General features: G+C 41.7%; 1 protein-coding gene and 1 non-coding gene across 4 annotated transcripts; both read left to right on the plus strand.

Annotated features, from left to right (window-relative positions):
* The first annotated feature begins 28,163 nt into the window (after positions 1-28,163).
* KLF7 (KLF transcription factor 7) lies at positions 28,164-112,938 on the plus strand. Of its 3 annotated transcripts, XM_033112189.1 has the most exons (5): positions 28,164-28,280; positions 28,489-28,728; positions 67,300-67,933; positions 100,090-100,213; positions 106,910-112,938. In XM_033112189.1, the coding sequence occupies exons 2-5, from the start codon at positions 28,627-28,629 to the stop codon at positions 106,959-106,961; spliced, it is 912 nt and encodes a 303-aa protein (XP_032968080.1). In that variant the 5' UTR covers positions 28,164-28,280; positions 28,489-28,626; the 3' UTR covers positions 106,962-112,938. The 3 variants fall into 3 exon arrangements, with proteins under 3 accessions (XP_032968080.1, XP_032968081.1, XP_032968082.1); XM_033112190.1 differs by having other exon boundaries at positions 28,174-28,728; positions 67,300-67,930; XM_033112191.1 differs by having other exon boundaries at positions 28,174-28,728; positions 67,300-67,728.
* A 15,346-nt stretch (positions 112,939-128,284) lies between these two features.
* On the plus strand, positions 128,285-128,418 carry LOC117026414 (small nucleolar RNA SNORA36 family). Its single transcript, XR_004423765.1, has one exon. It is a non-coding gene; the product is annotated as a small nucleolar RNA SNORA36 family (small nucleolar RNA).
* The last annotated feature ends 15,761 nt before the right edge of the window (positions 128,419-144,179 follow it).

A 144,179-nucleotide genomic window follows, 5' to 3' on the forward strand; every position in this document is an offset into this window, starting at 1 on the left:
TTTATATGTTTTGGGCTTCTGGGCAAGGAAAAACACCAAGTTTAGGAGTAACCTTAGAAATTGTCCTAGAAGAATTGAATTTTGGATTAGATGCTGAAAGTGAAGGACCTGGGGGTAGTGATTTTAGTGAGGACCAACTTTCCCACATGCTCAAAGCAGAAAATGATAGCATCAGGTCTCCATTTCCTTCCTGAGTGGATGTTGCTCAATGCAGGGAGAGCTAAGGCTAGAATAATCGTATTATTTGCAGTGGACTTTTGTCACTGGTGCGTGAGCCCTTTCTTTAACATGACTTCCTGAACTGCATTTCAACATAGTCTGCGTTCAGCACCTCAACAGCCTGAGACCATGTGTGTACACAGAGGTACTTGGTGGTCCTCCGACCCCACATCTGGACTCCTGATGGAGAAGCAGGTGCTCTTAGGGCATCACCATTTCTGTGGTCAGTGGCCCACTGAGTGGGCCAAAGGTCTCATTCATTACGGAAATTCCTTTGTTCCATGACTTTTCTATCTGAAGGTCTTCAAAATGGCAATAACACTGGGAGGTTCCTTAGATCGAGGTCTCCATTCTGAAGATGGCGTGATGATCTGGATGGACAAAGTTCCTCCTAATTCCTTCCTAAAAACTCTTACAATGTCCATTGAGTTTGAACCTTCCCTTAATTTTCAAACTCCCCCGGTTGTTTGGGTTCTCCTAGATAGATAGATAGATAGATAGATAGATAGATAGATAGAGAGATAGATAGAGAGATAGATAGAAAGAGAGAGATAGAGCCTCTTAGATGTTTATTCTATTTCATCTCTCTTTGGTCCAATCCTGCTAAAACCAGGTGGTAATGCAATAATCCTCAAGTACAGAGACCATCATGTTACTCCTCTGATCAATAATTCCCTACGCTTACATTAGTAGGTCCCAGTTTGCACTCTAACGCTAAGGTTCCTCATAAATTCCCTCTCACTGCAACTAAACCCTTACATCAATCCCTCTCTTTAATCACCAGCATTTCTCCTTCCTTTGTCCTCTCTGCTATCTCCTAAGTAAAGTCTGTTCCTTTCTCTTCTGTGACTTTCCATGAGATATCCCACTGTTCAAAAGCCCCATTCTCTTCTCCCTTCCAAGCCACACCCTTCAAAGCATAGATTTTTTTTTCGATTATAAATTGAATGAGGTTTAAAGAACTAGCTAGGCATGTAGACACCTTGTTTGCATGGGACAATGGTTCCACAGCATGGCAGGAGTCCCAGATTGGGCAAGAATGGCACACAAAGTCCACCGCCCCACCCTTTACAGGGAGCCAGCATTGGCCAAATGCAGACATTAGTTCTCCAGGGCTGAGAAGGAATAGGGGATACTTGCCTCGGGAAGACTGAAAGCTGAGAACTATGAGCACAGAGCAATTTAAGTTAGAAAATACAGGGAAAGCTGAGGTTCCAACCCCAGAAAGACCACATCCCAACAAGCAGTTCTGAGATCAGAGATCACACAGCTGAGAGTTCAGAGCGAGGCAAGAGTGAGTTGGTAACAAAGAGCCCCTGGGAGTTTGTAGCTTCTTTTAGTGGAGGTGAGGGGGCTGTGGGTTGGCTGGTATGTGGTATGGGAGGAAGCCCTGCCCCCTCCCAGGTGCAGTGACAGGCTCCCTTTCCCTCTCTTACCCTTTGGGGATGAGAGTGCCCCCTTGCCATAGACAAGTCTTTAGTCCAGGGCAGGTAAGCATTTATAATAGGGTTTATTACACCAAGCCAATAAGGGAGCTTAGCTCTACGACAGTAAGGGCTGGATTTGTCTTGTTCACCATCATGTCCTCAGATCCAGCAGGGTGCCTGGTATCATTCCCAATGGGTCTATAGTTACTGGCAAATTTCTTGAAAAAATTAAACAATATATGGAAAGGTGCTATGGGCTGAGTGTTTGTGTCCCCCCAAAAGTCATATGTTGAAGCCCGAATTCCCAATACGATGCTATTTGGAGATGGGGCCTTTGGGAGGTAATTAGGTTTGGATGAGCTCGTGGGGGTGGAGCTCCGTGATGGGATTGATACCCTAAGATAGGGAAGAAGAGGCCAGATCCCTCTCTCTCTCTCTCCCTCCCCATTTCTCTTCCATGTGAGGATATAGTAAGAAGACAGCTGTCGACAAACCAGGAAGCAGGCTTTTAATAGACACCAGATCTGTCAGTGCCCTGATCTTGAACTTCCCACCTTCCAGAATTGTGAGAAAAATGCTTGTGGTTTAAGGCAACTAGTCTATGGTATTTTTGCTATAGCTCCATGAACTGACTGAGACCACAAGGTGTAGCCCAAAGTGAAACACATGTGGTAGTCCCCCCTTATCCATGGGGGACATGTTCCAAGACCCCCAAGTGGATGCCTGAAACCACAGATAGTACTGAACCCTATATATACTATGGTTTTTCCTATATGCACATACCTATAATAACATTTAATTTATAAAAAAGGCACAGTAAGAGATTAACAAAAATAACCAATAATAAAATAAACAATTATAACGATATACTATAATAAAAATTATATGAATGTGGCGTCTTTCTCCCTCTCTCAAAATATACTATACTCACCCTTCTTGTGATAATCTGAGATGATACGAACTTTGTTAAGTTGAGAACTTTTCACTTTTTCACTTAAAGGAGGCACTTGACAACTTCTCTTTGGTATATCTTCATTGCCAACATCGCTACTCTTTGACTTTGGGGCCATTGTTAAGTGAAATAAGGGTTATTTGAACACAAGCACTGTGATACCTTGACAGCTGATCTGATAACAGAGACAGCAGGGAGCATACACAGTGTGGATACCCTGGACCAGGGATGATTCATGGTCCAGGTGGGAGGGAGTGGGACCGCCCAAGATTTCATCACACTACTCAGAACATCACACAATTTAAAACGTCTGCATTGTTTTACTTCTGGAATTTCCCATTTAATATTTTTGGATCGCAGTTGATCCTGCGTAACAGAAATCGTGGGAAGCGAAACCATGGATAAGGGGAACTACTACATATTGAGTCTGGTTTAATGATACTACTTAATTAGTGAACAGATCTAACTTGAAATCTTACCTCCACATTTCAATGAGGGGTAACATTTTTGCAATAATGTGATAAATATATTCCTGGAAAATAAAATGTGCTCTGCAAAAGCCCACACCAAAAATAGCAGCACTTTTGGGAACAATAAGAGTGAGGTAGACCAATTAACACTGAGGCAATATTGTAAACAGAGTACCGATAAAACAATAATTTCAATTCCAGATTTTTATAAATCAAAGTCACGCTAATTTTTCTGAGTAACTATATACTATCGTACACATAAGACTTTAAAAAATGAAGGTGGCTTAATAAAAGGAATGTTAAAGGAAGTATCAAGTCTGCAGGTGATGGAGACAAGACCAAAACACAAAAGATTGGAGAAAACTATGAGAATGTCACAGTTAAGACAGAACAGGGTGACCAGAACAATACAATATTCCTCTGTGACTTGCAGCATTGAGCTAGGCCAATGTACTCTGCATTCAGCTGCCTTTACTACTGGAGTGCCAAAAAATTGTATACACATTTTAAGGGATGTTATCTATGGAATCCTTTTCAAAGTTGAATTATGTAGCAATGTGTAGTGTGACGTTCGCTCAAAAGATGGTGTTAATCAAATGAATGCTTGTGTCACTCACTCATTGTATTACAATTTTAATGTAGTTTTTTCTTTTCTTAAAATGGGTATACAGGTTTTTGTCACCCTCTGTATACGACACAAAGCATTAATGTGCGAGCAGAATACTCTGTGTGAACCAATGTGTTATTTATGTTCTATTAACATATTTTTCTTATGAACCAATCATAGATTAGCTCTTTTGTATTCTGGAAATATGTTTAGAAACAGAACAGACTAGCTTTATACATTTTAAATAAGAGTGTCTAGAGAATTATTCCTCTTACATATCATGAGTTTTATATTAAAGAAGGTTCATGGTGGCTCACAGAAGTCTTTTGCGTGGCCTATGCAGTATTTTAAAAAGTTTTGAATTGATGTATCCAACATTTAAACATTCAGAGATTTTATATAAAAATGTGAATCTGCTGCTCCTTCTTCCCACATGGTAATAATTCAGTGGCCTGGTTAGTGCCTTCCTCCATTTAGAGAGTGGCTCTGTTCACTTGTTACCTGCGTGGTCCTTGGGACGAGAAGACTGGTCATATTTTCTGTTCTCCAAGGCTCCGCTCGTGTGTAGGTATATTCATAAGTTGGATATTTGTAACTTAGGGAATGCCTATATTTTATTTATATCCATAATCCTTTTGTAGACTTCTCATTACCTCAAAATGCTCACTTTTTAATTTAAAAGTAACCCAGATCCATACTAAACGGGTCAGAGGTAAATGAAGTAAATGAATGCCTGAAATAGAAAAAGAAATAATGAGTTTTATGGGCAAATCAAACATTACCCTCCTAATTATCACAGTTAGGTACTTAAGGAAGATCTGTTGATCACCTTTGAGTAGTGAGTATTTTAGTGCATTCTTTTAAATTTAATTTGATTTGATTGCTGTGGTTCTTGTAGAAAGACAAGTGTATATAATGTCAATGTAATTTTATTAGTTCCCTCCCACATAATTGCTTTAAAATAAGCTAATTCTTTGTTGCTACACCTTGAGGTTCTATCATTATGATTATAAACATAAACAGAACATAAACCTTTAATTACTGTGTGACAACTATTGTTTTTCTGTTGATCTTGTTATTGAGATGAAATCAATACACTTTTTTTTTTTAAATTTATTGGGGTGACAATTGTTAGTAAAATTACATAGACTTCAGGTGTACAATTCTGTATCACATCATCTATAAATTACATTGTATGTTCACCACCCAGAGTCAGTCAATACACTTTTATATGTTAGCTTTTTAGTTTTCAAACAAGATGAAGAACACTTCTCTATATTAATCTAGAAAATAAAATAGGTAATAGTCTATTCCTCAATATAATTTTTATGTATAAAAAGGTTTGGTTTTGAATTTGGCATTTCTTTACATCTGTTTCTCATGGTATGCAACCACCACCCACCCACCAACGCCCAGCAGAATGAATAATTAAGAGTCCCATTTCTGTGTTGGACCATGGAAGGGTTTGTATTATCTTTAAGCCTTACCTAAAACAGAGAGTTCATATTCCTTGACGTGCATATGATGGATGTGTTCACTGCATCAAATTCACCTTATCCTATTCCAACAATGATGGACAGCCTTAATTTAAGATCAGTAAGTTAAAGGCAGATTGTTCTAAGAATGGCCACCGTTTCCTATCAGGACATAGATGGTCTATAGAATTTATACAATTCACAACCTTAGTTATAGTGTTTTAAACAAAGAGTGGGAAGAGATCATAAAAGTACAAATATATAAAATATTGATGTAAGAGGTTCTTTTCTCCTTATGATTTTACTTGGTTAAAAAGATTATCAACACCAATTGTGAGCAGTCATCAGGCAGGAGATAATTAAGTGGATTATAACTGAATTTTTACAAGTCGTTGTTAATGTAACATCCTACCTGACCTATGAGCTCAGTTTACTATTCCTTTTGGTGTTATTGCTAATTAGTTGCGTTTTCAGGGTCAGAAATAGTCAATGTATTTTTTGTCCCTGTCCTTCCACCACGCAAGTGTTACATAGATACATGTTTTTACAAATTTTAATTGTTGATTCTCTCGTCAAAGACCTTGTGATTTTCCACCTCCCAGCCTTTCTGATATCACAGTATATTTCCATGGAAAGTAAAGTGATGTCAGAAATAGAAGATCAAGTGTATTTCCCAGAAATAATATCGCCCACCTTCTAAGCATCATCTGCTTCTACATCAACTGATGTTGTCTCAGACCATCTTTACAAATGTTTCTTTTTTAGCTTTTATCTCTGAGTTCTTAAGTCAATACAAAACTACTTTGTACAAATTTCCCTTCCCCCAAATAGATGCTTATTTTATATTTTTCAAAGCTCCAAATTGTCATGGCTTCTAACAAGGATTTCTACTCTCACTTTTGGTAATTTTATTCTTGATTACAGAGTAAGTTGTTGAATCGATATTTGAATTGCCTCTATTTTTACCTGCAAAAACACTTGAAAAAAATTATTATCAAGGAATTTCCAGTCAGGAAGGAAGCCTATAAGTGTGCACAGAACGCTGCTCACGACTGCAAGTCTTCATGGCAGTTATTGTCAGTGACCATGAAATAACAGTGAGCCCCAGGCTGCTGCCATGTCATCCACTTTGGAATGAGCACTGGATGGGGGATTAGGAGAACTATCCAGAACTTTACAATATAAATATTTAGTCCCCACCTCTTGCCACAAATCGTTTGAGACTCCTTACAACAATAATAAAGCCATAAATGGAACTAATAAGCCAGGACAAACGACTCGAGAATCTGAAATGTGCTAAGCCTGGAGTCAACATAGTTGCTATTAATGAGCTTGAAGCCAGAAAGACAGGGTTACAGTCCAGGCTCTGTCCCTAACATACAGGTCACCTTGAGCGAGGTGACACATCTCTCTGGGCTGTGACTTCCTCAGCTAGAAAATTATTATTAGATTATTTCTGAAATATCATCCAGCTTTACAGTTCCAGGTTTCTCGGATGGGGGGCTTTCATCATTCAGCTGAATACAAAGAAAACTGTGGTTTTAGGCCTGAGAGAATATCTTGCAGGACTAGCAAGTTATCTTACGGATAGGGGTACTGTTGATCAGATGCAGACCGGGCAAGAGAATGCAGAAATATCTCTGCTGCGGGTGGGGAAGGGCCTCAAGCTGAGCATGCTTTCATTTCCATGGGGACAGCATGTGAACACCAGCATCTAGCCTCTGCTTTGCTCTGATCTGCAAAGGCTCCTGTCAACTTGGGAAACAACCCATTTTTCAGATTTATTTATTCATTCACTTACCTGCAAATATTTGACTTATTTCATTTACAGGAACATTATAGTTTCTACGTGATATATAATTTTATATTACAGAGGTATTTTAGGCAATACAGGAGACAGAAAGTAAAAACAAACCAAGCAGAGAAAAACCACACTAAACGCCACGACCCAGAAACCCTAATCATTGATTGCTCAGGGAAAGCTACTTTAAAAGACAATAGGTAAATGGAAATGTTTTTATAACACTGGGCCATGCTCTACCTACTGTTTTAAATGTAAAAATTGATTTTAATTTAACTCAAATAAAAATAAACTGAAGCAAAACAGAAGGAGTTACTGAGCTTAAAATAAATGCTTGCTCCCAAATATCGGTCATGGGAGACCTTTGCCTGAATGTATTCCACACATTTATGTTCACTTACAGAAGGTACAGAGACCAAATATTTAATGCTGAACTCATTCTCATCCCTTTGTTATTTTCTTCTACCGTTATGTTTAAGTGCAACATATGGCCATACCTTAGAGTGTAATTCCAGTTCAAGTTGAATATTTGGGTCAATGATAGCATGGCAATAGGTACTGCCTAGCCAAAAGAAAAGAAGAAAAGTCCGTATGTTTATGTTTAATGTGTGATCCTCAGGGAGTTTCTAGAGAGACGCTATGGTGGGCCTGAGTATAAGCAGTGCATGGTATGTGCTCCTTTGCATGCATAAAATTACTTACGTTTTAGAACTGGAGAGAGGCAGGATGATCAAATAAATGTATGAAGGGAGCCCAAGGAGCTGCCCCCACCTCCCACACCCCACTCATGAATTCAGTGGTTTCCAAAGCAGAGAAAATGCAGGATAATCCATGAGAAGAAAACGAATTTTCAATTCATCCTTACAAACATCTCTATTTTGGGTGTATGCTTTATAATGTATATAGTACTGCAGTAGTACAAGTATATCATTTACAAAGAAATGAATAAAAAGATATATTTTCAAGGTGACTGCTTAAATTTTTCCTAGAGGTGGGCATGCCCAGGAAAGACTTAGAGACTCCAGCACTAAATGGTGGAAGCAGAGCTGGCAACTGAAGCTGTTCTTCCCTCTCTTTCTGCCCTCTCCCTTCCAGAGAAGTTGGACGTCTGGAGAGAACATGTTGCCCTAAAGAGCAAAAATTTCATAAACATTCTGCATTAACTGGGGTAATTTAATTCAGATTAAAAAATTGTTTTATTGCACTTAGTTCATATGTTAATGGTCTCCATTTCCTATGTTTAATTCATGTTTGTGGGCATTCTCCCAAATATATATTCTGAATTAAATTAAGAAGCCAAAAAAGGAGAAAAAGTCTAGGAGAAGCTTTTCACTATACCTGACAGATTCACATTAAATTCCTCTGTCTTAATATATGACTAAAGGCGAATACCATAAATGGACTCTGAATTTCTCCCATGTAGCTCATTTATGAGAGTACCTCAGCTTGCTAAGAATTTGCCTCTTGTTGGCTATTAGAACACTTACTAGAATATTTATTAGTTATTAACACAGAAAGTGTGTTTGCATGTGTGTATGCATGTGCTGAAAGAAATGTACCTCTCTATCTACTTATTATCGGGGCTAAGTTAGATTGTAATGTGTTATATGTGATTAAAAACCATTTAAATCCAAGAGTGAATTGAGGTGAGACACAGAAGAGGGCTAATTGACTGATGGGGCAAAAAAGGAGAGAACCACATTGCCTTGTGTATCTTGCATTTCTGGGATTCTGAGACTCAATCGCCTAGTAAATCCAAGCTGCAGAGCTTTTTATGCCCAACACTGTGCTGTATTAGTTTGCTAAGGCTGCCATACAAAGTACCACAGACTGGGTGGCTAAAACAACAGAAATTAATTTTCTCACAGTTCTGGAGGCTGGATTTCTGCGATCAACGCCTCGGCAGGGTTGCTTTCTTCTAAGGCCTCTCTCCTTGGATTGTGGATGATCACTTTCTCCCTGTGTCTTTCATGTAGGCTTTCATCTGTGTGTGTCTGTGTCCTAATCTCCTCTTTTTACAATGTGTAAGGACAGACCAGTCATATGGGGATTAGATTCCACCTTAGTGACTTCATTTTAACTCTCATCTTATCTCTTTAAAGACCCTATCTTCAGATACAGTCATTCTGAGATACTGGGACTTAGGACTTCAACCAGATGAACTTGGGGGTGGGGGCGGGAGGATAGGGGTTGGGGAGAAGCACAATTCAACCCAGAAGTAGTAACATTCACCAGGGTGATGGCTACACATTCATCCCAACAGCATTCCAGCTAAGCTACAGCTGAATTCATACTGGACAGTAGCTTTCTTTGGTCAGGACTATCTTTATACACCCTTGTGAAATGCTTTATTGTGTAGCTGTTAAATAAAGTTTGTTGCTTTCCGTGCCAGAGGTGGCTAAAGAAATGAATGAAATGTTTCCTGTGCCTTTTCTGTAATGACAGAAGGAGAGGGAAAAAAAAAAGGGGGACCATTAGTACTGTCAATTACTATTATAAGGTATTTAGGAGTGCAAGTTCTAATCCTATTTGTAGATTTCATTTTCATGGAAAGAATTCAATTTAGATAGTAACATAAATTTGGTTTGTTTTCCTCCTGATTCAATTCCAAAGGGATTTGAACTTGAACTCCTCAGAATATACAGAAGAGGGTCAACATAGAATTCATTTGCTAAGCTGTCACATAAGATTCTCTTGCTAACATTTGCAGTATTTTCCTTGGCTGACCAAGCACTTTTCTCCCTGGGAAGTAAACAGCAAACAGCTATCTATGAAATGGGTAAGAGCAAATATATTTGGTCAAGTGCTGGATAAATAGATCATAGATTGACTAAAATAGTCCTAAACAAAACAAAAGAAAACAAAACAAATCTCAAAGCCATGGAGATCCAACCTGAAGGCTTTCAAAGGCAAAACAAACAATACAAAGTAATGTATTCGTTACTAGTTCATATTTCCATTAAAGGTACTTTTCCTTAAGCTTTATTCTCATGAGTATAGATGGCCAAAGCACCGACCAACCAACCAAAAACTGGGAGCCTGGCAGAATTTTTACAAACTGTGACACTGCATGATGTCATAGATCTCAGAAGTGGTCTAGAGATTCTACAACCCTCAGAATCGTGGAAAACATAGTGTAATGATGGCTGCCTCCAGAGATAAGAAGAGAATACCAGAAGCTGATAACCAAGTTGGATATTCCAGATACTAATGAGTATTCTTTTAATGATCAGGAGATAATTTGAGGAAATCTATGGACGGGATGTATAGAGAAAGAAAATATTCAACTTGTAAAGCAAAACAAACAAAATCCTTCATCCCCACCAAAAGTGAAACAAAATAATTCTTCATTTTGTATTTGTAAAGACAATGCGAAATTTAACTAATCTGTTAGGCATTGACTTCCAAAGATCTTTGGAGTTTTCCTGTTCTATATCAATTATATCAGTCTCTTCAAAACCTGATACTGCAGCTGCGACGGGGATCATAGACTTCTAGTGTTCAGTAGGATTTCAGAGTTTAGAGTTCAGTAGAATTCTAGAGTTCAGTAGGAAGTTAGAGATTCTTCTTCCTTGAAACTATCTTGGTTTTGATGATATTGCTCTACCTTGGCTTTCCTTCCAGCTCTTTAGATGATTTTTCTCAGTCTTCTTCTTCTTCTGCAGCCTCTCCTTTCTCTATCCATCCTCAGATATTGGCGGTTCAGTCCTTCATGTTCTTCTTACTCTTTCTGGGTGATCTTATTCACTGTCATGTCTTCAACGGCCATCTTTGTGCTAATGACTTCCAGCACATGCCTATTCTGAAACACAACCCATAAGTCCGGCTCTCTCCTGTCCATCCCATCTTGATACGACTAGGTAAGTACTTTATGTTCAAAACCGAACATCCCAGACTGAATTTTCCTTGTCTCTAACAGTGGTGGCCAGCCCCCAAGATAACCCTCATGATCCCTGCCTCTTGGTTTTTGTGCCCTCGTGGATCCCTTCTCCCATTACAGAGGGCTGACCTGGGGAACCACAAGAGCATCGTAGAAATGATGAGGTTTGCTTTCCAAGGCTTAGTTATAAAAGACGCGGTGGCTTCTTTCACGCTCCCTCTTGGATCACTAGCCCTACGAGAAGCCTGCTGCTTATCATGAGGACACTGTGGAGAGGACTGTGTGGCCTGGAAGACACCTGCTACCAACAAGCAGCACGAACTTGCCAGGCATACAAGGAAGCCAGACTGGAAGCAGGACTGGGGGCACATGACTGCAGCCCCCACCAATATCTTGACTATAACCTTATGGGAGACCCTGACTCGGAATCATCTGGCTAAGCCACTCTTTAAAATTGCACCACAGAAATTGTGTGAAATAACTGTTTATTGTTGTATTGGGCCGCTAAGTGTGGGGGTCATGCAGCAATACTCCAACAAAACCTAAAGCGCCTGTGTTTTCTTCCTCAGACGTGTACACACCACAATCTAATTTCAGCCATTCGCACAAGACATCGTGAGAACCTTGTTTAAGATAGTGGCAATAGATGTGTCAAGAAATGAATGGACGAAACAGACATTAAGGAAGTATTTGATAGAACTTGGTGACGGCGGGTTGGGGGTTAGGGAATGGCAGAATTTTTAAGGTGAGAGGCTTGTTCACTTGGTGTTATGTTTTATATAGCTCAATTTCGAAAGGAATGAAATAAAAATCCAGCCAAGTAAACTTTAATGATCTAGGTCTTTCATAAATCACAGTTTGAAGAATTTCTTCACAGGAATCAGATTTTAAATATCACGATTGCAGAGAGGAAATAGCCAGAGGGGGTTACCTTTAAGACAGAACAATAATAGTCTTTCTTACCTCTGTATATACTCTTGAAATTTCCCTCATATGCATTATCTTCTTTGCTGTTCACAACATTACAGTGTATTAGCTCAGCCAGTCTTTAATGCAAATTTAAGCAGTGAGAAAAAAATGAGAGAATGTACCAGGTAGTGGACTTTTTATCGAAAGTGTGACGGAGGGCCCAACACAAACTGGCATAAGCTAAAAAGGGATTTTATTAGCAAAAGTGTGGGAATAGGTATAGCTTCAGGTCAGTGTGATTCAGTCCTCAACAGGGCTGCCGGGACCCGTCTCCTGGCTCTGCTTCATTGCTTCTTCTGGTCTGGCTCATTCTCAGGCTCTTTGTGGTATGTCTCAGTGGCTGTAGGCTCCTAGCATGACAACCCAGATACTCAGATAAATAGAGGCAGAACAAGTCTCTTCAGGTAGCTTCTAGGAGAGTTCTGAGATTCACTCCGATTGGCTGCCCACCTGAGTCATCCACATAACGCAGGGACATATGAAATGCTGATGGGCCCGGCTGTTTGCATACTTCACCTCTGGAGCTGAAAAGGGGTCAACTCCACCCTGAAACTCATGGGCTGTGACTGGAGAAGAGGTGGTTCTCAGAGGAAGAGCAGAATAGGGTTACCTAGGCAGTCAATTCAGGGTGTGACATAACCCAAAATTAATAACTGATAGAAATCTTATCTATAAAGCAGGGAGCATATGCCTAATGTATTCCCTAGTCATTACCAAGAAAAAAGTTGTTAGGTCTAAATGTGAAAACTGAGGCAAAAAAAGTGTCTAAGCTAGAACTAGAACCCGAGAGCCCGAGTGTTAGACTGATTCGTGGCCCTGCTAATGGCGGGGTCAGCCATCTCCCTGGTTGCAGATAGTGGATGGCTGTGGCCCTTCCATCTCCAAACCCATGCACCTTCTCATTTCATGCTTGGGTTGAACCATCCTGTATTCCAAATGCTGCCCATGGAGGTCATGGCTAAGCCCATATACTGTTATCTCTGAACCTCCTGTGACTGCCAAGATGCTTAAGACTTGCAGAACAGAACCAGGGTTGGAGGTGGGAAGGGAGTTGGCTCCAACGAATCAGGCACCAACCTGGAGAGAAGGGGCACCTCTACCCGAGGCAGTGGATCAGAACGCATGGCTGAGCAACAGACAGACCGTGCATCCACTTCTCGCTTGGGGTCCTGATGAAGGGAAACTTCCCTCTTACCCCACAGCAGGGAGCGCAGAGTCAAGCGGGTACATCGCAGCAGAGGCTCTGAGGTACTGTGGGAAAGTATGTTTCCAGGGAGGGGTCAGAGTGATTCTTCACAAGCCAAGTGCTGGGAAAATGTGAGTAAGAGTTGGGTAAAGCAGTAAAGGCATGACCCCTTAGTCATAGCCTCAGAATTCCACTTGGAGTCCTTAAAAGGCTGTCCAGTAAATGTCATGGCTCAGGTGGGTCAGCTTTGAAACCATCAAAAATAACCAGTCTTCTGCACAATGTCTCCAGGCATTTGGGAAGGAAGATGGCTAATTAGGAAACATGTTCAAATGAGGAAGCACTCTTTCAATGGAAAACCGAATTGACTGCTTAGACAACCCTATTCTGATTTTCCTTTCTCATATATGACCGCACTCCATTTTGGGTCTTTAAAGAGAACTAAATAATTTGAATGTAAGAAGTGAGTCGAAAGACCAATCTTTCATGACTCTTTGACCTCACATTTTGTCATCTTCCTTTTCTGTGACCTGATTTTTCCATCTATAAATCAGAAACAAGTAACTTCCTTTATACGAACATGATGAAGATGAGAAGATACAATGTAAAAAACTGTATTGAGCCAGAAAGAAGAAAAGTGATATTTAAACTAGTGTCTTATTGTAATCCACATTATTACTAATAATGACAGTTGTAGTTATGGTAATACATACATGCATAGAAAGAAGATAATAATTTCTAGTTTAGGTTAAGATGTACACACGAATTAAGAAAAGAGTAGTAACACTTAGCTATCAATTGATTTTGCCTTTGTTATAAGGAAAAGATTCAGAATTTCTATCTTTTGGAGTGTGTGTGTGTGTGTGTGTGTGGTATACTGTACAAAAAATAAGCAATAGTTTGCATTTGAGGCCCAAACTGGAAATCAGGGTGACTTCAAGTTCTGTTCAATAATATTCATACCTTTCTAACAATAACCCCCAGATATGTTAAAACCAATCTTTTACTGTCTAATTTGGGGTATTTTCTGGTGTGGATGGTTGTAAATCTCGAAAGAAATATTGCTCACTTTTTAAGTAGAAGAAATGGTGATTCCTAGGTGGAAGGGTATAGTCATGTATCACACTCACGAGTGTTAGCTTTTTCCCAGCAGAGAAGCTCAATAGAAGTCTGGCAGTTTTGTGGTTGCCAGCAATTTCATGGCTACTGTCCGAAGCAGAAAGGGCATATCATCAAATTCTTCCTTCTAATGCAATCTCGTCTTCCTGGAATTTGTAATATTCTAATATGGATAAGGAATCTTTTTTCTTTTTCCTTTTTGAGAGTGCACAGTCATGTTAAAGTAAATACCCTGGAGGAATACTTTCAATTAAAATTCAGAAGATTTAAAATCCAGGCTAGAAAGGATTTCCCTGACCTACAAATCCTAATAAGATTTTTCCTTTCCATTTTCTCCCTCCTCATCTTCTCTGAGTGTGTAGAGCTGCCCTGCTTTCTTACCTGGTGGCCCCATTTAGCTCTGCCCTCTAGGCATTTAAGTCAGAAATGGCTTTAAAGAATGTTTTGAGAAAACTTGACATACTGATCTACTCTCAAACTCAATGAATTTTTTTTTTTTAAAAGCTGGAAAAGAGAAAGACACTGCAAAAGCAAAGCAATAATGCAATCTTTTAGATGAGTAACAAAAATCTGACCAGGAGATAAAGAGGTAGAATTTGTGGTGATTGAGAGAATCAAAATCAGAAAAGCTCACAAAGCAGAGATTTTGAGACCTGAAGAGAAAGCAGGATGCAGGAAGGCAGTGTAGACATGGAGGGAGCTGGACTCCTGTAGACTGGCCCTGTCTTCTGTGAGGGTGGGGGCCAGTCATTTAATCTCTCTTGGTCTCGTCTACAAAGTGAGATTTGGATGCCTAGGCTGCTGAGTTTCTTAGTGAGTATTATACATAGTATGTGAAAAATTCCTGTACAGTTTGAGTACATAGGTACTCACTTATTTAGAATTATCTTGTAAAAAATTAAATGCCTGGGTACGAGGGAAAGAAAATTCTCTTTTTCTGTGAATGTGTTCTTATTATGATTATGGTTGAAAGGATATCTATTTGACTGAAATTTATAAAACATACGGGTTAGAACCAAGAAGCAGACACGTAGAAAATGAAATCAATTCAAGGGGATAAGAGTGTCCATTAGAGGCGATTCTCACTGGGAGACAGAAGAAGCCCCCCGGGTGAATATTAAGAGGCACACACCCTCAGGCTTCTGCAAGTGCTGAACTATATAACAGGGAGCTGAGACCAAGCACGCCTCCTTAGGATTTGCTTTTGAGACGTCTCTCCTGCCTTATAAGGCCCTGTCTTGTTTGGAGGACATCCTGCCTGGCTCACTGGCAACTATACCTTGCCTTCTGCTCAGCGCTTTCTTTCACACTCACTGTATCTGGAGACAAAATAGCCACCTGTTAGATTTTGGCTTCTCAAAGAATTCCACAAGAGATCATTACAGGACATGTGGCATGTGAAAAGGAACAGAGGTGCACTTAAGACTATAAATTTTAACTGCAGAGATGATCTCATGTTTAGTCGTCAAAAAGTACAAGGAGGGACTTGCTAAAATTTCCACTGTTGAGGGGAACAAGTTGTGACTTCATTCTCTCACTCCACAGCCTCAATATAACTGCTAAGAATAGCAAGCAGGACCCTTTTTATTGGCTTGTCAAGAGCAGCACTGGGAGCTGGAAGATACCAGTCACCTTCAAGAACTAGAAACAAAGGGGAGTTTGATGGCAGTTGGTGGACAGCCTCCAAAATACATATTTTTCTTAGATGTTGTTTTCAGAATGTTATTATTTGATTCATTCAATGCCATTCTCAATCTAAATCATGTGTACACGTAGCCTGATGATAATTAGCACTTTCAGTCTGGATTAATTGGTATACTTTGATAAAATCATGTAAAGCCAGATTGTTTTTGAGAATGGTAATATATTAGGAATGTGTTTAGCTAAAAATAACAGGAAACTCAACTATAGGACTTTTAGCAGAAGGGTAAATTTTTCTCATGCAACAAGATATGAAGAGTCAGGCAGTTCCTAATGTTGGTTCAACTCCTTAGTTCTTTGGGATTTCCCCTCATAATTCCCATAAGGCCCAATGACTCCAGCTACTGAGGCAGTATAGAAGGTACCCAGAAGGGGGACAGTGGGAGGACGGCACATTGTGTCTGTCTCCCTTTATGAGGAAAGCAAAAGCTTTCCCAGAAATCCACATGCCCCCCCATGTTATGGCTAGCTATCCTGGTACCACTCATTGTGTCCCCTCCCCCCTCCCCAAAAAAATAGGCTGGAGTCCAAACTCTCAGGACCTCAGAGTATGACCTTAGTCAGAGAGAGGGTCTTTATAAAGGTAACTAAGTTAAATGGAATCATTGTGGTGGGCCCTAACCCAATATGACTGGTGTCCTTATGAAAGGGAGAAACTGGGTCAAGAGACACACATCCAGGGTGAACTTTATGTGAACTGGAAGACAGCCATCGATAAGCCAAAGAGAGAGACCTGGAACAGATGTGAGACAATACATTTCTGTTGTTTAAGCCGCCCAGTACTTGTGGTGCTTTGTTACAGCAGCCCTAGCAAACTAATACATCCCACAAGACTTCCATTTACATTTTATTGGCCAGAACTGTGCCGCTGGCCACCCCTAACTACAAGGGAGGCTGGGTAAGTGTATATGTAGCTGAACATATTCTAACCAAAGCATTAGGATTCTGGTAGCAAATTTACAAAGGAGCTCGGACATTGAATGGATAGCGAAGAGCATTTTCCGCAGAGGAGAAAGTGTTTATGTTTGAAAAGTGGTGCCAGGATGGGAAGCTCTCCCTCCAACGCTGCTCAGAGATTTGAAATAATACTTTGGATATGAAGTTGTACGATGGAAAGATTACAAGGGGTCTGGATACTAGCACTGATGTTTCCACTACTTGCTATATGGTTTTGCCCAAGTGCTTTAACTTCTAAGCTTCAACTTTTTTTATCTGACAAATGGAAATATTAATCTATGCTCTTGGCATTTTAACACTAGCTACATCATAGAACTGTGGTCAGGACCAACCAACTAAAATAGCAGATGTGAAACCACCTTTGAAAATATGATAGCCTATTCAGATGTAAAGGATAAGTAAAGAGGAGATATTTCAGAGTTTATGTTTGGGGAATGAAAGAAAGGGGGAACAAAATAGCTTTCTCTTTGGAGTTAGAGGAAACGAAAGAAGAGCAGCAGTTCCTTCAAATCTAATTCTTACCAACAAGAAGGTACTAATTGATGAAGTAGAAGTGACATCACAGGAAACAACCCCATTATTTCAGAGTAAGTAGCAGTCAGGTAGGTGGGTGTGGCCAGATGGAACTGGCTCTAGGCTTTATAACAAGTTCAGAAAAAGAGAGGTCCTTGGCCCGAAAGAATGCTTCTCAAACATTATGTGCACAAATTACTTGGGGATTTTATTAAAATGTATATTGCAGTTCAGTAGGTCTGAGGTGTGGCTTGCCATTCTGCATTTCTAACAAGCTCTCAGGGGTTGTCAGTGCTATATGATCTAATAGCACTGTATATATATAAGCTATATATATGATCTAATTTGGTATTTTGGTAACTGTTCCACATCCAGTTGAAAAATATGTTTTCTACAGGCATTGAGTGCCATATTTTATATTTGACAATTAGGTAGACATCTTGTTCCTCAGTTCTTTCATATCTTACTGATTTTTGTCTGTTTGTTCTATCAGTTACCAAGAAAAATTACAGTCTATGAGTGTGATTGTAGATTTTTTTACTTCTTTAATTCTTCCAGTTTATCATTTTGAGGCTATAAGTGCATACAGATTCAGAAGTGTTGTATCTTTTCGGTGCATATTATAAAATATTCTTTTTTACGTCATTTGTTTATTAACTTAAAGTCTAATATTCTTCGAACTAAGTCAATTTTGTTTTGGTTATATTTGCATAGTTTAGTTTTTTTCTTCCTGTTACTCTCAACCTTTCTTTTTCTTATGTTAAATAAGTATCTCTTATCAGCAGTATACATTTCAGGTTGAAGAATTTAATTGTCAATATTAGACTATTTTTTATCTACAAAAACGGAAATTTCATTATACTTGAGTTTTATTTTTTAATTAGTTTGACTCTGTCTTTTAATCGGACATTTTAGTCTGTTTGCAATTATTGAAGTAACTTATGTATTTAGGTAAAAATTTACCGTCTTACTGTTTTCTATTTGTACTACTCTCTTTTTCTCCTTTCCTAGATTAATAATTTTGTTCTTCCCCCTTTATTACATTGTTATTTAATATTTTTAAACTATTTCTTTTAGTGGTTATCTTAGAAATGATAACATTGCTCTTTGATTTTTTGAAGTCTAATACACAATAGTAAATTTTCCATGTCCTGACACAATGCAAGGGCATTAGAATATTCAAGTCCATTTACTTCCCTACTTTTGGACTATTTTAACTCCATATAATTTATAACCAAATAGACCTTATTACTGTTATTTTAGAGAATCAATATTTATATTTACTTTCCCCCAGCCCATCTCTACACCTTCATCTGGTACCATCATCCTTCTGGCTGACACACTCACCTTAGTATTGAAGTGGGTCTGCCGCCACTTCCATCACATTTTTAATTATTGTGATTTTCAGTTTCAAAATTTTATTTTATTCTTTTGCTGTAGTCCAGTAATGCTAAAAGTCTCCATCTTGTCATTTAATTTCCCAATTATATTAGTGATAGTTATTTTAATAGTGACAATATCTGAATTTCTTATGGGTCTGTTTCTGTTTTTTAAATTTTGGTTTTGAGGAAGTTTTACCTTTTTATGCCTATTTGTTTTTAAGTGAGTATTGGACTTTGTAGAGTTAGTTCAAGGTTCTGGATTATCTTTTTAGAGAGAGGATTTACTCTTTTCTTCTGAAGGCAGCTTGACTAGGAACAGGTCACCTTACTCCAATCAGGTATTGCAAAATTTCAAAGTCAGCATCAGTCCTGACTCTGTTCTGCGTTCCACACTTCTCTTCGCCCAACTGCTTGGCGGACTCTAAACTCTAATATTTATACGCCGAGCCTTTTGAATTACTGAAAACTTTGCTCATCTTCCTTTTTCAGCTGTGTTTGCTGATCATCTTCATAGCCTCTCAGCTTTTTCTTCGGTAATTACTTCAGTGGGATAAAATCATGCTGATTTTTGGGTTTATTTCTTTGGACTTCCTTTCTCTCCAGGATCTAGGCTTGGCAAGTTCTTGCTGCATTGTTACTTCTTCAATACCTTCATCATGTAAGTTTTATATTTTGTCTAGATTTTCTAGTTACTCTCGGGATGGGTGTGGGGTTCACCCAGCATCTGCTTGTCTACCTTTGCTGTAAGCACACATAACCCAATGGTATTTTTAAAACTCTTTCTAATATATAGCCAGTGCTAGAAATATTGAGTTTAACAGTGCTCACTGCCAGAAGCGATGTTGAATCCTACTTTCACTTAGATTTTAGCCCAATAATTCCTTACCCTGTTGTCAGCTCATCAATGCTTATTTTGGTTGTTTTTACATGGAGGGAGTCTATCCCAATAATCTAGTCTGCCATATTGCCCACATTCCTTTTTAATTAAATCCCTTTTCAGTTAACGTCAGTTCCAGAAGGGCAAGAATCATATTGCATTCATCCTTATAGCTCCTGCCCCCAACCTACTGCTTGACAGAATAGGTGCTCAATAATTTTTGAGTAAATGAAATTATATGGCTTTAAAGGAGACAACCTGGGCATATCTTAGTGGTCCACCAGAACTGAAAAATATGAAGCTCAGTTTTGCCAGTTTAAAAACCAAATGATTAAGTTCACAAAGGTGTGATTCTGTGTTCTAGGGGCATTGATCCACATGAAGCAAATTTACAAGAAACTAATTTATAAATAACAACATAGCTTGATCAGTGTTCAATAGGAGACACAGCTGGAATGATAATGGATACCCATTATATTTCTTCTTCCCTTATCCTTTGGTATTTGACTTCTGTCTTTACTTAATGATAATAGTTTTCTGTATTATCATTCCTGTATTTTATTGTCTTTATTCATACTTTCCCTCTGGAAATAGGAGAAATAAGAAACGAGTATGTAAATAAATAAAAGTTGATACTTGTGTTTACAAAGGGCAATGTCATACAAGTAAATCCACTCAGAAGATGAAATTACAGATCAGAAGGTTGCTGTGGTAAAGACAAATCAGAAAGGGGAAATTCAAGTTTGCAAAATATTTATTTTCAAAACTAGATCTACTAAAGTAGATCTCTTTTGATCTTTAAAGATCTCTTGTGAACTTTAAAGGTCATTTAGCATCAGGACATCATTTACCCCAGGACAATGTGAAAGAAACTCAAATTTAACAAAATTTTGTTCCCCAGGTTTCCTTTTGTTAGCTTCCTTTTGCTAATATTGTTACTAGTTCCCAGAGAAGTCTGTAATTACATCACTTTGTGAAATGTTACAATATTCAAGATTACAGTCTCTCTTAATATGTTACAAATGTAACAGTAGCTGTTTCCTGACAGACTGAGAAGTACCTTATTTAAAAAATGATTCTCTCTTAATCACTCTGTCAAGTGGGTTCTTTGACAATGTATCTCATACACATTATGTAGAATTTGTCATTTTAATTACAGAGATTTTTACTAGGAGCCTTAGAGCTTCTATTTCCTTTCAACCACATTTGACATCATTTGAGGTAATACCATTTCCTCCTGTTTAGGCCAACCTAACAGAAGCCAGCACAAACAATACCATGTCCAAACAATACCGGAAAAAGAGTAGTATTATTTTAAAATTTTACTGAATATATTTTGCTTGATCTTTTTAAAAATTGGTTTTAAAAAAAGCGTATGTGTACAATAACAGACATTAGATTCTCTACAGAGTGGTCAGATAAATGTTTCCTAGGAATTTATAATCTCAAAAGGGAGAAGATGCACATAAGGACATCTTCTTAGAAAGGACAAAAACGATATGGGTGGGTTTAACACAGACATCTCTCAAAGATCAAAAATCAATATTGCAGAAAGCAAAGGATAGGTTCATTTGTGGCACAGAGAGAGCTGGGTAGAATTTCACATTTGGACAAGCTGGGTGGAGGGAGGGAGACTCTCTGAGTTATATTGCCTTTTGGCCTTCATCAAATGGGATTTCCCTATCTTCCCAAATAATGACCAACACTGAAGTAAAGCAGAAGAGTATGTCAGACCTGGGGTCCAGCTTGGGAGGGGCCGAAATGAAATGATCCTGTGGAACACATGGCCACATTTGCTTAGAACAATCTTTGAGCATTGCAAAGCAGTAGGGAGAGAGGGTTTTGAAACATTCTGAGGTGGACACTGAAGCATTTTTCCCCCCATTTACACTGCATAAATGGAAGGTTAGGGCATTTGTCTCAATCACTTCTGAGAGGAGCAGTAACCAGTATTAATAACTGATTCAGCTGACTCTTCTAACCAGTCACATAAGCATCCTTCTGGTAAAGAAAATTCGGTGAAATTCAAATGAGTGACCCATCAGCAAAAAAACTGCCGTTGACATTATTAATCTTCCAAACTACCCAGATCTATCATACACATAAAAACTCATCATTGGGCACTTGTGAAATAGGTATCCCTCACTTAAGGGAACAGTCATTATCAGCAAATTTTGAAGTGCAGAGACCTTCTATCAAATCAATCTTATTCTCCCATTGATTTCTTTTACAAAAGCTGAGATGCATTCTGCTGTTAAATCCCTTTAACCGTGCACCAAACCCTTTGGAAATGGCATGTTTCAAAGAAAAATAATATTCTGATAAAACTTGGACAGTGATATTTAATATATATTTCATAGTAATGCTGTGCTGTATTCAACCTGTCATAAGAAAAAAAATGCTTGGGATGAAATATAACAATCCTGCAAACTGCACCTCACACACTGCCAAGGGTAATAATCCCCCAAACATTAGCAACTTCCTTTCTCACTAGCTTCCCAGTTGCCTTGGCGTTTCTATCATTACAGAGCCAGAATGCTTTTTATTTATTTTTTATTTTTTTTATTTGAGAACCTTTTCTCATTTTCCCCTGTTCTCTTTCCCAACATCTTTGTCCAGAACCTCCTGAATGGTTGGAATGCTGTTCTTCCATGGGGAAAATCAGCCAGCCAGGCTCAGTCTTAGTGGTTTCTTGGGTCCTGGAGCAAATTAAGCCTGAAACATCGCCAGAGGCAAAACTGAAGCTGTCCTACTGTGGGCACCGCATAAGAAGGCAGAGTTCTTTGGAAAAGACAGTCAATCTGGAAAAAATAGAAGGCAGCAGGAAAGGAGGACACAAATATGAGATGGATTGACTCCATTAAAGAAGCCATAGGCACGAATCTACAGGAGCTGAGCAGGGCTGTTGGGAGAGGACGTTGTAGACATCACTCACTCATAGGGTCACCAGGAATCAAAGTGAAGCAACTGGCAAATGAGGATTTAGAAAGTTAAACAAACAAATGAAGGAAAAGTCAACTGCACGTAACACACACACACATACACACACACACACACACACACACACACACACACACACTGCTGGGATTTGCCCATCATTGGAGCAACTGGGCATCTGCTAGAAGGAATGTTGCAGATGGAAGCAGTGGATCTGTGAAGGTTGGACCAGACACTTCTAAAGCCTTTCTCGCTTCGGAGATATAGTACTACTAGCTGACATTGGTTATGTGTCTGTGTTTACCATTCTATTTTCAATCTATGCACTTTCATAACATATGTTAAATGAGCAAATGTTTTGCACAATACATGCTGAATTATTGAATATTTTGCACAAATATATGATAATTATTGAATTTAGATGATAATTTTGTTCTTCATTAGAGGATACTCACACTTCCAGCTCAAGCTGGAAAAGTGACTACAGATACTAATCTCCATGGAAATTATGCATCACGGAGCATAATGGCTTTGAATGTCCAACATTCCAAGGTCTGGGCAGGACATTCCTGCTAGTGAACTTTTGCTGAATTCTTGAATTCCTTACCTTTATCCTTATGGGAAGTCAATTTTTGTGAAGCAATAGACTACTTGAGACAGAGCAATATGCCCATCATCAGCAATGCAACTCAGGTCTCACCTCAAACCCTTTCTGCATGACTCACTGCAATGCAAAATTCAACATTCAGGGATGGCTTTAACATTTTATTTAAAAATAAGTGTTTTGTATTTAACTATACCATACACACAGAATTCTGAAAAGTCAATGGCCAAATTAAAATATTTTCTGGAGACCAGCAGTCTACCTGCCAAGATTTTTTGGTAATTCATCAAGACCAAGAGGGTTTTATTTTTCCATCCCATGTCCAGAAATCTCAACATATCAGAGTCTCAAAATTGAACACACCCAGAGAGTCAGACCCATGCTAATTAAATGTGCAAGGGACAATAAAATGTTTTTGTATTGACAGTAACAACCAGAATTGTCACAGTGACCACCAGGCACTTGTGGTTGTAACCAGCACCTTCCTGCCCTGCATGCAGAACAAGTGGGAAGCAAACTTATGAGCTCAGTACAGAATGAAAACAAAAGAGGTGTATTCCTGAAGAATATTTTATGCAGGACATGAGAGCCCTGATGAAACTGCCATCTTTTTCTCCAATCATGAGACAATTCTCTGACACTGTGTATGTATGTATGTCATTGTATGTACAGCTACGTACATTTTCCTCGTGATTCAAACTATGTCACTCAGTCTTGTTTACCAACTTCTCCCTCTCTGACACTCTCTTTTTCTATGATACAACCAAAGCATGCTCCCCATGTTCACACTTTCCTCCACTATAGTAAGACTGTGAAGGGAAGCAAAGGTCATTAATACATGAAAGTATTTATTAATGATTTGACCACTTGTAAATTAGTCCCCATTCAAACATTTCATTTAAACCCCAGGCTCCCTTTTCCAACCCCTCCCCCCACGGTGGTAAACGTTTAAATGTAATGCACATACATTTGATTCCATTGCAAAGTAAAACTGCAAATCTCACACAAGGTATTAGGTTTCATGATGTCAATGAAAGTGAAGCAACTGGCAAATGAGGATCTATAAGCAAACAAATGAAGGTAAAGTCAACAGGGATCATGACTATTGATGCTTTAGAAGAGAATACTTTGAATATCAAAGAATTAATTGAGACCCTTGGGAAGACTGATGAAACCCTTAAACATTTTTACAAAAATGACCCTCTTTTTGATTAAGGTGTAAAAGTCAAATATAAAATAAAGCATGTTGTAAGGTGCTTCACATTTTGTAAAAAAAAAAAAAAAGGCCAAAAATAACCTTGATTTGTTATTCATTCTATAATTAGGACATAGCTGTACTTACAACATAAATTTTGTCTAATACAGGATAGATGTATTTTAATAACGTTGGGTTTTCTTTTCAAGAAACGTCCCCAGCAAACCTTTTTTCACTAATTGCTCTGAAATTTGGTCCTTGTTTTAAGTAGATTTACTTTAAGGAGGCATTACCAGTGCTAATCACACAGTGCTAATAAGGTCTTCTGTACTAATGAAGCAGAACTCTTCTAGTAGTAGTAACAGCCCGATGCCTTGATTGTGTCTATTTACATATTAAATTTTTACCATTTTGGTCATAAAATATCCTCATTTCTTGATTCTTGGGGAGTAACTTATTTACTCTTAGGTGTTTCCTATAGGATCTCTACCAAAGGGTGATATTATTAAAAGTACTATTAGTGTCTTCTAAGGCAACACATGGAGAGGACAGACCGCAGCATCAACTTGGAGTCAGAACTATATTTGAATCTGTTGCTGACACGTGACTGATATATGGTAATGGGCAAATTATGTGCCCTCTCTGAACTTTGGTATCTTCACCTGTGAAAATGGAGCAATAATAGTTCCCTCAGAAAACTGCGGTGCAGATCAGATGTGAACATGTGTAAAATGCCAGGTATACTGAGAAGACATTCAGTATATAGTAGTTACAGCGGTACTATTTATTTTTGGTTTGACTGCCAAAGTTCCCCTGTGATCTCAATTTGTTGATTATCTTGTACATTCAGATTCTTTGCATGTGTTTTGCCATGTGAACCTAAGGTCTCTAGCCTATAAAAAGTAGTTAAATAGGACTGATATGGAAAATGTACCTTTAGGAGCGCCTTGTTGCATAAATCTCTTATAATGAATTTTAAAATATTCTCTAATGTTTTGAAAAATGTCATAGTGAGGTTTTCAGGATTTACATTGTAAATTTTTGGTTGGGTTCTTTTGTAAGTTGGATGGCTGGTATTTACATGGGGAAAACCTCCTCCACACTCAAGTAGTTTTTATAGACAAATCTTGACTTAAAACCAGGAAACTCCATCTTTTACCACACAGAGTGCCCCACGCAGAACACAGTCTTGAAAGTCAGATATCCCTGGATTTTGAACCCCTGCTCAACTGCTTTTCAGTTGTATGACCTTGAACAAGTTAGTATTTCTAAGCCTGGGTATCTTTACCCATAAAGTTGGAGATAACAGAAACACCTCAGGGTTGTCATAGGGATGAAATGAGACATTGCATAGAAAATGTTTATGTGCCACACAGCCCAGCATATTGAAAGTGCTTAATAAATATTAACTATTATTTGTAAAATCTTCAAACACAAGATGATAGATTGCCATATTTTGTTCAAAAATCGTAATAATGTGACACAAAAACAAAAATTAAGTTCACTTGAGTCTCAAACATCAAATGATATGCTTTGGTCTTGCCTTTTGCCTCTCAAGTTTCCTACATCGAGTTCCTGTTTCCCCTATTACTGCCCCATGAACTTGTCTTCTGCCCCAGTGCTTCTCGATGGCCTCCTCCCTATCCCCACACACAATAGGAACGGCATGGGGGGAGGCGGTGGGGGAACCTTATTACACATTGGAAGGGGCTCTGCCTCCCCTGCTTCTTGAAGACTCTGGTATGTCCCCCCATGGGTCCAATTAGTTCAGGTACTATTTCGTGTGTTAATACTTAGCTAAAGCCAGGAGATAATGATGGCTAACATTTGGTATTCACCTACTGGCACCACATACTATACTAGGTGACTTGCAAACGTTATTTTGACTCTTCCTAACAGTAAGGCAAGACAGGTACCACTACTCCTATTTCTGAGATGTGCAGGCAGAGGGTTTGAGGCAGTAAATTGCTCCAAGTCACACAGCTAGTAAGTGGTAGCGCCAAGGACCATAAGGATCGAATTAGTGCATTAATTGGGATGTGATGGCTCTAAGTGGTTTTCTGCTTCTGGGAAAGGCCCATTCCACCTTTCAAAGAGAGGCAGAGCCGCTTTCTCATACTGGTGCTAACATATATGGATACTATCATGATTATCACTTTATTCGTGTATGACTTCTAAGCTTTTTATACTATTTATCACCTCGCACCACGAATATGTATACATAATACTAAATGCACCAAGGTCCTTGGGGCATTCCATGCATATACACCACAGTAAATGCACTAATTACACAATGGATGCTATAGGCCCGATCAGCAGAATTCCAGATATCAAAAAGGAAATGACTTTCCTCTATCCCAGTAATTCCTGCTTTCAAATTGCCGTCGTTCTGTAAAGCAGAATCTTTCAAATACTGATATGGAGTCCCACATAGTCAGAAGGAGGGAAAGCTGGGAAGGGCGATTAAGGTGGATGGATGTGTGTCTTTTATAAGGGTAGAATTAAGTTTCTCATCTCTGAATTACTACTGAATTCTGCAATCATTCCAAAAGTGGAAGTTCAGCTCACAGTGCATTTTGAGGAAGCTTGAACCACACGACCCATTTAAGGTCAAGCAAACAACTGGTCAACCTTAACCACGCACGTTGTGCAGTGCAGGGTTATCACCTAAGAGATAACAGGATCTCTAGCTACACACCCCTACGTGCCAGCTCCAGAATGCAGTATGGTTCCGCCTCTGGGCAGACATCTCTCCCGGAGCACATGGGGAGCCGCACGTTAAAGCCCCCTAGCAAGCTGCCGGCTCTCGCCTGCGCCTCACCTTTAGCCTTTATTCTTTTTAATACACACTCAAGCGAAAAGTCCCCTTGCGATCAACTCTAACTGGCAGTCTGACTGCGGGGCCCCATAGCCCGCTCCGGGTCAGAAGGAAAAGGAGGGCGGCGGGGGGCGGCTGCAGACGCTCGAGGGGCGGGGCCGGGACGCGCACGGCGCGCGGCGCACGGCGCGCGAGGCAGACGCAGGCCGCTCGGTCCGGGCGCCGCTCCCCTTTGTTCTGAGCCATTGTGTAGCACTTCCTCCTCTGGCCCTGCAGCGCTGAACCCTGGCAGCCCGTGGGGAATTTGTGAAGGGGCTTTTGGTACCTCTTTTCTTTTTTTCGGTTTATTTTTTAGTAAACGAGGACGTCCCGGGCACGGCCTCTCCCTTCGCGGTTCCCCGCCCCCGTGCCTAGGAGGGAGGCGGAGTGGGAAGTGTCATTCCCTCCAGGCCGACGGCGTCTCCGCCGGTCTCCCGCCCCGCTCCTCCTCTAGGAGGCATCCTAACCCCGCATTCTGGACTTGCACCTCCGGACCGGCCGCGTCCACGCCCCTCCGAGGGGCGCAGGCTCCGGGCGCCCGGGGCTCCGCCAGGCACCAAGGCGAGGGTCGGAGGCCGGCGTACGGCTCGAGCCCGGCCGCCTCGGCGTCCCGGGAGCCGGCGTGAGTGTCGACGCTGCCCGCCCCATCCCTCGCGCTCGCTCTCGCGCTCTCGGGCCGCAGCGCGGCTGCCTCAGCCCCCTTATATAGCCCTCTAAAAATAGCTCGCCTCGCACCGCCTTGTAAGGCAGCAGGGAGATCCGCGGCGCTCCAATCCAAGCTCGCCGCCAGGGCTAAGCCCCGCCCCGGGTCGGGCTCCGCGCTCCCCATTGGTCCTCAGTGACTTCATGAGCCCCCTGTTTACCTTACATGGTCACACGCGGCCTAATGGACGCCCTCCTCCGAGATCCCACGGCTGCGCGGAGAGCCGCGCGGAGGGAGGGAGTTTGGGGAGGGGGAAGAGCAGGAGGAGGAGAAAAGGAGGAGGGGGAAGAGACTACAAACTAGCAAGGATGGGGTGGGGGTGGGGAAGGAAGAGAAGAGGGGGGAGAGAAGCGATCGCGAGAAAAAAAAAATGCAACCTCCCAAAATAAAGAGCAAAGATTGCATTAGGAGCGAACAGCGCTGCAGAAATAGATGGCAGCTTCGTGTCAGTGAGTTTGCATCCCCCTTCCTGATCCACGAGCTGGAGTGATTAGAGCCCTGGAAGGGAATTGTTACTCCCGTGGAGAAGTCCCCTTTTCCTGGCAGCCGTCTGCACTGTACACGCTGGATGCTTCTCTCCATCCACCCCACTCACTCTCTCCTCTCTCACCTCCTCTCTCCCTCTCTCCTGCATTGATTTTTTTTTTTCCTTTTTAGTTGACTGAAACAAAACAAAACAAAAGGGCCACTGGATGTCTGCCTTCTTGGGGGGTGAGCCAGACAGACTGACAAACAAACAGACCCAACTGTGTTCGGGGGAGGGTTTCTCCTCCCGTTTTGCCCGGCAGCAGCAGCATGGACGTGTTGGCTAGTTATAGTATATTCCAGGAGCTACAACTTGTCCACGACACCGGCTACTTCTCAGCTTTGCCATCCCTGGAGGAGACCTGGCAGCAGGTGAATGATTTAAATTACTTGTGTAAATCGTGTGGTGGCGGCGGAGACGCAGGGGCTGCGTTGGTGTGGGCTTCGGGTTTGAATTTTTTGTTTGTTTTATTTTTCCTCCCCGTTTTTGGCTGTTTGTTATTTAAAATGTTTTCGGAACCAGTCATCTGCGTTTACCTCTCCACCCACCCCCTAACCCCTTCGTGAGCCGAGCGGAGCAGCCTGTCGAGCTGCCCCGCGTTTCAGTCACCAACACATCTTTGCGCACACGTTGTCGGGCTCACCGTCCCCCAGCAGAGACCTGCCTAACTTCTGGGGTTCGGAGGAACGGAGTCGGAAGGTGGTTTGGGGCTTTACGAGCCATTGCTGACAGGATAAGGCGTCCTTACATGCACGAGCTGTACCTACTTGGTACCTTAAAGCAGGTTCATCTCTTTTAACTGCTGCTGACGACCATCACATGGGGGCTGGGGGTGGGGGCAGGAGCAAAGCGGAGTGTTTTCCCAGTAATTAGCTAGTGTCAATACAGAATAGGAACTTGATTTGGAAATTAGAAGGTGGACAGCGGCGAGAGGAGCCTAGTGACAAAAGATACCTAGGAGGAGGACGGGAGCATGTATCTGTCTAATGCTGACCACACAGTGTAGGTTTCCCAGTGCAATGTCTCCAGAAAGAAAACACTCTCTGTGTGTGTCCTTGTTTCTCTTGATTACGTTTTGGGTCTCTCTCCAGGTAGCACGAGCTCCGACGAAAGGTGGTGTGTGCTTCCACGCCTCTGACTTTGTCTTAGACGACTAGTTAAGAAACTCCTAGTATGCTGAAGGGCACCAATGCCAAGTTGGCGAGGCGTCCCAGTGAGGGCAAAGTGGGGCTGGTAACAAGTTCACTGGGTTTTCTGAAGTGGAATACAGAAAGTGCTGGTCAGTGGAAAGGCTAGATCTGCTGCGAAGACGTGGTTTTCTCAGCAAGGATTAGGAGCTGCCAAGGGGACATTCTGCAGGAAAGATGGTGGGTGGGAGGCGGGGTGGTGTGGGGGGTGGGATATGGGTACACTGTAAAATTTCTACACTGTGCACCAAGGAAAGTCCAAGAAAATGGTCCAGATTTGCACATGGAAAGTGTGAACTTGCACAGTTCGTCTTGGAGAAACCCACTTGCCATTGGGGAGGGCTGTGAGAGGCTTGATGTGTGGCTGGTCCTGTAACTTCTCAGCTCCGTGACAGCAGCTTGTTAAGGCTAATGAACGGCTGACTTTCCTCTGCCAGGATCCAAAGTGGGATTTGCCAGCTTGAGGCTGGGATGTATCAGTTGCTGCTTTAGCGAGTAAGGTTTGGCTTTTGGTATAACCAGCCCAGTGACAAAGCTGATCCTCTGACGCTACCATTGTTACTAGTTGCAACTCTTCTGGATTAGAAGCTGGGAGTTTTCCTCCAGGTACTGGCCTCTGGTGTCTATGTCCACACAAGCATTCCTGCCTGAGGATGCTGGCAGATCCCTTTGACTTTGTCTCTCTCTAAATGCACAGAGTTCACCATTTTTTGCAGGAAGCATTTCATCAGTGCCTCCTTTTCCTCCATCCTTACCAAGACTATTTTCTGAAGGGTCTCACTAGATCTCTTTCCTCCTTTTATTTCATATGCTAATTAAACTGAAATGTTGCCAGAATTTCATTTTCTGAAATAGCCTTCATTTCACACTGTCAGCCCACTGGTGTCAAATGGTTGGGTATTAGCAACTGTCTAGACAGGTTAGGGAAGGGAATCTGTTGATTTACTCAGCCTGCCTCAGGCAGCTCTTGTTTGTGACTAACTGTTAAGCTGTGTTGGAAGGAAGAAAGTTGGCTTTATTTGTTACAGCGTTCCCTCCTGATGAATCACACAACTTTGTTTTGGTTCAAGTTTTCACAGTAGTAAAGCCTGCTTTTGGGGATGGCCTCTCCAGAGGAAACCTGCTTTTCTAGATCTGCTTAGACCATCCAGGAGGAAGTCAAGATCTGTAAAGAAACATCATTGGTTTGATAATCAGGGGGTGTATTAGATCTATTGTTTCCTCAGAAGCCTCAGCTTTTCCTTCCCCCCTCTTCTCCCTCTCCATCTTTCTCCCTTCAAGGAACCTCCGGCTTAGTTTCTATCTGCAGGCAAAGGAATTTTCACCCCTCCCCACACACCTCCCTCCCTGTTTCTTGCCTTAATCTTCTCCAACTGCCAAAACCTTAAAATCTTCACCTTAAAACCCTTTACCAAGCTATTTCAGAGGCATGCACATCGTCCATGCTGAAACATAACTTCTGGAGAAGCACTCCTAAGTAAGCTGTCACTCCAAGGAGCTTTGTGCCCTGTACTCTAGTTACAACTGCTCTATATAAAGGTGACTGTGACTCTTAGGTTCATACTGATGACAAAACCTCCAACCTCTCTCTCTTCCTCCCTCTCCCTGCCCCACCACTCCTCCCTTCTGATTGTAGAAGGGGGGATGGTTATATGCAACTGTTGGTTCCAAATCAACCATCACATGGTGAAATTTTGAGACGCCTTTGCTCAAAAAGGCTCAAGAAGGTTGCTACAAAGAACCCCAGGCAGAAGGAAGTTTCCTCATGCTCTGGAGTAATCAGATTTTAGAGGTCAAATAAGGAACAATTATTAGATGTTTTTCTGAGAGTGAAGAGTGTACCTGGCCTTGAGATGAGCGAAATACAGAGATTCCAATTATCTGATTTTGTTTGTAGAGAAAGAGTGTCTTGGATGATAAACCCAAGAACATATGTGCATTTCAAAATTGAGGATGGACTATGTGGGGATTTTATTTTAAACGTATGGTTTGAGATAATTATCCTGCTTCATAGTCAGTGAGCCTGTGATGGTCTGCCTGTCACGGGGGTCATCATTTTGGGTTTTCAGGCATTGATGTCTTATCTACATACAGCTCCAGCTCTGAAAAATCACTGCTGGTGTAATTTTAAAATCCAGATGGACATTCTACATTAACTGCTCTCCATTCCTGGGCTCTGACTGCATACTTAAGCATTTGGCCCAAGTAACATCATCTCTGCCTGTCATTTAACTGTAAAATACACTGTGCTTCTGTGGTCTATTATTTTATGGAATTCAGCTGACACACACATCTTAAGGCTACCAGCCTTAAGCTCTTTGGAAACTTGCAGGAAATTTTCCAAGAGCTGTCCGAGCAAAAGTAGAAAAAAGTCAAAGGTAGAACAGAAGCTGGAGTCGCTTAGAGGGTACCACTTGATAGATAAAGGGAGAGCCATTCATGAATTTTGTTGCCAGTAGAAATCATGATTTTTCTGGATCCACTGCTGACTTTGAAAATAAAAAGGATTTGATACAATATGCTTGGTGGTTTTTCTTTGGGAAGCTACAAGGACTTTTAGAATTTGGATATATTCTTTGTACCCAGCCTGCTTTTTCCACAAGTGCAGGTCAAATAATGATGTTCTAAGTCTTATTTGCACTTAGCTGTGTTTCATGCCATTGACAAGCATGGTAGGTTTACTTAAAAACTCATGGAATTATGCTTGTTGTTAATGCTGATTCATAATTGGCAGATGGGGTCAATTTCAGGCCTCCCTTTGGCTCAGAGAAAAATTTCCACTGCTACTGGAAACAAATAAATAAATCATAGAACATTCCTCCCTCCTCCCCCATTTCTCCATTGTTTTAAACTAATGGCATACTTGGCTACTATAAGAACTAAAGTGTCCCCATCAAGCTGCAGTTTCATCTCGGTTTCAGGCACAAGGGCCTTCGGTATGAGGCATCTCTAGGGGCCAGCCTACAGAAATGGTTGCCTTCCAAGACCAGCCTCATGGTACAAAGGTTGGGATTTGATCTGTGAGCGAAATCGCTGCTTCTATTTGGTAGTACTGCCTTTTATAGGCCTGGGCAGCAAGGTACTGTCTCAGCCAGAAAGACAAAGCACACTGTAGGGTCCTTGCATCCGCAGGTTTGCCTCTGTCCCCAATTTGCAGAAAACCTTGTCATGAATTAGAATTTCTTGGCAACAGCACCACCCAGGGAAATTTGTAGACACAAAGGAGCCTTGCTAACCACACTGAAAGGATAAAATAGCTGGCATTTTTTTTTTTTAAATGTGAATTGTGTGCTCTTCAGTTACCATAAGTCTATTTTTTTTTGTTTGTTTGTTTGAAACAGTGACTTGGTAGATGGAAAAAAATTAGAACTGCCCCTGTTATCCAGATTTTCTTTATAAGGAAGCAATCACTAAATAAATGTAGCTTTACAAATGAAAGCACATGTTAAGGCAATCAATCACACATTTAGTCTTTCTTTAATAGATTCATTTCCATGTTTTTTTTTTTTTTTAATAGATACAGCTTTGTGTAGATTTAGGGGTTCTCAACCCTGATCATTCAGTCTACCTGTTTGCAGTTTAGTATTTTAAAGTGGATGAATGTTACAATGCAGATATTTTTACTACATCTGTCTTGAGTGGGATAAAGGAAGTGGTGACTTCTTTGTTCTCCATGAAACTCCCACCCCCACTCCCTACTCTGAGGAGAATGCGATGTTGGGGTCCAATCCATTTAAAGGGCAGAGCAGAAGATGTACTGTGACAGCCTCACCCTGAAATGATTTATGTATGGGTATGTCAGAGACCTTCAGCATTCAGATGTGGGCTCTTCCTCTCCTAGTTCATTCTAAATATAAATGCCAGTGAGAGCTATTTGCCTCCCCACTTAAACGGGAAGTTTCGAGAGGGTCCTGATGGGCCTTTAAGTAGCCATTCTCTTATACATGTTCAGATTCTTCTCCCTTCAGAGAATTCCTGTATTTTAAATTGTGAGTACCAGAAGGCATTACCGTCTTCTCTGGTGACGCTGTGCCTACTGGGGAAAGAACACGGTTTGCTCGGGCCGGTCCCAACTGGCCCCTGTTGGTCTGACCAGACGGGTTAGTAGGTGCCCCCTGCCTCTACAGTTTGTAGTACCATTTAAGGGGTTTTAAGCCCCTTTGCTGGACCCCCCAAGTCTAGCAAATGCAGAGACCACCTCTGTGACTCTGGCTCACTCAGTTGTATCCGTCAGCAGTACTTTGGAACTGGGATTTGCTGAAAGTTCAGGACAGCTCCCCAACTTAACCTGAGTGGTGCTAGAAGGTGCATGGTGGAGATGTCCTCTCTACACATAAATTCCTGTGTTCCCAAATCAGTTGAGTACTTGCTTAGCATAAACAGGTGGGAATATTTTAACCCAAATTGCCAAATCTTACCAAGTAGAGTGATTAGGAAGCTGTTCAACTACTAAAAGTGTTAAAGTCCGCTGAACGCCTTCCAGTTATAATTAGTGTTACATGTAGCATTGACAAGAAATAGCCCTCCCCCTGGTTACATTGTGTGTCATCTGAACACAGCCCCATGAGAAACCATCACCATTCAATTTAGTTTGAGTCCCAGACATGAAGTATCGCCATTCATAGGACCTGCCTAAGATTGGTCACAATCTTGCTCTTCCCCCTACTTGGCCTTTATTTTCTGCTGCTGATTTGGAGAATTCTTTTACTGCCTTGGGTCCTTTTTGTTTCCCTTACTTGGTATTTTGGTGTGACCCTGAGGACGTGGTCTGCTAAGTGCATTGTGTCCATCGCACTCTCCTTTCGAGGCTCTTCCAGCTGCTTGCCCACCACTTGTGTGATGTGTGCATGTCCTAGCTGAGCAGCAGTGGCATTGAGACAGGCACGGCATCAGCCTGCTTTAGGTGTGAGCGATTTCTGATTCATAGTGAAACCACTCCTGATTGAGCTGGTAGACGTACCCCGGCACACCTTGTGGGATTTTCTTTGCTTATATTAAAATATGGAACATATTTCACAGTAAATACTTCATTTGAATCTAGTTATGTGCAAAATACAGTTTGGGTGATGCAACGTTGAATTGGATCTAGATTCTGTCCTCTTTGAGCTTGGCTGCAGTGGGGGAGAGTAAGCATGTTCAAAATGAAGCAGTCCCAAATTAGAACACAATTGCCAAAAACAGATTTTAAGTCCTCTGAGCTTTTGAACACTGATCTGTGCCTATCTGTATTTATCCGCTTTGTTACCACCTTGTTTATAAAACATGATTGAGATTTACTACTAAGTTCTTTTGTGCTTTTAGCTAATGGCATGTCGGGGCTGGTGGCCCTTTTAGGACAAATGCGTATACAGTGTGAATACACATGTCCGTAATGGCCAGGAAACAGCGTGCATGTCTGTGTCATTCGGAAATGATTAGAGGTAATTAAAATAATTAATGTAGAGCCATATGCGATATCTATTTCTGAATATGGGTTTATTGACATTTCCTGACGGTCATTTTGAAAGTCAGGCCCCAGGCCTTATACCAAAGCTAAGAGCATAGAATCTTAGAATTTCATATCCTAAAAGGGTCTTGGTTTTCTCAACTCTAAAACAGTAGGGTGCACAGAGTGATTGCTGAAGCCAGATGAGGCAGGGAAGCCTCCAGATCACACAGCTGTTTTTATCTCCAGTGGTGGTTGCAGGGCTCAGGACTCTTTCTCGGATGCCCAAATCAGTTCGCTTGCTTTTCACCACACTGTTCTTAATATGCTTTGAGTCACTTGCCATTCTTTTCTCCCCTCTCTTTCCTACTCTGCCCTTAAAGGGAGTTAAGAAAATGCCCTGTTTACTAGTACATGGAATTTTGGAATTGTCTGGCCCCTATGTGAATATCTTAGAAAACACCTATGTATGTAACTTAATCCCTTTTCCACTTTGAATAATGTGTGGTAACCTGGAAAATGAATGTATATTGTCCTGAAAACAAAAGTCCCCAATTACAACTTTAGTCTTACATATATATATACATATATATATAAAAGTACTGTCATATACATATATATATAAAAGTACTGTTTTATATATATATATAAAAGTACTGTCACTTAAATAATAACAAATGGAGTGGTGACGTATATGTGGTAGGGAGCTGGATGGATGATGGACCTGGGGTTTTATGTAAAAGGTATCAAATGTGACATGACTTCGCCTCTGACACCTTGCCAACAAAGGGACTGCATGAAACTGTAACAGCAATCACGTACCAAATCAGGGAAATCTTTCTGGCAAGATTTTCACCCTCACCACTCTCACACTCACCTTCCAGAGCCATGTTTCTTACTGACCTCACTGTTTGGAAGTGTTTTTAAATTTCTTGAGAGGGTTGGAAGGGCAGTGAGTTTGTGATGTTTTCCAAATTTAGGCAGAAAATACTGAATATTGTGATAAGCGGTTAGGAAGAAAGCCAGGTTCTTAACAAGTCCTTTTGGGTCTGGAGGATGAAACAGTCCTAATTTTCACAGTTTTCCTAGTGAGGAAAGGAAATGTATGCTGCTCTTCACTCCTTGGCTCAGTGAGGTTTTGCCCTTCTCTACCAAATCGGTGGTAGTTATGGTGGTGAAAATGCTTTGTTGGAAGTTGTCTCACAGATCTGTTTCACTTCTAAGATCTTATAAACCGAAATTTCCTTCTCCAATGGAGACTACTTTATTGCCTCAAAGTGCATCTACATCTCCAACTGCAGATATTTTTCTGCATTTCAGGCCCACATTTTTGAATTGGACACATGGGACTGACAATACTACAGGCTTTTTGGGGTTGTCCCATGGTCACCTCAGCTGAATATATTCACAGCTTCCCTCATCAATTTCTTTCCTCCTTGCCCTGGCTTTCCTGTCTTTTATTGATAGGACCTTTCTTCCTGTGATCTAGGTTTGAAGCTCCAGTCATCTTTGGCTCCTCTCTTTGCCTTGAATCTAATCAGTTGAAAAATCACTGATTTTTATTTGGCTCCTGCAGTGTTTTATCGTGGTCTTCCACTTCCTGCTCCCTCTGCCATCGCCTCAAGGCGGCCTGTGTCTCCTCCCCTAGACTGTCTGCTTCCAGCACCATGTTTTCACACTGTCAATGGCTCCCTGTCCACATAGGATGAGGCCAAACTTCTAAGAGTCAAGATGTGCCAAGACGAGGTTAAGGTGATAGTTACAAGTTTCCCCCTTTCATGTGTAGTAAATGCCTGCCTGCCTGTGCTTTTCCTGCTTCTGTCTCTCTATTTCTGTCGTTTCTGTCAGACTTTCCCTTCGTCCTCCCGCTTCCCCTCTGATTCTCTTTGGCCAAATTCTCCCCGTTTTTTAACTTGCAGATGGTCGCCACCTCTTCTGCGAAGCTCCTTCCTTATCCCTCACCCAACAGTAACTGGTGCTCTTACTCCATTCCTGTGTAGAACTTCTTACTTCCTCCTCCTGCGGTTCAGTTTTGTCTTGTAGTATAGCTTTCCCTTTTCTTTTCTTTTTTTCCCCCGTTTGCCTTATTTTCCCAGTTAGGTTGTATGATTTAGAGTAGAATTGATGCCTTGGTTGTAATTTTGATAATAAACGTTTAACATAGAACCCATCAGCTTCTTAGCGAGCCTTATCTGCAGTAGGCATTCAAGGGGTAGTTAGGGATTATCATGTGACTTGACTTAAGATGTGCCTATGTCTGTAGCAGTGGTTTTCAGCTGTGGGCGCACCAATGAAATCAGCATCCCTTTGGGTGGAACCCAGACGTCAATGATTTTTATAGCTTCTAGGTGATTCCAGTATGTAGCCAAGGCTTTGAGCCGGTAACCTATAGAACGTGCCTGTCAGAACTGTAGGCGCCTACTGCTTATGTGGAAATAGTTCGTTTCTTGTATAGCTCAGATCCAAGTGTAGCAGAGGTTAGTAATAAGTCAGGACGGCGCTGGTGGCTGTACTTCACCTAGCGCATTGGTTACTAGCGACGCCCAAGTGTTTCATTCGTCTTGTTTTGCTTTCCCTCAGCCTGAACTGTCTAATGCAGACCCATCTGGCTCCCTTTTCCTATGACCCACTGGAGGTTTGCTTAACCTGGTCAGATTCCGTTTCTGGTACCTTTGTGGTGTTGGGCATTTCAACTCCTGCCACGCTGTGCTTCAAATAATTCATTCTCAGGAGGCCCTCAGCCATGATTTTTTTCCACTTACCTCAGCCTACTCTGTGGTTTTGAAGGAATGGATGCGTGCAGGAACATCTGCTGGATGATGCCAGGTAGGTGGTAGCTCTCCATATTTCTCACTGACCTCAGTGTTTGGAACTAGACTGTTGTTTATACGGAATTTCAAAGGATGGTGTTTCTAGTAAGAGGAGCAGAAATAAACTGTGGAAGAATTGCCGCTGAGGACATTCAGGCAAGGAGGCTGCCTCCCCGTCCACAGAAGGCTTAGCTCTTGTGATAATGACCGTGGGCATGTGGTGAGCCTCACAAAGAAGCCTTAGAAATGCCTCTGTTTCAAACTGCGATGTTTGCAAAAATGTATGTACTGTAGCTCCATCCTTTCATCTATAAACTGTCTTTGATGGGGGTATGGTTGGCAAGAAGGAACATCATGAGAGGCGCTCGGAGCTTGGGGTTGAAGGACGCCTTTTGGAAAAGCTCAGCCCAGCTGTGAAAATGGCAATTAGCCGTGCAGCAGGTGCTGTGGGACGGAGTGCCTGGCCATCCTGCTCCCGACCCGCTCTCACTCACCTCCCAGAGCCCAGCCAGCGGGAACTCAATGGAGTGGTCATAGTGTTGGCGCTTATTTTTGGAAAGGCGGCACATTTGCTCAGCATACAGAGGAGTGGAAATAGATTCCCTCTACCCCTACCTTCTGAGCTTTTGTTGTCGGTTCTTTCGGTCGCTAGAGACCCTGTTAATAGAGCTCAGTGCTGGCCCATAACTTGAAGGCTGCCTTCTGTGGGGAGACCCCTGTGCAGAACTGATTATCCTGGGAGTTGCTTGAGATGCGACTCAACGTCACACCGGGTCACTGGCTTCACTTCTGCGTTCCAGGGCTGTGCAGCCCTCAGCTGTGCATTTGCCTCTCTGTGTCTGGGGTCTCACTTTCTTTAATGTGGACCAAGAGATGATTTCCTCTGTGATGGGGATTTCCTTGTTTGTTTGTGAAAGTCTAACAAACATCTATATTGAGCTTTTGTTCTCAAGGGCTTCGGGTGGTTTGCTCACACTCTCCAGTCATTGGCACATTCTTTCTGTAACTAAGGAGCAGGCAGATATTACAGAATTTCCCTTTCAGAGGTGAGAAAATTGGGGGAGAGGAAGATTAAGCAAGTTGTCTTAATGTGGCTGCAAAGCAACAGTGGTAGAGTTGCAAAATCAGTGGTAGAACACATTTTCCTCTCCCCTCTTTCCTCTTGGCTATTCTTTCTGTCATCATAATCATATCTAGTATATATCAGAGACTTCCTAAAGATGATATCATTTGAGCACCTTATATGCAGCATTTCATTCAGTCCTCACAACCAACCTGTGTGTTACGTATTCTGCTTATCCCCATTTTACAGGTGGAGACATTGAGGTTAGAGCTGTTAAATGGCTTGCCTAAAGTCATACAACTTGGAAGTAGTTGAGGCAGGATCCAAACCCAGGCAGTCAGCTCAATACTCTGAATTTTTACAGTTAGATAGGAGACTCCAAGGCAGGAGCCCAAGGTCATGGCCTGACAACGAATAGACCTGTATGGATTTGAACAGTTCTCTGGTCTATCTTTTTTCTGGGCCTTGTTTTTTCTCATTGGTAAAAAGATTGGACTATACTAGATCTTAAAGTCATAGCGTTTTGTAGTAGTCACATTACTTGGAGGCTTTGAAATCACACAGAGCTGGAACCTTGAGAAAGCCACTTACCATCCCTGAGTTTCATTCTGTCATCTGTGGAATGGAGTTAATGCCTATATAAGGGCAAGCATATTGGCTCTTTGGTCCAGTGTCTGGTACATAGCATCCACTCAACAAATGCTCTTTCCTGTCCCATTTTCAACTATTCTTCCCGTTTCTGAATAGTTTCACTTGTCTCTCTAAGGTCCCAGTGACCCTGGAATATCTAAGAGCAGGTGAATGATGAGAGACACATCAAGGGAGGGTGCTGAGCGTTGCACACGGTATTCTTATATCCATCCACAGGAGAAGCGCTCACGGAATCACTTGTACTCAGAAAGACTAGCAATACCCCTTGCCCCTGAAACTGCGCCTAGTTTGACATCCTTGGAATTTGCTTGGCTTGCTCATGCAAATATCCATCCCATTTTCCTTTCTTCCTTTCCAGCCTTATTTAAGACTTAACTTCTCTTAGGTTTTTCTAGTATATGGTTTGTTTGTTTTTTAAGATCCAGAATTAGGCACATAAAATACAGTGCTGGTTACTACACCTGCCATTTCTGCCTTACCTGATGACTGAGCTTACAGCAGCTTATGAGAGTGAATCAGGTTTTATGAGATCTATAAATATCTCAGATAGGATTTTTATTTCATTTTCCCCCTTCAAATAAGACATAATGGAAGCACTCACATACACAAGGAATATTCTTTCTGTGATAAAATAGGGTGTTCTTGAATTGGCCTCTGAAAAGCAATAATTTGATGTGGTTGCTTGTGTTGGGAGTTTTATGAGGGAGGGGGAAGAGTCATGCATATGATGCTCTAAAACTTAAAGATTATGTGCTCATATTGAAGGTTTAGCCCAGCACCTATGGAGAGATTTATTTCCGAGATACCAGGCCTGTTTGCAGTCTGCACTCTCTCTCCCAAGGAGTATGTGTTTGTGTTTGCTTAGATACATGGAAACCAGGGGAGGGCAGTCCCATTGGCTGGCAGGCTGGGGACTCCCTGAAAGAACGTTTCCAGCTGTCCCAGTGGAGGATATTCTTATCCTTCTCCCCATTTCATGGATTTCCTGAGAAGATTTCACACCACTTAATAATTTACAATGAGATCCCCCTCCGCCCGGAATTTCACTTAAAAAACAAAGAGTCTTAAGCTTATCCAATTAAAAAATATATACATTAACCAATACCAAGAATAGAAAGGGTCTTTTTCACCTTGCTTGTTGAGGAGTTCCTAGAAGGAATTTTGAATATGTAACTTTAAAAAAAAATGCGTTTTTAAATATAAGCTGTGAGGTCTCTAAGTACCTCACTTTTCCTGTCTGTAAAATGGAAGTCAGAAGCTCCGTTTGCCATATCTTATCCAGGGCCATTATGAAAAATTTACCTAAAGGTTTAACTATTGTTTTTGAAAAATTGAGTATCTGAGTCTCTGACTACTTGAGTTTTTGTTGGTTTGTTTTTGTAATTTTTAGCACCACCTCTTCCTACGTACATCTTCCCCCAGTTCTCTGTAGCTTGGTGTTTAACTAAGTAGTTCAATTTGTTCTCTGAAAGAATGAACCATGGGAGATTAGTATACCTCAACCCAAGGCACGTGCAGGATTTTTGCCTCAATGTCATTTAATTTTCTTTTCGACTTAACATCATCTCACTGTGTAACATAATCCTAGCACTTTGGCTCTACTACATATACCCACCATTCTGTGCTTGTCACCAAATGAGGTGACGTCTGGTCCTCAGTCCTCCTGCATACTGTGGGGTAGAGTTAGGAAGAGTTAGATTATCCGCGATACAAACAGGAAGCTCCTAGGCTGAACTGGCTTGAAGAGGTCTTTAATTTGGCCAGCATACATATTTCAATTTTGTTTTTAAGTTGAATGCTTTTAGACAGATCATGTACTCTTCAATTAACCTTGTCCCCATTATTTCCACCTTGCTTCATTTCTGATCTCTGGCCTGGAGAGCATGTATTTGGGTTTGTGACGCCCACATTGGCGGCTGCTTCCTCTCCAAAATGCTCTTAGGCCCCTTCCTCTCCAAAATGCTATGATTTGGAGACAACTTTTATTTCTTCGTCATAGTCTCCAGCTGGCTTGCTTTCTATTCTCACCCAGACTGTTTTTCAATTCTTTCTAGATTTCTCTGCATTTTGAATATCATTGTTTGGGATTCTATCTTATAAAGCAGCTTCCAAATTGCATCTCAGTTTCTCCTAGTCATTCAGGTTCTGTTGTCGATCATCAAAATCTGGGATGAAAAAGACCGTCTGGACTTACCCTTCTCCCTGCCCTGGGCTGAGCAGTTGCTCCAGAGCACTGTTCATTCCTTATTGGTTGGTGCAACATTTTAAGAGGAAACTGCCTCTTAAATTTCCCTAGCATGCAAGCCTCTTCTTGGTCTAAGTGGGAATGAAATGGGACAATACCAAACAAAAAGGGTTGTTTTTTTTTTTGTTTTTTTTGGTCAGACAGACCTCATTAACAAAAGACTGCTATTGTCATGGCGTCTTTTGTCACTCCCAGAGGTCCAACTGGTCAGTGGTGAGAAAAACTCCTTTTTGTGGAAGAAAAACGTATAACCAGTTCTAAGGTTTCTCAGCCTGACATGAAAGCATGTTGTATAGAATCCCATTAAATACTTTCACTACTTATTTTTTGTGGAAGTGGATTTTATATGACTTGTTTCACTGAGGAAGTGATGCTTTTTGTGCGAAGAACTCCAGGGCATTATAATAAAGTACTTTCCTGAGACTCAAGTAATTTGCTTTCTTCCTACCCTTGGCACTCAAACACTGCCAGCAAGGCACTTGGCCTTCATTTTCTAATGCTTTCAGGATGCTATTCTACATTAGTGGTGTTTAAAAAAATTTATTCTTTTTTATTAGCTACCCTATATTACTAAGGATATCATTTAGGTTGACCAGATGGTGATTTTCAGGGTCATTCTTTTCCTATTAAAAATGCCATCCTTTTGTATTCCTCCTTCTTTTCTCCAATCTGCAATTACTTTTTTTTAATTTTAAAAACTGCTGAGTATTAAGTAAAGGTCCAGGGTCATTATCTTGTTAACATATATAGTAATTATTTTTAAACTAATAACTTTATCTTACTGTATGAATTAGCTACTATTAAAATATTTCTCAAAAATAACTTCTAGAAAGGAGGGAGGGAGAGAGGGATGGAGAGGGAGGGAGGGAGAAAAGGAAAGCAAACAAAAGGTAAGAAAGACAGACATTATGTAGACTTAAAATGTCCTTGTATAGTTTTCCTGTGAAAGAGGAGCAGAATGTAAAGCATTTGTCTTCTTACCCAAGATGTGCCTGCCTACATTTTCCTCCTACTTTGGCATCCATGATTTCTTTTTAATGCCCCCTATTCACAGTGACTAGGACTTTACAAATATTAGAATTTGAGGACCACTGGACATCTCATTGTAATCCCTTCTCAATTTACAGATAACCTGCCTGACCTTTAGAGATCATTATCTAATCACAGCCAGTATTGGACCTTCAAGAATTGTGAGCCCCTTTTCAATATTTTAAATGTGTTTGCATGTTAACACAGGGCTGCACGGTACAGTCTGGCTCAAGGCAGTGCTTCTTAAAGGGTGCCGCTCCCCACCCCCTATGGCCTTCACAATCACTGCATTGAATAGCATCAGAATCTCCTGGGGAAGCTTTAGTCCCTTTTCAGTTTTCTTCCCTCAGTCCTGTCTAAGTCAAGGAGAAAGACCCAGCTTTGTGGCCATTATGTCTTTAACACCTAAGGATTGATACTCTTTCCTTCTCTTCCTCCTCCTTCTCCATCCTTTTCTTTCTTTTTTTAATCTCTAATAATGAGAGAACAGATCTATCTCAGGCCCAGAGTTTTTGACAGGCAAACATCCAGCTAAAAGTTGATACCATTTTGGTTTTGTTATTTTCAATTTTATGATTATCTTTTATTGATGGACATTTACAGGAAAAGTATTTTTAAATATATGCAGCCTTAATACAGAATGCCATGATGAGGCAATTAAAAATGATAATACTGGGGAAATGATTGTGCAGATGGAATACTGATTTGGTAAAAACGCAGGAAGGTGGAATGAAAATGAAGTTTGAGAAATACTGGTGTGTTAGAAAATTCAAGGGACTTGGAGTCAGAAAACCTGAAATTTAGTCCTGACTTTGTAAGTATAACCAAGGCAAACTGCTAAACTACATTTTCCCATCTGCAATGTGGGGATTATAATAATAGGATTGTTATAATCAGATGATATATGGATGTGAAAGTGCTGCGTAAACTGTCACATGCTATACAATGGTATTTTCTATTCTGTGGTAGAGGAGGCTTTTGTTTAAAGCCCTAAACTAGAACTTCCTTTTGGCCTTCTTCCTCCTTACGATTTCTATTCAGTTTTCTGAGCAGAAGCATAGTAGCTTCTTAGTTTGTTCAAATGGGGCTGTCACTTGTGCCTTACTCATGGCACATTGAAAAATTTTTCCTGCTGGTTGTCTAACAGTGGGGACATAAAACTTTCTCATTTCTTTGTGTGTGTGTGCATGTGTTAGCTTTTAAATAAAATTTGAGAAAGTAAACTTAGTCCATAGTATATAGTATATGTCAACCCTTCTGGATAAAGATAATACATTTGCCTTAATTATTTTTTTAGATACATTTAAAAAAATTCAAATATTTTATTACACTCCTGAAATAATTGTGTGCGTTTGTGACGTATGTGTGTATGTGTGTGTGTTGGTATCCAGGGATGAAGGACGTTTGGGTTTTGTATAGAAGTGAGAACACTGGGGACAGTTTGCTTCTGAAAGTAGAAGCTAGGTGGCTAACATGACTCATTAGCAATGTACTATCACATGTTAGAGGATAAGACGACGGGGACTTACCGAGGTAGGAAGTCCTAAACTTAGTAACAGGACCTCCCAGCCTGGCTTCCAGGGAAACCCAGCTTATGCCCCACAGGTGATGGAGCGACAGGGCAGCATGTGTGTTCTCTGGGACATGGACTCTTATCCCAGCCTGGGACAACGCTGGTAGGAGGTACCTGTAGATAAAAGGGAGGTAGATCTCCCTGACATGAAGACCACACTGCCGGTGTTGAGTCAAGCCCCCTGAGCATGCTCAGATCTCCTTGCTGTGTAAGACAGGTGCCATATTGACAAGAATTTGGGAGCCCAGAGTGTCTGGTCCAAAGAGTCATGTGCGTACTGCCACACCTGGAACCCTGGTAGAAAAGAGGGCACAGCTGCGTCTCTGTCTAGGAGAGGCCACCAAGGCTTTAGCCATCTCTGTTTTTGTGGGTTGAGGAGCTGTCTGAATCAGAATGTAGACACAGCTCTCCCCTCGTTCTAGGTAAAGTGGAGTGGGGTCCCTGAAGCTCACAGTTACTAGTTTGTCCTGGCACCAGGCTTTCGAGGGGAAGCAGAGATGGAGAGGGACAGGGTGTCAGCCTTTCAACCCACTTCTGTAGAGATTTGTCGGGATGTACCTTTGGCTCAACCTCCCACATGAGAAATTTGATTCTGGGGTCAGGAATGTGACAAAACGCTTGAGTATGCATCTGGGTTTTTGCCATTGATGTGATTTGCAGGGAAGTGTGGCCGTAAAATGCTTGAGATCATGAGTTGGACGGATTCCCCATCTGGAGAGCCATACCTTTCTCTGCAAAATTAAATATTTATGTACTTTCAAGGTTGAGTTTTGATTTTCTAGAAGAGGATAGCAACTCACTCAACTATTAAACAACAACAATAATAACAACCATAAAATCCTTCGGATCAAGTGGTAACATTTCCAGGTTCATAACAAATACCTTTATTGGAAAACATTGTTTTGTCCTTTAAAGAAAATCAAACCCGTCGTCAAACATTTCAAGAACTGGCTGACGCTCCGCTCCAGTCCTGGCCAGTGGACACCGTGGAAATGGCAGAGGCCGTGGGCTGCTGTTGACCTTCAGCACGTCCTGTGAGCACAGAGCTTCGTCACCAGTCATCATCTCCTCCTCCTCCTCGCGCTCTCACGTTCCTCCACTGTGGCTCTCCCAGCAAGCGCTGACTTATTGAATTTTAAAAACACTTTTTATTTCGAAATAATTATAGATTCACAGTAAGTTGCAAAAATAACACCCAGAGTCCCCTGCACCCTTCATCCAGCTTCCCCCAGTGGTGACACCTTATTATGTAGCTGTCAGATGACTTAGTTCATTTGGAGACACTTGCTCTGAGGGAGTGGTGGGTGTGGTAGGAGAGAACCCCTAGAAAGGTGGGGTGAACTCCTTACAGGACAAAGGTAGCTGTGGGCAGGGGGGCGAAAGGGGAAGCTAGAAGGAATCCACGCCTCCCTCACACCAGCTGCTTTACACTCCAGGCCGCTAAGCTGTTAAAATGAAAAGCCAATTATCTTTTGTGTAAATGACAAAAATAAGGAATAAAAATGTCTACTTCATATGCTGATACACATAACATTTCACATAAAAGGACATCTAAGCACTTGTTGACAGTTTGGGGGAGAAGGAGGACAGGGAGCTGGGGACGAGGAAGAAGCTCGACAGTTTGGATTGTTAACAGTTGTCTGCAATTACAGTACAATTGCTGTTCTTTTAGTGCGGCCAATAAATTAACCCCCTTCTCCCTTGCCTAACCTATTAGGCAAAATACATATAGGAACCAGAGAGAGAGAAGTTAAAAATCAGGCTTATCATTGGTAAAGCTGGATTCGGCCCGGTTGGGAAATGCCATCTCATTCTGCCTTTCCAGTATTTAGCCTATCCCCACCCTCTGCTGGCTTCTGGGCTCACGTCCGTGGGAACATGTCTGTTCCCCAGAACAGCAGGTCGCCAGGATTCCCCATGGCCTACCTGGCCGGAGTGCTTTCCCCTGGCAGGGGCAGAGTAAATCCCTTAAGGGTCAGGGTGATGGCAGATGACTGAGCACTGCACTGGTTTTTCTTTTTTCTTTTCTTTCAGTTTTTTTTTGTTGTTGTTGTTCTTCCAGTATCATTGCTCACGTTCTCTTTTGGGCAGGAGTGAGTGAAGGCAGTCAAAGAAAGTTTGACCAAAAAGCTTTACTCCCAGGATATTCTGGAAGATATTGACTTCTGGGAGTGGAGGCCCCTCAGGAGACAGGACAAGGGAAAGCTTCCCCTGCACAGCATAGAGTCTGAGGAAGAGGGAGCACTGTGCCCAGGTGGGGTTCCAGGGGAGGGGACGGAGCTGTTCAGCAAAGCCAGGGGAAGGGCTCAGGGTACAGGAAGGAAGCCAGGAGTCAGCAGGGATGATGTCACGTTGGTCTGACTCGGGAAAGCATGGGTGCATGAGAACACTGGCCAGAAAGGGACGAGGAAACGTCCGGGAAGGGGTGAGACCAGGGTATGTTTGGTTCTAGTGGGTCTTGAAGTCCCCCAACCTCACCTGCAAATAAAAATAGAATTTCAGGACTGTAGACCAGTAGCCTTACTGGAAGAGGGGTACCGGAGTCCCCCCTTATATGTGGGAGATGTGTACCAAGACCCCCCGTGGATGCCTGAAACAGCGGATAGGACTGAACCCAATATATACAATGGTTTTTCCTATATGCACCTATGATAATGTTTAATTTTTAAATTAGGCACAGTGAGAGATTTCCCATTGAATATGTTTGTACCACAGTTAGCCATGGGCAACTGAAACCATGGAAAGTGAAACTCTGGCGAAGGGGGGAACTGCTGTGTAGGTGGAGAGATGAGAACAGAAGAATCGTGGCTCCAAAACACTCTGCTTGGCAGGGCCCTTTGCCCGCCACCGGTCCGCCTGTCCACTTGCCTCTGCTCTGCCACTTCACATCAGAACAGAGCTCACTCCTGTCCCTGAAGTCAGCTGGCCGCTGCTGATCAGAGTATGTCATCCGTCAACAAGGGAGGAAGACGTTGGGATAATCACACTTGTTCACCATAAACCATTGGGATTATTGAGAAGAAAGCAGAGAGGGCTTAACTGTGTAGCTGTGCCTCATTTCCCTTCTGGGATTTCTCTTTTTGGTTATCTTTTTAGAATTCTCTCAGCAATGCCTTGTCCATGTTGCTCTTCTCGTGAGGGGAAGGGAAGTCAGCAAGGACTTATGTCACCGTCTTGGTGACATCACTCTCCTGGTTTGCTTTCTTTCTTTCATTCATTTAATGTCCCCCTCTTTCTCCTTCCCTTCCTTCCTCTCTTCCTTTTTTGAAGAATTTCGATGTGTCAAGCAGAGAGCTAGGTGCTGAAGAGAGAATATTTCTTCAGTGAGTGTCCTAGTCACATCTGAAAGAGTCAAGGAGTCTTCCTATTCATCTCATAGCTCTTTTAGGTACTTCCCCAAAATGTTCTTGTCACAACTTTTCCCCGGAAGTTTGCAGTTACTGCTCAAAAGGAATCTAACATGGAAGAGACGTGAGATTGAGAACACTTACAACCTTCAGATACCTGTATTTCGTTTGTTACTAATCTCTCGGGTTTATAACTTTCCTGCTAGGTGTGTAGCTGGAGTTTTAATCTTGCTAAGCAAAGAAGTCACATTTCATAGTCTCTATTTATTAACATTGAGTAAATGTTTCATTTTTTAAAGGTGTTTTTAACCTCAACTTCTTTTCTAATAGATTTATGTTATTCCTTCCATTGGGAAAAAAATGAGGGAACTAAAGAAAAGAAAACGTTAATGGGTCTTTCCATGTCACATAGCAAATCATCTGAGGCCAGAGATTAGACTAAGGCTGTCAGTTAAGGCCTTAACTGACATGTGTTACGGCATGTGTGTTACATATTAGACACATCCTAGTATGTAAAGGTAGTAGGGAGCTTATGGTCATCAGTGGTGGCAATTTTTAAAAATATAGATATGATGAGCGTTCCATTTCTTTTGTTCTGCCCCAGGACTTACCGTGTTTCCCTGAAAATAAGACCTAGCCGGACAGTCAGCTCTAATGCATCTTTTGGAGCATAAATTAATATAAGGCTTGGTCTATATTATATAAGACTGGGTCTTATAGTAAAATAAGACTGGGTCTTATATTAATTTTTGCTCCAAATGACACATTAGAGCTGATTGTTCGGCTAGGTCTTATTTTGGGGAAACAGTATTGGCAAGTTGCCCTTTTCCCTGTTGAGAGACAGGAATAGTATCAATAAATTTATCAGGCCACATTTGTCTGATTCTGGCTTGCTATGTGGCTAAAAGAAAAACCTTTCTGGGAAGAGTGATGCTTCTTTAACAGCAAAGGGATTGATTTGATGTAAGTGTGATTTGCAGTAGGGGGTACTTAACCCTCCATTTGGAATCAAATGCTAGAATCCAAGAAGCCGAATTAGGAGTTTACAAAGATAAGACTTTTGTTTGATTTGCAAGATGGGAGGAAAGATTTTGGGATTAAGATATATCTGAAAACTGACTTTGTTTACCTTTAACATCTGCCGATTTGCAGCCTTGCAGTGACAGTTACTGGCAGTACCGGGGGATGGTGGCAGGATACCAGAGAGACCACGGCGTATCTTCATATGAAGGAAAGAGTCAATGAACCCTGTTCGTTGGGTGTGCCTGAGATTTGTCGGTGACAGATTTGGTGATAGAAGCAGTGGGATTGGGTCATATGACCAGTGAGAGGGAAGTGGTGACTCAGCTGAGGGGGGGGGGTGCGGTGAAGGTGGGGGGGGACGGAGTTCTAGACTAATCAGTTGGTGGTTTACTTTCCATGAGTTATTGCAGTAGCACTGTGCTGCTTTCATTTGAAAGTGTTCATTTTGGTACTTGTAGGTGACTCAGGAAAGGAGAGTGAAAAATTAGCAACAATGGAATGCTTTAAAATTTGTGACTGCAGATGAGAGTGTCACATTTGTATGATGTATTTAAAACTTCTGCCTTGGGTTAGACCCCTGGCATGACTTTCTGGAAGTCTACACCAAACAACAACTCTTTGTTATCCAGACCTTGCTCGGCTAGCTATACTTTCTTCCACTATGACAATGTCTGGACCAAGGGCAAGATTTTTATGGGAGGCTATCAACAACGGGTTCATCTGTTCAGCTTACATGGCAGTTGCTTCCCCAGAGCTAAGACATTAATGAAGCATCCTTTCCCTTGAAGCCAGCCTTCCTCTCCCCCACCTTCCCTCTCTACCCAGGCAGAGAGAGAAGCTTCTCTCTTATGATTTTGCAGAGTTAATAATGCTGCTCTATTGATTTTCGTGAGCCTCTCAGTCATGGGGGACTGTGTGGGGGATGGGCCCAGCACTCACAGTGTGCTTCCTGCAACTCTTTCCAGCCCTGGAGCTTTTGTTTTGAATCTGGAAGCTTCCGTCCAGGGCTAGATTTCCAAAGGTCAAATGTGCCTGCAAATTTTGTCCTTAATGAGTTAGTTCTGCCCTGGAGCCCTCACTGAACTCTCCAGCATTCCACCTGAGCGGAGCAGCAGCAGCTTCATAACCAGATCCAGTTGCTTGACACTCCACCCTTGAGAAGTGCCTCGAGGAGCCACTGAGGGTTATTGGCCAGGAGAATGTGGTCATAAATGCATGTCTACAGGAATGGGTGAGGTTTCCTCTTTGCTTAGAAAGCCAGAAAAACATCAACAGAGAGAGGCTACAAAGGAGAAAAACATACCCAGGCACTGAACCTTTGGTCCCCTCACCAACAACACATTTGATGGTTTTTATGAGGGAATTTCACTTTTTTTTTTTTTTAAAGGGAGATACTTTTTTTTTCAATCACCTCCTTTCCTTTTGTTCTTCTCTTTCATGTTTTCTTGTCCTCCTCTCCTTTTACTTGAAACCAGAAAAACTGACCTCTGAGGGACTAATGTTTCTTTTATTTGATGATGAGACTTTCTTAACTCATGGTTGATCTTTTCACCATGGCTACCAGGAAACTCAGAGCTGAGTTTAATTCTGTGCTTTACTCAGTAGCACTTTTTTAGCTAACTTTTTTTTGTAATATTTATCTCCATTTTCTCATGTTCTCATTTTAAGGTTTGTTATACGTGTGCATTAAAGTAGCGCGAATATAAAAAGGAAAATGCCTCAGATGATTTTTAAAAATTATTTAGGTTCAGTAATATTACTTGGCAACATTAATATGACCATGGGAGCTCAGTAGTATCTTTTCAGCTCTTCATCTTTCCCTGAATTATGATATAGGATCTAGAAAAACAGAGATTGCCACTTAGTAAGTATACTTATAAAGCTGAGTCCAGAGCAAATCAGCAACATTATTGTCAGCCAGAAACACTGGGCATTTTCTAGGCCTTAGGGGAAATACATAGCAGAGCCTTTCATGTGTATATGCCATTGCTCATGTTGTAGGATCTTTCTAGAATGTCATTGCTCCCCTTCTCCACTTGACTAAAGCTCACTCATTTTTCAAGATCTAGCTGAAATACAACGTCTTCACATGGCCTTCCCTGATTTCTCCAGGGGAGTAAATTGGTTCCTTTTTTATGTTGCTACAACAAACACTTTACTCATTCTAGGTATTAGTCATACATAGACCGTTATTTTTACTTGGATGTATTTCTATCCCCCTGTCCCTATTATACCAGGCTCACCTTGTAGGCAGATATTGAGCCCTAGGACTCCCTGATATCTCTAGCAAAGTGTCTGGTGTAAAGAAGCAGCTCAGTAAATAACTGCTACATTAATATAAAAGAAATACAAGGTATATTAATAGTACCTGCTACTGAAAGGCCAACAGAATTCACATGGCTGTAACCTGTTTACCTAGCAGAGTTCTGATCTGATCCAGTCACCCCAGAGAAGAGCATGTAATGAGAGGTAATAGTGGCTTCTAATCGAGATTTTTAAAAAATTCATATAGGAGGTATTGATTGAGAAACTACAGGTTATGACAAGCACTGGGCTTAGCCCAGGGGAAGTTTAAAACTTGGTTCCTGACCTCCTCCAGGCTCTCTGACAGCTTTTACTTCCTCCTGCTTGACATTTCCTGGTGCCATGTCGGCAGAGTCCCCATTCTTGTTTGAGATTCTTCTTCAGGGCACGGATTCAAGCTGAATGGCCCTGGGCCGGAGTAGCTGAACAGAAGACTAATGAAAGTGCTGCTCAGTCATGATTTCCTCCCTCTGCGTTGCTCCTCAGATAAGGGGTTTCCTAGGAACACTCTGTAGGATGTGTTACCACAGTCCCCACCAGCCCTATTGTCCCCTTCTTGTCTGTTTCACTAATGGAGCTTATCCTCCTGGTCCCTGTAGGAATTTGAGTTTGCGAATCCTAACTTGCTTTTATCAGGAAGGGCATTGTTAACTTCTAGAGGAAAGCATCCTCCGAAACAACACCTGTGCACAGCATCTCAAGGACGACCATGTGGCCTTGTGTCATGGGACGTCATCTAGGAGACGAGGCAGAGCTGCAGTCCAGAGTCTGAAACTGAGATACTGGAGGCATGGGACTTCCATCAGTAGAGGGATCAGAGGAGTAAATTCCGTCTTCTTTGTGTGTTGCACCTCTTCGACAAGCAAGAGTTGGTCATGAGAAACCAAGGGCCAAAGGGGACGTGACTTAGGAAGGCCACAAAGCTAATTACAGAGGAGGAGCTGGTAAAAGTCCCTCTGACGTTGGTCTGTGGGGTCTCCATGACACCACATTGCCTTTGATTTTACGTACCTGTAAAAAGTCCCCAAGGTGAAGGATTTTGATATCCAAGATTGATTAGACACCCCATCACAATAAGATGCTTAATTCTCTGATTTTTAATGAAGATGGTCTTCCTCTACCACAGATTTCTGAATCACAATAATCTTTATCCACTGGCCATTGTTCTCTTCAGGTTGTTACTACTAGATGATTATAGACAGCACCACTTCAAAATTCATGCTTAGGTTCCATGTAGAGAACACGGCCAAGTGTCAGTTTTGCCCTTACGCTGATTGATCTACTGCCCAACGTTTGATCCGTCCCCTTGGTTGGAGGTGTGCGACTTGATGAAAGCCAGCTATTGGCATCCAGGGTTTTACACGGGAATGAGATGCTTGCAGTTCACCTGTTTTCCATTGCTGCTTTCCCCTCCTTTTCTTCTTGCTGCTTCCATTCCTTTCCTAGCCGCATTTTCTATTTTAATCTTGAACAAAAGGGATGAGTGATTGATAATACTGGTATTGAAAATGAGCCAAGAACCACTATTCTGAAGGGCATTGAGGGTGGGAGAATGCTGAATGTGGTTTAATCAAATTTATATTTTTATGTTTATTAAAGTTAGGAAATGTTTAAAAAATGTTGGATAACGGATTCAATTCCCACTTAAAAAGTATATTACTTCTAGTTTTCATGTATTTGGCATTAATCCAATAAACAAAATTAAATCCTTAGGGTAAACTGTATTTATAAATTTTCTCAGTTCCTGTCTTAAAAAATGGTACTAGTTATATTTCTTCCTATCTTAGTGATTGCACTTGATGTTGATGGGTTGGAATGACTGAAATCCTATTTACTTTTAAAAAAATCCAACAAGATACGGAATAGCTTGGGCAAATCTCAGATATCTCCTAATAAAGGGTGTTATCAAAATGAAGATCGCTTGTCCCAGTCTCCCTAGGAGAAATTACATAGAGATATGTAGTGGAAAGTCTTGTGAAATGAAGTTTGGGATTGGTTATTGTGTTCCCAATTTGGGAAGATCAGGAATCCTATTCCTTCAAGGTTACTGAGGTTATGACAGTTTGTTGAACTTTCAGAATGTTTTGAGGTACTGGTGGAAGGTTCAGAGTTGGACCAGAAAAAGCTTAGTTAGTAGTTAGCCAAGAAACTTTTGGAAGGGCATTGTTAACTTCTAGAGGAAAGCTAGAGGAAACTTCTAGAGGAAAACTTCTAGAGGTTCTGTTTCTGGTGTTATTGACCATATGACTACAGAACTTTGGAAAACCCAGTTTTCTTTACTAGGTTGGATTCCCCACAAATGGGATGGGGATTTTAATCCTTGCTGCCTAGATGGTCTCACGGGGACTCTGAGGTTCCATGATAAATACTGATGAGCATTTTCAGAAGCTTTTCACAACAAAACTCTCTGTAAAAAAGTATATGTCATTTCATATAGATTGGATTAGAAAAGTAGCAGTTTCCCCTGGCTGCTATAGTTATGACTTTGTTCCTGATTCTGTCACCCTGTTTTGTAGAGAAAATGGAAGGTTTCTATAGATCTCTGATTCAGTGGCTGTGGAGTGAGAGCTCAGAGTGTGCTTTTAAGAATAGTCCAGATAACGCCTCCCCTACTTTAGCAAAACTGATCCTTTCGTTCACATAGTTGCTCGTACATGCTGGTAGTGTAGATGTCATTTCCATTTTCTTTCCTCAAAAAGCATATGTAAGGACTCAAGTTATTGAAGATCAAGCCAAAAATGGCCAAATGTCATGGCAATCGCAGATCTAAGACACATCAAAATCTCTCTTTAATTAAGGCAGTGGTTTGCTGGGGCCCACATTCCAGGATTCTCAGTAGAGAAAACATGTTTTCTTTATAGGGGAGTTTTATTAGCAGCAATGTTCTGGTATGTGGTTCAGGTTAATTAATGATGTAGTCAAACGGGTGTCTTGCCATGAGTTTTATTCCAGTAAGTAGGGCATATCCTATCATGCCAAAAAAAGAACCCTTAATTTGGACCATTAAGACACATCTGTCACCAAGGTAGCTTCAAAATTATTAATGTGGATACTGCCTTAGAATTCTTTCACCATAAACTATTAAGAAGCCTGTGCATTGGTTTCAGTGGCTATGTGCTGTTTGAAAATATTTTGTTGGCTGAGATGATTGAGACCTCAAAGACTCAGCCCACCCACAAGTTCTGGTGGAGTTGACCTTCATTGTGTTAGGAGATTTGTACCAAGAACCACCTTCCTCCCATGAGTGTTTTTTATTAATTTTAAATCAAGGTGGTGTTTTAAAACTTAATTTATGTTGTGCATATGTAGCAAGCTTCCTTGGAGGTTGAAACAACAAAGCAACCGGATTGGAAATTAGATTTTCCCCCTTATGCTGCTAATGTAGTTCTTGTTCCACTGGGATTTTCCCTTTTCATGGGCTGATGATTTCTTTGAAACTGTATGGAAATTGGTTCAGACAGGAACAAAGGGGACAGGGGATGGCAGTGATGATTTAAATTGTCTCTTCTTCAGTGAGCGTCTGGTGTACCTGGAAATGTGTGTCGTCTGATATCAGCCAAGCTACCTAAGGTGAAGTAGCCAGAGCTACTGGAATGCAAACTTGATTGTCAAGTTGGGCCAAATTGTTAATTTGAAATCTGCTACATTGTAATGTGGTTCAGAAATGGGCCAAACACACAATTTTAGTTTTCTTTACATGATGGAAAAAGCTTCCCTTCCTTTCTCCCTCATCTTTTCCAGCCAGCACGTGAAAGATTCCTGTTGCCTAACATAATGAGGAAGAGAGGGGAATGGCTTTGTGACTGGGGGAACAATGACAGGTTTAGAAAAAGGCATCCCAAATACATTAAAAAGAATACGTTTCATTGTCAGAGGCATGTGTACACACACATACATACACACACAAACACACACGACCCTGTAAAGCTTATATTGAAGATTTTTCACCCTTAGCTCTTGCCTAGTTCAAACACCATACACTCTTAATTGGATTCTGGCTCACTTCCAGGTTCAGCGTTTGAGGATTCCTTATCTGTGAAATAATGGTCCTGAAATAAAGAGCACCTCTCAGTAGAGATATATTTTTATGTAAAATTCTGAAAGGGAATTGAAAGGAATGAAATGCTTCTGTGCTTAGGAATTTATGGGAAAGTCACCAAAATGGGCCAAAACGGGAATTTCCAAGGACCTCAGCTATGTAAGCGGAGCGTGCAGCTGCTCAGGATGACAGAAAGTACAAGCTGTATTTGAGTGGGCTTTTCATTGAAGGACTTTCATTTCAGTACTGACGAATGTGGGGATGCCAATATTGGGGACCAAATTGATGTGACCCTCAAAGGTTTTGCAGTCCAGTGGCCAGAGTTGCCTTTATTTAGGTGATAGAAAAGGCAATAAATGATATAAAGTAGGTTGAGCCTCTATCTTTAATCTATTCTCTTAGGACACCAGTTAATAAGCATGTGGTGCGTTTGGCCAGGAGAGGGGTGGGTTCTGTTCATCAGAGTGACACTCAGGGATGTGATGCCATATGGGCTGCTGAGAAGAAATGCCCTCTTTGCATCTGTCTGCAAGGGCCAGTGTGAGGACCAAGACTGATTTCTTTGCCTTGAGAAGAGGCTTCATTTTACTCCTGCCTGATGAGTATGAATCAGCGAGTGCCTTCTGAGTTCTAATTGAGCCTTTTGACCTAACGAGGTGGACATTTTAGAATACATTTCCTGGTGGAGCGACCAGGTAACATCTTCCCTGGAATTCCAGGATGGATTAATCAACTGATTAATCCAGTTGATTCACTTATTCAGTCAACTAGTATGTTTTGGATGCCTTTTCCAGGCATTGTGCTGAGTGCTGCGGATTCATTGGTATAGATTAAGTCTCTCCTCCCCCGGAACTTCCATCATACTAGGGACAGAGAGATCATTTAGATCTGTCCAGGGCTTGGGAAGTACTCAAAAGCAAGTCATACCATAGTATGATGGAGAATGAATAGGGTGTTTTGGCTAGTTTATCTAAGCAGATCAAAGAAGGACTTTCTGAACTGGTGACAATGAAGCCAAAACAGAATAGATGGAAAGGATGGAGGTATGCAGTGACCTGGGAAGTCTGCCTTCTGGGGTGCAAGAACAGCGGGCACTGTGGCTCGAGGGAGGCACGAGCGTGGTGTGTTGGTATGAATGGGAGAGGGTAAGAGTTGAGGAAAGCAAGGCCGGATCCTGGAGCGTCTGATGTGCCATGGCAAGGAAGTAAGAGGGATGGCAAGTCATTTGAGGACCATCGGCAAGAAGTTTGAGCTGGAAGGGGTCTCGGAGAGTGTGGTTCACTCATTTGCAGAGAAAGAAGTAAACTCCCTTCTCAGGTTCAGTAGTTTGGTGGGGAAGGGAGAGGTGGTGTGGGAAAGGTGTATTGCACCTGATTCCCAGGCCAGGTACTTTTCATCAGTAAAAAATGGGAGATGAAAATAGAAACTTTTCCACTTGTCTTTATTGCTTCTCTTCCTTGTGGTTTCTGGAAGCAAGGAGAAAAAAGGAAGTGGCAGATGAGGGAGGGCGTCACTCTCTGGCGTGAGAAATTGGCTTTTACTTCCTGCACAGGTACATATGCTCAGGGCTGCCCTGTGGCCTTTTAGGAACCTAATGTGCCTCTCAGTTGGGAAAACTGTCCCACACCGCAAGCTTTAAAAAAATGTTTTTCAAATGAAAACCATTGAAGAGATAATAGGTAAGTATGATCTATAGTTAAAGCTTAAGATACTGATGTATCCTACAAGAAATATTGGTAATAAATACATATACATTGTTTCTGCTGCTCTTTTGGTGACGAAGGAATACTTTGGCTTTCGTCTTGGACCCCTGGCTGACCAGGATTGTGGTCACTGTTGCTTTTCAATTGGATTGTTTGCTTGGGAATTGCTCCATCCATCCATCCATCCATGCATCCATCATCCATCCATCCATCCATCCATCCTCCATTTGACAAATGCTTGAAGCAGACCATGAGTCAGGGACAGGTCTAGGTGCCCTTGAAGAACCCACGTTCTAGTGAAGTTCACGTTTAGGTGCTGATGTCCGTGGTGAACCAGGGAATCAGTTTCCTAGCACCTTGTTAACTTGGATTAGTGAGTGTCTTAGGCTTTATAATCGAGGCCATGAGCCCCTGTGAAGAGGAGGGTCCACAGACCACCTTTACCCAGGTTTTCCAGCCTCCTTTCTGTACTACCCATTTGGGCAGCAGAGCCAGGTGTTGGTTCCTTTGCACCTGTTGTGAATGAGCCCGTCTCACTTTTCAGCCTTTACCCATTCTGCTGCTATTTCACAGCAGCACAGAACTCGCACTAGTAGGTTCGTTAGAAATCTACTCACCTGGTAGGTGAGGAAACGGAGCCCAGTGAGGTGTGTCACCCAGCCGGAGTTCCCTGCTCTCTTAACCTTTCGTACTCAACGGCTGTGCTTTACTTTGATAGTAATTTGGGATTTCTGATTTTCCCTTTCTATGCCCTTGATATATTCAGTGTCCTCTTAGAAGTGCAATGAAAAGACCAGTAGTTATATAATAGCTACAACATACATAGTGTGTGTTGCAAGCCCGGTTCTAAGCACTTGACATGTATCAAGTGATTGAACTCTCACACCTTCCTGCGTGGTAGGTTGTACTATTACCTCATTTTACAGATGAAGAAACTGAGGCACAGAGGGGTTAAGTAATTTGCCAACAGCAATGCAAGCTAGTAAGTAGTATAACCTGAATTTAGACCCAGGCAGTCTGGCTCCAGGGCCAGTACTCGTCTGCCTCTCGGTGTACCGGGGGCCCGTCTGTTTCCTTAGCTGGGGAGAGCGGCACAGTGGCACACCCAGGCAGCCACTTTAATTACTTTGGGAAATTCCAAGTGCCTCAAATTAAGTAAAGGGACAATCCTCCATGTCAGGAAAAGCAGCTTAGGGCTTGGTTTCATTAATTTTTGGCTGCCGTGTTCCGCAGTCTGAGGAGTAGGACAAACATTCGTCTTAGCATCTCCATATTGTCTTCCACATTCCACACCAGAAGTTGGAAACTCTCTCAGTTTTGAAAATATCCTCTGTGATCACCAGCCACTAAATTGCATCTGCCACTGAGGGCCCCAGTGGGGTTTGAACCTGTTCTTGGGAAATTCAAACTTGGTGTGCGTGCGTGTGTGTGTGTGTGTGTGTGTGTGTGTACACATTGTACACTGTGCTTTGGGGTCAAAGAAACAATTGCATGTGTATATATATATTTTTATAGGGCATAGGGGAAAGGTATATTAACCAAACTAAGAAGGATATAACATTGTTCCAGAAGAGTCAGTGAAATGAATTTGCTTTAAAAAACAAAACCAAACCCCAGTAGCCTGAGTCAGCCTGTGCAAGTGACTTAGGAGAGGAAGGGGAGGTGATGTCATATGTTCGGCATGTTCCCATGTGGCCACTCTGTGCAAAGGGGCCCGGGGAGGTTGGGCTGGGCGCGTACAAAGTTAACTGGAGTGGCTGGGGGTGAGTAAGGGCAGGTTTTCAGACACCACGATCTTTCCCTGTTGCTGTTTTTCAGTCATTTGGCCTTGAGTGAAGAAGGCACTCTAGCCAATTAATGTTTATTTGTTTCCTTTGGCGAGACCTATTGGGGGAAGGGATGAGATGGGTGAGTTTAAAATTGCTGTTTTGTTTTTGCATTTTGGAAGAAGAGGCAAGTAATGTGAGTTTGGGTTTCCAATGAAGGCTCCCCTGCCCCACACCCCCACCCCCTTAAGAGGCAGGAAGCAGGACATGGCCAGCTGGTGCCTTGAACTGACACAGGTGCAGAGGCTGTGGGGGGCAGGGAGCCAAGAATAATTACAGGTTTCTGAAGCATCAGCCCTGCCTGACACAAGCGCTCATCGTGCAAACTGCTCTTTATGGAAAATTAATGGTGAAGCTGAAAAACTGTCAGGCCGTGTTGTTCTTGGGAAGCCATCACTCCTTGGAGGGAAGGCCTTCTCCCCGGCCCCTGGGCGCTCAGGAGGTGCTGGGACAGGGTGCCATCTGTCCTGCCCAAGCAAGGACTGCTTGGCACTCATGCACAGGGATGGCTTTTTCCTTTAGGAGTGTCTCTTCGGCATTTTTTTTTTCTGTCTTAAACCTCACTTTCAACCCAGATGTAGGTCTTCATTCTAGTGGAGGATGATGTTTCATTGACTCTCAAGGCATGAGTTTCATTTTGTCTGTGAAAGTGTAATGACCGAAGCAGGGACATCTAATGAAACTTATTTTCAAACTGTAAGGTAACAAGTGGGATTTCCTCCAGTGCGTGTTGAACGAAACAGTGGCTAGTTTAGCAGACCCAAGCATCTTATGGGATCCAGCTGTGCGTGAGCAGTGGTGTCTCTTGACCGCTCAGAAGATTGAATTTAGTTACAGTCCAGTGGCCAAATAATAGCAAGTGCCTCTTCTTAAGGGCTGACGGAGGGTAGGTGCTGCAACTGGGTAGAGGCCAGAGTCACAGACTTTAGATTGGTATGTTCTGAAAAGGAACATCTGGAAGAACGACCCCGGATCCAGATGCAAAGGCCTCTCAGTGCACCGGCCATCTCGTCCCTCGTGGGAATCGTTTGTTTTGAGGATCCCCGACACTTGGAAGGAACACAGTGCTGTTCCAAGTGGTTGGAGGTGTGCAGGGGGGCATGCTATCCTTCAGGGAGCGTAAGACCTGGGCCCCGTCTCTGCCCAGGTTACGTGACTTTAAAATTCACGTTAACATTTAATTCATATTTGAGGTGTTTGGAGGTTTCTCTTATGTGCTGCAACTAAGGAATCCTTCGAAGATGAGAGGGGTGTTTGAGGCCATTTCTTTCAAAGATATCACCTTCTTCCCACGCCTCTCATCTAGTTGCCTTCCTTTCCTACCTCCCCAAGGAAAAATGTACAAACAGATTTTTTCTTTGTATGTTGAGAATAGTTTGGGGAGGAGAAACGCTGAGGGGGTTTCCGTAGCAGTTTTCTAAACTTTCGTGTTTGTTTAGCATTCAATTAATTTTCGCAGCATTGTCTCTCAGAATTTACAAATTACTAGAGGGAACTATTTCTTTTGATTTCAGCTCCAGCAACCAGTTGATGTAAGAAACAGTGGCAAGGAATGCAGTCTTCCATGGTTACAGGACAGTGGTTATTTTGTGGAGTTCAGCAATTCTGACAGTGTTGTGTAATACTCTTCTACCTCTGGGGCGTGCTATTGATGATGCTTTTTTTACCTAATAGCTAAAAAATGCAGGAAGAGATTTTCCCTTATCCTGCATACTTGCTTACCCACACTTTCTAATCTAAATTCATTCTCTCCTAACCTTTCACCCTAATATTTTCTGGCAATGAAAGTTAAGAAAAAGTAAATATTTACTTAAAACTTTCATATTTATCCCTTTCTAGATCTTACAGGGTTGATTCTTCTCACTGGTTCTTACGTCCCCTCAGCCATGAGTTAGGTTCAGTTAGATTCTCCTCCTCAAACCCGCTTTGCACCCAGAAAGATGGTCAACAAAGTTCAAATGCTTGGTGTGTGAGGCGCTCCCATGGGCTTTTTCAACTTATTAACAATGGTTCTTCTTTCCCTCTCCTCCAACCCTGAGAAAAATGGTTCCAGAACTCTCTGGCTGTGCTCTCCACTTCCTTTCCCATCCTTCAACTCAGACCTAATTTTAAAAGAGTAGAAATGTGTCAGAACCATTACATCATATCATCCTTTGGAAAAAAAAAATCATACAGTTCTCATAAATACCAATTTTTGCAATCCAGTAGAGGTTTTCAAGTTGGTGTCAGGAGTCAGAGGAATACAGATTTTGCTAAAAAGCGTGAAGTGAAAGCATATCTATAAGTTGGAAAAGAATGAGTATTTTAAAAGATCACTTTTTTTTATTAGTTTCAGGTGTATGAAGCTATGTAATAGTTAGACTTCACACCCCTCACAAAGTGATAATGCCCCCTCCCCCCCAATCTACCACCCCTCTAACGACAGAAGCTCAGATTACTCCACTATGAGTAGCTTGTTTTGTGTCACTTTTTATTTCAATTCTGGGATGTGTGTGAAGATTTCAAAGCACAGAATGTATTAAGCTTTGGGACACTCCCAAAAGAAAGGTAAGGGATTGGGCTCCCTGTTTCTGTACTTCGGACTTTTTGGGGACTGTGACACCATGGTTAATAGCACGTGACTAAACCACACACAATAAATGTCGGAAAGGGGTTCCCATGGGCAGCCAAGTGCAGTTCATCTGTGTAAGTACCTTGGTGAGCATTCTCTCTGGGAACCCAAGTCCACCCCTTCTTTACTGGAAGCACCATCATCACCACCACCACCACCACCACCGGGTCAAAGTCTGATCGCAGAAGAAGCATGACTTTGCAAGTTACCATGACGTGAGAAGCTATATCTCTCCATATTTTTGCATCTAATCTTCTTTACCCAAATTGTTTTCTCTCTCTGTACTTTTAACTCTTGGACCTTTTAGGTGAATGAAATAGGTATAATACTTGGGATTAATGTCACTAGCTAAAGGGTACACAAGTGACTAATAAATGATTACAAACATAGGTGGCCTTTTATTTCAATGACTATATTATTACATAAACAAATCATTAACAAAATGTAGTTTCTTTTATTTATTTATTTATTGACTCACAACTGAAGTATACATGGATCCAAAGACTCCAAGTAATTAACTCAGAAGGACACAGTTATCAAGTGGTCGCAAAAGTACTGGACCAATGACTTTGTCTTATGTTCATATTAAAAGACACAGAAATAAAGACGTTTTATGTTCCAAACACTTGGTTTCAAAGGGATGGCATTGAGGAACCTGGACTAGAGTCTGCCATGGATCTAGTTACAGTGCTGGTGGTGGATGATTCTCCTGTGTTTCCCCGAAAATAAGACCTAGCTGGACCATCAGCTCTAATGAGTCTTTTGGAGCAAAAATTGATGTAAGACCAGGTCTTATTTTCGGGAAAACAGGGTAGCTCTGACTACCCTGGAAGTTTTTTCAGGAAGTTCTAACTATAACTTTACACTGTTTCACACACTTAGACATCTCTGCCATCTGAGATAACAGAGGTTGAAAGTAAAGAGAGGAAAAATAGGTGAAGGATACCCTTTAGGGCAGGGTTGTAGAGGAAATGGCAAAAGTGCCTGGAGATATTTGCAATCCTGACAGGCAAGTTTCATGTACCTTATGAGGAGACAAGGACAGGTTGAACGGGTCATTTGGTAATCTTGGCATCATCACGCCCATATATGACCAAATTTCTTACATATTTCTTGATCCCATGAAAGTAAATATGTCTTGCCAACAGCAGGGAGATTTTGGTGAATTGAATTTGTGCTGTAAGATCTGAGATATCCTGTTCTCTATCAACTTCTGCCTTTGAAACCTATCAGAGAAGTAGTAGACATAGCAGTAATAGGTCTGAATTTTTTTTTCCTTTTTAAACTAGGTCTTGGATGATCACTTTTAATAAGCATGTTTCAACAAGTAATAAACCTATGAACAGAATGGAGAAAGTATTAAAAAAAGAATTCAGGGGGATCATTTCAAAACTAATTTCATCTGATATTTGTTAGGAAACTAGGAGAAGAAGAAACCATGCATTTCAGAGTGGAGATATCAGAGAGCCTTCACAAAGCTCATCTGTGACTCGTAAATAATAAGAAAATCACTTTGTACGTGGGCACATCTCCTTCCCATTGCTGGCTCTAATGGATTTTTGAGGGGGTGGAGGTTTATCCAGTCGCTCAAGCCTTTAGTTGTAATGTTGGGTCAGGGTGAGGGAAGCCTCATTTCTCCAAGGTAAGGTACCAGACAGACATAATTTATGTCATTAAACTGAGATCTGCCAACTCCAATTTGGAGTTTGCTGTCTAGAGTTTCATTGGGACAAAGTAAATCTTTGGTTCTGGTGGACAAACAAACATTTGAACTCTATGACCAAATTTGCAATTGGGAGACACTCTGGTTTGCTGTAGGGTCTTTTTTCTTTTCTCGTCTTCTCCTCCTCTTGTTCTCTTCTCTCCTCTTCTCTCCTCTTCTCTTCTTTTCCCCTTCCCCTTCCCTTTCCTTTTCCTTTCCCTCCCTTCCCCTTCCCTTTGTCTTCTGAAATTATTTAGAATTACAGAAAAGTTGTAAAAATCATATACAGAGTTCCCACATACACTTTGCTCAACTTCCCCTAATGTTGTGTAACCATAGTACAATGACCGGAACCAGTAAATTAGCATTGATGCAATACCATTAACTAATCCATACCCTGTATTTGAAATACATATTTTCCCCACTGATGTCCTTTTTGAAATCCAGGATCCAGGCCAGGATGCATTGCATTTAGTTGTCATAGCTCCTTAGTCTCCTCCAATCTGTGATAGCTTCTCAATCTTCCTTTGTTTTTCATGACCTTGATACTTTTAAAGAATATTGACCAGTTATTTTGTAAAATGCCAATTTGGATTGGTCTGATGTTTTCTCATGATTAGATTGAGGTTATGTCTTTTGGGCAGGAATGACAGAATATTGTCCCCTTGTCAGCCTATGGTATCAGGGGTACATGACATCAATATGTCTTATTACTAGTGCTGCTAACTTTGATCATATGGTTAAGATGGTAAATGCCAGGTTTTTTATTATAAAATTATTATTTTTGTTTTTGTAATTGATATCTTGTTGGGGGGGACACTTTGAGACTAGGCACGTATCATGTTTCCCATACTCATCTACTAATTTTAACATCCATTGGTGATTCTTGCCTATAGTCATTTTTACTTTGTTGTTTGCCTAATGGAGATTTTCTATTTCCATCATTCCTTCTATGTTTATTAATTGTAATTTTACTGTAAGGAGGAGCTGACCCTTCTCCGCCATTTGTTTATTTATTCAACCATTTATTTATATCACTATGGATTCATAGATACTAATTTTATTCCATGGGTTAGAACCCATTATTATAATTATTCATTTTTGTTGTTCAAATTGTCCACCAGATTTGGCCATTGAGAACTTCTTGACATACCTCCGTCACTTTATGAGCACTTTCTTACCTTCTGGTTCTACAAGATATTCAAGGCTCATCTTTTCTTTCCTTTGCCCCTTCCTTTGAATCAACTATTTCTTCAAGGTGCCCTGGTTCCTTTATTGGATAATGATACTTAGAAATCAAGATCTCTGTGCCAGGTATGCTCACTGCGACTGGGGTGTCTTTGCTTGAGATTCTTCCCATAGACAGAGCTAGGCAATATATGTATGTAGACTCATACATGCATAAACACGTTTATTTCTCTATATACCTCTGTGTCGATGTTTGTATTGACACCTATGAGTAAATACTGATACCTCAAATTCCAATTAAACATCATAGGCATTTCTTAAGGAACTGCTTCTAATCATTTTTTTAAAAAAACTTTGGAGACATACTTTCTTTTTGGCTTGGGAATAATGTAATAGTAAAATCCTCCTCATCCTTAGCATTTTAATCTCCAACACTCCTGATGAGTTTCTGATTGACAAAACCTTCTCTATCTAAGCTTTATCTCTAGCTAATATTATAAGAACTGAATTTTTCAAGACAAAAATTATTCCATAATGATTTCACAGGTCTACCCAGCATATCCTAATGGGTACTTATGCTTCTCCAATTCTCAGATATGATAAGAATGCCCTGGATTAGGATTGTAGTAGCCTCTCTTAAGTGGTCCAGATTTCCCGGATTTTAGTAGCGGGAGGTATCTTCATCATCCTTGGATCGATCATTAGTATTACCCATGTGCACCTGGGACTCAGACTAGGGCATACTGGATAGGTTCTTTTTAATCCTCCCAGAAGAGTATGTAAACGTGTTTAGAATATCTCAGTTCCCCAGAACTCCGAGTATGAAGAGATATGAGCTTCCTAACACAGCATTTTTTTTCTTTTTAGCGATTTTAAAATCTTGAGCTAGAAAGTATGTAAGACGACATGGCATACAAACACTCTATCTATAGACAGTGGTGACTAGGAGTGTGAAATAGTCCTTGCGTATGAGGCAGAGGTCCTCAAGGACCTCGTATAACCCATGATTCAGCTGATTTTTATCTGGAACATATCCGTGTCTCAAAGGTCTGGTTCTGCTCTTTGGCTAAAGCTAAAGAAGCATTAACTACAATTATGTTCCAGAAGACGTGTATTAGTAGTCATTTCTAGAATTGCTAGCCTCAGAATAATCCACGATGGGCTGACAGTAGATGGCTTTTGTAGAGTAGAGTAGAATGATCCAAGTAACAGTATAAACTTGACTTTATTTTCGTTTGGTAGACATTCTGTACCTGTTGGGAACCAGACACTGTGCTTGGTAGGTGAAGGTTTTAAAAGAGAAGAAGAGGTTTAAGGGAAATTTCAGGAGTAAAATCTTTTAATTCAGAAGTGAACTGACTGGAGCTAAGACTGAGCATTTTCATATTGGAGAGAAGAAAATGCTAACTTCTAGCAATGTGATGGAAAAAGGAATGGGAAGTTTTTGAGGCATGGAATTCAGAGCAGGGGCCAGTGAGGATAATGTAAATTTCTAGACTTGAGAAGGTGGTAAGTACTGGTTTTGAATATAAAGTGGTGGGACGCTTCTCAGCAGAACTATTATTTAATTAGTAAGTAAAATAGAATCAAAAGGTACTTTTCCGATGAGCTTTCCTTGATTAATACCTCCATATTATAGAGTGTAGAATTCATTGTCCACTCATCCCCTAAGAACTAATCAGCACACTTTATTGTTGTTTGCTATCCCCTTGCTTGTAAATTCATGTCATTTTTAGCTTGTAATTGTTTATTCCATACCTGCATCACTGGGTCTATTACTCTGTCTTCGCCTAAAACACAGAAAGCCTTGCACCTTGCTGTGAACACAGTGGTTGAATGAACACTTATGACGTGAGTGTTGAATGAAGATTAGAACCAATCGTTAGTTTATACTGTTAAAAATCAACAGTGAGACCCAAAGGTGATTCATAGCTAAAAACCTGTTTTTCTTACTCAGTAATGCAGAGTTTTACCAGAAGGCAGGTTAAACCAATCTTTTGAAATGTCACCACAATAAAATCCTTGACAGGTACAATACAACTAGGTATATCATTAAAATACATTCTTAACAGAATAAAAGCCTAGAATCAGAACATTGGTTGAAGACACAGAAGCTCTACGGAGACAGTAAATTAGGAGCAAGTCACATTTTAAGTTTGCCAGTGTTTCTTTGTTGAAGCCCAGAAGTTAGAACAAACAGAGCTGCTGGTGTAAATTAACACCATGGTTTTATTCAAGATTCTGGAAGAGTGGGATTTTTAAGTGAGGAGAGCTTTTAGACCACAAATTTAAATGTCCACTTTTTCCACAAAAGTGATTCCACCATGTTACAAAGACTTATGAGCACCAAGGATAAAGATTTCTTGAAACTCTGAACTTTTTTTTTTTCCCCTCTATGTCTTTACCAGGTGAAAATTTTATGTTGAAATAGATTGGATCCTGTCTTCAACAAGTCAAATAGCTGTGTTTGAACTTATTTTTATCACACAGGCAGAGATGTTCAATCATTGTAATGGACTCATGCCCCTTGCTATAAAGATGTGTAGCAGTTGTGTTTTGAATAACTTGCTCTGAACAATAGGGGTTTTGTCTGGTGCATCAAAGATTTTACAACAGCATTCTTTTGAACAATATTCATTCCTGAAGGTTAGGGAATCCATGCTCAAGACAGCACTTGCTGTTGGCTGATTGTGCCTGAGGCCACCGTTTAGTTTGGGTGGCCCTGGTTTGTTCTTCAGAGCAAGTTGGAAAATGGGCTTTAGTTTTGTCATTTGCTCGAGTCTATTTGAAAAAATGACGTTGGACTATGGGGAGTCTTGTCTTGTATGAAAACCTTGTCTGATTCTGTCTGATTGTGCTTACATGGGAACTCCTAGAGATGCCGGAGCATTTCACCCGCTGAACTGGATTGTGGGGCAGGAGATCATTTTAACGGTGAACGTTCGCTGGGGTCTTGATGGGGTCGCCCGTTTGGGCCTCCAGTTCCCCGTCCATTACAGTAGTCGCATGCATATGGTGTACCCTCATGAGCCCTTCAGGAGTATTCAGGGAGTCAATCACAAGGGCAGACCTGTCAACAGAAGAATTTCAGACATGAGCCATGAAACCATTCTCAGTAGCTTTCTGACTCTTCCTCCACTGCCTGTCAGCTTGTGGCCTGATGGTGTTCTCTGCCTCTGATGGCTGTTTCTCTCCCTCCCTCCTTCCCCTCTGCAGACATGCCTTGAGTTGGAACGCTACCTACAGACAGAGCCCAGGAGGATCTCCGAGACCTTCGGTGAGGACCTGGACTGTTTCCTCCATGCTTCCCCTCCCCCGTGCATTGAGGAGAGCTTCCGGCGCCTGGACCCCCTGCTGCTCCCTGTGGAAGCGGCCATCTGCGAGAAGAGCTCGGCAGTGGACATTTTGCTCTCTCGGGACAAGTTGCTCTCTGAGACCTGCCTCAGCCTCCAGCCAACCAGCTCTTCTCTAGACAGCTACACAGCCGTCAACCAGGCCCAGCTCAACGCAGTGACCTCATTAACACCCCCCTCGTCCCCAGAGCTCAGCCGCCATCTGGTCAAAACCTCACAGACTCTTTCAGCCGTGGATGGCACGGTGACGTTGAAACTGGTGGCCAAGAAGGCTGCGCTCAGCTCAGTGAAGGTGGGAGGGGTGGCAACAGCAGCGGCAGCCGTGGCAGCAGCTGGGACAGTTAAGAGTGGACAGAGCGACAGTGAACAAGGAGGGGTAGGGGCTGAGGCTTGCCCCGAAAACAAGAAGAGGGTTCACCGCTGTCAGTTTAACGGGTGCCGGAAAGTTTATACAAAAAGCTCCCACTTAAAGGCCCACCAGAGGACTCACACAGGTAGTGGTACAAGTTGGCCGCACGTGGTTTCTTCTTTTTCCTCCTCTAACCTCCTAGGGGGAAGGGCTTTCCTTTGATCCAGGCAGTGGCGTCCAGGCCGGCTAGGAGGAGATAGAGAGGCAGGAGGGCCTGTGGGGAAGTGGGGAACTCACTCATGGGTTCCCTCAGGTCTTGAGAGGTCTGGAGTACAGGACACGGCTTGGTCGCGTGCTGGCGGTGACACTGTCAGAGGCGATGCCGACCGCGGCTCTGAGGGTGCCCGGATGGAGCTCTGGCCGCGGGCCGCACAGCCGTGCATGATGCAGGCACTCGTCGCTTGCCGGTTTTAGGAGTGTGGGTGTAGGAGTGTAGTCCTGCAGTTTCCACCAACACTGCATGTGAGGTGGTACATTGGAAAGAATTCACAGTTAAACAAGGGAGCCGGGTGTCCCCATTCACTCTTTCTCCCAGCATCCCTGATTTTTCATCAAAGTCACCGACAGCAGGAGGGTTTCAGAGTTCATTAGATGTGATCATTCTATAATTAATTGGCATCTCCTCTCTTGCATTGTTCTCGGGCGCGTGCTTTATGGAGAGATGGCAGAATGGCTTTTTAATGAGCTTGTTACCGAGAAGTTGCTAAAGTGATTACATGCTATGTGTGTGGTAAGGGTGGGTGGGGACGGAGGGGGCTGTGTATTTTACTCATGACTTCTGCAGGGACTCCCAGGAATCAGTGATCTTTGCAGCCATGGGATAATTTGGAAGAGTGGCGTCTACAGAGAAAAGGCTGAGACTGGCATTTTCCTTAAAGCTGGTATTTGTTCCCCACTTTGAGGTGGAAGTTTAGGGCGAGTGTCTCTTTGTGGTGGTAGCATCCTAGGAGCAATTACTGTCACTAGGGGTTTTAAATGGGTCCCCAACAGTGTATTGCCTATGCTATGACTTGCACAGTAGAAGCTGAATAAGGAAAACTCTGAAAGTACAAGCAACAGAGTAAGAGTATTGTCGGAGAGTGGGTGACGAATCTCAGTTAGGTGTCTGGCGAGAGTTTTTTGGGGCTCACTGCTTGTCTTCCTGGTGCTCTGTGGTGGTTTGTGGACTGTGCCACCAAGGAAATGTGCAGTTCAAAGTTCGTTGGCTGGAAAATCAGAAAAACCTGGGTTCTAGTTTTAACTCTGCCACTCCCTCGCGCTGTGACCTAGAGCGTGTCCCTTTACCTCACTGGGCGTCATTGTCCACCTCTGTCAGACGATCTGGCTCGCAGGGCCCTTTTGAGCTCTAATGTTCTGGCAGCCTGTGAAATGTCTTTGTTCAGTACAAAATACCCTGCCTGAAGTAGGGATGTCTCATATGCGGTTCTTCTCCCGGAAGGATGCAGACTGACATTGCTTCCTAGGCACAGGACGGAGGCATGTGCTCCTCTAATTTGGAACTTAATTTCCCTGGTGGCTCTTGCTGGTTCCTGAGAAGGTTTCCTAACATAACTTCGGAGCCCGGTGGCTCGGTTCAGAGTCCCACTCACGGTTTCCCATCAGAGTTGGGCTCGAATTCTCCACTCCACGTGTGCCAAGGCTAATGCTTCCTGTGGTCAGGGTTGTTTCTCTGCCGTTGTTCTGAAAGTCGTTTCTTTCTCAAGTCAATGAGTAAAGTATCGACAAGACATTGCAGTGCTCCCAGGCTTCAGTCATGACTCATCTCCTGCTCCCTACAGGAAACCAGAGAAAGCGGGAGGAGGGGAGAATGTCGAATTTTGTTCGGGGTGTGGAATTCACAATTATGGGCATGTTTCTGAATTACTGACACTAAGACAGGCTGCATCCTACCTAGTGTGGGGCATCAGAGATTCTTTTATTGGTGGGGGAAGTCCAGAGCATTTTCTTCTTTTTCTTTTCCCCTCTTCCTAAAAGATGTGTCAGAAAAAGAACTCTTTGAGAGTGATGGATTGTTTGGTGCTTTGTTTTTTGGGCATTATCTTCTCAGAGTGAGTATCAAGGTGGAGCTCATAATGTCCCCAGCATCTATAACCACTTGCCTTTGGTGGACTGAAGTGGAAAGACTCCTCCGCCTCGGGGATTCACTCAGGGAGTCCCCATGCATTATGGGAAAAGCAGCATTGCAGAGTGGTTGAGGGCAGGACTCTCATCAGGTGAACTTGGGTTTGAGTTCTGGTTCTACCACTTTCTAGATTTATGACCCGGATTAGTTACTTCTCTTCACTGAGTCTCAGTTTTCTCATCTGTAAAATAGGGATAATTGTGTGTAGCTTCTAGATTGGAAGATTAAATGAGTAACTACATGTAAAATACCTGGCAGATTGTAGGAGCTCATTCAAGACAGGAGTGGGCTTGCCTGTTGTTACCACTATTGCTGTTGATATTAATGGGCAATGCTTTAAAAAAACAACAGCTTTTTGTAAACTAGAAATAAGCCAGTTAGCCGAAGTTAAATACCAGCAAAAAGCAAGTAGCTTTTCTGTCCCCACATTCATACTTTCAGTGAGGGGGTGACGATGCTCAATGATGCTAGTTGTGGAGGGTGAAATTGGACTTGCAAACGCTGGCCCGGTGAAGCTGACAGGGCTTTCCTAAGACAACACGGGGAGCAATCACCTTGCGTCCTCAGAGCAAGCATGGAGGGAACAGTAGGTACTACAAGAAAGAGAAAGGGAGGGGAGGTAGAAGTTGGGGGTGGAGGATGGGGTGAGAGAAGATGAATTAATTTGGATTAAATGGATGGGAATCAGAAGTATTTATTTGGAATTGGTGTGAATGGGGCACATGGGGAACTGAAAACAAAGGTGATAATTTATGTGGTGTGGATGAACTAAGAATAATGAAAAAAGCACGAAGGATGGAATCAAATGTTAAGTGCAAACATATCAAGGAAACGGACTAGTAAAAGCTTGAGGGCAAAGGTGTATGGTGATGGGGATTCAGGTTAGAGAAGAGTCTGTTGCTGTAAGTGATTGGGAGAGCTGCGGACCAAATGTCGAAATGAAGGGCTCTGGTTGGATGCAGGCAAGCTGTTTTAACACAGGGCTCACTTTAATTTGGTGAAAAATTTTCCTTGTCTTTCAGTTGGGGAAGTGTCTGGGGACAGGCTGAAAAAGAAAGATGAGAAAACATCCAGGAGAAAGAGGGAAATGCTGGCATTTTGTTCTCTAGAATTATATATATATATGCTCTCTTTTATATGGTAATGTGTTGAAAAAGAGACACAGTTGGAAAAATGAAATAAAATGAAGTGTATGGGTCCCTTTCTATGCATAAGAAAGACAGTACTTTGTTGGTGATGTGGGATTGCTTTCATTGAGGAATTTGTAAAGTGTTATTCATTTAATCTTTATAGAGATAGAATTTACTGTGCTGGAAAAGTATGTTCCCCTACACCCCCCACCCCAGAGCTGTTTTTTGAGGATTCTGAATCCTTTAAACTTTTTGCCCTGAAGGATGTTAGGCAATAAGGTGATTTTTTTTTTTTTTTTTTTTTTTTTTTTTTACGTAGCAGATGTTCAAGTTGGTAGCTAGAGCACAAATACTGGTTCCCCAAGTAGGTGAAGTTAGGGATGGGGGATCCAGGAGGATGGGGTGGGGGTGATGGAAGAAGATGAGGCAGGGCCTGGGACAAAGGGAATATTGTGGAGCAGCAGAATCTCAGTGAAAGGAAGCATGTAAAAATGGACATATGGTTTATTCATTGGGAAGAGCACTTAGTGCTGGCAAGGACATAAAAATGTCCTTGAGCAGCCAGGCCATTACAGACCTTTCTCTCCCACTGTTTTCTGGTCTTCGTATAATATATTTTTTCTTTTTCAATAATTCAACCATTATGATCATAGTTTTATTCATCTTCTTGGAGTCTGCTAAATAATCCTTGTATTTTAATGCAGGGGAAACGTTCACTTTCAGTTTTTTAAAAAAGTCACTCTATTCTCATTTTCAACAAAAATCAATTTGTTAAAATGTTAGTAGTTTCTATGCAAAACTACAAAAATTATTTTTCACATTTCTTCTTGATCACGTCTGAGATGAAAAGAAAAGCCTATGATTAAAGTGGTGCTTTGTGTTCAACAAGAAGACTTTTCTAATATGGACATTCTCTAAGAGCATGTCCACATTTATACTAGTAGGAAAGTCAGGACAGAGGCCAGCAGTGCCATCTTTGGTGGTTGGCCACAGAGGAGGGAGAAAAGAGGCCATGTTGTCACATGTGCTATGTGGAGGGCTCTCTCATGGACCGGGGTTGCTTTAGTCTAATCCGTGGGTGCTGAGGAGGACATTCTGCATTTTGCACTGAAGCATGTGAAGGGATGTTTCCAGGTGGAAAGGTCATACAAGTGTGCAATTTACTGAGCATTTTATGTCTGCTTGGGGGCAGGTCATAATCAATCAAGATGACGCACAATCTCTACATTTAATTAGGATTTAGGGAAATAGTTTGTTTTCACATAAAAAGGGGGCTAAAATATCACAAAAAGATGAGTGTTGTGTAAGTGCTTATTTTATACATGTAATGAAAATTCTTTAAAGTTTGAAATTTAATAATTTATTTTATTATTCATCAAATACTTATAAAGCACCTGCTATGCATTTTTCGAAGTCTTTTACAGATATTAGCCCTTTTAATCCTATATCAATGTAATGATATAGGTACTATTCTTATAGATGAGGGAAACGAGACCGGAGAGGTCAACTAGCTTGTCCAACTTCACACGGTTCCTAAGTAGCTGGACCAGGATTTGAACAAAGCACTATTGCTCCAGTCCAAGCTTTTTTATGCTAATGAGGGAAAAAGAAGTCAAGTAGATATTTTTCTTAGTAACCCATTATTAAGAGGAAATGAGAAACTTAGAGTTTAAATACAAATTGACAATGACAACTACTTTAAGTGTCTTCTAAATAGATAAAAGTTGAGAGGGTCTTTAAACATATTCCCTCATCAAGTGACTAAGACCCAGAACGAGGAAATTACAAAGGAACAGTCTTCCATTTCCAGGCCCATTATTGTTACGGCTATAGCTGCTATTATTGGTCATTACTATTAAACCTTTTTTTTTAACCTTAGGATTAAAGAGAGCCTTTCCTGTAGTAGTCCCAATGCACTCATTAAAATGACAAATGTTAACGCTCTAGCCTTATGAATTAAGAAAGGGAAGCATTATCATCACATGTAGGAAAAACTGAGGACCCAAAAGGTAAAAATGCCGTAGCCCAGGTTGTACAACCCCCCTGATGGGCAGAATTAAAATTTGACCAATATCCCCTGTCCCTTAGGCTTGTATCGTATTTACTAGATATCTTCCTTCTTACTCACTTTGTTCATTCAGTCATTCCACAGATGTCAGGTGTGGTGCCACGGAGTGACCAGCAGAGGAGAAAGGGGGGGCCCGTTAGAGAATGGAGGTGCTCCAGGAAGACAGAGGCTTAAATGAGAGTATAGTGGCTCCTTTCAGTGGATGATTCCGAGATAAAAAGTCGCTTTTCTTTTTCTGGACAGCATGTTTATTGATGCTATTCATCCTTTTAAATGATACCAATGTGATAATACGCTAATTTGTATAAATAGAAACCCTAATTCAAGGTCAGGCGTATCAGTAGGACAAAATTATATACCTTAATCTAGAACTATGGGGGGCCCATCGACCACTTTCCATTTCTGTGATACCATAGATAAGAGTTCTTTGACCTTACACAATAGCAACTGCAATAGGACATTTTTAAAACATTAAAGGGCCTTTAATTCGCTGAGACATGTGGCTGCTGATGAAGTTTATCTGTGTGTTGAGGCAGAAACTCGTTAAACCCCAATTATGGGGTTAACCCTGGAATAAGGGTTAACTCTTCAGTTCGCAAGGTGGAGAGAGTTTAATAAGAGCATTTGATAGCGCGGATTTAGTATATTCAAGAGTTTCGGAGAGTTTGTAAAGAAGGAGTATGAATGAGGTGGTGGATGACAATTGACGGGAGAATTTTATGATTCAGAAAGTCTTTGAGTTTCACCATGATAATTTTGCAATAAGCTAGGTCTTAACATTTATAGAGATAAATTTAAGTAAACGTAGATTGGATACGATGGCATATACAGAGCAAGCACATTTATTTTATCACTATAACACGGTAATAAATGTAGGCTTGGTGAGAGGCCTATTCCAGACGTCCTTTGAATGGGTAATTGGTCGTCACAAAGTCCATAAACAGATGAAAATAAGAACGGAGGAGAAAGTAGAAACGTGAAATTAATACATATTTCATCACAAACGATATTTATTGAACACCCACTAAACTCGACACTATTCCTCCCTCCACCTCTGAGGACCTTGCTTTTCGATGGAAAGGCCTGAAATATATCTTCCTAAAGTCATTATCTTTGGGAGCTGATCTCTTAAGAGAATAGAGCATGGATTGGGGGTGGAAGCAAGAAGGGTGGGAGGAATTTAACTTTTAGTTTCGAAGATTTAAAAGTTAGGCCATCTCTGATAGAGAAGAGAAAAAGAGGGCCATGAGAAGTCTGTGCAAATGAAGGGGTGACATTGGGAAGGCCACGTGTGGACTTGAAAGAAAACCGTTCCCTTTAATAAATAGATACTGTTCAGAAGCTGTTCTGTTATGATAAGAACGTTAATGTCCGCGATGATCGTGGTTCTTTTGTACATATTATGTCAGGAGGTTTGAGGAAAGTTCAACGTACAGGCTAAGAGGATGTAAGAATGAATTGGTGGTAAGTGATACTTTTCTCATATCTCCTGATGTTGAAACAATCATGGAGTGATACTGTTTGAATCAGGAAAAAAGAAGTTTAAGAAAGTCATGTGTAAAAATAGGAACGAAACCAAAAAACACCTTTTTTTAAAAACTTTGAACTAACTCTTTTTTAAAAAAAAAAATAGTTACTGTAAGGACAGATGAAAAACTATTTATAAAACGATATGTCTTTCTTAGAAAACCATCCAGATTGAATTTAGTAGAAATTATAGTTAAAACCTTGAAAATGGATGATGAGAATCATACTTTTCATAGACGGAAGTTAGTTACGATAAGCAAATGGAACTCTGGGAATTCAGCCTACCGCGGACATACGTGTAATGGGACTCACAGCTCTGCCATACTACTCAGATACCAAAGAAGAGAGCCTGGTCCTTTCCAACCAGATATTCTTGATTTGTCCCCACCCTAATGGAGGTGAACTGAATGGCTCTGGGCAAACCTATTTCCTAAAATGTCAGTTCCGTCCTTACCCATGCCCCACCTAAGAATCCTATGCCTGGTGCTTTCCAGTATTGAGTCACTTCCTGCCTTCGGAAGCCTTTCTTTACCCTCCTTTACATCAGAAAGGATCGGGTAGCAATACACTGTTGATTGGTAGGTTGCACATTCATCAACCAGTGTAAAACACTGGAATCTATTATTATTATTTTTTAAAATCTTAACTTACTGGAAACTGTGAGTGGAATTTCAGGAACCTGCAAGCAAGTAGGGAGAAAGACCACGGTGTGTGGGAAGCTAGAGCAGCATTCCCCACCTCCACTTTCACATTTTCCCCTCGCCTGCTACTAGATTGTCTACATTTTGTAAGAGGAACTTTTATCCAACCATTTAAAAAAAAAATAATATCTTAACATGACAGTTATTAAGTTAAATGTTAGTAGAAGTGACACCATTCAAATCAAAAGTTAGTAACCTTTTAATGTGCTGGTTTGGCTGACCAGTGATGGAATTGTTTCCCATTCCTGTAACAAGTGTCTGCAGTGAGAATAACTTTCCCATGGTCTGTCCTACATTTCTGTTCACCTTACCTTCTCCTTTATTTTTTGTGCTTATTGAGTTGGTCACTGACCCACGAATGGACATCAGAAGCTTTTAGGAATAGAAGACCAGGGCATCCCATTACCAGTTTTTTTATGGAACCTAGGTCCAGCTTTGTCCTAAACCAGACCTGCTTGGCAGACCCCCTTCCTTTTTGGACTCTACATCTTTTCCTTTCTTCCTTTCAAAAGTTGTCTGCATTCAGGTTAGACCCTTTATATTTTGTTTGCAAAATAAAATGCATTTTTAATTTGAACCATGTATCATAAAACCTGTTAGGTTTCTATTGTTTCTGCCTTCAGAATGTATCCTCTTTCTGTTACTATAATTGGTGTTTAACTTATGGAATTCAGTAAAGTAAAACAGTATGGCACATACTGTTTTCAGGCATAAAATGTAAAAATTTTTAAAATCCCAAGTTTGTTGGGATAACATAGTTTCAACCGTTTCACTAGGTGAGCTAAAGTTGATAAAAAGCCATCAATCCAATCCTTTTGTTGTGGGCAAGAAGCAGAAACCATCCTCAGTGGGGAAAGTTATTTTCCTTCATGGTAGAGTATTACCCAGTTAGGTATGTTATGATGTCTAATGTCTTCCTCTGGAGCCTTTGCTGTTTTCATATCAGAGAAATTTTGTAAGAAGGAGTATAGATTGTTCCAATATTGAAGCCACTTAAGTGAGGGAGGTTCTAGGAGTGTAATGGATGCCCTAAAAAACGTAGAATTATATATTCTGTGCCGTGATGAATAGAACCCAATTAAAAGGTTGACTCTGGTACATATACTAGCATATACAAGTGTAGCAAGATGCAGTAGGGAAAATTTTAGAATAGCCATGCAGTAGTCCTGTTTAAAAGCTTTCTGTCTTCATTTTGTGTTTGTGTGATTTAATGTCACTTCACTGGCAGTCATTGCTGTGATTATGAACTTCTAACCTTGTTTGAATCCTCGTACCATGGATACACACACTCTTCGCCTGTACTCAGCTTCTATTATAGAAAGGAAATAATGATTCTTCTTACTGAATTCTCAGTTGGTCATGAGCCTGTTGAAACTAATACTAGTGTTTTAAAAAGAGCAACAAAAGATACATCAACCTTCTCTGATATAGGTAATAAGACATTTTATGTTTCTAGTGTTCAGGAGACAGTGTCAGAAAATCAATATGAATAAATTCAAGTACACAGAGGATTGAGCCTCTGAAATTTGAAAATGTAGTGTATGGCAAAATGAAAGTATGCATTTAAAAATTTTTTTGCTTCACCCACATGTAAATATTAGCATGTAGAAAAGGTACCATAGGCTACTTAGAAATTTAGGCAGAAGGCAATTTGCTGGCTTTTTTGTTTTTTTCATTCTTTGTTGTTGTTGTTTAGTATCTCAAGGCTTACAGCTAATCTGAATTTGAAACTAAATGCTGTCATTACAGAAGATTTTTTTCTGAGTTCTTCCAATTTCTCTGGGGACAAAATAATGGCCGCTTGAAGCAGTGGAGAAACAGTAATTAGGGCAAATAGTAATACTATGCATGATTGAGGAAAATGTGAGGAAGAGAGGAAGAAAATGCAACAGACAGACTTGTACGGCCTGTTACTAGGAAACCACATCAGCATTAAATACAGTGTGCTAATTGGCTATCCTGTTTCTGCTGGGGTACCAGCCTGGGCCTGCTACACAGCTGTTTCTGCTCTTTCTGGTTGCTAGGTAACTGCATCCTTCCCCCCCCTTTGTATTCTGGAGGCTAATTGGCTACTTCTGCTCCTGGTGTTGCTGCTGGGTACCAGTCTGGGCCTGCTGCTCTGCTGTTTTCCAGAGGGATTTAATAGGGGGAGGGAAGGGGAAAGGGAAAGAAGATATGCTGGCAATTAATGGAGCATAAGTGCAAATTCTACACAATGTCTGGCACCTGCGTCCCCTCATCCTGCTTTCTCAACTAAGTCCTTTAGCTAGGAAAACACATTAGAATCTTGAAGTCTTTCTTTTCTCTGAATACCTTTTGGATGTGATTTAAAAGAAACAAGACATTTAAAGACTTATTGCTTAAATGATGGGATTGGTCTTCTTAAGAAAGAATTGGCAAATTATTACACATCTATATTTGATATGGGCACTGATAGAATTTGTGCAAACCTTAAAGTTACTAACTTAATAGCAAAGCAGCATCTTGAACATCTTCAGGATATTGCCACTTTAGCTCTTAAACGGACCAAAGTCCTTTGTAGCCATTCTTCTTGATATCATACAGGTATAAAGTAAGAAATAAAATGGACTAAAAGTGATTATGGGATTTCCCCAACTGTTTTATTCATTCAGAAGGAGCAAAGGGAAGTTTCTAGGCCCATGAATTTGCATTATGGATTTCATTCCTATGATGTGCATAACACATATCTCAAGCACTTTTTGATGATATGTTACGTTTACATAGAAATAATGCATGTTTTGCACACCTTATTTTCTTCCCTTATAGCAAACATACAAATGTGATGCAAAATAAACCTAAAGTCAGTTTTGTGATTTTTTTTTTTTTAAAAAAAGTGTAATTACTTTTCACATAGTTGTACCTCCTATTTAAATAGACGTTTCCATTTCATCATTATTGAAATTCTCATTGGAAGTGTGGGGAGGAAGATTCTTTAGAAGTGAAGTGATGCTTCAAGAAGGCTTCACTTTAAATGGTTGAGAAAGTGTATGTAAATTGGGGCTCCTTAAAGAGGCAACTTCATCCCTTGGGAAGGAGCTGTTTTATTGAGAAAACTCAGAGGACGTTGTGTGACTGTGCACAGGAATAGTTAGCAAAGGCAACTCTGTCTTGACGCTAATGGCCGATCCTGGGTTCCCATACTAATGAGATCGACCATCCCCTGTTGAAAATGAAGCCGGAGACGCTCTGTTCTGAGCAACAAGCCCTGCCACTGTAAGATCAGATCAGGGTCTGTGGAATCATTTCTGCTTAAAGTATCCTTAAAATAGATAGGAGGCCTCAAACTAGGCTAGGATGACGGACAGGATATTGCAGTGCTCCATAGATCTTAAGGAAACCAGCTAGCCATTAGGAGCGTTCAAACTGCAAAAGGAAACCTTATTATCAGAGGGTAACTACAGAGCAGGTACAGTATTATTTCTTCTATCTCTATTAAGAGGACTAGTTGTTAATCATTCAGAAGTATTTGTCCATTAAAGGACTGAGCTATTTGATTATGAGGAGTCATCAGAAGTCAGAACATTCCTCATCGCTTGACAGGTTTTACATTCTGACTTTGGGAGGGGGTGGTTTTGATTGTTTGAGTGTTTAGTCTTTGTTGATGGCAGATTTTCAGAGTAACAACGTTCCATGTGTATTATGGATCGTCCCTAGTCAGCTGAAGCAAGGACATGGGATGGAAAGTCCAAAGATGTCCTGGGTGTTTGTCTTGTCCCACACTCTTCAGCCATTCATTGCGTGCGGTTACGTATCTGCATTCTGACTGTCGTAAGACCTGGGAAACCCAAGGCAGGGTTCTTTGAAAAGGCTGATGTATGCATGGTTAGGCCAAGCCATGAACGAGCACTAGGACCCACTTTCAAGCTTCCTTTCTTTAGGCTTTTCTGGACAGGTAGATCTTTATTCTTTGGATGTCTCCATGTTTAAAGCGATAGTGGGAGCACAGCAGGCCTTGGGGCTTGAGGAAAGGAGATACTGCATGTAGCTGCTTCAGCCATTCCATTCTCCTAGGGTGCGAAAACCTGCTTCATTGATTCTCACTTCCACACAAAGCTACTGCCTCGTATATGAGGTAAATCAGTTGATAAAAACCTGGGAAAGAGGAATCTGATGGCTGCTGACTGCCCAGCCGGCTGCTGCTAACCCATATTATGTCTTTGTGTGAATCAGAAAAAGGTGCCCCTTCCATGGGGCAGATGCAGCCTTGGGTTCAGCCCCCCTCCGCCCTTCAGCCGGGCACCCTGTTCTTACAGCCTCACACGGCTGCCTGCTCACCGCAGGAGCGGATCCACTCTGTTGGGCCTTCCCTGACCCTTCAGAAACTCGGGAGGCTAATGAGGTTCCGGCAGGAATGTGAAAGTCACACGACTGTTCAAGGAGGGTATTGGGGCTCCACTCAATGACTCCAGAGGCCGTTATGTGTGAGAGCAAGATTGTAGCCAGATGTGAGGTCATTCGTTGCCTAATGCAGTGATTCTCCACTTGGGCTGAGTTTGCCCCTCAGGGAACATTTGCCAATGTCTGGAGACATTTTTTGGTTGGCTCAGAAGGGAGGGGGTTGCTACTGGCCTCTAGTAAGTAGAGGGCAGGGATGCTGTGCACAGGACAGCCCCGCACAGCAAAGAATCCCTGGGCCCCAAATGCCAACTCTGGTTGAGAAAGCCTGGCCTAACACACCCTGGCTGTCCTTCACTTCTCTTTGGGTTATGCCGCACCGCTTGCAAAATATTTCCTCATCCTTTGAAGACTACCTACCAGTCTTGCCTACCCTTTTATAGTCTTTTAAAAATTGACTAAATAGAAAAAGTATGTTGTTTATTATTTCTGTTGGGACTTAAAAGATGTGCTGTTTTAGCCCCTGTGACATGAGGGAAATCTCTCCACCTCTACTAGGTGCTTAGCTTTCTAGATTTAACATTTGTGATGGCGGCTGTTCACAAGTGATAGCCCCTCCCCTCTCACTGAAGGCTCCTGACCTGTAATAATTTGAGATTTTGCTGAGGCAGGGGATTGAATCACATGAGCTGCCAGGCTGGTAGATGGGAGGGAGGCTTTTAGCCAGGAGATGGGCCCAGCTGACCAGACACTAATGATCATTTTCTACCTGTCCTCTCATGTACAGCCTTACTGAATTATAACAGTTGTTTCCTTGTTATCAAAAAGAAGGTTGACTGTTAGGGCAGAAATAAGACAGAGAATAAGTGTTTTCAGTCAGCAAATAGAACTTCATTGGGAAAACTATACGGAAGTATGTGCTACTTCAGTGCACTTCCTTTCATGCACGATTCCCCGCACCTTCAGGGAAGTACTGTGAAGCGTTTGGAGTTCTTAGGGAGGAAGGGCCGATCTCAGGTAAAAGGATTTAAATGGCATTATCTAATGGACACACACTTTATGCTTGCATTTTGTCAGGAGATGTGAATTATGCATTGGCCCTTTCAGCTACATTCACATGCGTAGAAAATAACATTGTCAGATGTGTCATCCCCAAACACAATGGACAATATGCTATTATAATTGTGCGGCATTGTCCTTGCTGTTTGGAGATAATACTGCTGACATGATTCTTCTCATACATGTGAATGTGGCTGTAGGGAGTACGTGACATCTGTGTCTTTCACACAGATTAGCTTATTCTTTGCCACTTCAGAGATGGCGATTAGTGAGCTGGCCTCCTGGGGGCATGGTAAGTGCCATGTTTTGGATCACAGTTGTTATTGGGCCACAGTTTTAGGCCCAGTAGGGAATTAGTAATATTTGTCTTGATGACCTGACCATGCAATGGTTATTTAGTCAGCTCCCCAGAGCAGATGTGCTAAAGAAAGGGTAGGCCGAGGCATTCCTACTCAGGTGGCTTTGGGACTCAGAAGGCAATTGGGTACCAAGTCTGGGAATGGCTGCCTCTACTTTATGGCTTTATCCAAGTGGGTAAGCAATGATGTCACCTGTACTGATCTTTATAGCTTACCAAGTACCTTCATATACCTCATGACATTTAGCTCTCACTTAACCTGTGTGGTAAGTGTTCTTATTCCCATTTTATAGATGAGGAAACTGAGGCTCAGAGAATGATCTTTCAAAGGTTTCTCTCCCAAACTGCAGAGTGTATCCCATTCAAAATAATTTCCTTTAGAAATCAGCTATTTCTTTTGTGGGCCTAAATTAAAATAGGATATAAATGAATTTAGTTGTGTTTATGGTTCAGCAAAATAAGTGGCTTAATATTTGCTACTTATTTAATATACATGCTAAGTAACATGTATGTTATTATTTTACGTGTCCAATGTGACAACAAATTCAGAATAGCTAAGAAAACTGAATAATTGTCTTACATATTCCTATATTCTATTTTGATTGAACTTAAGAATCCTTGATCTTTGGGTTGTTTTTGTTTTTTTTTTCTATTTTAAGGAAGCAAGCTAGTTTGGAAGATGCAAACAAACGCAAGGTATTGATTCTCAAAATGTTATCTCAGTATTAGTGCATTTGCATATTTTTAAAAAATTTGTGGAGAGAAATTGTAAATAGAAACTTCTCCCTAACTTCTTTAAAGAATGGACTTTAGCAGTCCTCTTTTATCACTAATTCCAAATAGAGGTGCCCTAGAGAAGAGGTCGGGGGAAGCTAAGGATGGATGGATCAGCGTGTAAGTTGCACGTTGCTATCTTAGGCACACAGGAGTTTTGCTAGGGGATTTTGAACAAAGAATCTGTGCTTTTATTTTATTTGTGTGATAAATATCCAGCTGAGGATAATGTTATTTTATCCCCCTTTTGTTCCATTTTTTGAAGGATATTTATGGATGTATTAAATGTTTTAAGGAGAAAAACACTCGCTCAATACAGGAATTATAAATCCCCTAATGGGCAAAGATCCCAAACTCAGGTTAAGATTCTGCTGCTGTGTGCAGCAATCTCTCTGTGTTCACAAAAGCATGTGGCGAAGAATAGCTGCTTTTCTAACATTCTGCCCAAAGGATCTACGGGAACCTCCCAGTGATGGGTACTTGCATTGCTTCCAGAGATTTGAGGAAAGAAGAGGTTTTAACACCAAAAGACAAATTCCTGGAAGGTAGAAGGAATAGCACATACGACCCCTGAGGGCTCTACTTTTTGAGGATTGTTTGCCTATAGATTTTTTTTTGGTCCAATCCTATGCTCCTGTGCATCTTTGTATTTTCAAATTTACTTCCCTCTTTTATTGGTTCTACCTGCCAAAGAAATAACCTTAATACATTGTTATGATTGGCAGAGGCCCCATCCCCATTTACTGTTCTCCTTTTGCTGGCTTAGAATTTGCCCCTAAGCATTTAGAATGCTTTCTCACCCACCTGTGTGTCTTTTTCCCCCTCCCTCAGTCAGATCTTGAAGTTTTTCTGTGGTTTTCCTTGGCGTCCATCTTCTCCACCAGAATGGTTAATAAGCAAAGTCAGGGACTGGAAAGAATCCTTTCAGCCAAACAAAACCTTTCATACATCTTTCCCACTACTGTCATCGCATGAGCTAGAAGGACCATAGGCACAAAGCTTATGGGATCAATTACCACGAGCTCACTGTTAAACATTTTAAAAAATCTGTTGTGAGGAGAATAAAGCAATAATTAAAATTAACTGAACAGCTTTTGCTCTACTGAGGCGTTAAATCTTTGTGTAAACACAATCACATTGTACAAACGTAGATCTTTTCAGTTGGCTGATTTAGACAGTGAAACCACTGAAGTTTGGAGGTCTCTGGGTCAAGGGCCCATTTTGCCACGGTTTGAAAGGTCACCTGCTCATTTGTGTCTCTGCTGTGCTGCACAGAGGGCCGTGAGCGTGTGTGATTCCTTGCCCCTCGCAGCACAAAGAGGAGCTGGCTGGCATTTGGCAGATAGCGGTCTGAGCCGAGTGAGGGGGCAGGAAAACTGCGCACAAAGCAAGACTGCTGGACGGGGGCACCGGGGGGAGTGCTTGCGAGCCTCTGGGGCCCAGGCAGGGAGCCGGCTCCAAGGTGGAGAAAACAGCAGTTATAAAATATAAATGTGTTTATTATTACACTGGGCCCATGCTATATAATTTTACACGCACTCGTATTTGTGATTTACGGCTGCAGCTCCATACGGAGGAGAAGCCTGCTAATTTACCCAAATTGATAAGGAGCCCTCTGAAGATGGTCAGATTGGAAGGAGCCATAACTGAAAAAAAAAACCCCAATATATATCGATATATATATCGATATATATTTAAAGTGGCTGCTGTGTCAAAAGCATCCTTTGTTCGTTTGTTTTAATAAGCAGAGCTTCTCTTTAATGGTTCATGATCACGCCTGCCTCGGAAGGAGCGTACCTCCCGTGTCCCAGCAGCCCAGGCTTGTGTTTGGTTCTCCATGTGGTTACACCGAAGCAACCTGCTCAGCTTTTCTTGGGGTTTGTTGTGTTTTCACCTGTGAGAGGTGAGACAGCTGAAGGATGTGAGGTTCGTGCACAGCTGCCGCCCCTTTCTGGAGCCAAGGAGGAGGGAAAGGCAGGGTGGTCCCAGTCCCAGATTGGGGCATTCTGTCTACAATCAGGCAGCCTGCTGGGGCTGTACCTCTGTCATTGCCCTGAAGCCTCCCGAGGTAGTGGTGATTTTCCCAGCCTCCGGAGGAGAAAATGGAAGCTAGAAGAGCCCGGGAGTACCCAGCTAATAAGTGGCCGAGCTGACGTTTATGTCCGTGTCTGACTCCAGAGCCCCATCTGCAATATTTTGCTGGAATTTCCTAGATAGGAAGCCAGGAAGGGGCCCAGGAGCCAAGACCACCTCCCTCCTGGTTTCCACCACAGTCCGTCCCATTTGCTGTGCTTTCAACCCATTTCCTGGTCTCAGTGGCAATTACCATCATCGTTTCCGACAGCTTTCCAAAGTGTTTCTCGTCTTGGCAGAATCTTGACTTACTTGTACTGGGAGCTCTTCAGAAGGAAAGCACTTTGGAACAGCATGTACTAGTTCCAAAGTACCCAGATCATCCATGATTCATGCCCCTTCCAGGGGAACTTCATGTGGAGGGGTGACTGCAACCCCAGGGTGACTTGATGGACCAGTTTTATCTGGATGTCTAATTACTAGACAGTGGCGGCTGACTGCCCACCACTCTTCACAGCAGAACCCTGGGAGGCATTCCTCGTACACACTCTTTCATTTCTCCCTTATTGTTTCTATATCTTACTGGCACTACTTTCTAACTATGTTTTGTACTTGTTCACTTCTCTCCATCTCTGCTGCCAGAAGTAATTCCTTCCATGTTCCACTGTCTTGTCTCCCCAGACTCTGTAGAGCCTCCTGGAGGGTCTCCCCACGTCAGCCTGTTTCCCTCTGCAGTGCGTGCTCCATATTGTAGCCAGAGTGGTATTTTTAAAATTTAAATCTGATCATGTTATGCCTCTGCTTAAAAGCTCACAATGGCTGCCATTGTTGTGAGGATAATGTCCAAATTCTTAAACACGGTCCACGAGAACACGGTCCAAGAGATATATAATGCAAGCCATGTGTATAATTTTAAAATTTCTAACTGCTTTATTTAAAAAGTAATTAGTTGTGCTAATTCATAAATTTTAATACTAGACTTTATTTAACTCAGTATATCCAAACTTATTGTTTCAACATGTAATCAATATAAACAATGATTAATGAGCTATTTTACATTCTTTATGTTTTCCAAGTCCTCGAAACCTGGCATGTGTTTTACACTTGGAGCACATCTCCGCTCAGATTGCTCCCATTTCAAGTGCTTAGGAGCCTTCTGTTGACTCACATGGGACCGAGCGGGTCTTTCAGCCCCTGCCGTCGGGCCCCTGCCTGCTTCTCCAGCCCCACTGTGTCTCTCTGTAGGACACACACTCCAGGTCCTCTTCTCTGCAAGTTCTGGTCAAGGTGTGGGAGAGGATGTGGCAGAGGCTGGAGAGCCCGGCCCCTGGGAAGGAGAGTGAGGAAATAGCCCAACACCGAGCTGTCTTCATTCTCACTTTCTATGCTTCAGGGCTTTCAGGCAGCCCAAGAATGAAGCCTTGCTTTGCTATTGGGGGTTTCCATCTTTGGCTCATCTAAGGCTGTATCAGGTGACACAGATGGTTTTGGAGAAAGTGAAGGGAATAAAATAGAAAAACACTGGTCAAGTTGATACGTGGTATCATTCCATTCTGTAGGGTAGGACTGCCTACCCCACACTGAGGTTCGGTAGCGAGTAGTCGAGTAGTCGTATGAGCTAAAGATGAGACTGTCAGACATGGGGCAGGCGAGTTCTGACATTGTTTTCCAATTGAAAGATTTATTTTATCCATAAGTATTTCCAAAGGGAATGTAAACATTTATTCTGTTTTAATTGTTGACAGTTAAATAAGAGGCAGCGTGATGTAGTGGTTAAGCCTGTGGACTCTGAAGGTGAGACCACCTTAGGTTTAAATCTTGACTGTATCACTTACAAGTTGGCAGACTTGGAGAGTGGCTTAATTTCTCTGACCCTCAGTTTCCTCATCTATAAGATGGAGGATAATTGCATGTATCTCATAGGGCTATTGAGAGGACTTAAAGGAGAAAATATACAGAAAGCCCTTAGTGTCATGTAGTGCCCAGGACATAATGGATGCTTGATAAATATTAGCCAGCAGCACATTTCCCCAGGATTTGTTAAACGCTATCATCAATCGAGGTTCGGTGGAATTGGGCCATCAAGTCTTGGCACAGGATGATCATTCAAGGGATTTTCTCTGGAAGGTACATTTATTATCTGGTTTGTTTGTGTATAGCATTTTGTATATTTTTGTGAGAAGGAAAATATAGACATCTCATCAGGGTTTGATTCTGTCATCCATAGATCTGAAAGAAGAGCCAAACATATTTCAGTGGATAAGATATCTCACATATCGTGTCGTGATATATATATATATATATATATATATATATATATACACCATATTTTAGTAGTGCACAAGCTTTGGGCTATTTTTCTATACATGGTGTTGGGTTGTGGTGTTTGGTCTGAATCCTTTGGCTTTGTAATCAATGACACATTGTCAGCTGCGGAGTTGGGGCTTGGAGTGTCATCTCCGACTACTAAATGAAAGACCAGCCCCTGGAAGTGGCCCTCTCCTAACACCTAAACACCGATCTCCAACCATGTTAGCTAAAAACAGGCCCTTTCTTCACAAGCAAAGTATATCTGGACACTGGGTGTTGATATGAGCCACTTGCATAAAGAAAGGTTTTTGTTTGGAATATTTAAATAATCACCTTGCCTGTGTGGTGCTTTACAGTATACCAAGCACTTCCACAGACATCATCTCTATACTTCACAGTAGTCCAGTAAGGCCAATGTTAAAGAAGGGGTTCACCCCATTTTGCAGAGGAGGAAAAGTGAGACTCAGAGAGTATGTCACTTTTCTAAGATCATATAGTAAGTAGCAAGAGCTAGGACTAGACCCCACGTCTCCTGATGTTGACTCGTGTGTGTGTGTGTGTGTGTGTGTGTGTGTTTTCTACTAAACTGTACTCACACACGTGAGACACCATTTATAGAAGCTCTGGTAACCTTTCTGAATAAAAGAAGTGAGATCGAGATGTGAAACAATGTGGATACTGCACGTTTTGGCCATTTGGGCATGGATCATTTTCATTCATCAGTTTCTGTTACCCTTTGAATTAATAAGAACGTAAATGAAACTATTTGTGACAGAGACCCAAGCCAACAGAGGCTTGAAGATAATAGATTTTTTTTTTCTTTCACATAAAAGTCCAGGCTCTCGGGAAGCTGTGCTCTGAGAAGTTGTCAGAAGCCCAGACTCCTTCTATCCCATAGCTCCCCCACCCTGAGGGTTTCTACACTTAAGGAATTGCCCATTGCAGATAAGGAATTGTCTGTGCAATTCAAGATGGCTGTCCCCAGCCCTGCTTTCCAGGAACCTAGTGTTCATGCAGCTGTAAAAAAATACAGCTTGAAATTGCACTTGTCACTTCCACTCACATCTCATCAGCTAGAACTTAGTCATATATCGACAGGCAACTGCAAAGACGCTGGGAAATAGAGCCTTTATTTTGGGTAGCAATAAGCCCAACTAAAATTTGGGGGGGGGGTCTCATTATAGAGAAGGGGAGAATGAATACAGAAGGATAACTGGCAGTTTCTGCTGTGTTGTAAATCTTAAGAACAGTTTCTTTTCAGCCTGTAATGCAAACATTTTAACATGAAACATTTGAGATCTGGAATTCTGAATGTGTAACATGGTAAGGGAAAAATCCTAGTTCATTCTAGTGTGCGGCACGTTGCAAAATCAAAATAACAGCATGAAAACTAGGTTCCTGTGGAATGCCAGAAGTTCTGAATAGAAACAAGTTACATTTTGCATTTTGTGAGAATATTGCATATTGGATTAATATGAAGTGACTAGGAAATTAATAACTTGAGAGAGCAAGCATATAGAGTCAAATTAACCACATCTTAATATTTCTTGCACTTTTCCCCTCTCCCAAATGTAAAGTCAAATTGCATTGACATTTTTGCAGCAAGATAAAAATTTAGTAGAAGAATGAAGGGAAAGTATTTTACAGCTGTGGGTGAGCACTGACAAAATTAAGGCTGTTTGAGGTTAGAGGTATGTAGGCTGACAGATTGTGTGAGGGTGTTTCTACATATGTGGGTGTCAGTATGTTTGTGTTGAATTGTTAGCAGATTTGGGGGGAGAGGGAGCTTGTGTGTGTGTGAATGTGGATTCCATGGGTGGCTTCAATCATTGTGTTTTCTTCCCAATTATTTTTATTACGGAACAGCAGAAAGAGGATGTGGGAGGATTTAGGTTACAGCGCTTAAAGGAAGGTTTGAACAAGCGCCAGTAGTATGTGGGTATGTTTGTCCAATCAAGTTACTCGACGGTCTTTGACGTGTCTCGAGCATACTAAGTTTGGGGAGCACTAAGGTCACTAAACCTGGCCTTCTGTCCTCCAGGGCCCACAGGTCTGGCTCTTACCACCTCTCGAGTCTATTCTTAAAATTCCTCCTCATATATTCACCTTTCACCTAAGCTGTGACAAACCACTGTCTCTCTTCTCTGGGCCTTTGCACAAGCTGTTCCTTCTCCCTGAAATGCCCACTGCCTTTGTCCCTGGAATCCTTCAGGTTTCAGTGAGACTCATCTCTGGGACGCCTACCCTAATGGTCCTAAAGAGTCCTTGGGATTCCCTCCTCCACACGTCCACACACACGAATTTATCCAACATATCCGGGCTTGTGTTGCTCGTATGCACGCATGAGGCTTTCCCACCACATGCAAACTCCTCTAGTTCAGTGTCCTTTTCTTTATAGCGTTAGTCTCCAGCAGTGTTATTGCTCAGTACATATTAGAACCACCAAGTAATGTTAAATCCAACTTGTCACACTGGAGAGGCTGCATTTCACCACCAGTGAATTAGACCAGAAGTCTAAGTATTTGACTTCGCCTGCTCACCCATGGACAGAGATGATGTGTTTCAAAGATAATGTATGTTATGGCTTATAAAGCTGGAAGGTAAGGCGGTAATAAAGCCTTTCATGCTGTTGATTTTTGATTAATCACTGGTGTGTTAATTAGCAGGCCTGTCGAGTGCACATAATGTACCTGAGCCTGTGCTACACCTTGTGTGTCATGACAAAGAGGAAAATGAGAAGGCATGTAGCCCAGTGCCTGGACACACATCGGATGCTTAATCGTATTTATTGCGTTGGACATGTAAGATGTCCCAGATTAAAATTTTAAAAGTACTTTCTGTGTAATGTGGGTGGGGAAAAGCAGGGTACGAGATCAAGGCATAAAAAGATAGATATCTACAAGCAATAGAATATAAGTGGCCAAAGGGTAAAAACTCACACAAGGCTGTAGTTTTCTGAGCAGGGAATACTTCCGGCCAGTGTGACACGTAGAAAACAGACCCATTCTGAGTAGAGAACATCACAGTACGTGGGAAAGGCTGGGGAGGGTTGCTTAGGGGTGTTGGCGAGTGAGGGTTCATGGAGGGAGCGGTGGGTAGATAAGAGTAGGAAAATAAGTGAGGGGATTCTGTGGGCATCTTCTTCTAAGTACGTAAGCAGTGGTATTTGAACAGTATCTGTCTTAGGTTATCATTTGTCAAAATAAGAAACTAAAAATTTTCTTTTGGGTTACTCTTTTCTTAGACTTCATACTAGGGAAGGTACATATTTGGGTTGCTTTAGCTAATGGGGAAATTCAGTCTCTGAAAAAAAGTGTGTGATCATGTTGGAAGAGTTATGTAAATACATTGATTTTTAAACTCTTGACTGATTTAATATTTGCTTCTAAAAGTCTCTAAGGAATTGGATCATTATCTGTTCAACTTGAATCGTCGTTGGTCCATGGGAGAGCCCATCCCCAGCATTTCTATGTGAATTATCCAATTTGGGCTTCTTGAGGGTAAAGTTACCTTTTTGGCTTTTTAATTTTAGGACAAATTGCCTTATAAAACACTGATATGCTTAGCCCATTTCTTCACCATCTTCATTTGTATAATCAGGGGATAGCAGTTCAGACTACCTTTCGTTTAATAAGAACAGATCCAGGATGCTGAAACCCATCATTTCAGCAATCATTTGAATAGCTTCCAAAATCAGATTTGAGGTGGTTTTTTGGATTATCCACTCGTGTGGGTTTTTTATACTATGCATCCATCTCTTTATATATATATAAGATATGTAGCAGAAAGTTAACTTTGCATCCTAATAGTGAGTTATTCAGGCTTATATTTTCCAATTTTTAGTTAGCAGAAAGAAAAATTCAGTGAACCTAGGATGATAAATTAGGCATCATCAACTGATGTGATCTGTGCCAATTGACGACTGCCATGGGTCCTGGACTGGGTCAGGTTTGATTTAGCCTCCCCTCCCTACCCACCTGTCCGGGCCCTCCACACCCATCCCTTCCCATGACTCCAAGGTACGCAGTGCAGTTCTCCCACATTGCCCTCAGGCTCTCCCAAATCCTCCTCAGTAGGTGTCAGGCAGGCCTGTCCTCGCTCAAAGCTGTGTGCTCCACAATTATTTTTTTTCTTACTACCACACTCCATGTAAGAAGAATAAATTTCTGGCTTTCCCACTTGAAGATGTCCCCCCGAGTTGCCAGCCTCTGCAGTTGATTGAATCCCTGGGGGAGGGTCCCTGTTCTGTGTGGGTTTATTTCTGAAGGGCGCACTTCTGCATTAGTGAGGTCATCACTTCCAGGGTGGTGTGGTGATACTTCTCCTGTTAACTAAGCTTGGAACATGCTGTGTGGGGGTAAGAAACATTTCTTTCTCTTCATTTCTCAAATTAAATTCTTAAAAGTGATTCAAAAATTAAGGGTTTGGTCACTGCGGTAGTAATAGACTATTCTTGCATGTGCCCTCTGCAGTATAACTATCTTTACATTTGAATGCAAAATCAAAGATGGGCTGTGCATTTAAAATTCATGTTTTTTAATAATCAAATTCCTACCTAAATACATCAAATTGAATTGTGGAAATCTGGCCTACAAAGTAATACCTTTACTACCAAAAGGAAGAAATGTCCTACCAATTTGTTTCAAATAAATTCATATGGTATAGTTGTCATCTTGACAACCTTTCCCTTCAAATTTAGTATATGTCTAGCTCTTAACTTTATTGTAACTTTAGTGTCACCAATGTATACTTAAATTTCCAAATTGACATTAAACTCTCTTTGGATTTAGCTCTCAAAAAGCTGACAAAATTTTTAAAAAATTAATCTTGGACAACAACAACAAAAGAAAAAAAAGAATAAAAACAAAACAAGAAAAAAATTTTAAAAAATGAACTGTTGTGCTAGAAAAACATTTGTGTCCCCTAATGGTCATGCTTACCTATTTCACAACTTGCAAACATAGAGCTTCAGATATGAGGGTTGACATCTAAATTTGTAAGTAAGTTTATAGTTTTTGAGAATTGCATTCTTAAGCATTGTTGGGATTTTTGTTGTTTTGTTTTGGGGAGGGAATACCTCACTCAGCCCACTGAAAAATATTAGAATACTGTATACATTCATATTTAAATAAAAAATCAATTTGACTTTGAAAATATTATGATACTCCTTGGCTTATGGGAAACATGCTATGGTATCTAAAAACACGCGTATTGAAATCACAGGTTGCACATGGTAAAAATTCTAATTGCCAACAGCTATGCTTATTTCAGCACCTAGGATGGTTGCCAGTTTTCATGACCTAGCCAGTCTTCCTCCAACATTTCAAACGAATTCACCAAGAGTCTTACATTCCACTTCCCAAGGAACTTCTTCGAAGTATTAACAGCCATTAGAAATGGAATATGGCCCCACACACAGGTTTGTTTACTTCTGTGTACGTCCTGGCTGTGCTTCACAGGCCCGGTGGGTGTGAGAAGTGATTCCGTGCGATGCTTGGGCTCCAGTTTAAGTTTCATGCGCAGGCACACAGAGGTGACGGAGGTCTGTGTTCTCAGCCTTCCCTGGCCTCCTGCGTACCTGCAAATCCCCTTTTCATGTCACCGCCACCATCGTAACTCCGTGCGTCCATTTGGAACTTTGTAATTGACCAGTCGCTCTCGTGTACCTGATTCCACTGAATCTTCATAACTGTAAGGAAGCAGAATGGATTCTTTTTGTTTATTCCTTTTCCATGCAATTAAGAGCAGTTAGTCCTGAAGAAGAAGTTAACGGACTCTATAGAGCCACATTGCCATTATGTGGCAGAGACAGAACTAGAAAAATCTGTTCTTCGATGACTAGCACGTATTTTTTTTCGATAACTAGTCTCTTTTTTCACCACGAGCGCAATGATTCAGGTTTCATCGAGGCATTGAGGGAGGCCCACCCTTGGTCCTCCAGAGTCTTAGAGATTCCCTGCTCCACACATTCATGCACGCGCACGGACCAGACAGCAGGCCTTGTGTCATTGGTAACGCATGGGGCGTTGCCACCTGGGAACTCTGATGCAGAGACCCTTCCCTTTTAGCCTTAATCTCCAGCAGTGTCTTTGCTCAGTACATCTTAGAACTAACAGTTAATGTTGGTTGAATCCAACGTGTCACACTGCAGAGGCTGTATTTGTAGCATCTGGCTTTACCTGCTCACCTGTGGACAGAGATGCGGTGTTTGGGAGATAATGCATGTTAGGGCTTATGAGTCTGGAAGTCGAGGTGGTAACAAAGCTTTTGGGGCGTGGCATGAGGAAAAGTTTAGGAAGGATGAGCCCTCATCCTTGAGTTGATGGTGGAATTTCCACACAGAAAATGTATTTGAAACCGGTGCTGTCCAAAATAGAAATACATTCAAGCCATGTATGTGATTTTAAATTTCCTAGTAACCACATTTTTTAAACAGTAAAAAGAGGTGAAAAATAATTTACCTAAACAAATACAGAGGGTGCCAAAAAAATGTATACACATTTTAAGAAAGGAAAACTGTATATTAAAATCGTGATACTCAATATATACCGATAACAAAAGATGAACACAAGTCACGTTTGACTTCTGCAATGACAAGCGGTGCTCAAAGTGGTTACCGTCCGCATCCAGACACTTCTGATTACGGTGAACTACTGCTTGAGCAACACTGACCAAAGTGTCCACTTGTATATATTTTTTTGGCACCAGTATATCCAAAATATCATTTCAACATAAAATCAGTATGAAAAGATTATTGAGATATAGTTACATACTTTTAAATTCTAAGTCTTTGAAATCCAGTGTGTATTGTGTATTTACAGCATAGTTCAATCCATATGCTAAATTTTCAGTGGTTAAAGTTAAATGTGGTTTTACCAGAACAAGAGTATAACATATCCTTTATGTTGCTTCGGTTTTTAAATTTTAATTAAAATTAAATTAGAAGTTCAGTGCTGTGTTCACCTCAGCCATGCTTCCAGTGTTCAGCACCACGTGGGGCTGCTGCTGACTGTATTTGCCCCACAGTTGTCAACAGTTGTGGGGTGAAGTCAAAATCCTTTCTCAGTGGTCTCCACATTCTGACGTAGGAGCTACACCTCACTGAGGACATGGTTTAAATTTTAGGTTACAGATTTATTTTAAACAACTGTTTTAAGGTGGTGCTCTAGGCTGTGAGGAGTTCACCTAACCTGGGCCAATTATTGTTGTATAAGTTGTTTAAGGGAATAAAAAACAATAGAGTAAATGTACGTTCTGTAAAGTGACGAGTGCTTTGTGCAAATTCAACAGCTCAGGTCCTGGCACCCTGTTGACCTTTGGGTCAAGTCAGGGATAAATGAAAAAATCAGCGTGGAGCAGGCATAATGAGTACATACTTATTTTATGCTGGAGATATATATATATATATATATATATATATATATATATATATATATATATGCTTTTGAAATTCTGGAAATACAAGGCCTGGTCTTGTTTTCCATCTATCACCTAATCTAAAATCCTTGAAAAAAGACAATATTTAAGATTCAGCTGAAAATTAAGAGGAACTCGGGCATAATTTTCCAAAGCAGAGTTGATAACTTGGGGGTATGTTTCAGCTGCAGCACATACACCCGAGAAGGGATTGCCGAGCCATGGAGCAATGTTTACTGCTTACCCTTTCTCCAAGGTTCAGAAAGCTCCCTGACATTTTCCCTTTCAAGGTCTTTATTCCCCAGGTGGCTGAAATTCTCTAGTGCTGCCGAGTGCCTTGTGAAAGCAATTGATGGGTCTTTCCCAATTTCCTCTAGATATGCTCAGTGGCAACATAAACCCATTACAAAGTATTCTTCCTCCTTTCCATTTTGCTTTTCTATTTCCTGATCTGCAAAATTTCAAGTTCCTAATCCAAGTCTTAAACAGACAAGGACCTTGACATGTCCAGATAAGAGAAATCCGGTAACCACATTTGAAAGAAGAAAAAAAAATAGATAAAATTATTTTGAACAGAAATCTGGGCATGCGGAAATCCTCGTTTCTTTAGGAATTGGATTAGGAACTTGAAATTTTGCAGATCAGGAAATAGATGCAGAAAATTTGCATTATTGATGTTTATTTTCAAGGGGCTTTTAGACCTGGAATGCAAGAGTCTGACACATGTTCATATTTCATGCTGCAATCTATATCTTAAAGGCAAATGTTTGGTGCAATATGTTTGACTTATCACTTATGCTCTCCCAAACACCTCTTCCGCGAGAGCCTTTACAAATGAGTTCCATAAAATGACGCACTTGGTTTCCCAGAGGGGATGTTGCTTGGGAGATTGGTCCCAGATGTAAGATAAAGGTTTCAGGAAGATTTTCAGGATACTCATTTTTGAGACGTGGGCAGATAGGGAAGAAGTGGAAGTGATCTTCGATGGTGAGGGAAGATTTAATCCATTGTAGTGTTCCACATTTTAGTCCCTGTCACAGAAGAGTGGCCAGGTTTAAACAAGGAAACAAACAAACATGTTCTCCTCTTAAGCCAGTTCAACACCTAGAATGAGAGAGACTGAAATCACACAGGCTGTCCTGCCCCTCTGTGAGTACTTGGGTCTTTGTTGCAAATCACGATGCTTTATTCACTTAATGTACGCACAGGATTGAGCCACGTCCTGCCCGAGTGCTCTTGGTAACACAGTGAGCAAAACAGATGCCTGTATGAAACTTGTGCTCTGGTAGGGGAAGCAGACAATAGTACATACAAACAATACGCAGTCAAACTTCAAAGTGATCACGTGGTATGGAGAAGGTGACAGACTCTGCTGTTTTACAGAGGATGGTGAGGGGGTCTCTCTGAGGAGAAGGCATTTGCGCAGTGATGTGAATGAAGTGAGAGAGCCAGAGTTCCATGCAGCGGGGAGAGCAAGTGCAAAGGCCCTGAGGTGGGGGCATTCGAGATAGGTCATGGTGAATCTGGGAGGGAGCAGTAGGAGGTGTGATTAGAGAGGCGGCTGAGGCCAGATCATGGAGACTGTATACTACAGAGGGCCTTTCAGGCTTTTCACTTGTATTCTGAGAGGGATAGGAAACCACTGGAACATTTACATTTGAATTTCTTCTTAACCTTTTTTCGGTCTTCAACTTATTTGTCAGTCTGGTGAAGCCTGTGGAACCTTTTGCAGAATAATGTTTTAAATGCATACAATGAAATCCAGAGGATGTCAAAGAAGCCAATTATATAGAAATATAAAGAATAAGGTCCCCTGTAAAGGACACACATGTTCTCATTTACATTTTCAAAGGATTGCTCTGACTGCGGTAGGGAGAATAGACAGTAGGGGCTAAGAGTGGACGTGCCGAGGCCAGTGAGACTGGAGCCACGCTGTTTTCATTTGTACCACACGGCAGTAGTCTCTAACATAGGGTGTGCACCAGAGTTTTTTGAGTGCAGGAAGAAAAAACTTATAACTTCTATTTCTATTTAAATTACCCTAATTCTTATAAATGTCTATGTTGAATAGAAATTTAGTGCACACTTTATAAAATCCTAGTATGTTAGGACATGAGTACATTTATATAATTCATGAATAAATCCACATATACTGGAAGGACATGTTAAAAAATTATGTGTTTTTGATCAATAAATGTAATAATGATCATGACAGAGGGAGGATTACTCCATAAGAAACTAAAAAATGCCCCATTGGTTCTGACCGTGTTGCATTTCAGAGGCCATTTTGTGGGAGAGCATGAATTCTCACCATGATTCAACCTTCTAAATGTCAGTCCTGATTCTCAGGCTTCCTTAAATCTCTTTAAGGGCCCTGGTGTGGTTATAAATCTATTTATACCTGATTAGACTTACTGTCACCTTAGAGGTGACATGTACTCCCCCAGGGAAACAAGTTTCCTAGGATTAATTTCCAGATAGGAAAATGAGTTGCTGATATTCCTCCTAAAAAGCAAGGGTTCTGAAGAGTGTCCTCCACTTCTAGCGCTGCAGGCGCCCCGTCCATCCGCTTTGGGAGGTGCCTGCCTCGATTCACACACTCCTTCTGGACTTGAGTCCTGATGTTTGGAGACTCCTATAGGCTGTCTCACATAGACCTTTCTGGAACATTTTCATTCGCTTCTGAGGTGCAGTGAGTTGAATGGGGACATTATTCCAGGTGCCATACAGTATAGGGTTGCGCAGGGGTGTGATATTTTCTGTTCTGTACCAAGGAATAGAATATAGAGTGGAGCAAGGAGAAGAGGCAGGGTGAGGTATAAGCAGATTTTGCATGAAATTTGCTCCAATTATGATTGAATTGCCTATTTCTCTTCTTTCTTTTTTCCTTCCTCCCTCTTTTCCTTCCTTCCTTTCCTTCCTTCCTTAAAAAGACTTTCTTTTATAAAGAAAGAGATTCTTTTATAAAGAAAGAAACCTAAGTCTTTTATAAAATGAGCAGAAATCTTTAGGTAGGCTGTCAGGATGAAAGGGCCTTGTGGATATAGGTGGTTCTAATTTCTAAGATCAAGCAGTGTGTGCTGGTGTGTAGAGAGATGTAATCTTGGCCATGCAAAATACTGACATAATTTCACTGACCTGCCTTGTGAATAGAAATTGGTTTATGGAAGTTGATATAGAACCTGGAAATGGGGTCAGCCTAACCCCACTATTCCTGAGTCTTAATTTTCAGTCATGTTTCCAATTCTGTATTTTCTGTCTGCTGCTCTGATTTCTTAACTAAGCCCATTTCAGGCACTGCTCCTTCATTTGGCTGAATTCTTTCTTGGTTATGTTAAATTTCTTATTAGTGAGTATTTGCAGAAATGGCAATTGGTAGGTAGGTTAATCAGACATTGGAAAAATAGCTTGATGAATCAGTATAATATAACTTGGCTAAACTCTCAGGGTACAAAAGGACTTGTCCTCAGTATGATTCTGTAAAGCACCTACGTGTAAGCAGGAAACCGTGTTAGGTGATAAGATTCGGAGTCAAGTCAATCTCCCCCCTGTAGTTGCTGTCTACACAGTGGACAAAAAGGGACACTGAAATAGCTACTGGATAGGATAGTTGGTTTGTGCCAGAATTTACTAAGAGCATACATTATCTTCTGGGATATACCTAAACCCTTGATATTTATTTATCAAAATAAAACTAATTAAAAAAATTTTGCAAGGGGGAAAGCAAACAGTTTGAAATGAAACATAAAAGTACCCAAAGACATGCACTTTCATCTCCTTCCTTTTCTCTCTGTCCTTCCTGTGTCCCTCAGACTGTGGTTGCCTGTGATGAACACGTCAGTTCGATTGTGGGATTGATTTTAGGGGACTGGATGTCTGCTTGTTGCTGTAGAATGTCATGGGATTTCCAGGTGCCTTGTGGCACTTGGGGGTGTGTTGGGCCCCATGGTTCCAGGAACCTCCAATTTGACTTGGCATTTGAAGGCCTTTGGGAATTTCTAAAGTCTTTGCTGCCTCATTTTCCTTTTGTTGTTGTTGGTGGTGGTGGCGGTCATGTCAGATTTCCTTGAAGTAGCAAAGCCACGTGGGTCATCAACAGCATTAAGAAGGAAGCCAGCACGCCTCTCTGAGGGGCACTTCTCTCTCCAACCGGGGTCTCTTATTTTCCCCTTCAGCACCTACTTGTTCAGAGCAGATCTAAAGAATACTCCGTTTTTCTGGTCCATTCTCCATCAATATACTGAGAATATCTTTAAAACTTAAACGGACTCCATTTTCCAATATGTAGTTTGCCCAGAGTGACCCCAGACCCATCTGTCTGGAGCCTGAGCTCTGAAAATTTTTATTGACATCTGGTGAGACCTGTCTCCTCAGCAGCCACTGAGGACACAGGTGCACTGGGGAGGAAAGGGAGTTCAAATGAATTGAATATTGACCTGTGCCAGGCTTAAGAAACATGTTTAAACACGACAGCTTATTGAAACCTCACAATAAATGTGGGAAGCTCACCCCCATTTGACAGATAAGGACACTGAGGCACAGTGTCTGTAATGAACTCAGAAAGATCCCAGGTGTGCTACCTCCAAAGTTGATTTGACAATGCCACCCTTCACCTTCTCTTCAGCAGGTGCACTTTTCTAAAATTTTGGCTTAAAGGAGCCAGAAAGTGAACTTTTAACACCGCTCAGTGATTCTCTCTCTTTTTTTTTTTTTTTGCTGGTTTCCAAAGCTGAATGGATTTCCTCCTGTGCTTCCAGCTCTCCTTCATGTCCTCCTGGTTCCCTTAAAAAGAAATGCCCCGTATCTCGTTCCTCTTCTCTATGGTTCTTATAGAGCAGTGGCTCACTAGGGCACCGATTTAATGAAATAAAATTTTCAATCATGTTTGGTTTGATTCTAGGTGATACAAATACAGAATTGTGAACACTTTGTAGTCAGGTTTAAAGGGAAGAAAAAAGGTGGATAGAAGAAAGTGAGTCAAGTATAGTCCTGGGCAATGTCTCCTTAAGTGCTGCCCAGTGAAGAGCTAGCTGTTAAAAATGGAGAAATAATAGTCCTTGTGCACTTGTGGACCCTGAAATTTGGGGTTTGGCAGTTTATAATATTGACCAGTTATGTGAGTCTTCCATGTTCCAGGCTCTGTTCTAATGAACAGATAATACATGTTAACTTACATAATATTAATTTGTGCTCTCCAAACTCTTAAGAGGTACACCCTGTTATTGCTAAGAAAACAGAAGCACAGAGAGGTTTATTAACGGAGACAATGAGGGTCTGAACTGAAAACTGAGCTCCAAAAGGTGGGCCTCAGAGCTCGTGACCACCGTGCTCACCTGCCTCTCAGTTGCTGGCTCAGTAACGCATGATTACATGGGCTTTTAAAGATTATTTTTATTCTTAATTCGAACCAGCAAACCATACAGTTGGAAGGGTAAATATCTGTTATGTTTGGTGACAGACATTGATGGGTTTAAAAGAAAAAAAAGTCTAAGGAAAAGTCGAGTACTTTTTCTTCCGTGTCCCTCCATCTGTATTTACTGTGCGAAAAGGTCACTTGAACACAAGAGCTCGAATTTCGTGCTTCGAAGCAGCTTTACTGTGGCTGAAACCTCGCTCTACACATTGACTTTAAAAATATTTTGTTATACTGTGAACATTCTCTCTAATAGGAACGCACTGGAGTCATTAAGTTATGGGCTTCTTAAATAGGACTGGGTGACCGTGTGGCATACAAATGCCAGGGACCGGCAAGTGATGTTGTTTGTTCTGCTCTCAGAGTGTAGCCCTTTCTCGTGACCGTCCATCCACTGCCATTTACTGGAAGGAGCAGTGGTTCTGGGAGACCGGAGCTGTTTGCCTGGTCAGGCAGCTACCTGGCTGCAGTTTGTGGTAGCAGGGAGGAGACTAAAAAGGCTGAAATGGTAAATTACTGTAGGTTCTGGAGAAAAACAGAATTAGAAGCATTTGTGGTTCAGATGAAAATAGCACATTTCCTTTCTGCTTGGACTGTGGGGGTCAAAGTGCTCCAGGGAACAGAAAATAAATAAAAATTGATCCCTCACCAGTCAAGGAAAATGCTTTGACTCTGGGAACTGAAATGACAGCTCCACAGTTGAGGATCTTGTGAAACCACTTTTGAAGGTTAAAAATAAATAAATAAATACCAACAACAAAAAACATGGAAAGACTGAAGAAAATGTGGTGACCTGTATTTAGGAAATGTATGTAGTCTTTCAAAAACGATTCCTACAGCCCTTTTCCAAGACCAATGAACAGATAGCAGAATCTGATCAGGTGTGCGGCCCTTTTGTTCCTGTCACTAACCCCGGTCATTCCATCTCTTCTTGCAGGTGAGAAGCCTTATAAGTGCTCATGGGAAGGGTGTGAGTGGCGTTTTGCACGAAGCGATGAGCTCACGAGGCACTACAGGAAACACACAGGTGCAAAGCCCTTTAAATGCAACCACTGCGACAGGTAAAGGAACTCAGCATCTGCCCGGACGGGAGGGAGATAAGGAGGTGGGTTGGAGGTGGGCTGTCCGTGTGCTCTTCAGTTTATCACGCGCCTCTCTCCCAGAATCTTGGGCCTGGGAAAGCCTTTTACTCCTCCACTGAGAAAACCGATGATATAGGGGGCCTTCTGGCATGTAACCAAGGGATGCTACGAGTTCTCAGTTTAGCTACGCACGTATTGACTGAACACCAACTTTTGGGCCAAGAACCGTGTTGCTCTCTGGATATCAATAAGACACAGTTCCTACCCTCCAGGAGATGATGGACAGGTCATTTTAGTATAATGTGAAAAGTAATAGGCTAGAGAAGGGTCACCTGTAGCTGCTGCTGCTGCTGATCTGTTTATTAACATCAGGACCATTTTCCCTCCTCCTTAATAACGCGAAAGAGTGGAAAGCCTGCTTACCAGAAGGACAGTTAGTTATAAGGCTTTCCTCTGAAGTATTACTAGAAAGGAATTTACAGAAGAGAGTTCCTGTTTTCTTTGGGGGCCTGCACCGTTCTTTCTCCTTTGAAAATAGGTACAAAGGTCTGAAAGATGGCGAGGCTTTGAGAATGCATCCTCTAATTCAATTTCAAACCTTCAGCATTTGATAGTGGAAGAAAGAGCACGTAGCAGCAGATACTACACAAGTAATAGTATCTGACAGCCTTGGCATTATCAACCAATAAACCCCAAAATGGAGACTCTGCAGGCCAAGGTGAAGGCAGGATTAGGTTTAGACATAATCAAATAATGGGCTTGCATCTGAGCGTGTTATCCTTCTAATCCTATTTCTGTGTTTAAAAGGAAGCTTAAGAAAATTAACCATCTTTTTAATGTAATACTAAAGGTCTCGGTTATGATGAGAAAAATGCTTCTAATACGATAAAAGCCCTGAAAGCCTCAGGGTTCCCCTGCTTGGGCAGCAGCTCGCAGGATGGCAGGAGGGGCACACAGGATGTCCATAGAGGCCTTGGTCTCCGTGGGAGGAAATGCGATGGCTTTTGCATCCTGCCTCCCCAGTCCCTGTGCTGGCACCTCCCCTCACCAGGCCTTCCTCTAGAGGAGTATGTGTTTGTTTGGAGAGCAGGGCAGGGTGGCCAAGTCTCACGGGTGGCCAGTTGGCTTGGTGCTCCTTTAAAATGCTTATAAAGGAGCATTCATGTTTTTCCTCCTTTTTTTTTTCCTCCTTCCTGAAGAGGCTATTTTCCTCTTATCTCCCTTCTTGAAGAACTAAATAAAGCCCCCCTGCCTCCTGGAGCCCAGAGATAACCTCCCACCCCAGGGCCGAGGAAGTACACACTCCATGAAGCTATTGTCTCTCATTCCTTCGGAGCTCTCTCCTGCAACCCAAGAACACAACCTGTGTTTTAATTTCTATCCCATTACCTAGATGTCCCAGCAGCTGTTCTACAGATTATGCTTCAGTCATGTTTCTCCTTATTTGACATCTTCCCCCAACTCCCAACTCAAGTTCATTCCTCTGTAGCCCTGGCTACCAATAAAGAAGCTACATAGAGGGTGATTCTTTGTCCACAGTCTTTTGAAGAAGAGCATTATATCCACTGAAGATGAGTCCTTTGTGAGTTGTGAGTTGTTAGAGTACGGTAGTAGGAGGTACACACACGCGTCTCCCATCCCTGAAGGACGGTGAGGCTATTACTTGGAGACTGTGTTATGGATTGCCATAATTCTTGGAAATGGACAAAGAGTTCTTATGGGGACATTGCTAGAGTTAGTATTTCTTCAAGTCAACTGACTGAAATTTACAACTATTCAGCAGTTGACATATTAAGATTAAATCTGATTGTTTGTGTGATTTATGTGAGAAATGTTTCAAGCCAACTGGATATTCCAGTTACGGTGATGTGAGAGAGGGGTAATTTGGTTAGTTTTGTGCTTCATTTTCTTCATCAAAATGCACTGTGTTTTCTGGAGCTAGAAATTTGTTAAGCAGATGGTTCAAATTCCGTGATATGGTATTTGGGAGAGACTGTGAGAGCTCCAAGTTCTGTGGCATTGACCAATCGTCAGTACGTTTTTGACAATGTCAGAAATGAGGGGTTGGACTCTCGTTAGTGTCTCATGACAGGCAGCACCTTGCGTTTCAATTGCAGTGATTGTGCTAAGAATAGAGCAGGTCTGGAAGGTGGCCTCAGGAATTGGAGTTGTCCCAAAGCAGATGAAAGGAAAGCTTGGAGTGACCAGGGAGTTGGCATTCCTGAGAAGACTTTTACCTTCTCAGAGGGCATCTGTAGCCCTTAACAGGACACTGGATTCTATTGGTACCACGGTGTGTACGAGCATAAGAAACCTACCTCTTGTCTCCCCTAATTTGAGCAATCTGACTACCTTATTCAGAGGCTAAGCTAGAACTGGGGTTTCCTTTCCTTAAAGCATGTACCACGTCTAATGTATACTTTTCTTTTGCCTATAGGCTAGCCTAGAATAAAAAAGTACATAAGTGTTCGTTTTGCTAACATTTAAAATCGCTAGAGGCCACAAAAATCTCTGTATTTCTGGCTTTGTCTGGAAAAATCAGACCTGGTAACAGTGGGCTCACGTTCCCATGTGGCCATAATTTCCTGGAGCTGAATAGTAATCACTACTCATTTGAGAGGGCCTATGATCACTCATTTCTCACTGTTCCCACCACTCCTGTGGTCTCCCCACATGAAGGCAGACCGTCAGCTGACATGTACCATCCCTCTTGCTCTGTTGTCTACTCTTACAGAGAGCAAATAAGTCTTCATATTCATAACTTCTCCCAAGTGGAATCAGATAATGCTGTGTGTTTCTTACACTTGGGCCACTGCCCTCATTTACTTTACGTGCCTCACCCCTCAAGACATTGGGTTTTGTGATCTCTGGCTTCAGGGTTAGGTTGGGGGAGAAAGCAGTGAGGTGGCTCTGCCATTTCCCTCCCATCAGACTGAACCGTGTAGCCCACTGAGTAACCAGCTGTCAGAGGATGACTCTTGTGTCTGAGCCTGGAGCGCGTAAGGCTGCTGATGGAGATAAAAAGGCTCTGTTTCCACAAGGGGTGATATGCAGGCCATATTTCTGCTGACTCAGCACAGTTATAATCTCTGCAGACTGTGCCGCCAAGATCTTAGGCACTCGAGAGGAGGCACTTGGATCTTTCATATTGAGTCAGGCCACTTATAGGTGGTAAGAAATACCAGCCAGTATCTAGCTCTTTGGCGCCTTAGAGGGTTACTGTTGCTTTCTCCCTACGTGAGTTTAGTGTGCCTTTTTCATAAGCAAAAGAAATGACAATAGGGGTTTGACTAGTTCTCTGTAATGAACAAATTTCAGTCATTAAGGACCTTATTTAAGGTCATCTGCCTGCTGCGTCATCATAAATACCCTCTGGGGGTATATTACCCTTAGAATGATTCACGTCTGCATTTCTAGATGCTGAGTTTATCTATTACCTTATACTATTTCTGTGTGGGACTAAGTATAAATTAATAAATATTAATTAATCATGACTAAATATCTTGCTGATGTATTGAATTTAAATAAAATCTCCCTAGTGAGGGACCCAGTCTAATTCTAAGTATCATATACTTCCTAGAATTTGAACAAATAGTGGTTCTAGTTTGATTATGGAAGGGAGCAGTTACATTTCATAACATGTTCAAGATTGGATTTGTTTTTGTCCTGAAAGAACTTGAAGGGTAAAAAATAGATGCTTGTACCCATTGCTAGGTACCCAGCTCAGAGTGGGCAATTGGTAAAGGCAGAATAAGTCTGGAATACATACATGACTGAATGGTTATTTCAAATGAAGTTGTGTATCAAGAACACAATTATCCTCTAAGTTTCCAGCATACAAAAAGAAAAGGAAAGAGGTTTTGTCTGCTGCCAAGACCTCTCCTTTACTTCTGACCATCTCAAATCCCTCTTGCACAGGCAGGATACTTGGTCTCTACTTTGTAGCTTTCTCACAGGACTTGACTGATCAAGCCTGATCAGATTAATGTCTGGGATCAGTTTGCTGGTTGCTGCCATTACCAGTTGCCATAAATTTAGTATCATCTTTATATAGCTTTACAAATTTATTATCTAACCATTCTGTAGGTTAGAAGTCCATCCCAGTTCTCACTGGGTTAAAAATCAAGGTATCAGGAGGGCTGCGCTTTTTTCTAGATGCTCTAAGGGAGAGTCCGTTTCCTTGTCTTCTCCAGCTTCTAGAGGTTGACCACATTTCTTGTCTCCTGACCTCATTCCCCATCATCAAAGCTGTTGAGTTCTTCTCATACTGTTAGTCTCTTTGGTTTTCTCTTTCAATTTCCTCTTCCATTTTTAAGGCCCCTTGTGATGACATTGGCCCCACCCAGATAACCCAGAATAATCTCCCTATTTTAAGGTCAGCTGATTAACAAATTAATTTTATCCATAACCTTAATTCACCTTTGCCTTGTAACCTAAGATATTCACAGGTTCCGGAAATTAGGTGTAGATATTTGGGTGGGGGGTGGGACCATCTATTATTCTACCTACAAACTCAAATTGACAGTTCAGCTCTCCTTTCTTCTCAGTCTAAAAAGCAGGTGTGGCTAAGAGCATGGGCTCTGGGGTCAGCCTACTTGAGTTCAAATCTTGGCTTTCCCTCTTTATGACGAATATCTCATCTGGTAATAGCGATACCAGAATGGTCCAGAATGGTACCTTCTTCATAGGGTTCTTGTAAGGATGTTAACTTTAAAAGGGAAATACCTGCAAAAAGAACTTCCCAACTTAGATCTTCTTTCTCTAGGCTGTTGGGATAAAGAAAGGCAGGAGAAAAGGAAGGAGGGAGGCACAGAGAGAAGAAGGGAAACAAAGAGAACACACATAGTAGGCACCGCTGAGTGTACCTTCAGGACAGGACAGAACTATGCATGGTAAATGCTAAATTCCCTGCAGGCTGTATTGCTTTTCTGTGTCCCAGTGACACCAAGTACTTGCTTTTAAAGAAAATTTATCACTGTCGTATAGTAACTCAAGTCCCCTTTAGATGGCATGCTAAGGGATCATCCAGATATCTTGCTCATACTAAATCAGGGCCTGAAATAAGTGGGTATAATTAGAATAATTATTATTTAACATGTTATTGGATTAGAATTATTACTGCTGTACTCTTCCCATTCTTCTGTGTTTTTTCATTTTACCTTTGCTCTGTTTTCCTTCATTTCTGTGGCGTTCTCTCCTGCACATGTGCCTGTTTAAGAAATGAACACAAACAGACTGTGTGGAGAATGTCAGGGTCAGGGGATAAAGTGGGTTTTTAGTTTGTTTGTTTTAAGAATGAACACAGGGAAATCCCGCACTGAATATGAAACCCTACGAATATTCTCCCAGGTACGAGAGTGGCCAGTTTTAAGAGAAGAATCCAGAAGGAGAGCACACACCCAGAGCTAAGAGTGACTGCTGTCTATGTGCTGACTTCACTGGGATTCTGGCCAAAGCCTTAGCTTGTAGGCTGGGGGGAGGTATGGAAATGCCCAATCTATTACTTAGACTGTATGGACACCTGATTCAGACTGGTGTGAGCCTCAAAGGGTATATATTAGCTTGGGTAACTTAGAAGAACAGAATGAGAGCTGTCTTTAGGCTTGGCTGGATCCAGGTTCTCAGACGTCCTTCCCAGTTTCGGCAAATGTCCCAGGGCTGGCTCTCATTGGCCTTTATGGGTCATGTGACTGTCTCTTAGCAGTTCACTATGGTCATAACTTCAGCCATAGAAGGAGGGTTAGCCCCATACAACTGAGTACACAGAAGAGTAGCTATCCAAGGGAAAAGCAAGAAGAAAGGGGAAGGCGTGAAGACAACCGCTGCATTCATTCTGAAGGCTGAGGAAGGCACTCAGTGGTGGGCTTTAGGTACCAAGAGAAAGTGGGCTCGCAGATCCACCTGGGCTCTAATCTCAGGTCTGTCTCTCACCAGCTCAGTTTCCTCACCACAAACACAGAGAAGGGTGTGAATACTTTACCGTGAAAGGTTGCTGGCGATGTTACTGGGGTAATATTGGGGAAATCCCTAGCACATGCCTGCGTGTTATACCATACTTAGTAAACATGGGCACCCCTCTCCATTCTTTTTCTTGACTTGAATGTAGAGTGTCTGTGTCGACCTGTAGGCAGTGTTTCTGGGCTTTAATTATAAAGCTCAAGACTGAAATCTGGGTGTTGAAATGTTAACATTCCACCATTCGATGATACAGGCTAATCATTCTCAGCGTATTTATAGTATATGAGCATGACACGTGTCGTTTCCAAAACGTGCACATTCGTTTCTTCTTCAATAATGACAATTACGATAATAATAGTTAACACTCACTGAGGTCTTACTATGTGCCAGGCAGTAGTTTAAGCACTTGACATAGATCAGCTCTTCTATTCCTCACACCCAAGCTCCGAGGCCAGTGCTGTAATTACCACCTTTTTACTGAGGAGGAATTAAGGCACAGAGAGGTTAACATGCTCATAGTCCCACAGCTATGGGAAGAGCTGGGATTTGAACCCAAGCAATCTGACCCCTGAGCTCACCTTCCCCCCACATTGTCTTGTTTGTCAGTACATATGTGCTGTCTCCCTTTACGGTATGGTTAATCATTTTCTAAGGGGTGATGGAAGTTGAGTTCTTTACCTGGACCTCTCTCATATCCTTGTTGTTTATATTTCCTAGGTGTTTTTCCAGGTCTGATCATCTTGCCCTCCACATGAAGAGACATATCTAAAAAACCTAAAGGCCAGAGTTGCCATGGCATCGGCCGTTGTCTGAAGGAAATGTCATGAGGCAGGGGACTGGACTTCAGGCGGGGACCCATTGCCTCGCAGAAGAAAGTTCTCACTTATAAACCTCTGTGCGCGCACACACACACACACACACACACACACACACACACACACACACCACATGCTCAAATGCACAGACCCCCCCCACAAACACACTGTCCTGCACTCAGCTATATTTAAAATATATACATCTATTCTTTATGCCTTGCCCTAGCCAGATGGTAGAAGACGAAGAAAAAGGAAACCAGGTGAACTCAGCAAGGCAGACCGCTGCTCACTTCAGCACTATTGGAATTATTTCCCGCTGTTGCCAATGGAAATCAAAGAAAATGGATGTGACGTCTCTGCAGGTGGACGGCAGTAAGAGGGGCTTATTTAACTTGCTTCTCGATGCAACTTGATAGGAGAGTACAACGTCTTAAAGTTGCATATGTGTAGCACTAATGTTTCTTTTTAAATAGTTGGGGGAAAATGACCTAGAAAACCAAATTGCAGTTTGGTAGCCAAAATTAACTCTTGGTTTATTTGTCCTTTGTGTGTGAAAAGTCCTACTAGTCCATGCGTCCGACTTCCTCAAAGAACTGTTGATCAGTTTGGTTCTTCTTAGTACCGTTGAGATCTTTCCAGTCGATACCAACGGCCTTAGCGGCGGCAGACTCTGGAATAACACCTTACACCTTTCTGGCCTGCATTTCTCTAGACTTCACTCTTAAGGGAGTTTTCTTTTCTTACTTTTTGACTCTTGCACACCATATGCACTAGGGATTCTGGAAACTTCTAGCATGACTGCAAAGTGGCCAAGAGAATAAAGTCCTTGATGATAAATCACAGTCTATCCCTTGAGCCTCACCTTATTGCCAGTGCTAGATTTTTTCTTTTTAATCTCTCTGTTTTTGCTAATGAAAACTTGAAAAGCTTATTTGGAAGCTTAAATGTTTTATCTTTTCTCCATGGACTAAACCTCTCCAGGACTCTGTCAGCACCTGGATGTCCAGCTCTCGAAGCAGCCAATCAGATGGGACATCACAGTTCTCTCATCCCCTTGAGGCACCATGACCTCAGCTCATAGTGATCAACCCAGTGCAGTGTGTCATTGCTACCCTGTCACCAGTTTCAGCATAGATGTCGTAGTGTGAAAGGGCAGCTGCATATTGAACCTAACTCTGGGTTAGGACCTGACAAAAAGCCAAAAATATCACTCTTTCCAGGAGTGGGGAAAACTGAGGATGCTTCCCAAGTTCAAAATCATCATCCTATCTTCCTCTCTCATACCCACTGAGCTCACGTTACCCCACTTGTTAAAACACACCATTCAAAATGCCATTGTGGGAATGAAGGGTGAACATTTAAGGAAAAGGTTGAGATGGTTCTCCCGTGGTCTGTCTAAAAGGAGAGACATATTTCTAATTTTCTTTTTTTTCTGGCTAGACCATCTTGACTGGTGACCTAGAGCACCCAGGATGAACAGAGGGGTTTACATTCCTTACTTCTGATCCCCCACACACATCTACCCGCATTTTTAGCTAGCTGGCACTGGCCTCAACTCCAAAGACTGCCTTTAGGACCATTAAATGGCCTATGCAAGCAAGCGGGGTGGTTATTAGGACAGATTGTATATTTTGTATATTCTGGGACCATCCCTTCAAGACACGTCTAAAAAACAAAAATGGCATTTGGTCCGCACACGGTTGCTGCTCCTTCATACCAGCCGGCTTCCCTCCTACCCTCCTTTGACTGTTTGACTCATTGACTGTTAAAATGCCACCCCATACCTATTTGGGATGCAAAACTGAAGTCTTTAAAAGGAAATAATAATATAAGAACCACAAATACGTTTGTGACAGCAACCTTCAAGATCCTTGGCATTTGGTTTCTGAGCTTTCTGCAACCTTTGATTTCACTGAAATGTTGAAACTACTCGTCTGAGGGTAAAGGAGCCTACTTGTCACAAATGCTGTAGCTGCCAATTGGACACGTGGGGCATCCTGAGGTCTGGCCCTTAAACTTTTCTTTCTCTTTTTTCCTTTTTTCCATTTAGACCAAAAAAGACAAAATAATAATACTAAAATGATACACAAAAAAAACAAAAACATACCAACAACAAAAAACCACCCTAAAACACATACAAAACCTGCCCATTTGCCGGAGGCAATTATGTATATGTCAGTAGGAGGGTATTTTAAAAAATCAGTTTTATTCCAAAGATTTAAAACTATACATGACTTAGAAACAATTTCTGGAGCACTGCTTGCTGACAATCTCATAGTTCTCTACTGCATTTGAGTGCATTTTGTGGCCAGTCCATCAGGGCGTACCATGGAATTATATTTGAATGTGTGGTGCATCCTTTCTGGATGAAGGATGTATGAGGGACCTTGAACCTCAGCTGTATTAAACTGTAGCACCTCCAGTCAGTGCACTAGATGAAACTTTAGACACCCCAGATTTTGTTGGTTCGTTGATTTCCCTTTCTGTAGCAGCCTCCAGCATGAATGCACGCACACACCAGTGATGGCATTAGCCGTGGCTGCCATGATTTATAAATGTTCTCTCCCCAGCTGGAGCTGCTCTTGCCTCTCGAAATGCTATTATTAAGGGGTTATAATACTTAATTTAATTTTTGAACTGACCAATGCAAGGCTCTATTAAAAAGAAAGTGAAAAGAAAAAAAGAATGCAAAAGAGTAATCATTGCTTGTTTGCTCCCTGTTACCATCTGTGGTCTTGAAAAGATCTCATTTGAATGTGGTGGAACAAAGGCCCTTTGGTCTTCATGTGTCTGAACGGTTCGGTAATTCCTCTCTTTTGTATCAGTGAGGTCCTTTGTAATTTGCTCCTGACTTTTCTCAGAGTAGGGTGCGCTCCACTGTGATGGTGGGGATTGCTTGCTTCAGAGTCATTCGTTGACGGTGAGAATTGGCCTGAGAATTTGGTGGGTGCTAAGTGTATGGCTTTGAAACTGTTCTTCTCTAGCCCGGCTGACACCTGTAAATAATAAATAACCAGTCCTATCCATGGGAGTGGGGTAACTCCAATCATTTTGGAAACGGATTTATGGTAAAATGTCCATCATCTCCCAAATGGCAGAGATGGTTGGTAAAGAGCCTGCTGGAGTGAACAGGCTTTCCAAGAATTAACATGAAAATATTTTGCTCCCAAGAGGACAGGTTATTTAAAACAGTGCTTTAATGGACATTGGAAACACGTTAAACTGCTTTCTCCTTTAAATTGTTACCTCCTAACCTTCCAGGGGATCCCAAATTTGAAAGGAAAAACCTGGCCTGGAGTTTCTCGTGGCTGTCCTCTCAAGCACACTGTATCCAGGGTTCAGAATGTGATGTATAGAACAAGAGTGTTTCTAAGCCATTGACAATTTTCTTTATTTCAAGTTGTGCTTTTTTCTCCTACCACCTGGCTGTAAGTCAGAGACGTGGAAACCTGAAATTATATGCTGCCCCCAGTGACTGGCCCCCTGCCCCACTCACGGTTAATTGGCCCAACTTAATGCCTGGTGGTGACGATTGTTACGTCCAGGAAAAAAAGAGATGTTCGGATTCCATGACAAAGCTGCATTTTATAAACATACTGGAGACCCCAAAATGAACTTCATGCTGACCATTTCCTTCTCCTCTGTACGTGCTTTCCCTTGCAAAGCCCTTCAGATGCCCCGTCTCTTCCCCTTCTGCACCTCTTGTGCCCTTTTTACATCTTTGATTGCCTGATTCTAACAGGGTAAAAAGACAGCCAACCTCACACATGATTAGCAGAACTGATTCCTATTTTTAAAAAATCTTCTTTGAATCTAGAAGCCAGAGAAGGTTTTTTTTTAAGGACTTTCGTTTGGGATAAACTTCCAGATTAGCCATGTCTGTGTACATCAAAGGGGAAATAAATGAGACTTTCAGGGAGGCTCATCCAGTGCGCTCAGAGCATTCTGCCTGTAGCCCCCACTCCTGAATTCCGTGACAAAGTCAAGAGACATCCACTCAAGTGGCAAGAACAACAACATCCGAGTGATTCGCTTTATTGGTTCAAAATGGTTTCCTCTATGGAGATCACTTTTTCAAACCTAAAATACAGTGCAAAGTGCTTTTGTCTCGCCTGAGTTGGTTTTAAGAGAAGGAAGAAGGTAGGGAAAGTCAGGGAGATACAACACATTTAACTACGAAAATCTGGCTCATTGTTTCTTTTTTTTTTTTAATCTGATAAAGGCCAGCATGTCTGGCCACAATTTTGCACCCCAATCTTTGCCAGAGTGACAATTTATTAAGTAGAACTTGGTTGCAATGTACGTGCGGCAGCTTTCCCTGGCATCTTCCAGAAGTGGCCACCTGCCAAGCGTGGGGTGGAGGCCGGAGGAGAGAATTCGCATTCTGGGTCTGGATTGAATTTCGGCAAACATGGTGATATCTCGGTTTGAAAACTAGAGAGGCTGGCCTGAGTACACATCAGTGCCTCCTTGATGGCCTACTTTCCTCAGTGAGAATCTTTGGGAATATTTGAGAGGGAACAACAAAAATGTGTCCCAGGAAGCAAAAACTGCTTCTCAGTGTGAGATCCCATGACTAACTGCCTGAGGCTTCAGGGTTTTCTCTTGCTTTTAACACTCTCTTAAACCTCCTCTGTTGGTTTCTAATAGATCCCAGAAAAGGGGATAATAAAGCTGCAACTCACTTTCTTACGTGCACCCTTCCGATCCAGTACTGTATTCTTCAGGTGTTTTGCATTTAAGTGTAAACCCTCGGGACACAGGTATCAAAAATGGAGAGAGAAATTCTAGGCCATCGCTTCACAAATATCCCAAACAAGATACTCTTTCCAAACAGGGCTCCCTCTCAGCCGTCATGAGGGAAGGTTAATACGTTCTTTGTTGGGGACTGTTTATACAATTTTTTTTCAACTGTGAGCTTTGGAATCGTAAATTGCTTTGACTCCAGCTTCTGTCTACTGCCATAAAATGGACCCCACGTCAGAATAATGAGGGTGGTATGTGTGCGCACACCTAGACATGTGCGTACGTACCTACTGTACCTTCGCAGAAGGAAAACAGGCTACTGACGTTTAAGAGGAGTAGCCACCAGTGCCTAATATCTTTTTGGGGGGATGGATGCTTATAATTGCCAGTATATTGAAACCACACTGGGAGTTCCACATACAGGGGAGGGGCTGCGGGTGGGAAGAGGGGACATTTTAATCCTAGGCCTTTGGACCAGAGACAGAATCATTTCTGCAAATCTAGGTCCTGAGAGGCTTTTGAGCTCATTGGCTAGTTCTCAACCTTTTTTTTTCCCCCAGTATGCATTTTCTATCTATACCCAGACTTAGTTTAATTTCCTTATCTTTCACTTCTGCTTCATTCCAGGGAGGAAAAGTACACCTGTTATGGCCAAGATCTCCTTGCTAACACAGAGGCAAAAACAAATGTTTAATATTTTTGAAGCCTCCCCTTCCTTTCCACCATTCTCCCCGAACTCCTCTCTTGCCACCCCCCCACTCCCACCACACAACTTCCCAGCCACCACCACTTTTCTTTTAAATCTCTATTATCCTCTTCACAGTTGGCTTGAAGAAATTTATTTTTGCACTATACATTTTCTTTTTGCCAGATGTGTCTAACAAGTGTGTTTGGAGAGACCTACTCCCAGCCCCCTCCCCTGCCCCCACCTCCCCGGTCACATTCTCTCAGGCCTTCTCTGGTATTTATAATATATCACAGAAGTACCCAGTCTTATAGCCCTCGGTTATGCCTTTTTTTGACATTTTATTTTTTTTAAGCTTTTTATATATATATATATAAATATATTACTTTGTCAAGTTTTTTTGCTGTACAAAAGTCTTAAGATTTAAAACTATTATTTGTATTATATGATGGTGGTATGTTAATGTTACAAAATTATTAATGAAGAAAAAATTTATTTTTGTTACTGGTCTGTTTCATAATTCTTTTTTAAATTGGTATATTGTAAGATATCTATGCAAAAAATGTTATGTGACGCATTTTTATTTAAGAATGTAATATGTGTAATAAACAGTAGAATGTGTTTGGCCTTGGAATGCCTTAGTGTATTTCTCTTGAGCTTATTTCACTGGGAAAGAAATATCCTCAAAGAGACACAAAGGGGTCTTTATACACCTCATGAGAATTTTCTTTCTCAGAGAGAGAAAGGGAAGGCGAAAGATTGTATTAGGTCATTTTTCTTTGGGATGTTGTGTGTGTGTGTGTGTGTGTGTGTGTGTACTTTATGGTTTCTTTTTCTTTTTTTTGAAGAGGAAAGGAGCAAATGGTTGGAGGTTATGAAAAGCAGTATTTTAGAATGAGGTGGGTTATGGGATGTTGGGCTGAGGAGAGGCTTATTGAAAGCAGTTTATTTGGTGAGAGAAGGAGAAAGTTTGTTCTGGAATAGTGTTAAATAGCATATTTAGAAAGGATACCTTGAAGCAGTTTGTGGAAAAGTGAAGAAGGGCAAAGGTGAGAGGGAATAATTTAGGTGAGAGGTGGGAGGAGTCAATTTACAGGAGATTGTTTGGTAACAAAGTGGGGAAGAGCTGGCGAACCAGAGGCAGAGGAATTATGGGAGTGGGTTTCTACATGGTACAAAAGGTTAGGTGCAAATATAAGCTGCCTCAAACACCAGGAACAGGGAGATGAAAAGGCCTAGGGAGATTCTCAGAACTGAAAAGAACACTGACTAAAATCTCCTCCACACAACTTCCAGGAAAGAACATCAAAGTACGGAGGAAAGTAGAGAGTCCAGCTGGTGTTCTCCCAGCATCCCTTCCAGAGTGATTCCCCAAGAAAACAATAAACACGTGCCACTTACATGGGGCGCAGTACTACTCAAGCTTTCTTTTCACACTTCGGGTTTATGGAAACGGATACAATAGTGAATCACTTCAATCCCTCATCAAATGAACGTGACAAGAAACTTTTCAGTAAGTCTTAAAGACTGCAGCTATAGGAACTGAACCTACTGCATTGGCAGAGACGTTCTGAACAGGAAAGCAGGTGTAAGAAAGGTTGTGAACGGTGTGGCATGGAAGCTGAGTGATTGTGTTCTCATCCGAATCAAACAAGGTAAAGAGAACAATAGATGCTGCAGGGGCCAGCAAAATGTTTTATAAAATTTTAAACATTAGCTGCCACGTCTTCTGAGCAGACTAGTGAGCTGGTCAACACGGCAACCCAGGGCTGACTGACGAGAAACTACAGTATCCAGTGAGAAAAACACTGGCTCCAGAGTCTGCAACCCTACGTTTTGGTCCCCGGTCCTTTAGTAGATCCACGACTAACCAGATGAGTAATTTAACCATCTCATAACCAAAGTCGTTTGCCTAGAAATTTCTTGGCATGAGGAAGGATAAAACAGCTTTGCAGTATTACTTGGAACAAGGCTGACTATTCTGTAACAATAAGCCTGCCTTGTAAAACGGTATCGAATTGGACATTTTAGATGGGGAACGAGCTACACTGTGCTGAAATCTTGAAAAGGTGGTCAGTCTAATCTATTTGGCATAAGGAAACGAGATGGTTTCCATACGTGAATATTCTGGATGACTGAAGCTTTCATATTTAGAAACGTAACTTGTGCTTAAAATATATCTAAAAGTAGTTTTCCCACTTCACAACTTTTTGAGTGTCCATTTTTGCAATATAATATAAATTCAGGGTGACTCCAGACTAGGGAGATGCTTGAACCCCAGTAAAGGACTCTACACTTCATACTGAGTGAGTCTACTCTCAGCTGTGCTATCGCTATTTGGAAGTTGCAAGTTTTTTGCGTCACCTTCTAGCAATATTTATCTCCTCGTCAACTAGAGAATCAGAGAATCAAGCTTGGTAACTTAATACAAAAATAACTATAATTCGAATTCAGCAGGCAGTAATCTGAAAATGCACCCAGGCCTCCTAGGGGAATAAGTGCATAAACTTCGTGACAGCTATAATCTGAGATTGTGTATCCAGTTGGGAATTCTGGGCTAATGGAAAGGAGCCTCATAAAAAGCAGAGTTCAGTGGAATAGATAAATAATTTAGTCTCTAGCTCATCTTCCACTTACAATGATAGGTTTAGAAGACGATATGGTTAAAACTTTTCACTGAAATGAGATTTTGACGTGACTGGTAGGTGATGGTTTTCTGGGTTATCCACAATAAGCCAACTCACCGTTCCTTCTCCAACATTAAACATTTTATCTGAACCATTAAATACTGTCAATATTGACTGGCTGGATCATAACCTATTACCTTTTTAAAAATTCTGCCTGATCATAATATTGTTACACATACCACTACGTTCTATTTTAAAATAATGAAGTTATGCAAAGACACAAGAGGGTGGGAGAACAAGCTTTATGTTTGCATAGAATTTTTCACTTCACATAAACTGCATCTGAGCTGCACAACATGAATGCACAAGTAATGGAATAGACGTCATTTACCACCATGACACTTTGCCCTCACAAATAGAGAAACGGGGGTTCAAAGAGGGCAGGTGACTTTGTGAAGGGACACAGTAAGTAGTAGAGTTGGCTCGTAGGTCCCCCTAACAATCTAGTGGACTTTTCCTCTACCCCTCACTGCTTCTGGGCAAGCGAGAACTAACTCAATGCTTATGTGTGTCTAGCCATGACATCACCATTGGAAACACTGACTTAATTTCTCCATTTCCTCCTAATTAGTCACAGAAGGTAACCTATAACATAGGTAAATCATCACCCGCTAGAATTGGAAAAGATCTTGGAGCTCTCCTTAAATGCCACCTTTATACTTAACACCTTTATACTTAAGTAAACTGAGGCTCAGAGAGGTTGCAACTTGCCCAAGGTCATACAGCTCACCCTTTGCAGAACAGGAGTCAACCAGGGTTATTGCTATGCAGTAATTAATGCTCTACTAATCTTGGCAGTGTTTCTTAAACTCGAGTCCCTTGAGTATGACCGTTGAGATGCTTGCAATAGTCTTGCATGATTACTTCCTTAATATTTTTCTTTAAATGGATCCACTTTCAAAAATCTTAAATACCTGTGTTAGCTTTATCCTAAGCAAAAATATTCCTGAAACCATGGATTTGACTGTTTTCCTTTTAAATACAAATGAAAATAAATACATACTTCAAAATAAAAGTGCCTATCTTGGTGTTACATTAAGAGTCCGTTACTACTGGTGGTACTGGAGAGGCAGGGTTCTGGGCCATGCTCTAAAATCTATTCTGTACCATTCCTCTTCAGCTAATTATTTAGTCCATATGCTGCTCCTTGGAGCACATTTCAAATTGAATCTAAAACTAAGTGCATGTGAAAATTTAATAAAGACTGATTTGACGACTGGGAAGTTACTTAAGGACCCAGAGGTCTCTTAGGAGGAAGAAGATAATGTGGCCATAAGTGAAGTGAGCATGCATTCTTGGCCTTGCTTTCCCATCCTTCGAACACCCATCTTCCCTCAGGGAAAGGCACTCTCCGTGGATGGGCTTGTGGCCAGGTCATGCCATTATTCTGGGAATGGAGCCTTAACCATTAGGCGTTGACTGCATCAAGGAAATTACTCCTTTCTCATGTCCCTCAGTCAATGCCTAGAAACAAATGCTATGAAAACACAGTTCATATGTTACGAAACACGGCTTCGAAAAACGTGCTTACCTTCGTGGCAACTTTCCTGGGATCCGAAGGCCACCACCTCGACATGCACACACACACACACACACACACACACACACAATTCAGTGCCCCCAAAATATTTTTTCCATTAGCTTCCAGGCACCTGATATTCTCCAATTAAATATTTATTGTTTGCCTACAGGCTTCCCTATTTTTAAACTACAACTCCCAGGCAGAGGTAATGCTTTATGTTTTATCTGTCATGTGTACCTTAATGTGAATCAGTTTATTCTTTCATAGGAAATGGCTTTAAGTGCAAGGAAGATGAGCGATGTGGGGACAATGCATGCGGACAAAATAGACAGTGGTGGCCGACTTTGGGAGTCAGGAGGTGGGGAGGGGTAAGCAGCCGGTCAGGCGGAGACACGAGATATCAAATGACTTCATAAAGGGACTGAAGCAATATTTTGTTGCTGTCAAAATCTCCTACGTGATCAAAATAAGACTCTACAGAAATTGGGGACTGCAGAGCTTATCACAGGAAACAGCTACTAGTCATTGGGTGGCCTCTAGTTAGATAATAATGGCAGATCCCTGGCGATGGGGCTTGATTCTGTTCTTTGAAGCAACAACTTCTGTGGTTTTGGTCTTGTGAGCAGGAAGTCAAGGTTCCTTCATAAAGACGGGAATGTACTTCAGTCACTGGGGAAATAGTTAAAGGATCATCATTTGTGGACTCTAAAATCAAAGCCAAAGCAATGATGATATATTTTCGGCAGCTACGCAACATGCTACGTCCTTGGGGTTAAGTCTGCAGATGTTCTGAGAAGTACATGGGCTGGGATTATGGGATTGCTGGTCAAAGACCCCAGGCTGTAAGAAATCAACACCCTGCGCTTATTTACTTTCTCCGAGGAACTCGTGGAAGCAAAGACCGAAAGATTGGCCACTTGAAACCTTAAATGAATTGACTCAGTGTTACAAAGTCGTTTTCCATCCATGCTTAGAAATACCTAACTATACTCTAACATATGTGTCTAATATATGGTGACAATATTAATGAATGGCTAAAATTTAAGTCTTGTCTTTGGTTCTGGGAACTTTTAACACCTTTCTGTTCCCAATCTTGATTTTTTGTTTTGTTTTCTTTTCCTTTTTCTTTCCATTTACTCTCTTTTCCTCTTTCCCTTCTTCATCCTCTCTGCCTCCTTGTAGCTGCAAAAATCACTGTGAGGAACTGGCTCCAAAGCCCACACTGGATTTCCCTCTCTGGTCTTGCCCCATTGACCTGGCGCCTTCTTTCCAGGAGCTCCTTCTTCCTTCTCCCCTTCTCCTCTGTACCCATATACTGTCACTATCTCCCCTTGAGGGGGTGTTCATTTTTCAGCATAATTTACTAAGAGGATGGTTTTGATTGTTTTCCTGATTTCCTTTGGTAGAGTTAGAAACAGAAAACTGCCAGATTCTAACACAACCTCATTTGTTCAACACTGTCATATGCCAGCCAGTGGGTGAGTCATAGGGGCATGCAAGTTATAGAAGATGTGTTGGCCACACACATATCCCTTTGAGTGTTTTTTAACAAGACACATGAGCAATGATAAAATAATAATAAAATAGCTGGTGAATCTTAGAGAGTCAGAATTGTAAAAATCTCAAATATAAAATTTCTCCCTTAGCTTACAGTCCTGTCCATTACAATATAGGTGGGTTTTGATTTATGCAACATCATCATCCCCCAAATTGAAACTGACTTCTGTTTAAAGACCCTGTTTCCCTGAAAATAAGACCTAGCCGGATAATCAGCTCTAACGCGTCTTTTGGAGCAAAAATGAATATAAGACCTGGTTTTATTTTACTATAGTAAAATATAAATTAATACAATATGGTATAATATATATCATATAATAATATAATACCAGGTCTTATATTAATTTTTGCTCTAAAAGACGCATTAGAGCTGATTATTCAGCTAGGTCTTATTTTCAGGGAAACATGGTACATGCAGAACCCAGCTATATACCTTAATGTGATTCGGTTTATTCTATCCTTTCATAAGAAATGGCTTTAAGTGCAAGGAAGATGAGAGATGTGGGGATAATGCATGCGGACAAAATAGACAGTGGTGGCCGACTTTGGGAGTCAGGAGGTGGGGAGGGGTAAGTGGCCAGTCAGGCGGTTCTCAGGGTTCTCAGGGGTGCTGTTTCTCAGGGCGTGGGCCAATGACCACCTGCATCAGAATCGAGTTCTTTTTAAAAATGCAATTTTCTGAATCTCATTCTTCGGGAGAAAGAACTAGACATCTGCATTTTAACATGTTATTTTGGTGCCAATTTCAGAGCACCTCGGAGTCTGAGAACTCAACACTCCTTTAGAAAGCAGAGCAACATTTTAAAATGCAAATAAGTGTTCTCTCATTTTTGTCCTGTAAAAGTATAGATTTTCACATATACTTATGATCTGTTCAGAGTGTAGTATGTCTATTCCTTGGACAGCATTTGCTTGGGATCTGTGACAATGACAACTATCCTACCACCAGTTACTACTGAGTGACTTCCAAGAAGGTGGCAGACCAGGGAAAGTCCTAGAAACTCTCCTGAAAGTGTACTAACATGGACCTTCTCTGGGCCTTTTTTAAGACAAGACCTCTGATGGTAACTCTTTGGAGACAGTGAGGGTTTTTTTGTTGGTTTTCATTGAATCCTCTTATTTGGCCTTGGCAGCTCATGCCGTGTGCTGAGATGATCTGGCAGAGGGCCTAACCTGGGCATAGTTTAGCCAGCCTGTTACCGGCCTGAAGAACTCACTGCTTTGGGTATTAAGGCTGTAGTCTGGGCCCTGCCCTTGGCTTCTGAAATGCCAGTGATGCCCTGTCTGTGTCAAGTCCTATTTGTTTTTTCAAACCTTTGCCTCCTTCATCACCGCCACTTTCATGCCATTGAAGTTCATCTTTGAAGCAAAAGTTACCTGGGACTAAGAGCTTGGGAGACTCCATATGAGTCTGCTGTCAACAAAGCCCTTTGAGCAAAGCCCAGGTTTATGTCCAGATTTTATCAACTAAACTAGAGGAAGGAATCCATGTCACAGTTGGACAATATGAGCTTTTGCATATTCTGTGAAAGCTATTCTAAAAATAGGCCTGTGGAAGACCTAGCAGGGAAAAATAGGAGCAAAGAAGAATTTTCAAAATGATTGTGAAAGCTTTTTCTGAAAATGTTCTGATACAGGTTCCTGCTTATCTCCTTCCTCTGACCCGCAGCACCCTAGAGATGAGGTGGTTGGCTCAGGGAACAGGAAGGGAATTGCCGTAAATCTGAGCTAATTTGGGAAGGGAAGGATGAAGCTGATACTCAGCAATCAATAGAGAGACGTCTTGTTCTGTGGTAAATGTTTACGATTCTGTTGCTGGAATGTAATCCCACTGCATCAGAACATGGGCCATTAGAGGTGAAATGAGTTCACCGAATGCCCTCTTTGTGCAATTGGTGTGCATCACTCCTCAAGGTGCAGGAGCCCAACGCTCTTCCTTCCAATGAGAGAAAAGGTTTTAGATGATTCTGTCCATCCTCTTTACTGTTTATTGCTTCATGATTCCCAAGAAAAAGAGAAAAATGACCGATGTCTCTTTCCTTAGCTCGTGTTTGCAGGACGGGATGTACAAACGCCACTTAACGTTTCCTTCCACTCCTGAAAGTGCTGTTGCGGGAGCAAGGGAGGAGATGAAACCACAACGAGAACAGGGACTAGATTGTTCCTTCCCTGACTAAGCCCAAGGAGTGATGCATTGCTCAGCCCTCGACAGGGAAAAGAAGCCAAGCAAGTGTTTCCTTGTCATGGAAAGGAGAGGGTATGAAAAAATGCTTTGACTGAAAAGCAAGCTCACTAATTGATTGTTAATGACTACACAGCTCTAAATGTCTGGGACTTGGTTTAGATTCAATGTAATTTGACATTTGCCAACCATTATTAAATCTCTTTGATGATCTCTCTGTGCTGTGGTGAGGAGCAGCTGATTGGCTCTTGGGGATGGGAAATGAAGCGGGCTGGGCCTCGAGTCAGTGGGGTAGCTGGAAAGCAGCCATTGTCACCCAACTCCCCTCTGCTTCGCCAGTCTGGCTCTCTCTGGAATTCTTGATGCTTTGGTCTTCTTCGGTCCCCTTCCCTGTTTCTGCAGGCTCTCTTCTATTCTGTTTCCCCTCATTCTCCAAGTTGTATTTCCTTTCCAGTGCCAGTTCACCTGCCCCTTTAATAGCAAAACACAACCTTTGCTCTATCGGTTTCTCTCACCCAAAAGTGAACATCCCTTTGCAAAGAACAAATATTTCCTATAATCATATCTAGATAAAAAGATTAATAAAATGATACCGGGAATTTCATGAAAACCCATCGTGGGAAAAGTAATTCCTGAAGAATGTGAGAATCATTCGTTCCCGTCTCATTCTCTCTCACTCTCATTTCTGTTTTTCTTTGCCTATTGCTCTGCCCTTCCTTTCACAAATGTGCTTTTTTCCTTCCTCGGCCTTTTCATATGGTCCAGCATACCTTCCTTCCTCCAGGACCTGTCACTTGGCTACCCACAGCCACTGGCACAGACTCCAGGTCCCTATTCTAATTTCTCATGAGGAAGATTGAATAGGCCAGACTCAGGTCCATGGTCACTGGCTGAATCCGCTGTTGCTGAGGGCAAGGGCAGAAGAGCAACCAGGCTTATGGTGTTCATTCTCCCAGAGCTGAAACTGGGCCACAGGCAAGGAGGAAAAGATGGGCAACTCTGGTGCGCTTCCTCAGTGCAATGCCCAAGAGTCTCCTTCTTCATCTTGGGGTCAAGGATCTCAAAACGTCTAGCACAGCTTTGCAAACAGTTCTATTTTTATGTTCGTAATTTATACTATAACCCAACGCATGCACTGACCCACTCCCTTTACCAGGAACACCAGTTCCTCCTCAAAAGATTTAGGAGGGGAAAAGAAAAATAAAAAAAAAAATCAGAGCACCTTTCAAAACAGTTCCATAAGAACCAAGAGAAAAGCTGCAGCAATCAAGGATGGTGTATGTGTGGGGGAAACCACATAATTCTATTACAATATACACAAAGATGAGTATTCTTATTAATACTTGTATGAGGCAGCATGGGGTACAGGCAGAAAGGACAGTGATGACAAGTCAGAAAACATTTTCCTAGCTCTAACTATTCCTCTTGTGACCTGTGTGACCTGAAGTAAATCATTAGCCTTTCTGAGCCTTGCTTTTCCTTTCCTGAAAAATAAATAGAATGATTAGATGAATCTATACGTCCTTCCTATTCTTAAATTCTGAGATCACATAATTTCAAGAAGAACTTGATACGAAAATTATAGGATAGCAATATAGAATGGTCCCAGAGAATGGTTCATCTTTGCAGTCATTCTTTTTATTCATTAAACAAAAATTTAATGAGGACTGAGGATTTTATTTTTTATTCAAATATAGCTAACATACAATATTATGTTAGTTTCAGGTGTACTTCACAGTTATTCAACATTTATATACCTGAAGAAGCGATCACCATGATAAGTCCAGCAACCATCTGACACTGTACCACACTATCACAATATTATTGACTATATTCCCCATGCTGTACATTACATCGCCAAGACTTATATGTTTTATACCTGGAAACTTGGACCTCTTATTTCCCTTCACCTTTTTCTCCTTTTAAAATTTTTCAATTACAGTTGATATTTTATATTATTTTACATTAATTTCAGGTGTACAGCATAGTGGTTTGACATCTGTATAATTTAAGAAATGATCCCCCTGATTAGTCTAGAACCCACCTGGCACTATACATAGTTATTACCATATTATTCACTATATTCCATGTGTTTTACTTTACATCCCCATGACTATTTTATAACTACCCATTTGCACTTCTTAATCGCTTCACCTTTTTCACCCTGCCCCCCAATTCCTCCCATCTATCACCCCAACAACTCTAGCATCCGACACCATACATAGTTATTACTAGTTATTACAATATTATTGACAATATTCCTTATGCTATGCCCTACATCCCCATGACTACTGTGTAACAACCAATTTGTACTTCTTAATCCTTTCCCCTTTTTCACTCACCGCTAACTCTCCTTCCATCTGGCAGCCATCAATGTGTTCTTTGTATCTATGAGTGTGTTTCTTTTTTGTTTGTTTCTTTTGTTCTTTAGATTCCACATATAAGTGAAATCACATTGCATCCGTCTTTCTCTGTCTTACACTCCACTCAGCACAGTACTCTCCAGGTCCATCCATGCTGCCACAGATGGCAAGAACCCATTCCCTTCCATGGCCGAGCAATATTCCATTGTGTATATATACCATTTCCTCTTTATCGATTCTTGCATCGATGGACACCCAAGCTGCCTCCGCATCTTGGCCATTGTAAACAATGCTGCAACGAACATATGAATGCACATATTCCCTTGAAGTAGCATTTGGATTTCTTCAGATGAATAGCCTGAAGTGGGATTGATAGGTCCTTCTTTGGTTGCCTGTGTTCTAAACTTGGAGGTGCGTGGAAGGGGCCACACTATGAACTGAGGACGTCTGTCACCAGTACCAGGCCTGAGGTAGCTCTGCAAAAAGCCAGGACACCCTGAGGCCTGCTGCCACCTGCCAGTTCCCTTAAGGTTCAGCCGCTGATAGAGCCTTATGTGGTATGCAATTTGGGTGAGGCAGGGTCTCAGGGAGTCACTAGAGTGGGAAGAATTGTGGTATCCAGGTTAATGTAAATTCTGGTTTGGTGCCAATGCTGAGCCTGGAGCTACTCAGCAACAGTCTGGGAGCACACTGTGGCCAGCTACCACCACCCAAACTATCCTGACTCTGATAGTTTTCCAAGAAAGAATGCAATGCAGGTGCGGCTGACTGCTTGAGGAGAAAGTGCCTCTGGTGTATTGGGAGTTGGGTGGGGCGGGGTCCCAGTGAGTCAGCAGCTTGGAGAAATGGAGCTCACCAGGCCAATCAGATTCAGATTTGGCCGTGGTGTGGGCGGGCTCAACACAGGAAAGATGGCTTCCGCCTGCCAGCTACATGGGAGGAGGACCTCACACAGGGAAAATGCCGACTGTCCTCCAGTCCTCCCCGAGAAGCCACATACTTCAGTCTGCTCCCCCCCACCCATGTCTCCGACGCCTCCCTAGTTACTGTCTGTCCGCTGGAGCCCAAGGTGAGTGGCTGCAAGCGAGTGAGTCTGTGCGTTTAAGAGGATGTCTGGGTTTCTCCCAGTCTTTCTCTCACTCAGATGGCAAGAATCACCATTGTTTTTCATAGCCAGAAGTTGTGGGGGCTCCTCTTCCTGGCACCAGTACCCCAGGCTGGGGAGCCTGGTGTGGGGGGCTGGGGTCTCTCGCTCCTCCGGGGGAAACCTCTCTGGCTGAAATATCCCTCCTGATTCTCAATTGCCACACAGAAGTTTGGGCCTTTTCCACATCTCCACCCCTCCTACCAGTCTCAATGTAGCTCCTTTATATCCTTAGTTACAAAATTTCTGTTTAGCTAGACTTGAAATGGTCCTTTAGGTTAGTTGTTCTATAATTTAGTTGTAATTTTAATGTGTTGATGGAAGGAACACATTATCTACTCCACCATCTTGGATCTCTCCTGTTGAGAATTTTAAAGCTGGTTAATCTCTGTGCTACACTTTGGATGTGCAAATGGCAATAGACTGATATAATCCCTACTATCACAAAAGGCACAATTTAGCACATTAAGGAAAACCTTTATCATCTACATTGCAGTATTTCTGAGGTAAACTTTCATTTTATGTTTAATGCTATTTTCTCTTCCATAATTCTGCATACCTTGATGACAGATGGCTTCTTTCTCTTTACCTAACTGGGATGGCAGCCTTCACTCTTTTGGTGAGACACTTTGAAACCCTAATGCTTAACTGGTATAGAAAAACATAAACATGGCTGGATAGAGAAATTGGCCAAGTCTGTGTCAGGTCTTTCTAATAGGACTTCCTCTTTATGTTATTAGAATAAGTTCCCAAAACACTGGAAGCCATTATATTCAAAGATAAATGTTAAAGCACTATGAAACGCAATCAGACATTAATTATGAATTATCTTCCATGTTGACTGTCCAAGCCTCTGTTAGCAACTTGATAGTTTTAAGAATTACGTGGAAATGATGGGAGTTGGGCCTGGCACATGTTACATGTTCAGTAAGTGCTGGCTGTTGGTATCATTACTAACAGAAAGCTTAAACGCTCCAGAGGAGAGTTTCTTGTATCTGAATCTAATCATAGTCCTTGAGAAAATGGACACGCTATTCACACTCACCCCAAGTCTTGGACTGGTAACCTCTGCTTTGGGCTCAGGGAAGGAAAGAAAACGGAGAGGAAGGAATTCCATTCATGGCACACAGCCTCTCTCTTTTCTTTCTCTTCTGCAGCCACCCCAAGTGCCTGTGGCTCCCCAATTCTTGCCCAGTTCAGATTCTCAACTGTGGAATTGCCAAAGAGGCTGAGGGTAGGGAGGGGTGGTTCCTGGGTTCAATCCTGCTCTTTCTCCAGAGACTTCATCCTCAAAAACACCTAATCAATGTGTTCTCAGAAAACAACACCCGTGGAAACGTTTGCCATTTTCTTTGCTAAGTGTTATTTTTCCCATATTAGAGGTCTGATTTCCTGCGATTCTTGGAGAGTACCGGGAGGAAGAAGGGGCAGGAAGCTCGGCACAGAGGGGAGCAGTGATTAAGCGCCCACTCATTTCCGGCCTTTTCCTTCACAACTGAGGGAAAGCATTTTGAGGTGTTCCTGCATTGGTTATTTTTGTGTAGAAAGAACAGTGTCTTTGTTAATGGATCCTAGAAGATATGAGCAGAAGATTCAGCATTTTCTTTTAGGTCTGTCACTCACCAGCAGCGTGGCCTTCCGGGTGCATCCTCTCATGGGGCCAGTTTGCTCAGTCCTTAAAAAAAGACAGTGCTTGCTTGTTATGGGCCCAGCATGCTTCCGCTGTGCCACTTGGCTGTCTAATACTTGCTTGTTAAATGATTTGGATTTCCTTCAAAATAAAATGTCAGGCAAGTCTAACTTACTATTATTGTAAAAGGCTTCTGTCTTGGGAAGTAGCGCTCAATGAGAGGTGAAGAAAAGAGAGGAAAATCTTGAAAAGAGAAAGGCACCAAAGAGTGCTTCAGCTGAATGTTCTGAGATATCCCCCCACCCACTCCCACCCTCCCCACCCCTATCCTCACCCTTCTCCTCACCCACTACCTCTCTCTAAGAGGAACTTTATAGTGTTTTTCACCAACCAATCACCAGTTGCAGGTCTTAGAATAGTGAAGCTATAGGGTTGCAGGATTTGATTTGATTATTTCGTTGTGTTTTTTTTTTAATCACAGCTCTCTGTAGGTACTAGTGATATGATAGGATAATAGTGAAAGTTGTATCCCTTTTGGTTATTGTTTTAATAGCTTGTCAATAGCTTTAATAAATTACCTCATTTAATAGTCATAATAAACTTGTAAGGTCAGTACGATAGATGTTGTTGAAGCCCAACTTCTTACTCCTTCTTTGTCTTTTGAACTTGTCCAATGTCACAAAAGTACTAAATAACAGAGCTGAGGTGAAAATATCTCTCTCGTTAATTTTCTTTCCCATTGACCACGTGCTGATCAGCACTTCATTTAGCAAATTTGACGCTACTGTGATGAGATGCCCAAAGATTTGGTTCACTTAACAGATGTTTACGTTTATAATTAGGTTATTGTAGTATTCTGGAAGTTTGTTCAAACAGTGAGTTTTACTATATTTTTGTTAAAGTAACTAGTCTATGTTTAAAGGTTAAGAACAAACCTGCATTATTGTATTTGGTCATTTATAAGATCAGGCATTTTTATTTAGTGTTGTGAAAACTGTATGACACAGGAATTGAGGTAAGGGTTAATTAATTACAAACTTATCTAATAAATACAATAAGCTGAAGACTGTTCAACACTGAGGATTCAAAGATGCCCGAGACAATTTATATTAGTTAGAACTCTATGTTTCTGTTTACTTATTTATTTTGGGTGGTGACAGAAATTCAACTTGAAATGGTTTATGCACAAAGGGGAATTCATTATTAGGACTAAGGGATAATTCATTGTAGGAATACAAGCGTATCATCGTGGACACCCTAGAAGTGGAACATGACTTCTAGAATGACTAGAAATTGGGACTCGAGATCTCAGAGTCTTCTATCTCATCTATGTTCCTCTCAGCTCATTTATTTCATTCTTCTATTTCTAAAAACTTCCACTTTTTTTTGCCCACATGTCAATAAACAAGGCTGCCAATAACTCGGCAGTTTATTGCTTCAAAAATCAAAAGAGATTGAGTTCCTTTTCTCAATTCCAGTTCCTAAATTGGACCAGGAGCTCACCCTAGACCAAATGGCTCTGCCCTCTGGGATGAGATATTCTGCTTCGGTCAGATACTGACCTCCAACCAGTAAGTGGGGGTAAGGGGTGGTATTACATTGGACTAGCATGGTGGAGCCTATGATAACCACATGGGTGCCGGTGGAAATGAGCTGCCGATAGAAGAGGGATGGAGAGAAGACAATCCTATGAAGGATGGACAGTCCCTACACTCATGAAGCTTCTAATCTCATGATCTATCAGCAGATAATGACGCTATAATGATGTGAGCTCAATTAGAGAAATATATCAGATCGCTCTAAAAACGCAGGAGCAATGTCTCTACCTAAGAAAAATCAAGACGTTTGTACAAAGAAAGTAAGGTTCCAGCTGAGTCTTGAAATAAGACTAGAAAATCATCAGTGAGCAAAGGGCATTGCAGGCAGAGGTAATAGCATCTCCAAAGGCTCAGAGGCATGTAGGAGTGAAAGAATGAAGCTGGAAAAGGAATAGCACTTTATGTCCCTTAGTACCTTTGACCCACCCTCCTTCCCCACCTTTTAAGGAGCAAATGAGGTCCTGAGATAATGGAAATACATTGTATAGCACATTTGGCGTCTCAGAACCCTTCTACATTAACTTTTTTCATTGGAGTCACACAATTTGCCATGATGGAGCTAGGACACACATTTTTTTCTCCATTATGTTGATGAGGGAAGAAATTTTTAAAGAACTGTGACTTTAAACTAATTAAGGTTAGTTTAGAGATCGACCTGGGACTAGAACACAGGTTTTCAATTCCCAGCTCAGTGTTCTTTCTACTCCTCCCCTCTCCAGGATATTCCTTTAATACCTTTAACTTAAGGGATCACAACTGTGTCACTAAGAATTCAGTCTACTGTGACAAATCTGTTGGACGATCCCAAATAAAGTTACATATATTTTATTTCAATGAGTTATTAAAATATCTTGCAAAATCTCCATTCCAGAAAATTATCTGAAAGAAGAGATTCTTGTTGCCTGGAATGGGAGGGGAGAGAGACAAACCAATTGTTTGTTCCTAATTCTTTTGTTACAAAAGGAGATTTTAAGGTATATTTTAAACTGAGATTTTAAGCTGAAGGCAAGGAATGTATCACACTTCTGAAGAGCCAGAATTTGCACTGTGTGGCCTGTTGTACCTGGGACTTTGTAAATTCTCAACAAATGTTTGATGAATGAATGAATGAACAAACACAGGAGATTTTTTTAAAAGATTTTTATTTAAAAAAAAATATAGCTATCCAAAGTGTTTATTTCAGAGTTCAGGGCAGCTCCCCATGTTCTGTTAATTAAAGTTTGGGACATTGAAACAGGTTAGGGAAGATGTTGGATAGAAAGTATTACTCTATTCATTTACTTCCCAGCCTGCCAAAATAATATATATATATATATATATATATATATATATATATATATATATATATATATATATATAAAATACATATACATAGCTAACATACAAATTATATCAGTTTAGGTATACACCATAGTTGTTCAACATTTATATACCTCAAGAAGTGATCGCCATAAGTCCAGCAACCGTCTGACACCGTACCATGCTATCACAATATTACTATGCTATACATTACATCGCCATGCTTTATATGTTTTATACCTGAAAATCTGGACCTCTTACTCCCCTTCACCTTTTCCCTCTTTTTTAAATTTTTCAGTTACAGTTGAAATTCAATATTATTTTATATTAATTTCAGGTGTACAGCATAATGGTATTTGTATAATTTAATAAGTGATCCCGCTGACTAGACTAGTACTCACCTGGCACTATACATAGTTATTACCATATTATTGACTATATCATCTGTGCTTTACTTTACATCCCCTTGAATATTTTGTAACTACCAATTTGTACTTCTTAATTCCTTCACCTTTCTTACGGTGTTCCCCAACACCCTTCCCATCTATCACCCCGATACATCAGTACTTATCTGACACCATACATAGTTATTACAATATTATAGATTATATTCCTTTTTCTATTCCCTACATCCCCATTATTACTGTGTAACAATCAATCTGTACTTCTTAATCCTTTCCCCTTTTTTCACCCACTTTTTCAACCTTTTTTTTTTTTTCTTTTTTCTTTTTTCAGATTTTTGCCTTTTCTAAATCTGGCAACCATCAAAATGTTCTCTGTATCTATGAATGTGTTTGATTTTGTTCATGTGTTTATTTTGTCCTTTAGATTCCACATATAATGAAATCACATTGCATCTGTCTTTCTCTGTCTGACATACTCCACTCAGCACAATGTCCTCCAGGTCCATCCATGTTGCCCCAGATGGCAAGAACCCATTCCCTTCCATGGCCGAGCAATATTCCATTGTATATATGTACCACCTCCTCTTTATCCATTCTTCCATTGATGCACACGTCCCCTTGAAGTAGCATTTTGGGTTTCTTTGGATAAATACCCAGAAATGGGATTACTGGGTCCTTCTTTTTCATTTTAACGTCCTTTTTGTCTGCTATATGTGTTACTACCCCAGCTTTCTTCTTTTTTTTTTTTTTCCATTTTCATGATATAACTTATTCCATTTCTTTACTTTTAGTCTGTGTGTGTCTTTCAATCTGAAGTAAGTCTCTGGTAGGCAGCATATGTAAGGGTTTTGTTTTCTTATCCATTTTATTACCCTATGTTTTTTATTAGAGCATTTAATCCATTTACACTAAAAGTAATTATTAATAGTTATGTAGCTATTGCCAATTTATTATTCATATTGTTTAGTGTGTGTGTGTGTGTGTGTGTGTGTGTGTGTGTGTGTGTCTTAAGGAATTTCCTCTAACATTCCTTTTAATTACTAGTTTGGTGTTGATGAACTCCTTTAGCTTTTCCTTGTCTGGGAAGCTATTTATCTGTCCTTCGACTTTAAATAGTAGCCTTGGTGGGTAGAGTACACTTGGTTGTAGATTCTTACTTTGCATCACTTTGAATATTTCATGGCAGTCCCTTCTGGCCTGCAGTTTCTGTTGAGAAATCAGCTCACAGTCTTATGGGAGCTGCCTTATAAGTTACTAGTTGCCTTTCTGTTGCTGCTTTTAGGATTCTCTCCTTGTCTTTAACCTTTCCCATTTTAATTATAATGTGTCTTGGTGTGGGCCTGTTTGGGACTCTCTGTGCTTCCTGGACTTGTAGGTCTACTTCTTTCACCAGTTTAGGAAACTTTTTAGTCATTATTTCTTTAAATGGATTCTCAATCTCTTGCTGTCTCTTTTCCATTCCCTATGATGTGAATGTTGTTGTACTTGATGTTGTTCCAGAGATCTCTTAAACTTTCTCCTTTTTTTTTTTTAAGTTCTTTCTTCCTTTTGCTATTCCAATTGGGTATTTTCTGGTACCTTGCTTCCAAATCACTGATTAGATCCTCTGCTTCCTCTTGTCTGCTGGTGATTCCTTCTAGTGCATTCTCCATTTCAGTTGTTGTATTCTTCACTTCTGACCGGTTCTTTTCTACGTTTTCTATGTCCTTTTTTTATGCTTGCTATCTCTTTGTTGAAGTTCTCACTAAGTTCCTTGAGTATCCTTATAACCAGTGTTTTGAACTCTGTCTCTGGTAGGTTGTTTGCCTCAATTTTGTTTAGTTCTTTTTCTGGAGTTTTCTCCTCTTCTTTCATTTGGGATGCATTTCTTTGTTTCCTCATTTTGGCTGCCTCTCTGTTTTTTTCTCGTATGTATTAGGTAGATCTGCCACGTCTCCCAGTCTTGGCTGGGTGGCCTTATATGGTATGTACCCTGTGGGGCACAGTTTCCCTGGTCAGCTGTGTTTGGTTTTCCAGGAGTGTCCCTTGTGTGAGTTGTGTGTGCCCTCCTGTTATATTTGAACCTTGATTGTTATTGGCACATCATGGGTGGGATTGACCCTCAGGCTGACGGCTGTGGGATTTGGCCATGTCCACAGCTTACAGAATGCTGTGATCAGGGCTTACCACATAGATTAAGATTTGCTCCAGTGGGCTGTGGTTCCTGTTGAGACTGCCCTTTGTGTGTGCCACTTGTCGTGTTAATTGGCTGGTTCTCTGCTGTGGGCTGAAGCCAACCTCCAAGTATGTTGGTTCTGGGGTTTCTGGAGAGGGGCTCTGATTCAGGCCCAGGTCAGCCCCTGGCTGTGACCAGAAGGGAACTACCTGGTAAGAGGTGTAAAGCGATCCAAGGTTGGTTGCTGCCTGTGCTGGACCAGGAGACATGTGGGAGAACCTGTGTTGCAAACTGAGGCTAGCAGTACCGGGCCTGGGGTAGCTCTGAAAAAGCAAGGACACAACAAGGCCTGTTGCTGGTTGCTGGTTGATGTACGGTTCAGCCCCTGATAAAGCCTCTGTGATATGGAGTTAAGTGTGGTGGGGTTGAATCACCAGGGAGGAGCATACAGAGCTCACCAGACCAATTCAGATTCAGATTTGACCAGGGGCATGGCGGGGGTGGGGTGGGGTGCTCAACAAGGAAAGATGGCGCCTACCTGCCAGCTGCATAGGAGAAGAATCCCACACAGGGAAAACAGCAACTATCTTCCAGGCCTCTACTGAAGCCACATACCTCAGTTCCCTCCCCCCTCCCCACCCCCGCATGTTTCCGATTCCCGTCGACACACCATCCCTCCACTGAGGTTCAGGAAGAGAGCTCAGTAAACACAGGTGCTGGGCACCTAGATAATAAACCAGGAACTAAACAGGTAAATGAGCTAAATAAAATGTGATGTAGTGATACGAAGGACATAGACAGGGTAATGTAGACTTGATCATGGACATGTGGACTAGTTTAGATAGAATGGCAAGAAGAGGCTTTTCAAAGGAGGTGATATTTGAACTAAGACCTGGGGAAAAGAGCGTGAGCTTTCATGGGTAGAGCTAAGGAAGCACTTTCTGAGCAGAGAAAACAAGAGCAAAGTTGAGGGAGGGGATGGGATTCCAGAGCTGGAGGAACAGAAAGGAGGCCTCTGGGGCTGGAGCACAGGGAACAAAAGGGTATGCAGTAGGAGAGCAGCTAGAGACTGGCTAGGTCACAAAGTGCCTTGTAAGGCAAGGTCAGGGTTGGGGTTTTCCTTTAAGAGACCTGGAGATCCACTGAGGAATTTAAACAGAGAGGTCCTCTTTCTGATTTACATTTTTAAACAACCACTCTGCCTCAGTAAACAGCATCAACATCCATCTAATTGCTTATGTGAAAAACCTCAGCCCTCCTTGGCTCATCAGTTTCCTTCTCTCTCCCAATCAACAAATCTAGTGAGTTTGACCTCTAAAAGATACGCCAAGCATCTTAATTTTTTCCACCTCTGTGAGACCACCTTCATTTATTTAGGCTGTTGCAATGCTGCCTTAGACACTGTACATTGGAGAACTTACCAGACTTTCAAGAACTTACCAGACTTTTCAAGAAGGCAGTTGGACATTTAAAACTAAAGATCAGGCTGCTGGTTACATGAGATAATGCACGTAAACACTTGACACAGCACCTGGCTTCTAAAATGTTTTTAATACACATAATTTTTTTTCAAATGTCCATTTTCCTGGTGCTTTTTGACATGATGAAAAGATCAAGGGATTTGGAATAGAAGACTTGGGTTTATGTCCTAGTTTAAAAGAAGTGTGGTTTTCGACAAGTTTTAATTTTTCTGAGCTGCTGTTTCCTCCTCTGGGAAATAAAGATGTGAACACCTGTTTTCTCTGTCATATAGGGCTGTTCTGAGCTTCAAATATGATAATGGATGTGAAAATGCTTTGTAAGCTGAAAAGCATCTTTTCATGAGCGATCAACCATATGAAATTATATTTAATTCAGTTTCCCTTTGTACCTGACCTCTTAGATGCCTATACTCTAAGACTACAAAATAAATTTTATTGCAGGGCACTAGGGTCTTCAATTTACAGAAAGACTGAATCCCAGATCCTTGAGACTCTGCCTTGCATAGTCCAAACCAAGGCTGCCCAGTAGACCTTTCTGCTAAAATGCAAATGTGTATCTGTGCTGTCCAATACCATTGACACCAGCCATTGTGGCAATTGAGCACTTGAAATGTGACTAGTGTGACAAGGGAACATTACATTTTATTTTTTTCATTTTAATTAATTTAAATGTAAATAATCACATGTGGTTAGTGGTTACTCTATTGGACAATGCTAGTCCAAAACTTTACTTTCTCAGAGCCCTCATCTATAAAATGATGAAGGCTTTTCTAGTTCTATCTATGCTTTTACATACACAATTCAAGAATAGACAAGCCAGTTTGGATAAAATAGGGCTGAGTCCTGAGTCACATTTCTTATTCTTGAGTCTAAAATAATCCTAGATTTTTTTTTTTTAATTCATAGCTGTTTTACTTAACAACAAGAGAAAAAAACTTCAAAACAATGACAACACAGTCTCAAAGTAAAAGGCAATCCTGGAATATGAACGACTTAAGAAACACATTCTCCTGGGAGTTATATTTTGGTATCAAGGAGACGACTTGTTCCAAAGTTAACATTCTCCATTTCTCATTTTAAAAATCGCTAGGGAAAAAAATATTTGGAATTGAATAAATAAATGGATGGCTGCAGTGGGGATTGTTTATATGATGCTGACAGTTTCGAGGTCATAAGGGGTTTCCATGATGAAGCTGGCACTAATTTTGTCTTTTCATAAGGACTGTGCTGTTATTACTGAATATTAAGAATACAAGCTGAAATATATAGAGAAACAGAAAAGGACAGAAACGTGATTGAACTGTTTGAGGGGAAAAAAAAAACCAGTGCTCAGCAGAAAAGTAACTCAAGACAACTGAAAGGACTAGAGATGGGAGATGGCAACAAGGGAGAAAAGGTTTTGAAGGGAGAAATGAATATGGAACTGAAATCGGCAAGACAGAGGGAACAGATTGGGGTGGGCGGTGAGGATCAGAGAAGAAATTTCACATCCATTTGTGAATGACACCAGGAGCTAAGCCTGTGTGTGTGTGTGTGTGTGTGTGTGTTAGGGAGAGGGGTGGGAAGGAAGATCAGAAAAAAAATTACTTTGGAAAGAAAGAGAGTGACAAGGTACGGAGGACCAGGGGGGACAGCTGCTGTCATCTCATTTAATTAAGAAATTATTAATGGAACAGACGGGCCAGCCACAATGAGCCATTACTGATGAGATACTCCTAAAATTGCAGATAAGAGCAGCTAAAAAGTTACTGAGAGCAAAAGTGATAAGAACATGAGTCTAGTTGATCACATGATACTTAGCACAAGGCTTAGAAATTTTAAAATCACACATGAAATAAATTTAAATGACTCTGGTTATCACCTAATTATGGTTGTTTAAATAATGTAATACAATTAACTGTTCAAAACAATGAAAAAGCCCTAACAGCTTTAAGCGATTAGTCTTGTGTTCTGAATTCCCCCTCGAAGCAGTTGCTGTTCAATCCCGCTGTCCTGGGGGAAGGTAATCTCATCGTGATGGCCACAACTTTCCCAAACCTGTGTGGCTCTTGGGTCAGAAGAAGGGAAAGGGCAAACTTAGCTTCTACAGGCCGTAGTTTTCTCTCTCCTGTTCCTTAGTTTTCCACGGTAAGAACATCTAGCTTCTCTCCTCAAACAAGCACCTTGTCTCTTTCGCCTTTCTCCCCTCGCCAAGCAGAGTCCCCTGACAACAGAGTCCCCTGTCTTCCTCGTAAGAAACTACGGTATCAATCCTGTGAGACTAAATGTAACGCAGGTCATAATGGAGCTCAGCCATGCAAGTTTACTTCACACAAAGCTGTCTGGATGAAGAGCCAAGCACCGTGGAAGTGACCATGGTTTCAAGAGAGGAAGACATTATTTTGCTCACCTGACTCCCTGGTGAGCAATCAGTCCTAAAATTCTCACTCAGACCTCAGAGTGAGTGGAAAGAATAAGACAAAGCAACTGGTTAATTTGAAAATATGCTTATTTTTTTCTAATAATATATGAAGGATGCAAATTATTCCAAAAAAAAAAAAATACAAAGTTAAAACTCTTAGAACCCTACCTAAACAGTCGCTATTAAGAATTTGATACATGGCTACAGAAATCAACATACGAGTACATATTAACCTAAATGAGATCTTATCTATACAGTGTTCTGTAAGATTCTTTTTTAATTGAATGTCTGATTTCCATGCCAGTCTGCCATACTTCATTGAATGAAAGACACTTGTGATTGTAAGATTATGTACGAGTAAGAATAGAAAAACGCTGCAGGTTATAATCAGTAGGCTCTGTAGACTATCAAACACATCTTAACTTCAGAGATGTTAACATATTTTGAAAGGCATCTTATAAATGATGAAATACAGTATTTAAAATTTCCTTGACCTTTTGACAGGTTCATAATATTCCACTGTGTAGCCGTGTCATAAATTACTCCACAAATCTCCCACTAGTAGACATTGGTGGTGTTTCCAATATTTTCAAATTTTCATAAACTACTTTGATGTATATCTGCACACATCACATTACCTCTTCAAGTTGAATTCCTAGAAGTAGAAGTGATGTATTAAATAAATTAATCCTATTTATACCAGGTGATACTGGTTTACATACACTCTTAACAGTTGTATGTCAGAGTCCTTACTGTCTCAGGCCCTTGGCCATTTATATATTATCTTCTGAAACGTGGTCTGGACCTCAACTCAGAAAAATCCAAAGCCATATAAGCTCATTTGCCACCCACTGTCATTCTTATCTTCCTTCTTGGTGTTTCCAATCTTCAGGAAACTCAGCAACTTGAAATGGTGATGTCCATAGATGATTGCCAAGTAGCAGACAAAGCCCAGATCCATTTATTTGCAGAGAGCTGCCCTGACACAGGTGTATTCAGCGATGTGCCTTCCCGCTCTTCATCTTCCTGCCAGTTAGGGACGAGGCCGAAGGATCACACCTTTGCATGTGACTTAATGTTAATAGCACCAGTAACTAGAACGTAAATTGGGGCTACTTTCCTGCCTTCTTTTGTTCATTTGATCTGAAATCCCATCCTCGGCTCTAGGCTGTGGGGACACAAAGATGAACGACTTAACAGTTCCTGCTCGGGGAACCTACGATCTAATGAGGGAGATGAGATACACTCACATAAAATAATAGAACAACAGCAGACAAGATAATCGATTTCACGAGGCAGGATATGATTGAGTGTCAAATGTGCAGACATTAAGTGCAGAATTTGAATGAAATCTGGAGAAAGAATGCCTTGTCCCTTTGAGAGGTACCAGGAGCAATGCTAATGTGCCACGACCCTCTGGAAGCACAAAGATGACACATGGTCGATTCTTTTCTAGGCAGCATCTGTGTCCTATACTGTCCCTCAGGAGTCCACGACACAGCAACAAATGCTCAGTCTTTTCCTGGAGCACCAGGGGCCAGCTGTCCCAGGTCCTGTGTGTCCTGGAGGGGAGGAGCCAGGCTATTTGACTTCAGCCCCTCTTCAGGAGGAGTGCCCCGAGGGCAAGACATAGAGTCCAGGGTCCTGAGAGCACCCAACTCAGGGCTGCTATGGTCAGAAAGTGAGGATTCACCATCCATCACATTTCCATGCCCCGTGGCATAGAAACTAAAGTCCTGCTCATAACGCAAGATTCCTTATTAATCAATAATTCAAGTTTTGGGACATGTGCCTCCCAAACCAAATTTTATGAGAGAGAAAGAGAGACAGCTCTTTTATTTTATTGTTTCTGAAACCAGATACACAGGGCTTTTAGGAGGCATCACATCATGTCCAGCTTCAGGGCTCTATTCAATAAGGATGGCAAGAAACAAAGGACTCACTAGCTAATATTGAAAAACTGCAAAGGCACCTGCCCCAGTCCCTCCGGGTCAGGGCACATGTTGATAAATGACATGTAGGCTGTGAACCGGTGGGAGGAGCCCTGGATGGGGCATCAGGAGAGACACCTGGATCCCATCAGTGGATCTTAGAACTGTGGTCAGAATCCTGGGGAGTGTTTTGGAATAGATGCATGTTTGGACACACTCGGACCTCCTGAATCAGACTCTTGGGGTGGGTGGGGTGTTGGTTTTCAAGAAATTCCACCTCTGACTCATATGAGCTCCATTGGTTAAAAAAATCACTCAACTAGGTAATCTCTAGCAAGAAACTCTCAGCCTCATTTCTGATGTGTTAGGGCTTCCTCATAAAAAGAAAAAGAAAGAAAGAAAAGAAAAAAAATGAAAATGAGGCTTAAAAGTCATTTACATAGTTAGCACATTTTGAATTCTGTAACTCATGTTTACATTTAACCTAATAACACTTAATATACGATTGCAATACAATTTAATCTCGCAAGATAATTAAAGATTTATGGAAAATATTAATTCTTGGGGAACCATAGGCAGTGTGATCCAAAAATGGAACACAAGTTGAAGGTTGTATGATGAATGGCTACTTTCAGTCCTGTCAGGGTAACTCTGAGGCTGAAGATACCACCTCATTTGGTGAAATGATTAAAGTATAAATTTGACCCTCTTCATTAGTGGGACGCCCAGGCCCTCGGTCATCCTGCCTGCTTTGTCTACGCCCTCCCATCCCCTCTATGAAAGTTGTGCCGTGAAAGTCCTGGGCTTCAGCTGCAGTGATCAATGAGCCCTTGGTCTAATGTTGGTCATAACATTTCTAGGCTGACTATTTTACCCCCCAGGGGAGAACTGTTAATGATAATATTAATAAGGGCAGCTAACATCTGCTGAGCTCTTACTACATTTCAGGCTCTACACTGAGGGCAGAAAATAGATTTCCTTTTCTACCCCAGGAATCCAGGTCTCTTGGATTGTACAATGCAAGAGAAGTTGTCTGTTTTCCAGAAGAGGCTCCATATTAATCTATTATGAGTGTAAAATATGGTTCTTTTTTACTCTGCCAACCAATGTATTGGCTTTCACATAATTATCATAGCTTTTTCAGATATTCAGGCATCATTCAGGCCCCAAGTCCTTAGCACTTGACACAGTCTAATGAGTTGGTGACTAAGAAATACATCTACCTGGTGAGGTAAGACTAGATATGTGGATAGAAATCTCCAGATAAAATGAGACTAAGAGGGTGATGGTAGAACCAGCAAACATGCAGACGGAGGGGTGAATCTGGTCCCCATGGTGGTGAAATCCCTGCCACCTGCCCCTTGCATGGCACCTTGCCTCCTTCCCACCTTCTCTACCCCTCTTGGAGTCTAAGCTGTGGGTTATGTTCTTCTTCACTGCTGTCTCGTCTGAAAAGGGTCCCTCTATTGGCAGATTTGCATCTCTAACCCATGTCCTCACAGCGTCACCTCTCAAATTCTCCTCCAGACATTTTCACATTCCTTATTCCTTCTCTGTCTCACAACGTCCGTAGGGTCCTCCTCTCCTCTTCCACATGCCCTCAAGGCTTTCGTCTGCAATTCTCTCTAGTCACTGACATAGTTTTCAATTTTTCATTGCCAGCATTTTTGGAAGACACATGAGTATTCCACAGATACTAACACACATACTTGTCAGGCCACCCATCTGCAATCTGATTTCTACTCCTAGTGAGGTCTGGTGCCCCCCAGGACTCAGCACCGGCAAATTCCCTGACCTTGCCCATGCCCTTCCTTTGGGGCCTCTTCACAGGATTTGGGACACTTGGTTCCTGGGTTCTCAGTGCCTTGACGTCTACTCTCCTTCCTGGTCTCTAAAATGTAGTGATTTTAAAAGATTCTGCCCATTTGCTCTCTATTTCCTCTCTATTATCAACTTCATCTACTCCCACAACCTGACCCACTCATTATAAACAAATCACATTCCCAACCTGGGCCTAAACTCTGGATTGGCTTCTCCAACTTCCTTCGAGACATCTTCAACTAAATACTGCTCTGAAAGTTCATACGCCACTTTCTAAAATCAAATTGATTAGTGTTTCCTACACCCAAACCTAAACCATTTTTTTCTCCTCACTTACCTATTTCTGTTCATTTCTTGATCTAGAAACATTTCATGATCTAACAACAACTCCAGGTAGAAACATCCACCAGCTTTGCCCTGGATCGCTCAGCTGGGCAGAGATGGAAGAAGGGTCGGCTCTGCTCTAATTGTCATTCAGGGGTCAGGCAGATAGAGGTTCTGCCATCTTCAATGCATGGTTTCCAAGCAGGTTTCAGGTGCTGACATCCAGATGACAAGAGGAGAAAGGGCATTGAGACTCATGTGGGAAGCATATTTAGGCCAGCACCAGAAGTGGCCCATATTAGTTTGTTCACATTCCATTGGCTAGAACTTTGGCAATTAGGTCATACGACCTAATTGCCAAGAAGGTTGGGTAATGTTATCTAGCTGTGTGCCCAGAAGGAGAGAGGTTTTAGTGAATAGTTAGCTGTCTCCTATTCTCCCTGTAACCAGTATTCAAAGCCTTCAAGGGGGTATCCCTATTTCTTCGTCTGAACTCCTATCCTTTTTCAGTTAGTCACCAGGTCCTGTTGACATTTCCTCTACAATATCACTCCTGATACCTGATATCACTCTCTTGGCTCAGACCCTTATAAGCTTTAACTGGATAACCATAATGCTCTTCTAACTCAAGTCTTTACCCTTTGAATCCCTCATTTAATCGAGAAATATTTATTACGCATAATATTCCAGGCACCATTGTAAATATGAGGGGAAGATGAAGAAATTGATAGGCTTTGCGCCTGCATTTATAATCTCATGGTGAGTATAGATGAATAAATGGTACTTACCACATTGGATTGTTCCTACTTGTGAAGGGGAAGTGCAGGAACCAGAGAAACGCATGGGAGGGGACCCCCATTCCTCTGCCCACTCCACTTAAAAGGATGTAATTATACCCTACTCACTGACCCCCTCCTTACCCTCCTTGGTCCCTGGCCCACCATCCCATTTATTTTCATCACAGTCCTTAAGGCCACCTGAAATGATCATGTATGTTTATGTGTTTATTTGCTGTTTTTGTGTCTTCTCCCACCGGAATGGGATCTCCACCAAGAGCAGGGACCATGGCTCATTTGTCAGCAGTGTATCCAGAGAGTCCAGAAAAGTGCTGATATGGAAGTGGGAGGAAGCCTAGTCTAGGGGATCAGATTAGGTTTCTGGAAGAAATGATCTTTAGGGTGAGGCCTGAAGGATGCATAGGAGTTAGCCAGGTTTTCTAGTGGTCAGGAGGAAGGTGGGGTGGGAGGGATTATTGTTCTAACATGGTAGGAGAGAGAGCATGGCTGAAATCAGTGTTGGGAAGGGGACAGTTGAGGATGGAGGTGTGAGTGTGGCCTTGTAAACTATGTCTGTGGGTTTGGATTTTCTCCTAAAACCAATAAGGAACCATGAAGAGTTTTAAATAGTGGAGCCACATTAGGATCCAATTAGAGTTTTAGATCCCTCTGGGGCACTCTGTAGAGTAGATGGGAGGAGGGCAAGACTGAGGTCCAGACAACCTGGGAGAACCCAGGGCACAGATCCTGTAGCTGAGCCTGTGCATTTCAGGTTAATTTTTCAAAACCATTAGCTTAAATGATATTACTCCCTCAAAGAAAAATCTCCAAATGGTGAACATTGTAAAACATTGGATGATTACTATATTTTTCCACTTTTATTTCATCTTCCCTTGCAACTCAAGTCTTTCCTCCTCCTTGAAGCTTTCTATGATTTACCCCTGCTCTGAATTACTGTAAAATTTCCTATTTATTCAATACACTTGGTGTGGATGCCCTGTCCTATATCTCTGTAACCTTTGAATTCATCCCCAACCCTCCGCCAGTAGGCAGAGTCTTCAAAATGCAACCTTTCATAAAATTGTGCCCTTTGTCTGGGTCTTTTATTGACAGGCTCACAGAGGAGAAATAGGTTTTAAATTCAGGTGATCCTGGAGGCCTGCCCTCGACTGAAAAGGAGATTTCCTCTTAAAAACAGCCTTTCTCTTCCTATTTCCATCATCCACACTCTATCCAGGTCCATCAAGGCCGGACTTCACTATTTGGGGAAAGCAGAGCACCGGCGGACCCAGTAGTGTTTTTATTTCTTAAGTGCTTGTGCTGTGAGGAGCCGAAGGCGGAAGGGAAGAGTGTTTAAAGGAGACAGAGTAATTGCCAGTTATTTTCAAACTAGAGAGTAAAATTGAAAAAGCCCTTTTATATCAACCCATGTGTCCCCTTGTAAGGGCAGAATATGCCAGTGACAATTGTTGCTGAAGCAAATTTCTCAATGTTAAAAGAAGTTCCTTTGTCTCTCAATCAACACATGTTTCTTTAGTTTTCCTCACTGCTATTTTTCGTTTTCTTTTTAATAATAATTAAAATAGCAGACACTTATCTTTTATCGATTTATCTTTGGATTTGTTTTGCTTTCTTCCTTTCGCACCATCCTTGTATTTATATTTAAATGCCAGCTTTTCATAAAACCAGTATTTTCAATAGCTCTTATGAGTGCAGTGTTAAACCATTATGGCATTTGTGAGCTTTGGGTAGAAAAAGATGTTGTGTGCAATTAGCCACTCAAGCACTGATACACATGTACCATTCACCAGTTTGTACAAGAAGGGAAACAAGAGTATTGTTTTTTGCCCCTGTTTTCCTTCACACAGTCAAATTGAAAATATGATGACTGTTAGATCTAAACCAGAATGTATTGGAAGGGTTACCTGTAGCTCCTGATTTTTTGATATTCAAAAACAATTTTGTGCACTCAAAAAAAAAAAAAAAAGAAAGAAAGAAAAGGAAAGAAAAATGACAGCTAAACAAGCAACAGCAGTGTTGCTTAGAAGCAAACAACAATAGTTGACCAATCTGCTAATATTCTCAATTCTTTCCCATTGCCTGCCTCTTTAGAAGGAGGTGGTCATGGCAAGTTCAAGTAGAAGAAAGCAGGAAGATCCAAGAATTTTCATTAATCACAAACTGGGTAAGCTGCCTCCAGATAATAGAAAGGTGACCATTTTTATTTCTTGACACACCTTTGGGCTGAAGGACCAAAGATGTTTTCTACACTTCAAAGTAAGCAATGGGCTTGCAGGGTCTCACCAATGCCCAGAAGGAGACAGGTGGCATGTGCGTGCACGGTGTGACCGAAAGTCATTGCTTTTGCTCAAAACCAGACTCTGAGAGGAACGTGAACTTGATCCATGCAATAAATCAAGTTCTAATTCAGGGTGAGAGTCTTAACCCCTCTCTTCCCAGCTCGCCCTCCAGTGGCGCTCCTCCACATGCTTCCAGTGCTATTGAAATGATTCAGAGCTGAAACTGGGCTGTTATTTTTATCACTCAGTCCCAAAGGTAAAATGTTTGGCTAATTTTGTTCTTATTCCCGACCCCTTCTCCCCCATATTTAGACATGGAAAAGGAAAAACAGGAATGCTTAGGCAAAGCAGTCGGAAAACAAAGCTTAGAAAAAAATGGAAAGCGAAGGGAGGGGAGAAGCCAACAGAAAGGATGTGTCTAGACAATTCCCCTTTGTTTTCAGAAGCCTCCCCTCCTCCTCTTAGGACTGTTTCTTCCTTCACTCATTAATTTTTCTCTGCAGCTTATCTCTTAGCCCTTAGGTAAGGAAAGATCAGAGCCTGTGCACTGGTCCTGGAAGCGGGCGGCTCTCTTGGCAGCCCAGACCCGCTGGGAGCTCTGAGAACACGCTCGTCAGCCAGAGACCAGCAGGCATCCAGCAGGTGCCCAGGCTGCCTTCCTGGTGTAGAAGAAGGTTTGCTCGTCCCTCACAAGCTCCCTGGGGGAGATGAATAGTCGCCCTCATCTTTGGGCATTTGCTCTTCCCCCGTGTCCTTGACATGTAGAGAACATCCATGTTAATGCCTCTAAGCAGAAGGAATAACCCCAAGAGGTTAAGACAGGGAGTGGACAGTGTTATTCAAAGACACGCTGCTCAGAACTCTTAATGATTACACACTGTGGAGTTGTGTCTTCGCAATGTGGCTTTGGTTATCATCAACATTCTCAGAGGGGTTAAAATAAAGGGGTTTGAAATGAACATACTTTCAGATCAGAGTCTTGATACTTGTGATCTACAGGACCTTGATCGAGTTACTTAAACTCTCTCAGCCTCAATCGCCTCATCTAGGAAATGGGGATAATGATACTCATTCTTACTTCGGAATGCTTTGAGAACGTTAGATGAGGTAATGTAACGGGCTTAGTCTGGTACTGGCTGCATGTAAGGACACCATAAACTCTGGTGAGTAGACAGAGATGCTGTTACTATTGTTGTGGTTGAATACTAATTTTAATTATTGGTTAAAGGACCTGAAATCTTAGTAAAAGTGTAATCTGTGTCTGTAGCCAATGAATAGTCTCAGAACAGAACGGAAGGGGCTATGATATCAGGGTCAAGTCAGGGAAACAGGAACCATTCTAAGTATTTTAAACAGAGGGAATTTAATACAAGAACTGATTATGCAGGTGGTGGAAGGAACGAGAAGCCAAACAGGAGATGGTGAAGCAACCCAGAGGTGAACAACAGCAGGAAGCTGCTGCCACCCTTAAGACTGAAGAAATACAGGGAAAGGTGACGTGACAGAGGCCAGAAGCCAGGGACTACCTGGTGGAAGTTGGAACCGTGGAGGGAGGGGCTTAAACCACCAAGGAGTTCAACCACTGCTGTAAATTGTCACCTGAAGCACGGAGAGAGAGCTAACTACCTGGGTTTGCCCTTCCTCCTGCCCTCCTGCATGGATTGAAGCTGGCCGGCAGCCTGGAAAGGAGGCAGTCTGAGAAACGTCGTTTGCCAAGTCATCGACGGCTACAGACTCAACAGAGATGGATTCCAACCTTGGAGGAGGATGAGCTTTTCATACCTGTGAGAAACTGCATGATATATTGAAAAGAAGCCATCGAGATTCTGGGGTTCAGCTTTTTGCTGGAATACCTAAAGATCAAGAAGTTTGAAGCCAGGTGATTATTTTGTTATGAACGAACCTGAGGTATCAGATGTTCGAAACATGAAAAAAGAGGAGAGCTGACAATCCCATACCTTTTGCAAGGGCTTCTTTTTTTAATTTCTTTTCTTTCTTTTTCTCATCTAGAGAGCTCTTCTCCAGAGTCATTTCATAACTTTCACCAAAAAAGCTCCATGATTACTTATCGATGCCGGTTGTGTAAGTTATCGATCAAACCGCTATTGACCATGGTGAGAAAATGACTTTGCCATCGTGAAAGGCCAACAGTGATTCTTTGGGGCA

This window comes from Rhinolophus ferrumequinum, chromosome 8 (assembly GCF_004115265.2).
Source record: "Rhinolophus ferrumequinum isolate MPI-CBG mRhiFer1 chromosome 8, mRhiFer1_v1.p, whole genome shotgun sequence".
NCBI classification, from domain to species: Eukaryota; Metazoa; Chordata; class Mammalia; order Chiroptera; family Rhinolophidae; genus Rhinolophus; species Rhinolophus ferrumequinum.

Coding starts and splice junctions, on each gene's coding strand:
- KLF7 (XM_033112189.1), top strand. CDS start 28,627: ATGGACGTGTTGGCTAGTTATAGTATATTCCAGGAGCTACAACTTGTC. Junction 67,934..100,089: donor CCAGAGGACTCACACAGGTA/GTGGTACAAGTT, acceptor CTCTTCTTGCAG/GTGAGAAGCCTTATAAGTGC. Junction 100,214..106,909: donor AAATGCAACCACTGCGACAG/GTAAAGGAACTC, acceptor TATATTTCCTAG/GTGTTTTTCCAGGTCTGATC.